Raw genomic sequence first — 144,179 nt, 5'->3', positions numbered from 1 at the left:
TTCACCTGCCTGGCAGTACAGAGTTCTTAAGGGCCGAGCCTTGGCGACGGAGAGCGCGTGGCTGAACCATAAGTGCGCTGTGCTTGCTGACGGCGGAAAACAGGAGGGCACTTTCACCTTCCCTCCGAAAGGGTTGTGATCGCTTTTAGCGATGTGGGTTTGGCGGCGCCAGGTGTTTCCCCAAGCAAACATGATCGACGCGTTCACAGCCTTGTGAAGAGGAGGCATGCGGGCTAATGGCGTACGGCGTGAAAGCGCACGTTGTTCGTTTGCGCGGTTCATGTATCGTGCTTTCGCGGCTTCCGTTTTCGTGTAGAGAAAATTGTGCGCCGTCTGCAGACGTGTATACGTGTGAATGGAGTATTCCATAATACTTTAAGGTCCGCCTTTCAATCGACAAGCCATTGAATGCCGTACCGTGGGGGAACGTGTTGAGTTCTGACGGCGAAACATACCGCAAACTGTCTTTGCAGTCGAACGAATGTTATATGCGGGCAGCATGATACTCTATGTATTTGGCGGTGAATGGAGTGGAGAATCGCGCTCTGTAATGGCATGCCACACAATAATCCATTCATAAGTATTTCCTTCTCTTTCTTTTCCCCCTGCTTTCGTTGGCCTGACATCGCCTCCTACTAATTTCAAAGAGCAACGAGGAAGTCAATCACGCGTGTTTTTTGCCAATAAGTGACAGCTTTCTGCTAGTGAGCGTCCTTAAGAGAGATGTAGGCAATGCGGCCATCTGAAGAGGCGAAGTTTTGAGAAGCCTTCTTTATTACACGGGCATTGTGCTAACTGCAAAAGAAAAAAAAAGGCTTTGTCCTATTTTAAGGAGCGGGCGGACAGATGTGGAAAACAGACGAAACAAGTACTGTCGAAGAAAGGAAGGAAAATGAAGGAGAGAGATGTCGATTAGAGGGATGCCGAGAGATGAGAGTGATGTCGAAAGTCGATGCCCTCGTTTCTGGGCTCATTTAGTGCGGCAGGAGGAGGATCTTAAAGTGGATAATGCGTTATCCTCTCAATAACAACTTATATATATGCGTTCAAAGTCGAGCGGCTGTGTCCTCTGAAGTACGTGTAAGGACGCCACCATTCTCAAAGCCTGCGTGGCGTACGCGACGTCGCACAAATTTGTCCTTGCTTTTTTTACCTTTGCTATATGATCACCATGAAGCTCAGAATGACGATGTGGCCAGACGACAGCGTCGTAACAGAAAGTACGCACAGATGGACAGAAAGACGAAGAGGGAAAATTTAATTTGAAGCTCTTAAAGTACTGATGGACATCTCCGAAGTTGTAGAAACTGTACCACGCACTTCTACTACGGGCAAGGTTGGGCAAGTATCAAGGTTGTGGAACACTAATTAGGAGGTATTTTAATTCGGTGCTCAAGTTCTTATCGGGATATCATACCACGCGCCATCGAAATTATCGTGACATCACAACACAGAGCAAGACTTGTTGACGTTGTGGAGCAGTAAGACTTGGTATGATGATGTTGCTCACGAAGAGAGAGAGAGAGAGAGAGAAAAGGCAGAGAGGTAAATCACATGCGAGTATCCGGTTTGCTACCCTGCACTGGGGTGGGGTAAATAAGGAGTGGCAAGAGGGCAACGGCGATGCGCGCGTTTCTTTGAATTGTCTGGTTTTACGTGCTAAAATAACGATATGGTTATGAGGCACACTATAGTGGCGGGTTCCGAATTAATTTTGACCACTTGAGGTTCTTTAACGCGCTCCTAGGGGGTCGGTGCACAAGCGTTTTCCATATCGCCTCCCATCGGAGTGCGGCCACCGCGGCCGAGAGAAAACCCGCGAACTCGAGCTCAGCAGCCCAAAGTAACCATGGGAGAGGGAGAATCGGAGAGATAGCGAGTGAGCGAATGACGTCACGGCGCATCCAAATGACGTCCGGTGCATGGCGTCACGTCGCGTCTACCTCTTGAGTACCGAAACCGAAGCTCGCCAATTTCACAAAGCTTTTTGTTCGTATGTGCTGTTTGCCGTTGTTGTCGCCTTCGTTAGCGATATGTTGAACGTCACAATTCCTTGGTACCTTACCTAATTCTAGCGTAAGAACTTTTTTTTCGGTGCAGGCCCCAGTTCGTAGACAGATGTAATTATGTTAATTTATTTAGAGCGGCCCCAACGCTTGCCAGTACGTTTTCTTGGGTGTGATGATTTGAACCTTCATGTAACGCAAGTAAATAAGTAGAAAGTGGTATGCTCTTGACAAGTAAGATGTGTCATGTGGATGCACCTTGCTGTCGTGGGGAAATGCAGGGATGCTAACCAGATATGAAGACGCAGTATACGTATGCGCAGTGTTATGTTGCTAGAATGACTTATTCAGACAGTCTATAAAGGAGGTAGCTTTTTTTTCACCAAGGGCTTGAATTGCTTTTACTGAGCAGTCGCATCTCAACGTTCCTTGAACACTTCAATGCTTGAGTGTGTCGATGTCTGTGAAATGTTCTCCTCCAATGCATGCCTTTTATGAGCAACGCAGAAGAAGGTGATGAATTTGTGTTAGCTCTTGAAAGTGTCTGTGTATAATTTTATCACATAAACCAGCCAACCGAGAAAACAAGCGGTGACATGCCGTGGTTGCTTAGTAGCTATGATGTTGGGCTGGTAAGCACGGGGTCGCGGGAACGAATCCCGGCCATGGCGGCCGCATCTGGATGGGTGCGACAGCACCCGTATACTTAGATTTAGGTGCACGTTAAAAAACTCCAGGTGGTCAAAATTTCTAGAGTACGTCACTACGGCGTGCCGCGTAATGAGATCGTGGTTTTGGCACGTAAAACCCCACAGTTCTTTTTAACAAGCGGCGGAATTCACAAAGCTTTTTGTTCGTAAATGCTCTTTTCCATGGGGCTACTGGTTTGCCTAATATTACGTCCAAAGTTGCAGTTGGCTGGCATCTTCTGCTACGAACAGTTCTAGTTCAAAAGCTTTCTCTTTTTCTTTTGTAAATACGCGGCAAAGATTTGCGAAGCACCTTTACATTCGCAAAGATATTTTCAAGGAACGGCTGTGGTAACATCGCCGCTATACGAATATCGGCAATACGTTAAGGTGTTGTTTGAGATCGCCACAAACAGCAACTTGACAGTTTACAATAGAATTCAAAGTGTAATCAATTACGCGTCCGAATGATTTTATGTATTACACCACTTCAATTGCATAGACGAGATCCAGATATTTTTTTTTTGTAAAGGTTGCTTTGGACAGCTTCTAGCGGCGCAGAAGAATAAAATTACACAATGAACATTTTTCAGGCAATTATGCAAAAGAAGTTCTGAGTTTGATACCCGTGCGGACCAAGTGCGATAGTCCACTCACGACCGTTTCGCCGCCCCTGCGTTTCACACTAACAGTACAAAATTATAGCTTACTGAGAGAAGCAAGAATGACTAACTTTCAGGTCTTCTTGTTGAGGCGGTGCAGACATCATCATCATCATCATCATCATCATCATCATCATCATCATCATCATCATCATCATCATCATCATCATCATCATCATCATCATCATCATCATCATCATCATCAACAACAACAACAACAACAACAACAACAACAACAAAGAAGTTCTAGTAGAATGGTATGAGAGAAAACCTAAACATTTCTTCGTATTTAAGCATCAGTTCCACAATCAATTGGGGCAGCGATACCTTGAGGTGCAACCGTCACATTCCTCACGTAGCATCAAGGTTCAGCCAAGATCCAAGAAAATTCAACTTTTCTCGACGTTTGGAAGTCGGCTGCACGCTGCGGATAACCTGTTTCTGGTTCCGTTGTAGACACGCAGATGCGAAATCAACCTCATGGTCTTAGTTATGTTCTAGACAGTGAAGAAAGACATCAGGTGAAAACAAGAAGCCGCTATTTAATCGCACATTTCCAGACATATTGACGTCACGAGAGAATGACTATGATTTAAGAGATGCGGAAATTATTTAAACGGATACGGAACAATGTTTGCATGTCCTGTTTACATAGACATGGTTTTATGCACAGGTGTTCGCTCCCTAAAACAGCACGTGCAGGGTCTGTAGTAAGCAGACAGAGCTGATTGAAAGCATAAGCTTATTTCCCGGTCGGCGCACCCTACAAAATAAAGAAAACAGGCAACGCCTCCGACTAAAGCGACTAAAAAAAAAAAAAAAATGGACGGCCACTTTTCACCGCACCAACGTCCAAACAACATATCTTTTATATTTTACTCCGCGCAGGTTTGTGTGAACTTGCACAAATTTTGTATGGGCAGCATTCAACGCTGCGTTCAAGGATCTCTTTATGTGTTGTTTTTCACGCAGTAACTCTACAGACAGATGCTGTTCTGGTAACGCATGCCTTAATGCCGCCGATAAAGTGAGCCCTAACTATGCATATGGTACAGCAGGCTATGCCTGAGTTCAGGAACGATATATTACTCTGCTATTTGTTCTTTCTGCAACCCCTCTTTTTTTCTTTTTTCTTTTGGTTTTCCAACGTTTATTAGTCGCTGGTGTTTATTTCTGATGTTTGGGTTAGCCAGCTCTCCGGTGAGCTATTCTCTAATATGTCTACTAATCTACAAGAATACCCTAGGCAACGAACACGTACGGCCATGTAAAGGTAAATCTGATAGTAGAAGAAATGCCGCTTAAATCACCGCGATATACCGAATCCTTTGTTCAGCGTCCGTCTATTCCTTATTGATGCAGCTGCGCACCGTGTTCCTACACAGTCAGAGAATAACTGGTCGAGAGTACCACCTGTTCTTTCTCACAGTTCTCTTTCTTTCTTTTTCATGCGATATTTTCGCGTTTGCGCTTTGGGATAATGTCAAATACACACCATCTATAAGCCAATGGAAGAATCGTCGAAAAAAAAGTATTTAAGTTAAGCAAGGAGGAAGAACCAAGAGATATCGAAGAGGTGACGCGGATAACGCAAAAAGAGGAAGTCGACAGAGTCAAATCGACCGCAGTCGCGCACAAAGCCCCCAAACCCCGGGGGCACCAATCACGTGGGCAGATCTCCCCGAAGGCTCTTCCGCGAAGCCCCAGCCGAAAGTGCGTCGTCAGCGCTCAGCAGACCGCGAAGGTCAGTGAACGCGAAACCGAGAAGTGCAAGGGAAGTCTTACATCATTGCCTGGCCCCGCGAGACTTGACTACTTCTTTCAATCACCTGTAACGGCAGCCTCCTTCCACTTGCGCCTGTCGGCTGGGTTGGCTCTACGCGCGCTGTGCCTTCCCGCTTATGCCATCCAATCTGCATTAAAGCAAAAAGCACGCGCCTCGCTTGCTGTCTGCGCTAAATACGATGCCAGAAGACCGTGGTCCCGTTAACGAAAACGGCGCAAGAAAAATTCTCTATGCGAATGCACCAAGGCTGTCGTAGTGGAGCCCGTTAAAAAATAGAAATAAACAAAACAGAACGAAGAATGCAGACCTATGGGCCCCGGGGCGAGTGTGTTTCCAGCGGAGCGTTATCTGCGGCCTCCCCTCGGTCTCCCGAGAGGCATGCGCATATTGTTTGTCGTGGACCGGCCTAAATGCTCCTGGCCTCCCCGACACCTCGAGGGCGTCCGACGCATGCATGGTGTAGGGCGTGGGGCGGTGGCGAGATTTGTGCTGGGCCGCTGGAGAAGGTGGGAGGAAGAGGCCCCGTTTTACGGCGTCTCATCTGCGCGCGCCGAGTCCGCACCAACCACCTGCTGCTTTTTTCGGGGACCGCCGTATTCTCGCACGGGCGCCGCTGGACGCTGCGTTTTCTAGACGCCTATAGGTGCTGCTGCACAGACGGGAGTCCTGCGACGGGGGGTCGCGCCTGTGTACGTGGAAGCATGGGAAAGCCGGCTGCTTCGCTGTCTGGGAACAACGGTGGATTGAGTGAAGGACGGGGGAGATGGGCGGAAGAAAAGTGACTGCGAAGAGAAAGCCGAGTAACCGGCGAGAGAAAGTTAGAACCTTGGCTGTTTTCTTGCGCAACCTATGCATCCAAGTGAAAGTATACGACATATGGACAGGCGTTGAGCACGCCCGAAGCGTGCTAAATGCAGTGCTTTTGTTTTCAGAAGGGCTCGGACAAATGACTTTGACTCACGTCTGACGAAATCGGGTGTTCATACATGGGCATATCGCCTTGCTTATAGCATTACTGCGTGCATTTGTACGTGGTAGCACCTGTTGTTTGTTGTCCGCGTTTTCGAACAACATGAGCGACGACCTAAAGCGTGCCCTCAGAAGTGACATCGTAAGAATCCCTGTTCTTTTGAACCACCACGCCTGGAGAGTCAACCGCGGTTTGGAAACAAGTCCCCCACCGCAAACACTCTTCAGAAAATGACATCACATGCAAGTGAAATGTGCACTTTGTGTACTTGCGTCGACCACACTACTCCGATGTACTCCACGCTGAAGGAACGTGGGCTTTCTCTCTCTCTCTCTCTCTTTGTGTGACTAAAAGTCTTCTAGCTAGTAATACTTTGACAGTTAGAAGTAAATGCACAATTTGGGCAGATTTAAGCAAAATATTTTCAGGCATGGCCAGCCTTTCGGGACATGTACATGTCACGCCATCTTTCGTCAGGGTCGCCCGCGCTGCCATATCTGAATGAGGAACAGACAGAAAACTCATATCTCAGGGAAAAAAATCAGTTATCGAAATTACTTGCGGTTATACATACTAGATGCACCCTGGCACATTATGGGGAAATTCCTGTAGCGTGTCACAAAGCCCGTATAGGTGCCCAGGAGGTATGAATGTTTTACAACACCGCGTATATGTCTCAGTTGGCGTTTTTAATTTTGCAAACGCCAGCTAACAGCGGTCTCCTAATCACCTACAAGGACTTCTGATTGGAATATTTAGGTCGAGTGTCCAGGAAGACCACTTTAGCCCGAAGAAGTTTACCTGCCTAAACAGCGGGAAGTAAGTATTATGAAGACCGTCAATAACGTTCAAAAGTCGCTCCAATTGCCGCGCGGTCGACAAGTGGGGCGGGACCGAGCTCTACAAGCTTTCACTTCATATAGCAGCTGGCATTGAAGGCAAAAGTGGCCGTGCAAAAAAATAAATGAAAAGACATGGTTCGGGGGCATTCTCGTATAACTTTTGCGAACAGCATAAGGCAAACTCAAGCGTGCGTAAAAGCAGAAAATTATCTCGTTTAATGGTTGGTGCTATCTCTGTTGCGGGACTCTATCAAAGGTTCATTGACTGATGGGACAGCACTTCCCACAGCAGCGACACTGAGGACATGAGACTATAGCTATACTGCAAACGTTGATAGACTGATGGGACAGCACGTCTGAAGGCACCGACTCCGAGGCTATGAGAAACGCCATTACGGAGGCCTACGGATTGATTTTGACCTTCGAGAGTAATATCCTCGTCTGCTTATCCTAATAAGCACAGGATCATTTTGTTGTTCTACCCTAATCAAAATTTGATCGATGTGGGTGGTAAGCGAGCCTGTGACTTCATGCTTGGCAGCATAACGCCATAGTCGCCGATCTATAACGCGGCAGTAACAGCAAAGGTTCACTTTACGGAGATTTCCACAATGTATACTTTCACTATTCGTTCAGAAATAAACTCGTGCTGAAAAAATAGAGAGAGTGAGAGAGGGTTTTACTTTGTCCACCTCATGGTAGGGGCCCGAAAGAAATGGTAGTGTTAAGGTGCATAGCCGACGCCGTAGTAACATATTGATGCTTCCCGCCAATGGTGAAAGAAAAAAATAGATAAACAAAAGCAACAAGAACAACAAGAAGCTAGATGTAGTTGTGCTTCACTTTCTTTTTCGACGGAGATGATGAATAGCGGGGCGTGAGTAACAACAAAATGTACGTAAAGATAAAACGGAGCAGAAGTGACCTCAAGAGAAGGGGCCTCCGCCGCCACCATTATCGCCCATTCCTGGGAGGTCTCGGCGCCTTCCCTTTCGTTGCTACGGTGTATGCCGGGATTAATTTACGGTGAGGCGTGCTCGTCGTGCGCCTCACGCTGCAGAAGCCGTGGCGGCAGCCACAGCTGAACCACTGGATACCGAAAGAAGACTCTGAGGCTCCCACGTCTGTTTCCACGTTTGCTTTCCCTGTTTTCTTTTTTTCTCGCGTTTCTCATTTTTTACTCTGGCGCCTCGCGGTCGCATGTTGCGATGTCGAAACCGTAATCTCAATTTTCTCCCGTTATTGCTTCTCTCGCTCTCACCCCCCCACCCCCCCGCCGCCCCCCCTTCTCCCCCCGCCCCGTTCTTCTTCCGGTCCCGCTTCGCTTCGTTAGTTTGTTTTTTCTTCTGTATTCTGATGGAGCTAGCGAAAACTGCTGCAGCTCGCGGATGTCTGACTAAGTTTTTTTTTTCATCGAGACACCCAACTGTCTTTGTGTGCTCGATCTTTTTCTTGCGTTTTTCTCGTCTCGTCTTAAGTGTAGAATAACCTTACTGTTCTTCTGCGGCGGTTTATTCCCTCGCTCAACGCAGGGACCACAAGGAAGCTAACTTACTACCTTTTATTTTTGCTGCTGGTTTATTGTTGAACCAGCTTGGTAGTTTTTGCTCGCACGCTCTTTAAAATATATTCTCTGCCACCTCCTTATTGCGTTTCATGTATTTCTTCTTTTTTTTCAGGACCCTCTGCTCTCTCAAAGTGCTCCTTGGTTTGAATTGCTGCGCTCATTCGGCGTGCGACAAAAAAAAATAAGCCCAGGGCTGCGAGGAGAATCACGTGCTTATTTTAATTTGGCACTGCCTCCCTCGTGTGTCAGCCTCCTTGACTTGCCTGCGAACACCTTTGTATATAAAGTGAACGAGCCTTCAGGGTTTGTTGACCTCAACACCCGCATCTTGCCCTAACTATTCGGTTGTTGTTTTGTTGTTATCGAAGAAGAAAACAAGAAAAAGAAGAAGAAAAGCAGCATCAGCAGCAACAGCAGCAGCAGCAGCAGCAGCAGCAGAAGAAGAAGAAGAAGAAGAAGAAGAAGAAGAAGAAAATAGGCAGGGCAACGAGGTCTACGAGAAGTGGTAGAAAGTAAGTAGGCTATGTGAAGGTGAATGGAGCGATGCTGACAGAAAACTAACTACGCGCTCATCGTTAATATTCGTTCACGGCACTGTCTGCCACGGCAGTGAGGTGAAAAGAAACCGGGCCAAGGCAGGTAATGAGTTTCCGATGATTTCGAGAAAGAAACCACACGTGCAACTCACAGTAGCGCGTCCTTGTCCAAAAGACTTACGGCAGGGCATGTGTGTGCGAATCAATAGGTGGGGTCTTCGAAGTGAAGAAATGAATGCGTACTGTATAATACACAGCTTCGAACAAGTCATACATCAAAACCGTGCTGTTGGCACTGCCGTTCTCTGACCACCAGCTGGACTTAGCTTGCACTCGGTTGAAAAGTTTTTAAGCAGCCACGGTGTATTCACAAGCGATGTTTAAGATCTGCTCTTTGCGCAATTTCATGTTTTATATGTTAAATGCGTTTCTTGGGTTCTGGCTGTGACACGTCTTCGTGTCATTTATTCCTCCGTCTTTTTACTTTTTAGTGCGTTAGTTTCTTTCCCCGCTATAATTTCCACATTTCTCCCTTGGTACTACCCCAGTGCAGGGTAGAAAACCAGAAGCCTCTTTCCCCAGGTTAATCTCCCTGCCTCTCGCATCTCAACTCTCTCTCTGGCTTATTCCTTTTGCCGTTTTTCTTTGCGCTCTTGTTCATTTATTTTCTTTCCTTACATTGTGGTTACATCGTGGGGCTATCATTGATACTGTTTGGACAGACTGCTTCTTGGTAACCCATATTCCAATATTTCAGCAATTTAATAAACAAGAATCAGTTTCATGGTCAGTGGTTCCCAGTCCATGTATGCGGTAAAAGTTTTTTTCTCCATTTCTTCTCCATCCCATTTTTCTCTTCTAAAACAATATACTGAGGTGCCGCTGTGCTTAGTCGTCGTATGAATTCATTTCACTTGACGTAATCCTTTCACTCATCCAACAATTTAAAGTTGTGGAAATGCTGGCGAGAAACTTGCAGGCAGGGTTTCAGAAATAGTAAAGCAATAATAAATCGGGAGGCCATAGTCAGACGGCATGTGAGAAAGTCTTTGTGACATCGCACATCTTCACTGGGAGCGTGACTAGGCAGGGAGAAAACGCGAGCTATTACGGAGTTTCAGAGATGGCCCCGCATAGAAACTTTGCGCACCCAAAGCGCCATGCCCTGCTTGCGTTCTTTAATATACCTTTTTACCTTCTTTTGTACGGCGGGCGTTTCGCTTTCCCTAACTTTACGTGCGCAAAGCCTAGAAGTCCCAAGTCACACCACGTGTAAAGAGCTTCAATAGCGTCAGGGTGGCTTGCTTTCATTTGGTGAGCAATGCGATGCGACGAATGGTACACGATGTGTAGAAACAGAAACAACGTCGCCGCGCTATGTCTCGGCTCAGCAATCACGGCTGCGGCAAGGCGTGACTCCCACTCCACAAAGAAAGCATGCAGCTTTCTTTGTGGAGTGTGAGTTGCGTGGCGTACGGCGTTTATATGGAGACAGACCGCGTACGGTAAAGCTGTTGCATAATGCAGACGAAGAAAGGTAAGAGGCGGCGCAATAGAAATGCCTCTTCAGATTTTTGTACTTGGATAGCCCTTTCTACGCGATGCAACTCCCTGCTTCTACTGTCGAGATATTGATGTCTTTCGAAGCTTTCTTCGCGCGGGCGCTTTTAAAGCGAGGCTCACTCGCTCTTTCTTGTTGTATCATACACGACCTCTCGCCGTATACGTTCCCACGGAGCAGCCGAGCGTGACCATGAATGCAATTTGTCGGTCGCCGTCGCTGTCAGCGCAGCAGCAAGAAATCGAAACCGCGCTCACGTGCACAGCAGGAGACGACTTGCACGCGAATCGAAAAATGACAGCCTCCGCCGAGTTCTCGTCTCTCTCTTCCTCGGCGACATCCGCGGCGTGACGTATGGTGGCGTCAGGTGTTCGCATCGCACGCGGGCTCAGAGCGCGCCGGAGCCAAGAGTACGACTTGTCATTCGTGCTGAACAGGTCTCGGGTGCGAACGTTACTGAAAAGGTTTCTGCTCTTCTTTTGGGGGGTATATGTCACAGAGTGCGCGCATCGACTTCTTTCAAAAGAAGGGCTTCTTTTCGGGCGAATGTAATGAGCAATGGCTTTCATACTTTCGTACGCAGAAGCTGCTTCTACAACGTAGCTACGTAGGATGCAGGGTGAGTAAAGAATATCGAAAGGCACGTGTTGCCGAAAGACTGAATGTTGGTGGGCCTCACATGCGGATGATGCCAGCATCGATGATGTTAATTATCAATACAGAAAGGTCCTGCGAATATTTTCTAATTTGCTCTTTCGATAAATTTCCTTGAAAACAGCTCCTTTTTTTTCAGAAACACCATCCTGTTAATATGTGTTTCGGTATTTTGTCAACCACGTCTGCAGTTGTTCAGCGCTAGATCGAAATTTTCCAGCCAGTATCACGGCGAGATAACAAAAGTCTTTGTGTTTGCTTTCTAACACTGACCTCTTCTACGATGTAGTCAGAGACGTACACATGTGCATTAAATGGTTGTATGAAAGGAAGCATCGAGTTCCACCATTTTCGTGATATTTCTGCAGAAAGGACGGCAAATGCCTGAAGACAGAATAACATATGTATCAAACACGTATAAGCTGCGCACTACATTGAAAACTAAAACATGATCAGAGCAGAAAAGTTCACCTGTCGTGATAATCGCTATCTAGTAATTCCCATCATTGTGCATTACGTGAAAAAAAGAACTACGACAATATGTTATGCGATATGCTCAATTTATCCACGCCCGTGAAAAACTAAAAGAAAGAAATAACAAAGGAAACCGATTGATAGAAAGTTGAATGAAAAATAATAATGTGAAACCCAGGTGGCGGCATTCAATATACCCTGATACGAAAGCGGAGGAGTGAAAAGGATGCAGCGACATATCAACACGGGGACAATGAGTACTCACGTGTTTTGCACGAGACAGTAAATGGAGAGGGCAGTGTTCTTTTGTAATACCCTACACTCAACGTAAACTCCCTTGCAGATGCGCCTCGTCTTAACGTGACGTACAACGATCTTCAGAGAACACAAGTGAACTTGATGTCGAATTACAACGGCTCAGCACTACGGTACTAAAAACTCATTTTATTAGGGCAGCCATTCTTATCGTCACAATGGAACAGAGCGCAGTTGATAAAGAGTAGTTCCAAAGTAAAAAAAAAATTCGCAAGTTAGTTTAATGAGCACAAGATGTAATAAAGCGTGCGATGAGAGCCCAGCTGTTCGTAACAAATGAGGCTGCACGTTTTACTACACGTATGTGCACTCGTATAATGTACATAAAAACCTGGTCATGTAGCCCCGCAGAGAGAGAAAACATAAACAAGCTTAGTTCAGAATTCTTGTTGCACGAGTTCGGTTGCACGAGCTGCTCACCGCCTACAGACGTACGGCGCACAACACGAAACACCTAGGACGCCACCTGGTGCTGTAAAAATTAATCCTGCTATCAACGCATTCTGAACTCGTGTTTGGCAGCCGCCGGCAACAAAGACAGACGAAAAGGACGTGCAAAGCAGAAGCTGTAAGTCCAACAAATTTTGTGTACGAAACATCCCTGCATCAATGCGCGCCAACTAAGCCCTGGGTTACGATTGCGGTTTTACGCGGATAAAAGAGTGGTGGCTTACGCGTTCGACCAAAGTCCAACGTCGCGGACTTTCTTCTTGCGCGGGATCCTGCCCGTAATCGCGGCCATTACTGACCGACAGCGGTTTGTTGTCCCGTTCAACGCGAGCCTCCTTGCCAGTCGAAGATGCATAAAAGAAGGGAGCAAGGGGATTAGGGAGTGCGGACGACCTGACCCGAGTCGGGATTTTTTTGGACGGTGCCCGCACGAAGTCGTAAAACGCGCCCGGTTTTACCGTGATCTCCAAAGTCACCGTGTGCGAGTGATCTACCGGTGGATAAATCTTGTGCCTGAAAGCCACCGAGGTCGCATCCCGCAGTTGCATCGAGGTGTGCGCGCAGAAGCAAAATGAAAGCTGAAATAACAGCCCGTTCGGCTTCGGCGTAAAAATGAAAGTGCAAAAGCGGATCTTATTCGTGCCCCCGGACGTACGCTTGAAAGAATCCTGTGCTGTCATGTATGTTCGAGCCTTAGTGTCGGATGTAAAGCTACAGTGGGACGAGTTTTAGTTCCAGGAAAAACCGTCAGCATTAACTGAATCGGACTGAACAGAAATTTCATTGCGTCGAATGAAACACCAGGATGTGAGAAGTATATCGTAGCACGTACAACTGAGGTTAATAGTAAATCCATTTATAGATGTTGACTTTAAGCAGGGCAACAGCGTAAACATAAAATGCCACAAATTCATAAAGACAGAAACCATGTTGGACATGAAATACGAGGGACGTACCGAAAGTAAGTTTCGTCATTTTTTTTTTTTTAAGAGAAGATGGTACGCCAGCTTAAACAAACAATCGCCGCAAGAAGGCACGCGCGTTGCTGGTTCAACGACGGAAGGGGCGTCAGCGGAGGAGGAATGACGCATGCGCAGAGCGCCAGAGAAGAGAGAGTAGCAGCAGACCGGCGTGGCCGAGGTTATTCGAGCGCAAATCACGATGGCTGACATACGTGTGCTGTCAACGGGGTCGCAGTGGAAGTGCGTGCTGTTATCCGGCATGAATGGGCACCTCTGTTTCCTGCGTTGGAAGCCACACTCTCGGGATGTCACTTCCAAAGCAATGCTGAGGTGGAGCATGGCTGTGCGACAAGTCCTTGCATCGCAGGACACCGAGTTTTACCAGAGTGGTTTCGTCAAAATGTTTCAATGTCGATGGCGGCTACGTGGAAAAATAGTGCAAGGTGTATATAGTTCATGATGCCATGGTGTATTTTTTTTTTCTCGCAATAATGTTTCCGTGTGAAAATAAGTGACGGAAGTTACTTTCGGACCGTCCTTCGTATATACTCAGAATTAAAAAGTAAAATAAACATGCAAACAGAACACGAGGGGTATGAAAAAATTTAATGTTTCGATAGCAAAAACAAAAGCAAATACTAGACGCAATCTCGTTCACAAGAAAGATTAATCCCATTCAATAGTCTGTGTAAAAGTTTTTTCATCCTTTTCTTCTGGTCGATATGGGATGGCTTCTCATTCATTTATTCCTCCTTACTCGCCCGCATCCCACACCCATGTATGCTCTCAGGCATTAACCCTCTCATGAAAAAAACTCCTCAAAAGTTACAGACACACGGGAGAAGAAAACAAAAAACGCACGTGACTGCGAGAACAAGAAAGGAAATGTCTGTTTTTGCGCAGCTATATAATGAACATATCTCGCATGGAAATATTTTGTCTTTCGTAAGAAGTTATCATCGTTCAATCTTATTCGAGCTATCATATATATATATATATATATATATATATATATATTTCGACGTCGAAGTAGTAATTTGTTTTTGTTTGATATTATATTGCACATTTTAAAAAAAGAATTCGCGGTACTTCATCAGTAAATTACTTTGACAGTCGCATTTGAATAGCCTATGATAGTTATGTTGCCTGCTTTCTGCCAGCACTTAATATACCAGGTGAAAGCACAGTTATAAAAGAATCGAACGTTGCAGGCGGCGCAGTTCGGTCACATCGACTATTGTGATGTGACGAAATTGAATTGCAGACAACTGTTGTCCGCACTGGGGGTCGCTACTCGCGCGACAAATCGTAGTGGGTAGTCAGCAAATGAGTTTTACTAGTTACCTTCGGTATTGTCCACTTTAGGACACATATTTTGGAAGTACTGCCGAACGATATTGAAGCAATATCAGTTTAGCATAAATCCTGTGATAGCACCAGCTTCTAGAAATACATCCTCGAAATCTGTCCGCTACATGCAATAATACTCCAGTTATCACTCATCAGTACTAAACTGCGCTTTTTTTTTTCATCCACACGTTCCGAAGCTCTACATTCATATTAGAGTTTCATGCAGGTGAAGTTACATAACTCGGCGATGTTGAAAATAGGCTACGTTTTATCTTTGAAAAAGACTAACGTGCTGTTATTTTACACCAAGAATATGTGATAATTGCTCAGACGCCATTTCTTCTTCAATTTTACCAAAATTGAACTTGTGAAATAATTAAATCGCTTAAGAGCGAAAAGTGATCATAAAATGACTGATAATATCCGCATTCTATCACGGGAAAACCTTCGCAGCTCGTGGATGTATTCTTTTTCTTTTATTACGTTCCTCATGCAGCGAAACATTAGTATAAAATTATCTTTCTCTTAGTCACATCAACTGCCTTTGCTTTGTTTTGGCTACGAACATCCGGAAAAAAACATTCCGATGCTCTTCCTCGTACAGAAAAAGAAAATATTCGTGACGTATGCAGTAAGCCCTTCGTTGAACACCACTGTCAAGGTAACTTCCTACCCTTCAGATGCATGTCTCGCTTGGGTGTGGTTAAGCTATTACTCACAAAGAATAACAATTAGTAGGACATTCTTGCTCGCTAGTTGATTCACACTTGAAGGAAGGTTAAAACCGAGAAAAAACGAGGCCAAGGGCAAGGAATAGACACAATACCCCGGTGTTTTGTGCGTTCCTTCCACTTGTCCTCGTTTTCTTGCGCAGTTTTAAACTTGCTTCAAATAATGATTAATAGATTATCTACAACGACTTTGATCTGTTGTTACTGTAAAAAACAAACAAACAATGCGCCCTGTTCGTTATAAATATAGGCATTAGCGTACTAGTCTGGGCGCAAGTTAGTTATAAACTATGCGAATGAAAATGATACACTAGAGCTTATAAACCCTGCTCAAGGATCCTATATTAAGCGAAACTAACGTATCAACGGACTCCCCAATAAATAGCTATAGATTGTTTTCCCTCCAGTGACAATGTGTTCGATGTTCCATGGTTCCTTTTCTCAGGCTAAATTGTCTCCTGTTTGCGCAACTTGACAGCATTGTAAGCCGTTTCTACAAATGTGCTAGTGCCATATTTTTTGTCGGGGGATTCTTTTTACGCCCTGCTGTAGACATTTTTTGGAACTTTTGAGCCAATCAGACTCCCACGCAAAAACTTTTTGTCTTACTTTTTCTCGGGTTGGTAGAAAGTTGACATAAAGATTACTATTATTACTATTATTATTATACTCTGGACAATATTTTTACTCAAAGAATAAGTAATCATGCAGTTTTTATACCCACTTTCCAAAGGCAAAAGGGCTCGCCACTGCCTTAATGCACTCCGTCGAGCAATATAAAGAGAAACGTATAAATGGGCGTTTCTTTTCTTTCAAGGTGATGTAGTCGCGCAAGCACACATATTCCACATAAATTGCTCAATAAGGCGAAATGTTCGACGCTATAGCAAGGGTTACAAATGAACATGTCAAATTAGAATTTGCACATCGGAAATAACAGATTCCTTAAAAACGAATTGAGTGTTTCCTCTCTTATTACAATGATGACTGCACAAGTGATTCACGCCAAACAAGTATGGCAACGTTGTAGTTATGCCATATTTACATAATTTTTTTCTAGGAAAATGCTGAGGATGTTGATTTTGCTCACGCGAAGAAAACGTACCTGCGCATACAAGTTCGTTCGGAAAGAATAACTTCCCCTTTATGGTGTTGCTGTAAGACTTGCTTCCTTCCTTTCTTTAAAAAAAATAATAAATGTTTCTGTCTGTTTGCCTTTCGTGGAATGAATCCTTCAATGATCGTTGACGGGTGCCTTATCAGAACAGGCTCAACCGCGCTTCTTCGACGATTCTATCAAATTTGATGCCCAGTTTGATTGCCTCTTCTACAAGAAATTTCGCGATTTGTGAATTAGCGTCTGAAACCATTTGACAATAAGTTTTTCTTGCACTCTTTCTCATCACTTTTATTTACAATCTAGGTCCAGCCAGGCCTACGTTATTGAAAAAGAACTTCTCTCAATAAAACTGTTCGCAAGAACAGGTCCGAACCAACGATGATTATTGGACGTATTAGTGAAGACAGCAGCTGACTCTCAAACAGCTTTTAAGAACGAAAGGGGTTGTGAATTCAGTCTCCGATTCGCATTCATGGTGTCTGCGTTTTGTTCCTTCTTTGGGTGACCTTGATCTGTTATTACTCTTCACTTTGGTGTGACTAGCAGCAGCCCGCGCGAATTTCCATCCTGTTGTGTGTTCTTCTATTCCTATTTTTCCAAAGTGCGCTCGCATAAAATAATTTTCCAGCAAACACGCCTCCGGAAAGCAAACGTTTGGTTGTTTTTGACAGCTCGCAAATAAATACAACATATCATTTCCGACTGTCACCTGCCCTGGTCGACAAAAACTCATCATGAAAAGCCTGCAAGAACTTCACTGGTGTATATATTGAATAACAAAACAAACAAAAGCACTGAAGTGGATAATGGTGCTTTGTGATGAAGGGCTGCGCTGGTAAAAGCGCAAACGCGTCGGCAATGACTCTCACCCCAAATTCATATTTTTTTCGTATTTTGCGTGCACATGTAAGCAAGAAATGTTTTCTTCACAATTATGCCATGTTAAGGGAACGTCGGTGCGGGAAAAAAAGTACAATAGGGTCGTTGTACCTCGCCTGTACGTCGCCCAACTCGTCCATTTCTCTGCGGGGCACCTTGTAATATTTGCTTTGTACTCCTTTTTGGCGTGTGCATACAAAACGCATCTGATGGCATTCTGGCGAGTCGTGAATCATAACTTCGAAAAAAAAAAAAGAATATATGAGTTCAAGAAGACGGAGTTGGACTCCAGAGAAAGCTTCGGGCGTGGGAGGGCGGGGGGTTGACCCTATAGAAATAAATCATACCGGGCACTTTTCTGAGGTGGTCCAGTAGCGACGACTTTATATTCACAATGGCGAGGGCACAGAGGCCCAGGTTAGATTGGATGCGCCGAAGTCGTCGTGGACAACCCAACGCGAACGTGCAGACGGGCAGACCTCAACCCGTTTCTTGTTTTCTTTTTTTTTTCCTTTGCGTGCGGCAAATATAACGTACCGTGAACTCGCTCGGAAAATGTTTGTCGTGAGTCGAGCGGAAGAAGTAAAAGGCATTCGTTGTCGGGGCTAAACGAAGTTACAACAGCCAAAAGAAAAAAAAAAAGAAAAAAAGAAAAGAAAATGAAATGCAGACATATGCGCACATCTAACCCTACAGCACGGGCCGCTAGACCGCCACGGAAGAATGCTTATTGGCAGTACCGAAGAGCAAGGCGACCAGACTTCTCGTATTTCCATTCAAGGCTCCTTCCTCCGCTAGGGGGAGCCTCTTCAAGCGTAAAAACTCTCGCTTGTTCCCGAACAGGGTTGTTCGGGCCCCGGCGCCGGCTATATACCGTGCTGGCGACTGCCACCCCTTTCTTTATTCCCTTTACTGACCTGTCGCGTCGGAGACTGCCTTCGCGGATTGACCGGGTGTGTGTTATTTATTCTTGTCAGGGATCGCTCCCTTTTGTCATTCTCGGCGAGACTTCGACCGCCGGCCTCTCTAAGGTTTTCGGACACGAACTCTTTTTCGGTCGGTGCATTGGCGAACGCACCCTTTCCCGATCGACCCTTTCAGGCAGCTCCGCAGAAGCTTCGCGCAAAACGCCTCTAAAAGAGTTCTGAAAAGAGTGAAAGGCCTTTTCTGTTTCTCCCTCCTTAAAAAGCTTCCATGCGCGCTTTACGCGTTTTCTGTAGCTTGGCCGCGTCATCTGCTACGTGTGGGAGCAGAGGACGCCGAAGGTGCATGCCGTAAACGCCTTGTCATTGTCGTTCTCTGCAAAGAAAGCGTGCACGCGCGCTGCCGACGGGCCCTCCCTCTCCCGTCGCAACGTGCAACTACGACGCACGTCTACACAAAACGTGCGCCACCAGTTGTCGCCCCCTTCGCTTTGGTCTCCGTTGCGGCCTCGTCGTGGAAACCAACAAGCACCGCGCGGCTGACCGAACAGCATTGTGGCTGCGAGAGTCCTTGCGTCACTTGCTAAATGACTGCGTTTAGAAATCTTTATAGGTTTGGTAAAAAGGTGTGCGCAGGCGCACTTCGCTGGGCCTGCTGTGATGCGGGAAATGCACGTTTGTGGTGAGGTTTCTTCCCACCGTGGACTTTTGTGCGGTTCGCGAGGATGCCAGTTTGAAGACGTAATTTCGCCAAGTGGCCTGGGCTTTCAGTGGTAGCAAAGTTATTGCCGAACATTAGAGAATTGGTCACGTCTTTGGCTACCCTAAAGGGGTTCACGGAGCGTCAAAAGAGGCCCTCGAAAGGATGTTGTAAAACTTTATTAAGCGCGTAAAACGTTCATTGTGGGGAAAGCTGAAACGTGCCGATGCTTCAGAAATGCGCACTTGCAAGCTTTTGAGATTTGAGAGAGGATTTTCAAGTGGAGCGCGCTTTTCCTTCCAAGCTATCAAGATTTTGCCGCTGGCACCTTGGGATGTTCTGCGATTCTGAAAACAACTGCAGTATATTGCTGCTTCCAGCGCTCTCTTCGAAGTGAGCGCTAGGTGCTTGCTGAAATAATATGTCGCAGTTCCATTTGACTTGTCGTGTTCCTCTGCTGGTCCTTTTTTTGGGTAGCAGCAAACAAGTTCCCTTACTATTACTATCTGCTGGTGCCAGTATGATTCACCCGCATCCCTCCTACAGTCCACCGCTCTACCAACTGAGCTATGGACGGAAGCGACGGCCAGTATGATTGATCAGAAACCATTCACTGTGACACGATATAGATCGCAAGCAGGTGTTCTGAATATCTGAAGTCTGAAAGAAGAGATTCTTTAAAGGTACAGAGCATCGTCATGCTATCTTGGCACTTAGCACTTTTGCAGTCTGTTGCTACTGTGGTCAGTGAGGTGGTATACAGGTGGGGTATCCCCATTTTAAATTGCCACACATAGAGGTATACATTTCACGAGTTTGAGCTCTTATCTCTTGGAGGAAGCATTACTACCTTAATGTGCAAGCAGCCTATACCCTAATTACCGCGTAAGGCATGGTGTTGCACCGCTCCATAGAGGGTGGAATTGTTATTTAAATGCATTCAGTGTCCGACTCGTGCATCTCAATGGAAGTTTTCATGTTTAACTGCGCCGTGAGTTTTATAGCAGTGACCACTGACATAAAATTAGATGCCTTAGAAGACGAATATTTATGCAGTGCAATACGTTATCTTGTGCATATTAGTTGCATATTAGCTGCCGGATTCGAGACCGTTCGCTATGCAATGAACCAGAAGAAAGTAAACCGAGAGGCTGGTTTTTTAATTAGTCATATCGGAAGAAGCCAACAAACAATGACAGCAAACAATGACACGATAGGCAAAATTACTTGTAGTTCTTCACTAAATTAAAGAAGTGATAAATATGCGGAAATGACAGCGGATGAAAAAGCAAATAGCCGCAGGTGGGATACAAACACAGGACTTCGCATCACGCGTGCGATGCTCTTACCAATTGGCTACCCACTCCCAGGGTTAGTTCTGGAAGATAAACATAAATACCCCAGAAAGTGGATAGGAAAACGGCGCCGCGTTTATTACTTCGATAGTGTAATAATTTTAAACGCTTCGTCCCGCTTTTGTTTTTTCACATTCCACCTTACATTAACATTACATTGGTCCATGTAATAACAACAATTGCTGTTGTTGATATTATAGCTTTATGTAAAAATGCCTAATACGTTTTGCCAGTGGAGAATATAAATTTAAGTTTCCTTAAAGTACAATAATTGTATTTTTTGCGTTTAAGTATCCTAATCATGTCTGTGCATTTATCGACGCTTTCTTGAACTCGTCGCCGCGTTTACAAAGCGCGATTGGAACAGAAGGCTTGGCGATTAGGCTTGGAAACGAATCAGGCGAGGTTTCTTCAAGAAATACAAGTTGTTAAAGAACAACAAAATGTGCTGAATACGTCAGTCCAGGCCCTTCTTAGCAGGGTGAATCTTCTGGAAACTGATATGCGTTCTCTCAAACAGATTGATACGCTCAATGCTGCTTCAGCTCCGTGCGCTCTCGATGCCCTTCGTCATGATATGATGAAGCTTAGGGCGTCACTTGATAGCGAGAGCAACAGATCCAGAAGAAACAACCTCATTATTTTTGGCCTGGATGATTCAACCGATGAGACATGGTCTGTATCGGAGGAAAAAGTACTGTCTTTCTTCGAAACGCAACTGGATGAACAGGTTACCCCAGAAAGTGTAGAGCGTGCTCATCGGCTTGGTAAATCCCAAGGAAGCAAAAACAGACCTATCATTATAAGGTTTGTTAACTTCAAGGATAAGGAACGTATCCTATCTCGTGGTATCAGGCTCAAGGGTACTAACTTTGCGATCCGTGAGGATCTCAGCCCTGACGTCAGGCTTGCGCGATCTAAACTTGTAAGTTATGCAAAAACATTGAATTGCTCTTTCAAACTTCGATACGATAAGCTACTCATTGATAAGAAGTGCTATGTTTATGATGGAACTCAGGATATTGTTGTTGAATTGAAAAAGTAGCAGAAGGGGCGGTACCCGAACAATAAGTCCTCAAAGCAATGTGTGCGCACGGGACGTTCCGCTCATCCAATTTCAGAGCTCACCATTTTAGTCGTGAACTGCAGAAGTGTAAAAAACAAAACTGATGAATTCGCTACTCTGACCTCTTCAGTAAAACCCCACGTGATTATAGGTACGGAGTCTTGGCTCGACGAAGCTGTTGGTAGTTCCGAAGTATTTCCGCCTGGTTTTCACGTCTACCGTTCCGATCGCAATGCGCATGGCGGTGGTGTCTTTGTACTTGTTGACTCGTGCTTGCAATCATCTCCCGTGTTAATCCGAACTGATTGTCCCGAGTCAGTTTGGTGCAATATCCGATTTGAAACTGGGCAATTACTGACAGTTGGCTCCTTTTACCGTTCCCCCGCTTCCACATCGCCTGAGACCTTCACAACCCTATCCGAGTTTCTTTCTACAATAAATAATGACTATATTGTTGGCGGTGATTTCAACATGCCTGACGTGAGGTGGGTTCACTATAAGCCTGTCCTTGCTAATTCTTCCGCTCTGTCTATAGCATTCCGCGAGGCAATAGTTACCAATGACATTTATCAGTTTGTTACTGAACCTACTAGGTATGGTCCGAATAGCTCTTCTATCTTAGATCTGCTTTTTTCAAACCAGCCATTGCTTGTGTCTGATAACGCCGTAATTCCCGGTATTAGTGACCATGACTGCATTGTGGCGCATGCGCAGATTGTCCCCTTCTCATGTGCACATGATCACCCAAGGAAGGTATACTTTTTTGAGAAAGGCAATTATGTGTCATTGTCTAATGATCTTGCTATATTCCTGCAGGAATTCAGTCATTTAGCTCAGTCCGCAGATTGCAATACCCTATGGGATACATTTTCCTCCACACTAAAGCACCTGGTTGACACACATGTTCCATGGAAACATTTGTCTGCAAAAAATCGTAGTGATAAGCCTTGGGTAACTCGGGAAGTCAAGCAATTGATTAAAAAGAGACATCCCCTTCTAAATGCTTATAGAAAGCAACGTAACCCTTCTGTATTTGTATTGCTAAAAACCCTTGGAAAAAATATAAAAGTAAAAAACAAGGTTGCTAAGGAAGAATACTTTTTAGCATTGGGCCCAAAGTTACAAAATAACCCGAAAGAAATGTGGAAGTGTTTAAAAACGATTAGCAAAGAATCAGTTGGCATCCCGAACTTAAAAAACGGTAGTGTACTTCTTACTAATGATGTCGATAAAGCTTCTTGCTTCAATCTTTATTTCCAATCATCTTTCACAACTCCCTGCCAGAATGAATTACCGCCTATTCCCGACAATGTGTTTGAACCTATGCCGGAACTGGTCGTGACACATGGTGGTATACTTAAGTTACTTGGCAATATAAATGTCTCTTCTGCAAGTGGTCCTGATGGTATACCTTCTTATGTGTTAAAGACTTGTTCTGAGACAATCGCCCACTATCTGGTTATTGTTTTTGAGAAATCGTTAAGTACTTCTTGTTTACCTAAGGAGTGGAAAGTTGCAAACGTGGTACCAATCCATAAAAGTGGCCCAAAAAATATTGTCTCCAACTACAGGCCAATTTCTCTAACTAGTGTGTGTAGTAAAACACTGGAGCACATCGTATACAGCTCCCTAATAAAACATCTAGAAAACAAAAATTTTTTTAGCAAATATCAGCATGGTTTTAGGTCTGGTCGTTCTTGTTCGACCCAGCTCCTAGAATTCAGCCACGATCTTTTTCATTCATTCGATCTCGGTATACAGACTGACTGTATATTCCTAGATTTTAAAAAGGCATTTGATTCTGTTCCCCATGTTTTACTGTTGTATAAGCTATCATCCCTCGGTATCTCTCCTTCATTGCTTGATTGGATTAAATGTTATCTACAAGAACGCATGCAACGTGTTGTAGTTAATGGCTCACAATCTGATTATGTTGATGTTACATCGGGAGTTCCCCAGGGATCTGTTTTAGGGCCATTGTTGTTTTTGGCCTACATCAATGACATTGCACAGGTTGTGTCATGCAAAGTGCGTCTGTATGCGGATGATTGTGTGATTTATCACTGCATTAGGTCTGCCACTGACCACGAGTGTTTGCAACGCGATTTGGACTGTATAACTCGCTGGTGTGTTAGGTGGCAAATGTCTTTAAACCCCTGTAAGTGTCAGTACGTGTCCTTTACACGTAAACAAAATCCACATCTATTTCATTATACAGTAGACAATGTCCAGCTATTGCGAGTAACTCAGTATAAGTATCTTGGCGTTTATTTCTCATCGAATTTAACTTGGACTAAGCACGCTGAATATGTTACAGCGAAAGCCTGTAAAATGCTAAATTTTGTTAAACGCAACTTCCGGCTAGCTCCTCCCAAAATTAAATAACTACTTTATTTTTCGAACGTAAGACCCATATTAGAGTATGCCTGTATGGCCTGGGACCCGCAAACCACAACTCTGTCTAATATGCTCGAGCATGTACAAAACCGCGCAGCCCGTTTTGTCTGCAATAACTATGACTTTACTTCTAGTATTACAGCACTTAAGGATAGCTTGGGCTGGGAATTATTAAGCACACGCAGAAAAAACATGAGGTTGGAAATGCTTTTTAAAATTTATTTCGGCCTGGTTAAAATAGATAGAGAAACTTACCTTTTACCTCCTCATTTCTTATCTCACAGAAGTGACCACTATTTAAGAATAAGAGAACTCATTTGTAGAACAAACGTCTTCAAGCATTCATTTTTTCCACACACAATATCACAGTGGAATCAGCTACCGCGGGAAATTGCTGATTGTCACACTGAAGCATCGTTCAGAGCATTTCTGCTGAGCATTTAGTGGCGTGAATTTTTATATTGTTGTGTTATTTTTTGCTTGACCAGTTCTGTATTTTGTCGAGCTTATGTACACTGTACATTCCCCCCTGCAATAATGCCTTCGGGCGCTGCAGGTACTTGAAATAAATAAATAAATAAAAGTGATAATGTATAATGATTTTTTGTTTGTTTGTTGTTTATTTGCGTAATGTTTCTTGTGCATATAAATATAAACGTTTGGATTCCTCCCCCCCCCCCCCCGAGATTACGTATATCCCTCGCACAAGCTCATGCGGCCCGTAAAATGTAAATATTCCTTTCCCTCGATTATATGCTCTTCCTGTCATCAAGCGTTCACGCTTGGCCGAACCCTGTGATGACGCGGGCGAAGCGCTGCCTGGAGCAAGCTCTGAGGAAGCGTGACAAGGAATGACAGTCTAATTAGATTGTTACATTATACCAACCCGGGTTAATTAGGTGTACGTGCACGTTCTGTGCACGTACACCATTTCCATTTCCATTTCCATTCTATTTCTGTGTTGCTGTCACCTCCCTTCAGAAGAGTAGGCAGGTGTTGTGCCCCTTCCGGTGGCAGTTGCCAGCCTGCTCCTTGCTTCCCCTTTCCTGTTACCTGTGTATATGTGTATATGTGTTCAAAACCAATAATAATAATAATAATAATAATAATAATAATAATAATAATAATAATAATAATAATAATAATAATAATAATAATAATAATAATGCCGTTAAAGAAATTATGAGCCATTTCACTCTGCGAAGGTGGTTGACCAGCGAAGCTGTTTAGCACACGACGCGGAGGTGACATAATTTTGGACAAAGGTACGAACTGATTCATTGTCTTGATCGATGGTCATTATTTCACTCGCAACTGCAATCACATACTTTGATAATGTCAAATCAATGCAAGCACACCTCTGGGTGGTCCGTTGGGCCGGTTCGGTGTGGCATCGCAAGGGATATGTTTGCAACATGGAACGCCTAAACTACTCCCTTTTCGGTACCGACACAACCACATGGAAATCACCGACAATGACAACAAGGGTAGTGTCATCTCAGCTAATTCCCGCAAAGTGAGTAGCCATGAACCTTACGGAAGTATGAGACATTGCATTTTTTGCTTGCTGGCGGGGTATGAGCCATTGCTCGCGGGGTTATAAGCCATTGACGATGACAACTTTCGACATGCTGCTCTGTATGTTGTATACGTGATTAGAAAGAATTTAAGCACTGCTCGCTTCACTTTGCTGAGCGCTTGTAGCCTCTGCCTTACGGGGCCATGAGCCAGAGAATTTTTTGCCTGCTTACCGGAGTATGAATGCTTACGGGGCTATGAGCCACTGATGATGATAGTTTTTGTTCACGTGAAGAAAACATGCGCGGCACATTATATCCATATACAGCTTCGCTGTAAAATTACGCCCTTGTATTCACTTGCATGCAATCCGAAACACAGTAACGCACAATTTAGACGTACAACGGAATAATCGGAGCTATCACTTCTATATTTGCCGAGGCCATCAGGCTGCGAACTGACGTGCTCTTTGAGCCACCCAAGGGAAATTGTAAATAGAGTTCAATGCCAAGGTCGACCAAGCATTTCTCTTCTTGCTTCTTCCTTGCTTCAAATGGTGTGAGGGGAAGGGAGAACTCGTGCGCTTTCGTTATTTGTTATGCTGAGGATATGCACCATTTCGCCTGGCTGCAGCTTCTCGAAAGAACGTCTATCTTTCTTTCACTGAGGATTTCTCCGCTTCTATTTAAAAGAAAAATGACATCTGGACGCACCTTTAGTGAAAGCGAAAGCGGGTGAAAAATGGATCTAAGCCTCTTGAGCTTTCAACTGAAGTGCTTCAGCTTTAAACTGTTCCATCTGCCAACGAGAGACGCGGCCGAATGGAAATGGGCCTCCGTTGCAGTCCGTACCCGCTGACCCAGAGTGGCAGAGCCCTTGACAGGCGATGAGTGGCGCTCACCGCACCTCGCACACTGTGCATACATGCACTCTAAAGGTGGAGATCTCAAAAGACGTGCGACGCGTGAACTTCACCGCCGTTCTTCATTTTCTTTTCTTATTTTTTTTTCAAAGATGCTTCTTATAGTTCTAGCATAACTGTCTGTCCTTCTTCTTCATTCGGCTTAGGTGTGCGAACACGTGCGCTGTTATTCCACATTAGGCAAGTCTTTCGCAATCCTGCCCCTCCCACGAACGTCGCTTACTCATAATATTGCTGTTCGAGGGAGGAAGTATCGAGATATATGGAATAAAAATATTGAAATATATGAAAAAAGATATATGGAAAAAAAATATGAAAAAGATAGAATAAAAACACATATCACGATGATTGTAAGTTAATGCGAGAGCAAATTGACACACGCAGACTGTTGAACACACTAACTTTATCATGACTTTATCATGAACTGCTTTATCATGATCGCATAAAAATAGATAAACACGTCCACTTGAAACCACCACATCGTCATTCCCGTAGAAAGTGGCATGATAAACATATCAGGCAATACGTCACACGCTGCGTCACGTTCAAATTTTCTTTTTTTTCTTCTACCATAGAAATATGGAACGCTTTGCCCCGGGAAATTATTGGCATGGATAGCGTAGAGAAATTTGTGGAAAGGGTAGAATACCTTCTTATGCTATAACATTGATGTGTTATACTTGGTTATATTATGTCTACTAATGGTTTAGCTTACTTATGAGGCGTACGATTGTTTGTTATCGGTTGTATAGGATTTTGTATAGATTGCTGTATCGGTTATGATTACTGATGTATAGTTGATAAATTGTGCTCCTGCGTGTACCGACCCATCCACTCCCTGTAATGGCCTGTATAAGGCTGACAGTATTTTTCAAATAAATTAATAAATAAATAAGTAAACACATGCGCGCGCATATATATATATATATATATATATATATATATAAAAGAGAAGGAGAGAGGGAGAGAGAGAGAGCTGTAGTATACATATACTATAGCGATTGAATCAAGTAAGTCGTGTGATATTACACCCTGACCGCGCTGCTAAATTTAGTGCACAGGTTTATACAGCTTTAACGATAGCGTAGGTGATGAGTTTGAACCCGGAACTCAGCGGGGTCGGGAAGTTGAACGCGCAGAGAAAAAATGGAAATATCCCAGAGCAGCTATCTTCATGGAAAAATAATTAATCAATTACTTAATTAATCAATAGAAGTTAATTAGGCATTGCTCGATGGGCTGTACATGGTCGATGTCATGGAAAATATTGCTAATCTGTAGCCGCCTATATCTATACCGATGGTTCGGTCTCGATCATCTACCAGTTTTTCAGGTGCCGTTGTCATTCCGGCTACCAACACTACAATGAATTTCAAACGGTCCCACATGACAACATCAACGGAGGCAGAGCGTGTTGCCTTGCCTGCTGCCGTCATATACCTCCTGCAAGAAACACATTAGAAATTGCTCAACTTTTGCGACTGAAAAGCAGCACTTCAGAGTCTGCATTTTGCTCTATATCACAGCACTCATGAGCAGCTGACATGTGAATTAAGAGAAGACCCCCATAAAACTATCGCTAAAGGGCATGGGATTATATTACAGTGGCTACCTGGACATGCCGGCATTGCTGGTGATGACCTCAGCGTCGACGCCACCTAGTCTGCCCATCTGGAAGCCCGATCAGTTCCAATCTTCTTATCCAGATCGAACCGCCGTTGCAAGACAACTTCATGTCTTGGCTAAAACTATAACACACAAATACTGGTCTTCTACTAACCTCCCGAAGTACTATCTTGATAAATCCTTAAAGCTACATGTGCCATCAAGAGTTCCCGCTCTGAGGTGACAGCATTGTGCCATCTCTGGCTCGGGGTGGCATTTACGAAGGCCTACTCGTTCCGCATTGGAATGGGTATATGCCCATGTGAGACTCTTGTTTAACCACAGAAACAATTGAACACATCCTATAAGCCACTGGTCCCAGTACGATGTCGAGCGTGAAGCTCTATGGACAGTGTTAAACTGGCTGGACTGCATGTAGACCATTTTCGGAAATGAAGGTCCTTGGACCATGGCTGTGCGCATCGATGGCGCAGAAAACTACGAAAGCGTTGTTGTAGTACCTCAAGTCTACATGTCTTGGCGACCGTGTGTAGAGTCAGTGCGAACCTTCAAACGTGCAAGAAACTGTGCTCTATCTCTTCTCTCTCTCTCTCTTTTCATCCCTACCCTTTTCTACCCTTCCCCCAGTGCAGGATAGAAAAGCGGAAGCCCGTCTGGTTAACCTCCATGCCGTTCCTCTCTTCCATTTCTCTCTCTTCCTCTGTCATTACCTCAAAGGCTCGTTAATTAATTGTTTAATTCATGATCTAAGCTCACAATAAGAAGCATATTGAGTTGTTCAAAAGGACAACGAACAATACTGAGTTGGTTTCATTCTCGTAGCGCACACCTGGAGTTTTAAAAACTTCACACAATTTAGCTCAAGCAAACCGTATAGTGCTCGCCATCATATTGATACTGATGGATCGGTCATGCTTACATCACCAGGCACAGGCGTCTGGGTCCACTTAACAATGATCTTTGAATTGAAAAATCTCAGAAATGTTTAGTCATAAAGCACCCTCACCAGCTATGGAGCTGGCTGCACTGCAACCAGCCTTCACTTAATTTAGCAGCAGTCACACTGGCAAATACAACACTTAAAAAAACTAAGAAAGAACTGGAAATTCTATTTTACACGATCAAAAAGTTAGTTTAACGGAAACTACAGGCATTCTTTTAGTTAAGAGATTACTTCTTTCTGTTCACGCTGAAAGAATTCAGAGTGATTATAACGGAATTGGCCACTGCCGGGTGTTTGGGATCCGACCGCTGGTACGATCTGTTGGGAACTCGGCGCTGACGCCCGTGGTTGTACCTGGGTCGCAAGCCCCAAGGGTAGCGTTGGCCTGGCGGCCTGGGGTACAACTGGAAGCATCCGAAGGTCCCGGCAAAGCATGAGTCGACTGGTAACAACGAAACAACTTGTTTATTTTAACATCGCAAAGAGTTGGCGGTCAGGTTTGACCGAAGTAGAGAGACGGGAGAGCACTTCACTCAACAGAAGAAATCGGAGCCCTCCTTTTGGCGTCCGGGGGCAGCTGTTTTTATACTCTCGCAGTTGAGGGCAAGAAGGAACCCCTCAAAAGACGAGCACGTGAATGTACAATGGGCTAATGGTGACGCACACTGTCGTAGCGATGCCGTAGCACCATGTCGAGCACGATCTCGTAGCACCCTGTCGTGGCGCTGCCGGTCGGACACAATGACTGTAATGAGAGGATGGTCCCTGCTTTGGCATCGCCTGTTTCGGGCACAATGACTGGAACGAGATCCCTGCTTTGGCATCGCCTGTTTCGGGCCCAATAACTGGAATGAGATCCCTGCTTTGGCATCGCCTGTTTCGGGCACAATGACTGGAACGAGATCCCTGCTTTGGCATCGCCTGTTTCGGGCCCAATAACTGGAATGAGATCCCTGCTTTGGCGTCGCCTGTTTCGGGCACAATGACTGGAATGCGAGGATGATCCCTAGGCGGTCGCATCGCCGCAGTCGCGCCTGGAAACACCTGGCGATGAGTGTTGCGGCGACGACGATCGGGCCAAAATGTCTGCCGCCCCGCCGCAGTCGCGCCGGCAAAACCACGTGTCGCAGGCGAAACGCAACAGACCGCCCCGCCGGGGGAAGGAGATCCCGATGGACAGGGGACTGCATCCGCTGTCCGGAGGGATGTCGCTCGATGATGCTCATAACCGAAGTCGGGCGTCCCTTGACGTTTCTTGAGCGCAGCGCACAGAGAAGGCCTCGTTCTCTCGTTCAGGTTCGCACGGGACACTGCAAAGTGACTTCGGGAGAGTTCACATTTTTGTTCTCGTTCCCGGCAAGCGTTAGAACTACGCTGAAACTCAACCGCTCAGTCAGCAAGCACGGCACAACCCTCACTAAGCCCTGCCAGGCTCTTTCCCCTTTTTATACCACTGCCTAGTTCCTTACAGTAGTCTAGCATCACTCAGAACGCGTCCACAAATTGAAAAATTGCACTAGAAAGCATATCATCACTTTGAAACACTAAACAAAAGCAATATGTTAAAAAAAAAATCCTGCCTCAGGAAGAAAAACATCAGTAACAAACAATTTTGAGGCTGATTCCTACGTTAGGGGCTTCGACTTAAGCCATCGGCGTTACTGTTGAGACTCCCCTTTTTGTAACGCACCTCAAAGGAATATTGTTGTAAAGCGAGGCTCCAGCGCAGGAGGCGGCCATTTTTGGGAGAGATGGTCTGCAGCCATTGGAGAGGGCAGTGATCCGTCTCAATGATAAACCTCGAGCCGGCTAGATAGCATGACAATTTCTGAACGGCCCGCACGAGACACGCACACTCTTTCTCGGTGGCGCTATACGCCTGCTCACGACTGGTCAGCTTACGACTAGCATACAGGACGGGGTGTTCTACTTCTCCATTTTCCCGTTGGCAGAGTACAACGCCCATGCCTCGCTCACTAGCATCGCACTGAACAATGAACCCTTTTGTATAGTCTGGCGATCGTAGCACAGGCTGGCTTGTTAGGGCACTCTTTAGGGCGCTAAAAGCTCTTTCCTTTGTCTCGTCCCAGACGACTGTTTGAGGCTCTGTTTTTCTTAGAGCATCCGTCAGGGGAGCCGCGATATCAGAGTACCTAGGGACGTACCTCTGATAGTAGCCGGCGACACCCAAGAACGACCGAATATCGGTCTTGGTGCGCGGTTGCGGAAAGTCTCGCACAGCGGCCACTTTTATTTCGGAGGGGCGGCGACGACCCTGACCAATCACGTGACCGAGGTAGACAACCTCGGCCTGTGCTATCTGGCACTTAGGAGCCTTGACTGTCAAGCCCGCTTCGCGCAGGCGGGTTAGCACTGCCCGCAAGTGTGCCATATGCTCAGACCAGGATGCGGAGAATATCGCTACGTCGTCTAGATACGGTAAAGCGAATTCTTGCTGTCCCCGCAACACTTTATCCATGAGGCTTGAAAAACAGTATGGCGCGTTCTTCAAACCAAAACTCAACACTTTAGGACGGAATGTTCCCATTGGTGAAATGAACGCCGCATACCTACTAGCCTCTTCTGTAAGTGGAACCTGCCAATAACCCCTGACAAGATCTAGGGTGGAAATAAACTGAGCGCTACTAACTTTCTCAAGGCGCTCCTCGATGTTAGGGATCGGATAAATTTGATCCTTAGTGATGGAATTAAGCCTGCGGTAGTCGACGCAAGGACGAGGTTCCTTGCCCGGTACCTCAACTAAAATCAAAGGGGAGGTATAATCACTCTCACCTGCCTCAATAACACCGAGATGTAGCATTTTCTTTACCTCAGCCTCCATAATATCGCTCTGGCGGGGTGACACCCGATACGCCTTGGATCGTACTGGCTCTGGGGAGGTAAGTTCTATATCATGAGTAAGTACAGAAGTCCTACCAGGCCTCTCAGAGAACAGAGCTTGAAACTCTTGTAATAGCTGGTGTAGTTCGGTTTTCTGCTCAGGCGACAGCGGTGCTTTACTGATAAGGTCACCAATGACTTGACCGGTGTCTTCCCTGTTCGTCACTGAGCCTAGTCCCGGAAGCTCGACTGGAGGCTCTTCAGGAACGTTTATCATCATGCACACCACTGCTTCCCGTTGTCTATAAGGTTTGAGCAGATTACAGTGGTAAACTTGCTGTGCTTTCCGCTTTCCTGGCAGACTTACCACGTAGTTAACGTCCGACAGTTTCTGAACAATTCGTGCTGGGCCCTCCCACTGCACGTCTAGTTTGTTGTTTAGCGATGTGCGCAATATCATGACCTCATCGCCAACCTCAAAACGACGGGCCCTGGCTGTCCGATCATAATAAACCTTGGCCCTCTGCTGGGCCTTTGTCATTGCTTCACCTGACAACTCCTGTGCCCTTCTTAAGCGTTCGAGGAGCTTAAGTACGTACTCCACCACGACTGGGTCGTCGCCCCTACCTTCCCACGATTCTCGAAGCATGCGAAGCGGAGATCGAAGCGAGCGACCGTACACCAGTTCAGCTGGCGAAAACCCCGTAGCTGCATGCGGCGCGGTCCTTAAAGCAAACATCACCCCAGGCAGACACAGCTCCCAGTCAGTTCGATGTTCAAAACACAACGCTCTCAACACGCGCTTCATGACGGAGTGGAGCTTCTCAACGGAATTCGACTGTGGGTGGTACACTGAGCTGTGTAGCAGCTTTACCCCACACCTTTCGAGAAAAGTTGTCGTCAAAGCGCTAGTAAACACTGTGCCCTGATCTGATTGGATTTCCGCAGGAAAACCAACTCGCGCAAATATGGACAGTAGTGCATTGACTATCTCAACTGAGCTGAGTTCTTTAAGCGGCACTGCTTCAGGGAACTTTGTCGCTGGGCAGATCACAGTCAAAATGTGTCTGTACCCCGTGGCTGTTACCGGCAGAGGTCCCACAGTATCAATAACGAGCCGTCTAAAAGGCTCCGTAATGATAGGTACCAATTTCAACGGCGCCCTCGATTTGTCCCCTGGTTTGCCCACCCGCTGACAAGTGTCACATGTCCTCATGAAATGGTCTGCGTCCCGAAAACACCCTGGCCAATAGTACTCTTGCAAGAGACGGTCCTTAGTTTTCTTAACTCCTAGGTGTCCGGACCACGAACCCCCATGTGACAAGCGCAACAGATCCTGACGATAGCATTGAGGCACGACCAGCTGATCGAACTCCACTCCTCGGCGGTCTAGATACTTCCGGTACAGGACTCCACCCCTTTCCACAAAACGCGCAGTTTTCCTGGCGATACCTTCTTTGACATTGCAGCGCACGTTTTCCAGGCTGCCATCCTTTTTTTGCTCGGCTATCAAAGCCGACCGGCTGACTTTTAGCAACCTATCAAGTCCGTCTGACGTAGGCGCGATGAGCAAATCAGTAGATAGCTCTTCTAACTTTCCCGTGTCGGGCATTTCCTCTCCAGTATCTGGCGCCTTTAACGTTACAGACTCAAGTTTATTCAGTTCGGGCGTGCTCGGAATATCAGCTTGCTGCGCCTCTGACCCTTTTTCGTTGTTTGATAACGTCGGCCCCGCAACTACCGCCTTTGCAGCGAGCTCCCGAACCTTCGATCTGGTTAAGGCCTGAACACTAGCTTCACCAAACAAAAGCCCCTTCTCGCGCAGGAGGTGATCGGACCTATTTGAAAATAGGTACGGGTACTGGGGTGGCAGCATAGATGACACTGCCGCCTCTGTCTCAAGCGCTCCGAAAGGTCCTTCAATAAGCACTTTTGCTACCGGCAGACACACGCTATGAGCTTCCACGGCTTGCTTGATCCATGCGCACTCGCCCGTGAACATATGGGGTTCTACGTAAGATGGGTGAACTACATCCATCGTAGCTGCGGAATCGCGAAGCACTCGGCACTCTTTCCCGTTCACGAGGAGGTCTCGCATGTAAGGCTCGAGAAGCTTCATGTTCTCGTCAGTGCTGCCTATTGAAAAAAACACAACTTTTGGTGTTGTTTCCGGACACTGCGCCGAAAAGTGACCCGGCTTCTGGCACGTATAACACAAGCGCGCTCGCCTCATCTCGAACCGCTTTCTGCGTTTGGCTGCCGCCGTCTCTTTACGTTTGGTCGGACTGCTTTCGCTCGCATCCGCACTACGCGTGTCCCCCTTTGCTCTCATGGGTGTGAACTTCGGCCTCTCAAACTTCGAGCCAAATTCACCCTTTTGACCGTCCTTAGCTCCGCGAGCTCGACGCGTCACAAACTCCTCGGCTAGCTCAGCGGCTCTAGCCACCGTACTCACGTCTGGCCTATCCAAGACCCAGTATCGCACGTTCTCAGGTAACCGACTATAAAACTGTTCTAGCCCGAAACACTGCAGAACTTTATCGTGGTCACCAAACGCTTTCTCTTCTTTGAGCCACTCCTGCATGTTCGACATAAGCCTATACGCAAACTCTGTATAAGACTCACTTTTGCCTTTCTCATTTTCCCGAAACTTCCGACGGAACGCCTCCGCAGACAGCCGGTACTTTTTTAGAAGACTCGATTTCACTGTGTCGAAATCCTCTGCCTCGTCTCTATCCAAGCGAGCGACTACGTCGGCCGCCTCGCCGGGTAACAAAGTGAGCAAGCGCTGTGGCCACGTTTCCCGAGAGAACCCCTGCTTCTCGCACGTTCGCTCAAAGTTAACCAGGAACAAACCAATGTCCTCTCCAAGCTTAAACGGCCGCATCAGGTCAGTCATTTTGAACAATACGCGTTCTCCTGCACCGTGTGCCTGACTTCCATTACGAGCGCGTTCCATCTCTACCTCAAGACGCTTCATTTCCAAAGCGTGTTCGCGCTCTTCTTTTTTCTCTTGTTGCTCTCGCTCTTTCTGTTCTTTACGTTCACGCTCTTCTTTTTCTTTCTGTTCTTTACGTTCACGCTCTTCTTTTTCTTTCTGTTCTTTAAGTTCGCGCTCCTGTTTCTCTTTTTGCTCTTTAAGTTCGCGCTCCTGTCTTTTTGACCTCTCCTCAATAGTCTCAAGGCATTCCGACAGCTCGTCATCCTCAGCCTCTAACTCAAGAATAGCCTTTAGCAGTTCAGGTTTTCTTAGTTTGTCTGAGACATCCAGACCCAACTCTCTTGCAAGCTCCAACAATTTCGGTTTGCGCAACGACTTCAAATCCATGGCTGCTCTGAATGCTGCTTTCTCTACTGCTTATTATTGTCTTGCCGCAAACTAACCCGGCAGCAACGACAACCACAATTACCAGCTCTGTTTCTGACACTAACAAAAGCCTGGCAAAGCTCAGAAGAAGAAAGTCCCGCACTCACCAAACCTCGCAGGCAGGAATTCCGCGCAGTCGTTCCGCTGCAGGCAACCAGTCGTCACACAGGGCTCGTTGCACTGCTCCCGGATCGTCGTTGAGCTGCTCAGCATACAGTCAACTGCATCTCTTCGCTGCTGGCCTCCGTTGTCGCGATCTCACCGCTGGCAGACAGTTGTCTGAAGTCGGAGGCGATCTCACCGCTGCCAACCAGATGTTTGGGATCCGACCGCTGGTACGATCTGTTGGGAACTCGGCGCTGACGCCCGTGGTTGTACCTGGGTCGCAAGCCCCAAGGGTAGCGTTGGCCTGGCGGCCTGGGGTACAACTGGAAGCATCCGAAGGTCCCGGCAAAGCATGAGTCGACTGGTAACAACGAAACAACTTGTTTATTTTAACATCGCAAAGAGTTGGCGGTCAGGTTTGACCGAAGTAGAGAGACGGGAGAGCACTTCACTCAACAGAAGAAATCGGAGCCCTCCTTTTGGCGTCCGGGGGCAGCTGTTTTTATACTCTCGCAGTTGAGGGCAAGAAGGAACCCCTCAAAAGACGAGCACGTGAATGTACAATGGGCTAATGGTGACGCACACTGTCGTAGCGATGCCGTAGCACCATGTCGAGCACGATCTCGTAGCACCCTGTCGTGGCGCTGCCGGTCGGACACAATGACTGTAATGAGAGGATGGTCCCTGCTTTGGCATCGCCTGTTTCGGGCACAATGACTGGAACGAGATCCCTGCTTTGGCATCGCCTGTTTCGGGCCCAATAACTGGAATGAGATCCCTGCTTTGGCATCGCCTGTTTCGGGCACAATGACTGGAACGAGATCCCTGCTTTGGCATCGCCTGTTTCGGGCCCAATAACTGGAATGAGATCCCTGCTTTGGCGTCGCCTGTTTCGGGCACAATGACTGGAATGCGAGGATGATCCCTAGGCGGTCGCATCGCCGCAGTCGCGCCTGGAAACACCTGACGATGAGTGTTGCGGCGACGACGATCGGGCCAAAATGTCTGCCGCCCCGCCGCAGTCGCGCCGGCAAAACCACGTGTCGCAGGCGAAACGCAACACGGGCAAAGAGAAAGTTTTGCCAGGAATACACTATGAGCGAAGTGAATTTTCTTGGCTTCTTTACTATCGTCTAGTAGCGTTCGTGCGCAGCTTCATCACTCGCGTAAGCGCAGGTCGACAGATCTCATATGCTCGAACGAAGTCGACTTAGCCACGGAAGAAGATACGCCTGCCTATCAAGCAAGTCATGTAACTAACATCATATACCCGCAGGTGTTGAAAAGTTATTTGCTTGATCTAGAAAGAACTGACGAAAAGTCTTGATAATTTCGCTTTATTTCACACTTTCTCGACAGTGGCAGAATGACCAGGGAAGTCACTGCCAGAGGGCTCCAAATACTGCTAAACGAGCTTTGATGCTTCCACACGTTCGTCGGCGCTCAAACATTGGAGCATCCATTTTGCCGACAGCTTCTGCATTGCCAACGACTTGTGACATGAATGCGACTCGTACTCTGGGTACGTCTAGTGTATTAGCAATAAGTTTACCTAATTCCTCAATCTTCAAATATCACGCAGTGGACATGATAAACAATTTCAGGACCTGAAGTGAACCTTGCTGCATGTTCGGTTACAAATACACCCTATTCAAAACGTGACCAAAACTTCTTCATGGTGGGTAGCACGGGTACTTTTCACCCGGTGTATCGCTCATATTCTCATAAATCTCTTTAGGGGTTTCCTTCCCAAAACAAACAAAAGCAAAGCTTCTTGACAGCTTGGAGTTCAAAAGGCAAACATTCTATCTTCGCCTGCGACGAGCTTGCAGCAACTGTTTGAAAAAAATTATAAATTAATATTCAGACATGTTCAAATCTGCACATCGTCACATCAAAAGATGATTTTAATACTAGAATCAATAAAATTATATGCATTCTTTTCACGATCCCTTATAAGCGAAGGTCCGCAAAAGTGTACTTAGGCCTGTGCATCTGAAGCGTGACCAACATGAAGAATGTGAACGGTGGCTCATGGACAATATATCTCATAAGTAGCTTTTGCAGGATCTGCATGCAACGGGCCTATATGCACAGCTTTAGTTTCGTTCTGACGTTTCACCAAATGGCAACCGAAGTGAACAAAAAGAAGTCTGAAATACTTGTACTTTAACTTAGGGAAAAAAAGCACCTAGTTTTAGTTAAACTAATCTGTAGTGAAGTAAATATACTTGTCCAGTATTATGTGCGATTGTTAGAAGCAACACTGGAACTCCTCAGGCTTAATGCTGTTGAGGGATTCCCGTAAAGTTGTCTTCACAACCTACATGGTCGCAACTCTATTATATTAGATTTTCTTTTTTAAAATTAAAAAAAAATGATCACAGGAAGGTCGTTACGATAAAAAAAAAAGAAGGGGGGAAGAGGGGGCGCAGCGCCGGCCCTGCCCTGAAACGCTTAATAACGCATTACAGACAAAACACCGTGACCTGGGTGGCGTCCAAATGGAGAAATCAATGACCCGCATCCCAGCATTTTGCGCGCGCCATTCCCTCGCACATGGCCTCTCAATCACCTGAATACCTCCAATGCTGATTGACTGTGCATCCAGGAGAAACTAATTTCAGCTGCACAATTCCACAAATGCAATAGAAGAAGAAAGAATAGCCATCGCCTTCAGACGAGCGCACTTGTTACATTTTTTTGGACTTGGGGAAAAAACGCGCATTCAATTGTGCTTTAAAGCTTTGGGTTTTGGGGTCATGCCAATAGCACCAGCTTTCGTCGCCCATAATGATCGTAAATAGGAGGTATGGGTCACTTTCTATATGATTTTTGAAATCCTGATAGAAAATGAAAACAGTTCTTTCTTTTTGTCTTCTGTGAGCAGTCGGGGGATAAAAGTTCGCGCCAATGCGTCTCAAGCAAAAGTTCACACTCAAAATCCGCTCATTAGAACTCCACCTCACACTATAGCAGCTTCTGAAATCAGGTAAATTGTGTAGCAATGACTCTCGCTGGTTTTTTTGTTTAACCTTTTCGACAATCTTGTGCATGAAGCTAGGCCGAAGTGGGTATCAATTTTAAATCTAATTTCTCCTCTCGGAACGTCCCAAACAATTAAAAAAGCCCGCGTACAGCGGAGTGTCGGAGTGCTCTCTCACTAAACTTGGCTTGAAGCATTGAGACTGTCTCTGTGGGCATTTTTAAAGGAGCAATATACATTTCAAGGATATTCGCTTTCCGTTACGAACAGACATCACGGTATTGCAAGCGTAGCGCTATGAGATCGGTTATGAGAACAGTTATGAGATCTGTCACAACAAGCACGTAAGACATTATATGGCGGTATCGGCTTGGCTATCGACCTGTGACGTGTACACCTTTACCCAGCTATAGGGAGAACACAAGGATACAATAACGAAGAGCACCTTCAAGCGAGTCTGGTTCTGGGGGGAAAATTACGTCGTATACTAATAAAGTTGACCCTAAGATGCGTTGCGTGGTGCCGCATGTCTTGTTTCTCATACGCCCTCTCAGAGTTCTGGTTCTATGTAGTGTGTTTATACATACTAGTAGTCTCTGTTACAGCCTCAATGCCAACATTTGACGATTTCGCACGCCATGAAAACTGCAGTCAACAGGAGTTACTCCCATAAGGCCGTAAACTATGTAAGAATTCTCTTTCTTTTTCTGTAAGTCCCAGACAAGCAGCAAACTGAAATTTACAGTGCAACTGCGAAAAATTGAGAAACGGGAAATATAAATAGAACTCATTAGAGGCAAAGGCTGTCCTACATTTTTTGCCAGAAAATGTTCTCGCAGTACAGTTCGCGAGTGGGTGATCTTCTGTGTTTCGCGGACGGTGCTGCAATACCCGTCGTCGCCATGACTTTAAGAATAAGCAGCGAGGGAGCGACATTAAGTGCTTACACGCAATGGCAGGCAAGTTAAGCCACTGTTGTGCTACAGTGTTTGCCGGCCCACTGTGGCCTAGCCGGCAACGTCAGTGTTGACTGTGCGGTCACCACTGCACACAGTGAGTCATCCAGGCTAACCTTGATGCCATTTTCAAGAAGTTACATGAGATCGCGTGGGTCTGCAATTTTTTGGCGCTCGTGGAGTATCCTTTAGTTTGGCGGAGAGCGGCAATACAGGCCACATAAGTGGATTCGAGCGTACCTTCTTCACATTCGCTTGAATGTCGCTTGTCCGAGATACAGTTTATTTAAAGTTAACTTGTCCATTACCGCATAGTGTGCTACCTGCGGCGTTGGCGAGGACATAAACCAGTCAAGGAATGAGACGAGGTTCCTAAAATTACATTTCGGAGAAAGGTAGGAATGCATATTATTAGTTGCCGTTAACAGCACATTCTTTTAGGAAAATCAGTCTTGCATAACGTGTAATAAAATGTTTTGTAATCTTTCAGTTAAAAAATGATAGGAAATTGTGGGCCTGACGCCAGCACTTGTAACTTTAGTTCACCCTAACGTAACAATTTCTGGCAGACTCGAAGGAGAGGGGTTCATCTGCACAATGAACCAAAACTAACGAGATTGGAAGAATCTCGCGAAAGTAATTACGAAAAAAAAACCATACTCTTCGAGTGAGTATCTCTTGCTTTAAATGAAGCCATATCGAATGCTTTTATGAAATTTTATTTTTGGCAGTGCATAGATTGCACGGCTGGTCTTACGCCAGAAATAAATGTAAGAAAGTTTCATTCAAAACTAATTATTTATGATGAATGTGATGTTTTGTGGTACAAGGGCCAAATGTGGCCAAGCACCGCCAGTTCGGTGTTAATGATTTCGCAGTGGAGCTATGAATGACGAAGGGTAGATGTTACGTGGCTGTAAAGGGGCATAAAAACAGTCGCTGTAGAGCGCATAAAACCTATATGAGATAAAATTATGCCAATCGTTAATGGGCCGTACAATGGACACGATAGATACATTGTGAAATAATGATGATATAGGCAAATATTTCGTACATAAACCTTTGCAATAAGCACTACAGTGCATAGATTGCACGGCTGGTCTTACGCCAGAAATAACTGTAAGAAAGTTTCATTCAAAACTAATTATTTATGATGAATGTGATGTTTTGTGGTACAAGGGCCAAATGTGGCCAAGCACCGCTAGTTCGGTGTTAATGATTTCGCAGTGGAGCTATGAATGACGAAGGGTAGATGTTACGTGGCTGTAAAGGGGCACAAAAACAGTCGCTGTAGAGCGCATAAAACCTATATGAGATAAAATTATGCCAATCGTTAATGGGCCGTACAATGGACACGATAGATACATTGTGAAATAATGATGATATAGGCAAATATTTCGTACATAAACCTTTGCAATAAGCACTACTGCCTTAACAAAGCCCTTGAGATGCAAGGGCCTAAAGTTATGTGCTATGCAAAACTACCATCACAGAGGCATCCTCTGGAAAGAGGATGTGCTATGATTTTATAGGGATAAAAACTTGCAAGTCGACATCGCTCAAGGAACCTGGAACTGCTTTGGTGTCACAGAACGGTTCTGCACCAAGAAACATTGCAGGATGGGGAGGGGTGTGCTGGTGATATGCAAGAGGAAAATGTTTCTTTCTGTCAGCTTCGGCTTCCTGACACTCCAGGAGGACGTGGAGAATGGTAAGCCTCTCACCACATCTACCACAAATTGAAGTCTCATTTACAGTCAGTAAAAATTGTGGGTGCCATAGGTGTGTCCTATCCTGAGTCGACAGAATAGGACATCAGTTCGTCGTGTTTTCGTTTACGGGGGCCAGAAACCTAACTGTGGCTTTATCAAGTGAAGCTTATTCCTTGTCTCCATGTCCCACAAGCGTTGCCAGTGGTTTAGCAGTTTCTTTCGTAAGAAAGACTTCAGATCTGTGACAGGGACAGCAGCCATAGAAAACGCCAATGCATTTCTCCGCAAGCTTCGGGAATTTATATTTCGAAGCTTGTGTCATCTTGAAAATACGTTCCAAGTAAATCTGCCTTGCGAACTCCACGGCCAAAATTTGTAAATTGCAATATGGGCCATATTGTAATTAGTTAGAAACCTACTTAGTGAATTTTTTGTTAATTAGTCGATTTTGCATCTCCGTTTTCTTGCGCAAGTATTATTCGCCGCTTCGAGTAGACCAGCTCATGAACTAGAATTGGGATATCTGTCACAGGCAACGTTTAAAGATTATTTAGTGTTCCCTGAAACACCCTGTTCATCACTTTGATCCCTTAAGAAAAAGAACGTGCTAACAATCTGTTTCAAAAAGAAGTTTCTTAGCCCTAGTCACTCATTCTTCACCGAATAATACAGCAGGTAAATTTTAAATTATGGGGTTTTACGTGCCAAAACCACTTTCTGATTATGAGGCATGCCGTAGTGGAGGACTCCGGAAATTTCGGCCACCTGGGGTTCTTTAACGTGCACTTAAATCTGTACACGGGTGTTTTCGCATTTCGCCCCCATCGAAATGCGGCCGCCGTGGCCGGGATTCGACCTCGCGACCTCGTTCTCAGCAGCCCAACAACATAGCCATTAAGCAACCACGGCGGGTGCACCAGCTAGTTCTTTCCCAGGTGGACCTCCATGTACATACCGCAAACGCACTATGAAATTTCAGCACTGAAATTTCTGCCATGCATAACACCAGTAGTACATAGTACACTTTTGTAACTAAGAACAAATTACAAACACTAGATATTGAAAACATTGAAAAGTTATTCCCGCGCCACTTTTTTGTCTTATCTTTAACTCTCTTTAGTTCTTCGATCCAATACGCTGCACTGTCACAATAATGTCGCAATGGTACCCCAAGATATTTTCCAGGGTAACGCTCCAGTTCACGTCACAAAAATACTCCGGTGCTTGTGACTAGCTGGTGTGCCATAAGCCTAGGCACTTAGTCCAGCTGACAACACTTCCAGTTGCGGTGCAAAAAGAAACATCCTCTTTCATAGTTTCACCAACGCTCTCTGTATCACAGCAAAAAATTGCCACTTCATCCACATAAGCCAGAACTCTAGTCTCAATTCCTGCATAGATAAACCCACGATTAGATTGGCCTTTAATTATTTTCAAACAAAACGCCTTTAAATACAAAGGAAACAAAATAAGCGACAAACAGCATCCTCGTTTTACTGAAGAGTACACTTTTATACTGGCGCTTAATTTTCTAATAATTGCTAAAATTGCAGTGCAATCGTTGTACACCATTCTTACTCCATCTGTTATCATTACACCGGCGTTAACATGTTCTAAAAGCAAGAATATTAGATCATGCACGACTCTATCAAAAGCCTTTTCACGATAAATTTGTATCATGGCAAGTCGGTCCTTCTTTTCATCGCAACATTCCAGTATGTATATTCGAAAAGATTCACTTGCCGTTGATACCGCATGTCTGATGGGGGCCCACAAATTCTTTTATAACGGTCTGCAATCGTCGCACCAGTACTCTGGTGTATATTTATTGTCCGTATTTGTCACGGTTATTGGTCTATAGGCTTCAACCGCCAAAAGCCTCGCACGGTCTTTCAATTTAAGAATTAAAATAACGTGAGATGTACGAAAAGAACGAGTCACTTCCTTGTTCTCGTACATTCACCTTATCACGTGGTGTAATGCTACAGCTTTTTCACTTTTAAAGCTCTTGTAGAAAGCCCCTCCAAGACCATCAGGCCTCGGCGACTTGCCAGGACTAAGTTCTTCAATCACATGCTGAACTTCCGGAAAGCTCATTGTTCTGTCGAGCGCTTCACAGACCTCGTCTGATAATGTTGGCATTAATGGCAAGAAGTCACTTATGAAACGTTCAATATCACATGTCATTTTTCCCATCCAACTTTCAAAATAAGACTGAAATGCCCACTCTGTTACTACAACATCATTAGTGATTTCCCCTTGATACCTTACTTCTGTTATTTCTTTGGAAACCGCTTGTTTTTTCGTGTCGCTTATTGCTCTTTCTTCATCCATGGCTTCAAGCTCAGACTTAACTTCTTCGATTTCTTTCGAAAATAATTCAGGCGCAGAGCTTTCTGCGCAGACCATGTATTTTAACCTAAGATGTAAATTCGTTTTCACGCCCTTTTTCTTTATGCTGGACTATAGATACGCATGCCCTTTCAATTGCTGTGAATTTAACGTCTCTTTTGAAAAGTTCTCATTTTGCAATGAAGAACGCTTACGTGGTTGCGCTGAAAAAACTTCGAGCTTTTCGTGCACTGCCTTTTGGAAAACGTTGTTTTGCAAAAGCTTATCATTTAGCCTCCACAAGTCCAAGCTGAATTGTAATATCTTTTTGTTTCTTTTCTATGGTCGCCATAACCAAGCAATTATCGCAAAAACTAACATGTAGCACTTGATAACTTGAAAATAAAGTACAAAGGTTAACGGAACATAAGTTCTGTCTAGCGTGCTATGAAACTCATCTTGGTAGTGTGTATATAAGATATGATCTTCGCTTGACAACACATAACCAAAGTCTTCAAGGTATTGCTCCCGAAGAATCGAACTTAAAGCCAGTACTTTTATCGCCAGCACTGGACAGCTTAGATTTATCTTCTGGACAGCAAACACAATTGAAATCGCCCAGTAAAATTACATGCCTTCCACAATTAAAATACTGCTGAACGTCAGAAAAAGAAGATTTCCCGCTCCCGTGCTACGTTCGCAGCATAAACGCATATTGCCCTCCAAGGCATATCCGAAAAAGTAAAATCGCAGAGGACCATGCTACCATCCACGGATGACGTAAGCGCTACAACTACAGCAATGCTGCTCCGCAAAAAAATAGGGCAGCCTCCAGACCTACCCACCGCGTGACAAACACATACGGTATAACTGGGGTGGGGGGGGGAGCGTTTAACCAGTTGCTCCGTGCGTTCATCAATCCCAATTTTTGTTTCTTGAACGGCCAATAAGTTAAGATTATTAACGCGATAGCGTTAAGGAGCTCGTGTCGCAGAAAAGCCGGTGTCGTCGGCGTCGGTGTCCGCGGCGTTGGCCATGAGCGATAAATCACGGCAGGCACTTCATAAATGAAAATTGGAGGACGCTTAAGCTTCGCCTTCAAGAGTGGAACGCGACAGCGTTCCCGTCGACCCGTCAAAGGGTGTAAGACAATGGGCTACGGCGCAGCGACTACGCGACCCGCATCGGACGCGGTGAGCGTCGAGCAACGCAGCGTTCGGCGCGACAATGAAATGTGCGCCTGAGCAAGCGACGCACGCCTGAGCCTTAGAAACAGCTTGTTTCTAAGGCAACACCGCGTTCACTAGAGCCGCTTTTGTACCGCTTTGAAGCATCGAACTCGTGGCTCAGTGGTAACGTCTCCGTCTCACACTCCGAGACCCTGGTTCGATTCCCACCCAGCCCATCTTGGAAGTTGCGTTTTATTTATGAAGCGCCTGCCGTGATTTATCGCTCACGGCCAACGCCGCGGACGCCGACGACACCTGCTTTTCTGGGACACGAGCTCCTTAACGCTATCGCGTTAAAAAGCAACTTCCAAGATGGGCTGGGTGGGAATCGAACCAGGGTCTCCGGAGTGTGAGACGGAGACGTTACCACTGAGCCACGAGTTTTTTTTTCTTTATTGCACTGAGCCACGAGTTCGATGCTTCAAAGCGGTACAAAAGCGCCTCTAGTGAACGCGGTGTTGCCTTAGAAACTAGCTGTTTCTAAGGCTCAGGCGTGCGTCGCTTGCTCAGGCGCACATTTCGTTGTCGCGCCGAACGCTGCGTTGCTCGACGCTCACCGCGTCCGATGCGGGGCGCGTAGTCGCTGCGCCGTAGCCCATTGTCTTACACCCCTTGGCGGGTCGACGGGAACGCTGTCGCGTTCCACTCTTGACGGCGAAGCTTAAGCGTCCTCCAATTTTTTCAATAAGAATGCGGTTAACTTCTGCGCTCACTCAGTCCACACGCGTTCAACGTCGCGATGCAAAGACCGCCCGAAAAGTTAGCTGCCAATTTAAGCAAACGAGAATCTAAACCAACAATTATCGCACATTATTCGTCTCACATCTGCTACGATGACTCGACGTTGTAGTCAGGTGGATCATGGTTTCCTGGACGTCAAAGCATAATGACGATGGTCGACGCACATCCTGCCCACAAATCCAAGTACCCAGACCTCAACAACACCTTTGCTCTCCCAGGAACGCCTCCGTTAACGCGAAGGTCTGGGTGGTAGTGCGGCGTTTGACTGGGCTTGAACGCTGGTCGGCGTTCCGGGGTAGCCTTCGGTAGAGGCTCATCACTCATGGTCTCTTGATCCTTTTCCTCCTGCTCATCCGCCTCCTCGTGAAGCCTCTCAGCAGGCGCACTACTTCACGTTGGCATCACGGTGTCGTCAGTGTCATGCGTCACTGTCGTGTCCGGTCGCCGCTTCGGCTGAGGTGCAAGTTTACTCGGCCTTTTTTACCTTGATCTATATCGAGTTATTTGGTCCTGAAGCAGCAGGAGCTTGATGTGGGCGAGTTGGTGCAATACGCTTGCCGTAAAAGAGATAGCATTCTTGATGCGACAGAAAGGTCTTGACGTCACGGTGGTGCTATTCGATTTTTCTATCTTACATGTCCTTCCTTTAGACCGCGTCTTTGTAGCGCTGTTTTTTCTTCAAGTATTTGGTCCTGCCGTGACATCCCACGGTCTTTCCAGCAATCCGATGACTTGACTTCATCAGGAGGCGTTGCCTTTTTCAGGGGCACAGAGCACTGGACAACTTACTCTTTAACAGTGGCTTCCACTCATCTACCACGTCCATCAGGTGATCTGTGACATCTTCCTTCAATGCTGGGCCTGTCGCTGTGGCATAGGTTCGCACGCACTGGATCTCGTCGGCGCCGTAACGACGACAAAGCTCACAGCGTGGTACACGGCACTCGCGTCATATGTGCCCGATGCCATGGCATCGGAGGCAGAGGGGAACTTTGGCCGGCACGTGCACGAGCGCAACCTCTTCCGTTACTCGCAGCTGGTGGGGCAAGTCCTCGGTGGTGACGCCCACCTTCAGCTTCATTGTGACAGAGCCGGTGGTAGACCCTTTGCGAAGCCATCCTTGCACCCGCCACTTGTCGATGGTGGTGGTCTCAATCATCTTTGCAAAAGAATACAAAGCGGTGCGAACGTTGTCGTCAGGTACTCCGGGAAGAAATCAGCAGAGCTTGATATGGGGGGAGGGGGGGAGACGCTTCGGTCACACAAGTTGACGACCACACAGCGGTGGTCCTTTACATCAAAAGCACCTGCAGCGCGAACCTCTTTTCCTTCTTAGTCCTTGAAAGTGACCGCCCATAGATGGTTCATTTGATATGCACCAAGCGCAACCACTTGTGGCATGAGAGACAGTCGTGTAATAGCGTATCGAAAATGTTGGACTGTGTAAGGCCGCGCCTTAACGTCACCATGTAAAAAAAAAACTGCGTGCAGAACGGACGCACCTGTTGGCAGTGATGGCAAAATCAGTTGGAAGCGCTGGACTGGTTTTCTATTGACCTGACACCACGACCCTGTCGGGCAGCTAAATCCGCTCCTTGGGAGCTCATGCCACGCACGACAGTTCACCACGGACGCATGAAAGCAACTTACGCCACGGACGCAAGCGTCGACAAGCGACATAAAACACCCTTATGAATTTATTGCGGGTAAGCCAATGTCTTCCTCTTCCTCTTCTTGCCAACGAAGAAGATTCCTCAGGACGCGAAAAGAGACACAAACGAGGCCATTTTACGTGACTTCCGTTCATCGCGGTCTCCGGCGCAACCAATCTTGTGTGACTAAGGAACTTGAAAGAACTGGAAGCCACTCTCTCTTACCGCGTCGGAACTGGGACAGCGCAAGGTCCAGCGCGGCAGTGAAAGACAGGAATTAGCACATTATCGTCGTGTGTGTATTGTCAAGCTCTTGGTGACTGCATAAGAGTACGTATTTTGGCTGGTTGGTTCATGAGTACCAGCAGTACAGCGCTATGGTCTGCGTCCCTCTCTTCGTCCTGCTGTTCAGCGCTGTTTACTGATCTTGGTGACATTGGCCACTACTTACTAGAGTGTCCTGAATTTGAAACAGAACTTAAGATATTAGTAGATGATCTGAAGCGCAAGCTTACCCCACACTTTAGCGCAAATTACATTTCATTCCTGCGAGGACGTAGGATATTTAGGCGAGTGGTGCTTCGGCTCCTTGTGTAGTTCTTATGTGATGCAGGGTTGGAGCGTTATTGGTAAACCTGGTCGGTCGAAGTGGTTTGCATAACCCGTAACATGTGGCGCTCCTTGTCAGCTTATCTGTGATATGTGGTGTTGTTGTTACCATACAGTGAAGGAATAAATGTTATATGTACTCTTTATCGTGCCTGCATTAACCTGTAAGAATGGATACACGAATAATTAGGAATCTGAAGGGCTTGAATATAACATTTGAGAGGCTCAGATGGTATGAAACATTTCCCATGCGCCGTGGGAGCTGGGGACCCGGTTCCTATTGAAAAGTCGTTTAAACTGCATATCAGAATAATTTCTTTGCTCTCCAGCCCTGTCCAGGTGATGCTCGGCTCATAGGCTAATTGATCGAACTCTTTTCTACTCCGGATTGTCGTTGTGGTGAGCCTTCGGCAGTCTATTAGAGTTACAGAGTGGTTGTGAAAAAAATGGACACGCAGTCGAAGAGGGCAGAGATCAAAATTGCATGCCGAGATTAACAAAATATGCAGGCATAAAATTTCGTCAGCCGCTGTAAGTCAGTGGTAATTTGATAGCGTTGACAGAGGCTTTCGTCCTGCAGTGGACATAATATAGTATGGTGATAGTGATGTCATGATACTGTAGACAATGATACCAAGGAATGCAAAGGGGAGATTGGCTGTATATTATTGAACTGTGCAAGTTATGAGGATGCGCGACTCTAACGCGTCCCCTGATATGTTGTTTTCCCGCATAGCGCCCGTCTCCTTGAATTCGGCTTCGCCACGTGGCGTGGTGCCAGCGGCAGTCAGTCTGGTAGAAGCGCATTGCGAGAGATGGTGCGAGTGTACACGGCTCTGCTAACACGACCTAACGGCCGGTTTACTTGGGCGCAAAAAGGAGAAGGCTCTTCCTCTTTGGCTCGGGTTGGCATGCGGCGCGGACGTTCTGCGCGTGCGCCAATCCATGCTTCTGCGAGACCGTATCGTGAGGCCTTCTCCGGAATGGACGAACATGATCGTTCGAATGCGCCATCGTTCGCGTGACAGTACGCGCGAACGACCAGGCGTTGGTGTCCGGCATGTGACGAACATATTCGCTCGTTATCCGGTCGCTGTGAGTCGGACTTCCGCGATTTGTCGCGTGCCCATCGGCATATTTTGTGGATAGCATCTCGGCTAGAAGGAATTAGTCTATGAAAGGTGCAATAAATGCCCTTGGGAATCTTTGCACTACTCTGTTGTCGTTCCTTTGTCCCAAGAGCACGGCTGAGAACCCCACTAAGTATATAAGTAATAATTTTAAATTGCAGTTAACTTTATAATAATAACAAAGGAACGGGCAAAGAAAAGCGGGAGAGAAACAGCCACGTCCTGTGGGTGCATAACTATATATAGGATTTGTTAACACCAGATACTCAAGTGCGAGCTGGGAATGTATACTACATCGAATGTCCCGCTTGCACGCCTTTAAATCAAAGACAGTTATCACGGCGGTAGGCATACACAATGAAGTATTAACTTGAGAATGCGGTGCGGCACGCGCTTCTCATACCACGCTTTTCTTGCGTCAGATGCAATGTGTCTGCTTCACTTGTCATGCGCAGATTAGTGCCACCGATGGAGGTTTTCGTGGCACCGTTTATAAGATGTTTATGGAAACAGACACTGCTTTCAGGTTTATTCATAGTATTGTTCTTGTTTTTTTTTTCTGGCGGTATAAAAATAAATGTTCCCCGAACAGTGTGCCTATAAGCACTGATATATGCAATTGCTGATTTTGGGCACGTGCTCTGAGCTATTCTCGGCATGTTGAAGGTGGTTCGTACGATTTGGTTCATACGCTCTTTTGAAAGGAGTACTACTGCATTGCAAACGCTAGGGATTAAAATATACAGTTGAAACCAGATTATACGTAGTTTAATATTTTATTTTGTTTCTGTTTGACGTGTCAATATACGTACGAATGATTTGCGACTCGGAAAGAAGTGTGATAGAGCGAGTTCAGGAAAGAAAAGAAAGGCATACCTGATATATTGCTTTTTTTATTCTGAAAGAAAACAGCTCCAATTTTTTATTATTTCGACACAGGCATGGGGACGCATATACCATCTCGACATGCCCCTTGTCGGGATTCACTTGCAATGCGTGACAGTGGAAGCGCAGGACCTTTAGGCATGGAAGTTTCAGTGGGGAGCTGCGGTATTAAAAAGGCAAAGGATAAAAAGACAAATATATGATATGCCAATTGTGCCAAGAAAAGAAAAGAGTACTATGACATTGAATTTGCAATGTCTTTTAAGAGAAACAAAGGCTTCACAGGAAGATGCAGGCATAAAGTAATAAACACTTGACAGAGGAGGGAAGCTTCAGGCTGGAGCTGATGTTTACATTGCCTTCGCCATCGTCGGCTAGGCGAAAATGAAGATAATTCCCCGTATCTATACGATGGCTACAGCGTTAGGCTTCTGCCCTTCATCAACTGTTGATTGCTTCAATGTTTCAATGCTTCAATGTTTCAATGCTGTTTCAACGCTTCCAAGTCGAACTAGGATTTTATGCAAGTGTAGGTAGCAACCAGTGAAGAAGCGAACGTTTCCTATATTAATAACTTTTATGGCTAGCATCCTTGCTGCTCTACTCTCTCTCGGCTATTCTGTTTCCCAGCGAAAAGTTAATTGCAGAAAGCTGTAGCCTATTTTCATTTTTCTGATATCAAGAATCCCGGAAAGATATGCTCAACTAAATATACCAAGCACGTGCAAGACTTCCTCGGAGGCCTATTTCTCTTTAATAAAACCTGGTCAGCAATTTTTTTCAACTAAATCAGAAGTGAAACGTCCAAATGTTATGATGTGGTATGTTAGGGTAAATTCTCAAAAAGGGTATAATTGACTCATTCCTATCCCGTGCTTGTACGCGATGTAGCCAATGACGACATGCCGAACAGTGCTGCCGACTAGCTGCTGGCGGCGCCACTCAGCGCCCACAAATTCACCGGTATTAAAAGCGCTCCTATCAATCGTTTCCTCACATTTATGGCTTATTAGATTATTAAATGCACCGGATCTCTTTGGATTATCATTAAACGAAATAGCCGAACAGTTATCGATAATATCTTCCAGTAGTTGTATAATTTCTATTTTTCCATTATCGAGTTACATCACAGTGATTAGATCATGCAAGCCGACTGTTGACGTGTGTGGTGGGAAACACCCCGTGCCAGCGCTGTGCGTAACGTTTTGCTATACGAGATAGCAACAACAGCGTTGCAAGAGCGGGGTTAGACACGTTCCGAGCAAGTCATTACCATCGAGTGGTGGGGCACAGTTGCCAGCGTATTTGTGGCCACGCCTCTATATTGCATCTAAGACAGGCAACCCATGGTGGCAAATAAGATAAGAGAAGTTACTTGAATGACCGGTGCCTGGCCAAGTTCTCTGCCTAGCACAGTCAGTACAGGGACAAAGCGCATTTAGTTCGCAGACGTAAAATACTGGTCATACTGGTTAGGTTAAATGTAGAACTGCGAAAGCTAGTTAGAACACCGTCCATTTCAGCGTTAGCTGCAAAAAAAGTTGTATCTGGCTGTTGGTTTTGACATAGCGACCTGGGGCACCGGTTCAATGCATGCGAAAGCGGTTAGCTTCAGCCGATGAAAGTGTGCCATTAGCTTAACCGCGTTCCTTCACCTGCATAACGTCAGGCGGTATTGGATGGTATTGAAACACTATGCTGTGGATGCTGGACCAGCAAGGGAATGGAGGAGGAGGAAGCTGAAATAGACGGAAACACAGGGAGGTTAGCCAGTTTTCAGACCAGCTACTGGAACAGGGTTCTTGTATTAAGGCTGTTGCTTTTCTTTTCAAATTGATTGCCGTCCTAAGTTTGCTGTGCTAAGCAGTTGTGAGCTATTCAGGGCATTCCGGTTATGTAACGCTCCTTGCAGAATGACGCTCATGCTTCGGAACATAAAATGAAGTAAGAAATAAATTGATAACTTATATATTATTAAATTAACATTGGAGTGAAGCAAGAACCCCGTAGTTTTACCCCACTATTACTCCATAACCTTTTTTTCCTTTATTGAAGGGAATCCTGTGGGGCTCAAATGTTTTCACCATGTGTCCGTTGCGTTCATGTCTCCGGACATACGGATGCACCTCCCGCCTGGATTACCACGACGTGAACAGACCATGCTCTACCATCTGTGGCTAGGCGTTACCTTTACAAACGCCTATGCTTTCCTCATGGGAATGGCCAACAGCCCCACGTGCGACACATGTAACATCGACGAGACGCTCGCACACATTATCTGTGTCTGCCCGCGATACAGTGCTGAGAGACAATTGATGTGCAGAGTACTGGACCAGCTGGACAATCGTCCACTTTCAGAACTAAAATCTGTAGGCCAATGCTCCGAAAGAACATCCGCGTTGAAGGCCTTACTCGCGCTGTTAAGGTTCTTGCGGTCTACGGGGCTTCACGACAGACTCTAAGAATGCCGCCCCCTACCGCTCTGTAGTGTACGCGCTTTGTTCGTGCTTGTCTCCCTTTCTTTCTATCTCCCACTTCTACTCTGTTTCTCTTTTTATCCCTCTTAACCCTTCCCCCTGCGCAGGGTAGCCAACCGGAACTACCTCTGGTTAACCTCCCTGCCTTTCTCTGCATTATTTTCTCTCTCTCTTGAAGGGAATCCAATCTGATGGGCGAACACCAAACACATCCCATGATAAGGCAAATTCAAACAAAAATCAGACGATAAAGTACGCAATAGCGCGGCTACGGGGTTCCTATATGCCACGCATGTGAATTATCTTAGTTCCTAAGAAACACTCTTGGTGGTTCGCGGTGCATTGGAATTTCTATCAGTCATTCTTTTCTTGCATAGACTTTGTAAGCTATAAAAAATTAATAATAGTAAGTTATTCGGCAGTGGTTTATTTTTCGTCACATTAAAATACTAATTGACATTGAGTTGTTCAGGTTTCCTGGTTGTTTCTTTCGAATGTCGATATACTATGCTACATTCGGAAATCGTCACTTGTCTGATATATTGAATCCCATTAAGCAAATCTGCGCGTCTCCGGTAGAAATACATTCTTCCTTTAAACTTCATACCACGATATTCCAGGCAAATACACTGCAGACGACTAATTGAGCTAGCTTTGTTCCCTGGGAGAAAAATTGCAGAGTGTGAAACAAGAACGAGAATATTCATAAGGTGATTTACCGAGTTAACAGAATGATTTCAACTCGTCACAATGAAGATAAACCCTGAAAATATAAAATACTTGTTTTTGTGGTTGAAAATAAGCTTTAACGTAGCCATGGACCAATTGAACAAGCAACACTCCTCCTCGTCCTCTTTCATTTTGAAAAACAAGAAATAGATAACAAACCTTATTGAACAACTCGAACCTGCTGCAAAGAACAAAATTTTTTTAATAACTTTACAGCACTTACAAATTGCCTTTAATTGTTAACGTTAAAAGTGTCCTAAAAATGCCGTTCCTTGTGTCTTAAGCATGAAATGTTTTTAGCTCCTGTTGTCGGCGACCTTCAAGTGACCTTGAACTAGAAGCCAGAGCCGTTATGCGGACACTCAAGCGAGAACATCCGGGCAAGTTGCGAGAGCAAAACGACATCATCCGAGCAACCAGTTACGCTAGTTACTTCCCAAACAAATTACAAAAAATATTGCTTCCGAATTCTGCCTAATGTTTGTACAGAATATCACTCAAGCTGTAACTACTACTACGTTGAAGATAGCGACGTTCAAAAGGCACATACAGGGCACCATACACTACATTGTCATCCTTTGGCGCTCAGATTGCGTGGCATGTGCTCTCTTGAACGCCAGAGGTACCTGGGTTCTTCGGCACGGGTTTTGCGTGCCTTTAAGAGATGGGACCACGTTGTGTTCTTCTCCTTGTGTTCTACTCCTTCAGGCGCTTTTTCTCTAGCTGGGAAGTACAGTCTGTCTCTCGGGCCTCTTTCGTGGCCTGTCGTGACGCCTTAGCCGGTTTTCGTCTTCTAATTGGACAGCGTGCACGTAGGCCAATGCACAGTATGGCGTGGCGTGGTGTGGTGCGGTGTGGTGTGGTAGGGTGTGCCGTTGCGAACATGCACTACAGCCATTCTAAGATTGTGGCTTGTATCATCTCCAACCAATCTGCTCAGGTGCTTGCCATTCCATGCTTACATCTGCTCTGGATTACGGGAGAGCAAGCTATTTTTTAATTTTCATTTTACGTTCAGGTACACAAGGGCACATTAAGGAATAAACAAGAGGCCTCGTCGTCTTCTGCTATCTAGTCATACCTGGTCCATGATTATATGAGTGCCAAGTCTGTGAGTCGCACCACTAATGAGATAAGACCATTATCAAAAGTGCTCATTGTATATAAATCATTTTACACCTGAAAATGTGCTTTCCTCTTGCAAAATATACATTTTCATCGCATATATGATCATCAGATCACATATTGTCGTCACACACACACACACACACACACACACACACACACACACACACACACACACACACACACACACACAGATATACATAAATATATATATATATATATATATATATATATGTATATATATATATATATATATATATATATATATATATATATATATATATATATATATATATATATATAATGTAACCAACAGTTACAACAGCCGTTTCTAGGAAAACTAATTTATTCTGGGCGAACCTCTGCCCGTCAACAATACCCTACGGAATACTCAACAGCAACAACAAAGCGTTCCTCGACCTACGCTTCTTCGAACGTCGTTCTCCTCTTTGTCGCCTCCTGTCGCGTGCCAATCGTCCGATTCTCGCGCACGAGCCGCCGGCCTGTCAGCCCCGGCCGAGCGTTGCCTTGCGGTGCTTTGCTTGCCGCTCGCGGTGTGGCGGCTACGCAGTTGGGATATGTCGGTCGTCCTTTTCTTCTCGCAATGCTGGCTGCATTAGCCCCCTCCGAAGAAGCATCGTCCCGATGCGTAGGAAAGGCCCAGAGAGGCCAACTGCTTTAAAAGGACAGTGGTCAGAGATGGCCGGTGCTAGGCTTGATCGTATGTGCAACTTCTGTTGATAAATGCCTTTCATAGTATGGCTTCATTCGTACTATGTGTACGACCTCAGGGCGAGTCCTGCGTAGTGTGGAGCAGACTTGGCCTTCAGGAGTTGCCTCGTAATTTAGGAGACTTAACCGGCGGAGTACTTTGTAGGGGCCAAAGTAACGGCGCAGTAACTTCCCCGAAAGACCGGGCGTACGTATAGGCGTCCATACCCACACTTTGTCTCCGGGGTTGTACTGTACCTCTCTTCGCCCTAGGTTGCACCTGTTTGCGTCGACGTATTGCTGTTGTATGATACGGTACCTTGCCAACTGCCGTGCTTATTCTGCCTCTGTGCTTTCTATGTACTCACTAACGTCAGGGTCGTCTTCGGTGCTGTTGTCTACAGGTAACATCGCGTCTAGTGTCGTCGTTACTGTCCGACCGTAAACAAGTTCAAATGGCGGGAAATGTGTCGTTTCTTGTACTGCAGTATTATACGCAAAGGTGGCATGTGGTAGAATACTGTCCCATGTCCGATGCTCGATGTCCACGTACATCGAGGTCATGTCAGCGAGCATTCTATTGAGCCGTTCAGTCAGGCCATTTGTTTGTGGATGGTACGCTATGGTTTTTCCATGAGCAGTATGTGTTAGTTTCATAACAGACTGCATCAAACGGGCCACAAAAGCTGTTACTTCGTCTGTTATGAGTACCTTAGGTGCGCCATGTCGTAATACTATGTGTGTGACAAAAACTGAGCCCCTTCAATGGCGGTTCCGTTTGTAAGAGAAGAGGTCTCTGCATACCGGGTCAGATAATCGGTTGCTACCACAATCCACCGCTTTCCTGAGGTTGAAACGGGAAATGATCCAAATAAATCCACTCCTATTTGTTGAAATGGCGCTGTTGGTGGCTGTATCGGTTGCAGAAAAGCTGCTGGTTTGAGAGAGAGAGAGAGAGAAAAACAACTTTATTGAGCCGAGCTCGACATCTTCTTAGACGCCGTCGATGGAAGTGGTTCCCCCTTCGCGGGACCCACATGCTTCCCTAGCCGCCTGGCCCCTGGAGATCAGGACGAGCTGGTCTTCCAGGGCGGTGCTGGTTAGCAAGGTCTCCCATCGCTCGGTAAGGGTGGATGAGGGATGGGGTAGGGTAGCGGGGCAGGTAAGAGGTGGGGGGATCGCCTTGATGAAATCGCATACTCCAATGACGTGTTGGAGCGTGCCTAACTGAGTTTTGCAGAAGTTACAATCCTCCTCGTACCTTTCCGGGTACATCTTGTTTTGAAGGTAAGGGTGCGGGAAGGATCCTGCTTGTACTTGCCTGTAGATCGCTTGCTGTTCTCTGCTAAGCGATTTGTGAGGATCGGGGTAACGGCGCCTCTCCGTCTTATAATGGTTCGTAATGTCTCTGTATACTAAATATGGACTGTGGCTCACCTTCCTCAACCCGGTGTTCCATCTCTCGGGCGAACTGGTGGGCAAGTTCGTTGCCCTCCAGCCCGGAGTGAGCCGGTGTCCATACTAACTCAACTTTCCTTTCAAGTACGTCGCGTTTACTTTTGAGAATATCTAGTGCCGCAAGAGACACCCACCCCTTTCTGTAGTTGTTATACGCCTTTTGCGAGTCGGTGACAATTCTTCCCACCTTGGGCTGCGCGAGTGCTAGCGCTATCGCGGCCTCTTCTGCCACCTCTGGAAAAGACGTCTTGATGGAGGCGCAGGTTACGAGCACATCCCGCGTCGTAACTGCCAGCGTTGCTTTCGATGAAAACTTGGGTAACGAAGCGTCTGTGAAGAGAGTGACCCCCTCTTCCTCTTCTACTATTTGACCCAAAGTCTCCGTCAAGGCCGCTATACGAGCCGCTCTGCGGCCGTCGTTACGACCCGACCTCATGTTTCTAGGCAGTGGCTTACTGTGGATTTTATGCGCCCACAACCTGGGTAACGGCCCCGTTTGCTTCCGCTCAGCCTCTTGCCAGCCCAACTTGGCAAGAACGCGACGTCCCGCTGACGTCTGACTGAGTCGAAATCTTTGATTAGAGAGATGAGCTTCTATTAACTCTTCCACGACGTTGTGCTTGGCCATGCAGAGAAGCTTGTCGGTCGAAGAATGCTTCGGAATGCCCAGCGCCATCTTGGTTGCATTTCGTATAATGACGTTCAACTGGTCCCTGTCTTTATTCAGTCACTTGAGGTACGGCGCCGCGTAAACGATGCGTGACGTCAGAAGGCCTGGACAAGCGTCAGTACATCGTCCTCCTTCAATCCCCTTTGTCTGTTTGTGACTCTTTTGATCATGTTCGAAATTTGTTCTGTTGAAACTTTGATTTTGTCGATCGACGCCCCAGCCTTGCCATTGTTCTGGAAGATGACACCCAGGATACGTGCTTGCGTGGTTGGTGTTATGGTCATCCCGTCGATGGTGATGCGTACGTTTTCTTGGTCTTCTTTCTTTCTTCTTGGCTTGATGACGAGTAGCTCTGACTTCTGTGGCGAGTAACTGAGGCCGCACGATTTAGCAAACTCGTGCACGGTCTTTGCCACTCTCTGAAGGGTCTCCTCCATCCAACTCTCCGACCCTGCCCTCGACGTCCACACAGTGATATCGTCTGCATAGAGAGCGTGATCTATGCCCTCTATGTCTTGAAGCAAAGTCGGGAGAGGGAGGAGTGCCAGGTTGAAGAGAAGCGGCGAAAGAACCGATGCTTGCGGGGTGCCTCTGTCTCCCAGGGCTATCGGTTTCGACTTCTCCTCTCCAATGTTGATCGTTGCCGTTCTATTGCTTAAGAAATCCTGCACATATTTTAATTTTCGCTTTCCGCATCCCGTTTGGTGCAGGTTACGGAGAATACTTTCGTGTGTGACGTTATCGAAGGCCCCCTTGAGATCGAGCGCCAGGATAGCTCTTGGCGTAAGGGTCTTCGCTTGCTTGATAACCAGCTCGTGTATTTGCACCAAGACGTCTTGCGTGCTCAGGTGCCTCCGGACTCCGTACATGGTCGGTGGCATCTGATCAGTTACGTCCAAATGTATCTGTAGTCTCTTGAACACCATACGCTCGACCACCTTCCCTACACACGACGTGAGGGAGATGGGGCGTAGATTGTCGACGTGGGGTGGTTTCCCCGGCTTGGGAATGAAATGCACCTCCGCTTCTTTCCATTCTTTTGGTAACGAACCCTTCTCCCAAGACGTGTTGACGAGGTTTAGCAGTTTAGCTCGGCTTTTGTCGCGCATATTTTTTAGCATCTTGTATGTAACGCCGTCAATTCCCGGTGCGCTGCCTTGATTACTTTCATCGATGGCCGCAACCAGCCCCAGTTCGGTGAAGGCTTCGTCCATCTCGACGTTGCTATCGCCTTCATACTCGTGAGTCGGGTTACCGCTCTTCTCGGTCTTGAGGTATTTACTTGTGAGTTCACGAATGAGCTTCTCCCCGTCCCCGTCGTAACTGTTGATCGTTCTTGTGAGGTCGCGAGCGCATGCGCCCTTGCTTTTTAACGGATCTATGAGGTGCCGCAACAGCTTCCAAGTCTTCTGCGTAGACAGTGTGCCTTGCAGGTCGTCACACAGCTTCATCCAGTTTTCCCTGCATAGTTGTTCCGCATACTCGGTCACTTGCTTGTTGAGCGCGTGTATACGTCTGCGAAGCTTCTTGTTATGTCTTTGCCTCTTCCACCTTCGAGTAAGACCGTGCCTGGCCGCCCACATGTGACTAAGCCTGCTGTCTACGAAGGGAATTTGCGTGGTCGTAGTAATCTTCTGCGTAAATTTCTTTACAAATTCGCGTTGCTTTTTGGCCCACGCCTCATACGTCTTGGTGTCTTGGTTTTCGTCCTCGCCTTCACTGTCTGCGCTTCTACGTAACCGGTCCCAGTCTGTAATGTTGGCTTGACCCAGTTTCGCCTTGATGTCAGTCCCCGCGAGGGTTACGCAAATTATATCGTGATCCGAGACAAGATTTTCCCCCGTGTTACGCCAAGTTACGTGGAGCTTCCCCCAAAGTAGCGTCAGATCAGGAGTGGTGTCTCTGACCGTGCTAGTGCCTGTCCTGGTCGGTACGCCCGGTTCCTTAACCACCTCCATGTCGTGATCCTCTATAGCTTTAACCAATTGGTTTCCTCTTTTGGACGAATATTTATAACCCCACATCTTGTGGGCGGCGTTGAAATCTCCTAGCACTAAAATCGGTCTTGTTCTGGCTTCTTTAATGCAGTCCAATATGATGCCTTCAATGTCAATGACCCTGCTGGACGGTCGGCAATAAGCATTCAGGAAGAAAAAATTCTTGTCCCCCCCCCTCTTCTGCTGTGAATTTCGATGAGCGTATGTTCGCAGCCTCGCTGAGCGGTCACGTGCTTAGTGGCCGCCACGTTGCTGCGGACGAAGATCGCAGTACCCTTTTCGCTAGGGTCCGTATACGTAATGTATCCCGCGAGCTTGGCCCGACCGTTGGTCTCTTGTAACGCTATGATATCCGGTTTTTGGTCCAATTTATCAACGAATAGTTGTAACTCCCCTATCTTGTTTCTAATACCCTTACAGTTCCATTGAAATAACGTCGCAGTCTCTTTGTGCTTTCCTTTATTCTTCGTCATTTTCTACTTTTTGAAAGGTAGATATGCGCACGGAACCAACTTTTCGCGGCCTGACCCGTAGATTAAGCCATGATGATTTCATCTTGGCAACGGTGAGATGCTTATTTTTCGCATCCATCGTCATGACTCTAACGGAGAGTTGTCTGCATTTGGCCTCCACATTATCCATTCTTACTGTTAGACTGTTCACTTGCGCAGACATTTGGGAAACTTGGCTGGAGATTTGCGTAAGCATGCTCATGACCGACTCCATTGTCGGAGGAACGGCGGCCTCGGCCTTCTCTTCCTCCATGGCAACCACTGCCGTTTCTGTCTGTGGAGTTTGCGTCACTGACTGCGTCAACGCCGGTGACGTGATCAGCTTCGTCGCCGCTGGAGCAGCGCTGGTGGTGTCTCTCTTGGGTACTTTCCTTTTAACTGCACTACCGTCATTATCACTGTTCTTTGTTCAGCTGAGCGTTTCGATACGCTCCATCATTGCTTTTATCTGATTGTTTTGGCTCTTGATTTGATTATTCTGCCTCTCTATCATCTCCTTGAGTTCCAAACAGTGCCTAGTGGCGGTGTTTTTCGTCTTTGACAATCTCGGCACGACTTGACATAGTGCTGTACTGAATTCATCAACTTCGGCCAGTAATATTTCTGGCGGATTCTCGCCAGAGTCCTACTAACGCCTAAGTGGCCAGCTGCAGGGTCATCATGGCAAGCTTCTGAAGAAGATCTCAGCTCGCTGCGATGATGGTACGAGAAGTAGAAACGTCTCACCACTGTGCTCGAAGTTTCGTTTGTAGAGGACGTTGTTCCGAACGACATACGAACACAATCCGCGAACGAAAACTCGAGGCACTTTCACTTGTAGACCCTCCAAGTACTCGATGAGCAGGAGTAATTCCGGATCAGTACGCTGATGATGAGCCATTTCCGTCATATTCACAGCCCCAAGAAATGGGATGATGATGATGATGATGAAAAACTTTATTTATCCCTCTTTAAAGGGAAGGGGGCAATGGAATAGAGGGTGGCGGGAGGAACTACTTGAAGTAGGCCTCCTTTATCCTCTCAGCCCACTCCAGGATGGCCTCCTGAAGATCGGGCCTGGAGCTGCGCAAGGCAGCCTCCCACTGCTCCTCACTAGATATTAATTGCTTGAGGAAAGGGGGAAGGGGGTGCTTAGGGCACCCCCACATGATATGGTTTAAGTCTGCTCTGGGAGATACACAGAATTTACAAGAGGGAGAAAGGTAAATGGCGGGATGAATGCGGTGGAGGAGGTAAGGGGACGGAAAGGTGCGAGTCTGCAGCTGTCGCCACAGAACTTCACACCTACGCGGGGATTTGCCCATGAGTGGCGGAAAGGTTAAGCGGTCTAATCGGTAGTGTGTGCAGATTTCGTGGTAAGTAATAAGTCGATCCCGCGCTGTAAACGGCGCCTCCTCCGTGGCGAGGTCCGACGCATCTGATGCCTGAGCCCGGACTGTAAATCCTCGGGCACTGGCATGAGCCGCCTCGTTTCCGGCAAGGCCCGCATGCGCGGGAGTCCAGATTAATGCCACAGTTTGATTGAAAGGATGAGCCTAGAGGAGAGAAAAAGCTGGCTTAGAGACCCTACCCGCTCCGAAGTTATATATGGCTGCTTTGGAGTCGCTAACGATAATTGATGAATTTGGAATTGTGAGGGCCAGGGCTATGGCCGCTTCCTCCGCCTCCTCCGAGGACGAGCCAGGAATGGAGGCGGCCGCAGCGACCTGCCCATGAGAGTTAATGATTGATATTGCGTAATGATTTCTGTTCCCATATTCGGCTGCATCAACATAGAGCACGTCTTTAGAGGTGGAGAATTGTTTTTGGAGAGCCTTTGCTCGCTGCCTCCTGCGCTGTGTGTGATGCACAGGGTGCATGTTTTTAGGAAGTGGGGGGATGCAGAGGTTCTCGTGTATGTGATATGGAATGGTGTATTTAGTCTTGATGATGGGTGCCGGAGTGATAGCAAGAGTTTGTAGAATGTGTCGACCTGTTGCGGTGTTGGAAAGTCTGCTATATTGTGATGTGAGGTGGGCTTCTGTGAGTTCAGAAAGTGTGTTGAAAGTTCCAGTAAGCATTAGCCTTTCAGTGGAGGTACGTATGGGGACACCGAGAGCGAATTTATATATGTTGCGTAAAAGGGTGTCGATCTTATCTGATTCTGATTTAAGGAAATGTAGATATGGTGTTGCGAATGTAATCTTACTGATAACGAAGGCCTGAATCAAGCGGAGAAGTTCGGCCTCCTTTAGTCCGCCATGTTTATTGGAGACTCTTCCTAGAAGACGCAGGGTGTGATCGACTGTGGTCTGGAGTGTATGTAGAGTATATGTGTTGAGCCGGTTGCTTTGAATGTGTAAACCGAGCACCCGGAGCCTGTCCACTCTAGTAACGGGGATGTGGTGTAGGATTACATCTATGCTAGACATGTGTTTTCCGCTCCCCCGGTGGGATGGCAGAAGTAGCAGCTCGGATTTTTTAGGGGAGCATGTGAGATTCATAGCCCCGGCATGAGCCACGACGGCGTCTGCTGCGACCTGTAGAGTGTCTTGAATCTTTCCGTCGGAGCCGCCAGTCGTCCAAAGAGTGATGTCATCGGCGTAGAGTGAAAACTTGAGATGGGGAATAGACCGCAATGCTTGCGCCATCGGCATCATAGAAAGATTAAAAAGAAAAGGGGACAGCACTGAGCCTTGGGGCGTGCCGTAGCTACCTAAAGCGTATGAAAGGGATTGCTCTGTGCCTATGTGTATCGTTGTGGTACGGTTGGATAAGAAGGTACATATGTAGTCATATGTCTTTCCGCCAACCCCAATGAGATTAAGCTCTCGGAGGATGGCGGAATGTGAAACGTTATTGAAGGCGCCGTGGAGGTCCAGACTGAGAATTGCTTGCGTATCTAGACTGCTATTGGGTGTAATGATGTCATGCTTCATTCGAAGCATGATATCTTGGCATGAGAGAGATTTTCGAAAACCTACCATTTCTGATGGATGAAGATTGTTGTCCTCCATATATTTACTGAGTCGGTTGAGGATGACGTGCTCGAGTGTTTTACCTAGACAAGAGGTTAGTGATATAGGCCTGAGATTAGAAGTGTTGAGAGGTTTGTTTGGCTTTGGGATAAAAATTACCCTGGCATCTTTCCACGAACTAGCGAGGGTGCCAGTGTCAAAGCAGTGATTGAAGTATGCCGTGATGGCTGTGACAGAGTTGTCGTCTAGATTGCGGAGTATTTTATTGTTAATAAGGTCGGGGCCTGGTGCTGACATTGTGCGCAGGGTGGCGAGGGCATGGCGAACCTCTGCTTCCGTGATAGCGGCGCTAAGTAGGTCGTTGGGTTCGCCAGTATATTTTGGCATGTCATACTTCTGAGCGGGAGGCAGATGTTTATGGCGGAGGTCGTCGAAGAATCCGTTGAGATTGTTTTTGTGTGCATGTAGCAGTTTGTTTATGCTATGGTTGTGGTGTGTGCGCGATGTGGTAGGGTCTAATAAGTGTCGCAAGAGTTGCCATGTGCGCTTGTTATCGAGGTTGTCATGCATGCTTTCACATACCTGGCCCCACTGCTGGCAGGCCAGTTGTGTGGCGTACTCCTGGATCTGGAGGTCTAATTTGGCAATTCTGAGTCTTAGTTTTCGGTTGAACCGTTGCCTCTTCCACCGTTTGAGAAGAGACTGTTTGGCTTCCCACATGTGTAGAAGCTTGGAATCAACCGTAGTGAGAGCGGTTTCGGGGGGCAGAGTGGTAGTGTGCGTCTGGGCGTCTACGTGTAGTTGCTGAACCCATTCTGAAATGTCTTGAATGTTTGTGGGAGCTGATATCTGGCGGGCCTTTCGAAAATTATCCCAATTGGTAAGGCTGAGGCGTTTGGGTGCAAAGGGTTTGTGTTTGAATTGTAGTGTGATGGTAATGATGTAATGGTCGCTGCCGAGGTTAACTTGTGAGTTGTGCCATGTGACGTGTTGGATTCTGTGTGTAAGCGTAAGATCGGGGGAGGTGTCCTTAGCTACGCTATTGCCTAGCCTGGTTGGTGCATCGATGTCGTTATGTAATGTGAGTCTGTGGTCTTGTATGTGGATCCATAGGGCTCTGCCCTTAGGAGTAGAAACGGAGTGACCCCACAAATGGTTGGGTGCGTTGAAATCTCCAAGGATTAGGAGGGGGTGGTGGGTGGCAGCGGCAATAGCTTGAGCGAAAAGGGAGTCAAAGCGGTGATGTTTGTCTTGTGGACGACTATAGATATTGAGAATGTAAAGGCCAGGTGCATTATTCTTGCGAGGAATAATTTCTAGAAAATCGTGCTCTATATCGACGCTGTCGAATTGGGAGTGATTGGCAGTGAGGTGCTTTTGCATAAGAATTGCCGTATCGGGCCGGGAGACCTTATTGTTCTGATAGACATTATAACCTGGGAAGCTGATTAGTCCGTGAGTTTCCTGAAGCGCAATGACAGCTGGGAGATTAGAAGAGGAGGCTAGAAACTGCTGGAGGTGTGCTTTCTTTTTTCGAAACCCCCTACAGTTCCACTGCCACACTTCAAACTCGGAGCGGGTCGGGTTATTGGCCATTGTTAAGCGGAGCTGGTGGGGAGGCGGATCGAGCAGGTGCAACTATGTTAGGATGATTCGCGGTGACTCCAGCTATCCAACTTGTAGTTTGTTGGATGTGTGCTTGTACGAATTCAATAAATTTGTCGAGCTTTTCATTCCTGGCTGTGTAATCTGTATTGATTTTTTCAATTGCAGTGAGTATATTATGGAATTTAGTCTCTAAAGCGGTTAGTCTGTCGTTATAATTTAAGATTGTCTCGTCTAGGGTGTCCTCTGATCGCGGAGTGCTCGGAGTTTTACGTTTGCTGGGGGGAGGGTGAGGCGGTTCCCGTTCAGTGGAGGGGCTAGTGTCCATGGGGCGGTGTGAAGAGGTTTCAGATAGGGCTGATGGATGATGAGTCGAAAGGGTCGTGTTAGAGAGAGGGGCTTCAGAGGTTGAAGTAGAGGGGTGACGAGATTGGAGTTCTAATTTAAGTCTTTGAATTTCGGCTTTTAGAATTGTATTTTCTTCAAGGAGGGATTCGTTATTAGCAGTATGGTTTGAGGAGCAGCTGGAAGAGGCTACCTTAGCCCAGCTTACCTGGGGTGGGTTGCGCGAGGAGTTGGCGAGAGTAGGGCTTGATGATAGAGCTGGCCACGCGACGTCTTGGGTTGCATAGCCAGGCCCGCGGTCCTTGCTTTTGCTCCGACTTCTTCGCCGGCTTGAGTCGCGAGTGCGGTCGAGACTGGGAGTTCGGTTGGTGGTTGAAGTGTCTTGTTTGTGCCTGGGACGTTTAGGGCGCGGTTTGAACCTTTGTTTGCACAGTGAGGAGCCGGTTTGATGGTTTCCGTTGCACACAACACATATCGGGTCACATTCGTGGTCCATGGGTGCGTCTTTCTTTCCACACTTGGGGCAGAGTGTGTCCGTGGCATTAGTGCAGACGTCCTGGCGATGACCAATCCCGCGGCATCGGGTGCAGGCTTCTACCTTCTGCCTGAAGGGGCGGCATCGAAGTGAACAGCCGTCGTAGTTGACGTAGAAAGGGATGATTTCGCCTTGGAATATGACCATGATGGTTTCAGTATTGCCCAGGCGTCGTGCACCCCCAATAATCAATGTTGGGTTGCATCTGCGGAGGGTTGAGGCGATGTCATCTTCTGAGTAATCTGGGGGCAAGTGAATGCATCCTCTGCAGGTATCGATGGGATCGGCCACATGGGTGGCGACTTCGTAAGGGTTACCATTGAATTGCAGACTCTGGATGTTGTGGTAGAGATCTGCACGTCCCATGTCTGGTGTGCTGATTAGAACGGTATTGTTGATGGTGTTGACACGAATTTGGTCAGAACTGGTGCGGTCGGTGATGGGGAGCCCGGCAGCCTTGAGGATGACTTGTCTGAGGATGCATGCATGGATTCCAGCGCAGTTGAGGCCCCCACGAACTCTTAGGATGATTTTATAATCGCTGCGCGGCAGCGGCGGGGGCTTCGGTTCTGCTCTTGATTGAGTCCTATGAGCCACTGTGGGGTATGCTGGTGGCGAAGGATGCCGACGCTGTTTCGAGAGGTTATTGTGGATCTCGCGCCAGGTGCGCGCGCCATCGCGCTCCGTCCCTGCGCCCATGCTAGGCGGAGCTAGGCCCAGCAGCGAGACAGTCAGCCGAGAGCCCTAAAAAGGGCTGCGGCTCGCGTAAGGGACGTCGGAGTTGCTAAAGGAACTGTCAAGAAGTGCCGATAACACTCACATAGGTCCAGGCAGGAAATCAGGCTCTTGAAGCGATTGGGTAGGCACAAATAGGAAAAATGCAGGAGCCGAAGCAAAATGCGACCGCTCGCACCGTGGAAATGGGAAATCTTGCTCGTATTCAGGTGACGTAGCCTCGATTGGTGCGCGTGATAAACAATCAGCATCATTGTGCTTGAGACCGGACTTGTAAATAACCGTGATGACATACTCCTGCAGACGCAAACTTCATCTAGCGAGTCTTCCAGAAGGGTCCTTGAGGTTCGCCAGCCAGCACAATGAGTGATGGTCGTTGATGGCTCGAAACGGTCTGCCATATAAGTATGGCCGGAACTTACTGATGGCCCATATAACCGCCAGGCATTCCTTTTCTGTAGCTGAGTAATTTGTCTCGGCTTTCGATAAGGTACGGCTTGCGTGCGCAATGGCTTTTCTCCTCCATTCTGCCACTGAATAAGTTTGGCACCGAGACCAACGTTACTCGCGTCGGTGTGGATGTCCGTTTCGGCATTTTCATCAAAATGGGCAAGTATAGGAGGACTCTGCAAACGCCGTCGTGGTTCAAAGAAGGCGTCTTCTGGTTCTTTCTCCCACACAAAAGGGACATCTTCTTTTGTCAGTCGCGTGAGTGGTTCGGCAATTTTAGAAAATTTTTCTACGAAACGCCTGTAGTAGGCACACAGTCCCAGGAAACTCTAATAGCTTTTTTGTCCCTTGGCTTCGGAAACATCTCTACTGCAGTGATCTTCTCAGGATCGGGGCGGACGCCTTCAGCACTGACAATGTGTCCGAGAAAGCGGAGCTCGCGAAAGTCAAAGTGGCATTTTTCAGGTTTTATGGTCAATCCCGCCGTGCGAATAGCATCCAGAACTGCTCTCAGTCGCTGCACGTGGTGCTCGAATGTAGTGGAGAAGGCCACCACATCATCAAGGTAGACGAGGCACGCCTGCCATTTCAGTCCGGAGAGAACAGTGTCCATCATCCGCTGAAATGTGGCTGGCGCAGAACACAGACCAAATGGAAGCACCTTAAACTCGTACAAACCATCCGGTATCACAAATGCCGTTTTTTCGCGATCTCGCTCGTCCACTTCTATCTGCCAGTATCTGCTTTTGAGATCAAGAGAAGAGAAGAAGTAAGCATTGCGTAGTTTGTCCAAAGTGTCGTCGATGCGGGGGAGTGGATAAACATCCCGCTTCGTGACGAGGTTGAGTTTCCTGTAGTCAACACAAAATCGTAGGGTGTTATCCTTCTTTTTGACTAGGACTACTGGAGATGCCCACGGACTATTGGATGGCTGTATTACATAGTCCTTGAGCATTTCCTGTACTTGACTTCTTATCGCTCCTCTTTCCTTTGGAGCTACTCGGTACGGGTGTTGGCGAACTGGTCTTGCAGGTTCTTCTACCACAATGCGGTGTTTTGCGACGGGAGTACGACGGACTTTCGATGAAGTCGAAAAGCATTCTGCAAACTCTGTGACCTGAGTTCACAATCTCATCTCTTTGTAGTGATGACAGCTCTCGGTCAATGTCGATAGAGGTAAGGACACTGTCTAAGGTTGCAGAAGCTGGTGATGCTGCATCGAGGGTTGACACATCCGCAAATTGTGCATAGTTATGAAGAGACGCTATGGCTGTTCCCTTCGCCACTTGTTGTGCCTCATTGCCAAAGTTAGTCAAAAGGACGTCCGCATATCCGTTACGCAGGTGAACTAGGCCTCTTGCCACGCATATTTGCTTTTCCAGTAGCAGCCCGATATTTCCGTCTGCAAGTCCCTCATAGTCACGAAATACGTCGCTCCTTACAACGACACTCATACTGCACCGTGCCGGCACCGTCACGTCTTCATCCACAATACGGAGAGAGGAAATATGTGGCTGTTCTGTATCAGAAATGGTAACAGCATTTCTTGTGGAAAACAACACGCGTGATTCTTGCAAGTCGATAATTGCGCCATTCGTTCGCAAAAAGTCCATGCCCAGTATCAGATCACGGGAACACTCAGGGAGAACACTAAAGCTACTGACGTATGTAAAGCCTCTAATTCCGATTCTTGCTGTGCACATTCCTACGCGGTCGACTAAATGTCGTCCCGCTGTACGTATTGGAGATCCGGTCCAATGGGTCAATACCTTTTTCAATTTTCTGGCGAGTACGCTGCTAATAACTGAATAGTCCACACCAGTGTCTATCAACGCAGTCACTTCGAAGTCGTCGATGATGACGCGCAACTCGGAAGTAACGGCGTCATCACTGCACTTGTCCGTTGTTTCTTCACTGCCGTCGTCTTGTCGGATTGGCGATGGAGGGCCTTCGGTGTTCCGGGCGTCAGCGGCCTTGCCTCCACAGGTCGCTGGCTCTAGTTTTCCCGTCGCGCACTTTGGGAGCGACGCCTCGGTGAAATGGAAGCGGGACGCGGACTGGGCGACCTATAACGCATAGGCGCTGCTGATCGAGGTTCGTGTTGCTGGGGGTTCCTAACAGTTTGGCGCGTAGATAAAAATGCCTCAATCTCATAAGGGCGCTCATCGTTTCGAGGGCAAGGCGCATTCACACAGAAGCCGCGCAGTCCTACTCGGCGATACTGGCATTCCCGGTATAGGTGACCAGCCTCTCCATACTAGTAGCAGAGGGGACGCCGGTCTGCAGTGCGCCATACATCGCTTTTACGTGGGCTTCCTTCTGGCATGGGCTGCACATTGCGAGGAAGTACCTGGGGTATTGTGGCCGTTCGTCCAAACTCGGCGCGTCCTAGGTTCTGACGTAAAGCTTGGGCGTACGATATGCGCGGCTGACGCTCTGGCTGTGCGTGTGGCAGTACCTGAGGCTCTGGCTCACAAATTACTTGCCGGACTTTTTCGCGTATGACATCAGCAAGTGAGGACACCGTAGGAGGGCTTTGGGCCAGCTGCAGTTTCTGCAGCTCTTCCCTGACGACGGACCTCACCATTTCGCGTAGGATGCCCATATTGTTGGGGAGGGCTCCTCACCCAACGTCAAATGATGCGACGCATACATCTCTGTAGTACTGCCTCGCACGCTGCTGCAGCGCCTTCTCCATCGTCGTCGCATCTGATCGAAATTCAGCTACAGTGCGGGGCGGATTACGAACCAGGCCGGCAAAGAGATCCTGTTTCACACCGCGCATTAGGTGCCGCAATTTCTTGTCGTCAGCCATGTTTGGGTCGGCTCGGCGGACGAGGTGGGTCATGTCTTCAATGTACATGGTCACACTTTCGTTGTTCCGCTGGTTCCTCGCCTGAAGAGCGGCTTCAGCCCTCTCTTTGCGGTCCGTGCTCGGGTACATAGCTAACACCTCTCGTCGGAAGTCGTTCCACGATGATAACGACGCTTCGTGGTTTTGAAACCACGTGCGTGCAGATTCCTCCAGCGCGAAGTACACATACCGGAGTTTCTTTGTCTCGTCCCAACCGTTACACCTGGCGACACGCTCGAAGTTTTCGAGCCAGTCCTCGGAATCCTCGAATGTGTCTCCGTGAAAGGATTCTAGCGTCCGAGGCGAGTCAACGACGACTTGAGGAGGGATTACTTGGGTAGCCATCGCACTGGTATCTAGGCTGACTGCCGCCGCTGCCCTTGGTGAATTGGCGAGAGGACCAAACTTGGGGGCCTCATCTCGTATGCGGCGGCTCGTGCGTTGGTGGACAGGCGTTAATTCCGTTGGCTCCAAATTTCCGGGATCCGGGCTACCTTCCCTGGCGTGTGTGGAGCTTGGAATCATACCCCGCACCTCCACCAGATATGTAACCAACAGTTACAACAGCCGTTTCTAGGAAAACTAATTTATTCTGGGCGAACCTCTGCCCGTCAACAATACCCTACGGAATACTCAACAGCAACAACAAAGCGTTCCTCGACCTACGCTTCTTCGAACGTCGTTCTCCTCTTTGTCGCCTCCTGTCGCGTGCCAATCGTCCGATTCTCGCGCACGAGCCGCCGGCCTGTCAGCCCCGGCCGAGCGTTGCCTTGCGGTGCTTTGCTTGCCGCTCGCGGTGTGGCGGCTACGCAGTTGGGATATGTCGTTCGTCGTTTTCTTCTCGCAATGCTGGCGGCAATACGGCATATATATATATATATATATATATATATATATATATATATATATATATATATATATATATATATATATATATATATATATATATATATATATATAGTAGACTCTCAATAAACGGAACTCCAAGGGACCGAAAATGTTTGTTCCATTTAACAGGAGTTCAGTTTACTGAGAGAGCTGTGCAAAAGTGCAGATTTATGTGCGTGCGCTCTTAATACCATTTTATGGAACTCTAAGCACTAGAAGGTGAATGTACCTGATAAGTTTTTCAGAAAGGAAGAAAACTGCAAGAGGTTTTGGTACAGCGCTCACAAAGTTTATTTGGCAACAATTAGTCACTGTGCACTAAAATATGCACCACTTTTGCTTTGTTTGAGTCCTTGGAACTGCATCGTTAGGATCGTTTTTTTTCATGGCACTTAAGCTTTGGACAAACATTTCAGATTCTGGTTTTCTCATGAAAAATTTTTTTGAGATACTTCACAGCTGATCCTGCTCCTTGAAGTGTGGTAGGCTCCACGATAGCTACGCCTTCAGATTCCTCTTCTGGCTCACTTTCCTTTTCATCACACACCTCAGCAACAATGTTCTCCACCGTATTCTCAGGGCAAGTCACAACATCACCATCGATGTGCACGTACTCATCAAGGTCCAGATGGATTTCCTTTAAAGCACACTGCTCTACTACCTCCTGCCTCTCAAGGGCATCTTCACCGTAACATTCAGGCAAATCCTGCAAGTCGGATGCCTGGTCACTCGAAGAAAATCCCGTGTGCTTAAAGCAATTTGCTATAGTATTAGCAGTCAGCTGCCTCCAGGCATCGGCAATAAGATGAATGGCGCCAAGAATGTCCACCTTGTACTCCTTATTCTGGTCCATACACACCAGCATCCTCTGCAGGAGACCCTTGCGGAAGCGGGCTTTCAGGGCTTGAATAACTCCCTTATCCATGGGCTGCAACAGTGCCGTGGTCTTGGCCGGGAGAAACTCCAACTGAATCGACTTCAGTCCTGTTACAGTCCCATGTCCAGGGCAGTTATCATCAAGGAAAAGTACTTTCCTCTTCTGCAGCGAAAATCGCGCATCCTCGGTGTGCAGCTATTTGTTGAAGAGGGCTTGCGTTATCCACGCTTTTGAGTTTGACTCGTAAGTCACGGGCATATTAGCTATGCCCTTAAAACAGCGAGGGTTTTTTGATTTCCCGATCACAAGCAGCTTCAACTTGTCGCTGCCGGACATGTTCGCTTCTACAAGAACAGTCAGTCTTTCTTTGCTCAGTCTGCCACCTGTGCATTTCTCACCATTGAAAGCCATCGATTTCGTTGGCAGGAGCTTAAAAAAAGCGTGGTTTCATCTACGTTGTAGATGTCATCGTCCTTGAATTGACGCATAATCTCCGGAAGCCGCCCTGCACGCCAGTCGCGACACGCTGTCGCATCAGCTGCTGCGGCTTCTCCTGCAATGGCGCGAAAAACGAGGCCGTTTCTGTCTTCAAACCTTGTCAGCCAGCCCTCACTGCATAAGAAGTCTGTTACCCCGAGCTGAAGGACAAACTCTTCTGCTTTGGCACGGATTAGTGGTCCGTTGATGGGAATGTTCTGGCTCCGGGCTCTCCTAAGCCACAACACGAGACACTTCTCTAGTTCTTCGTGGTCGCCTTGTCGCAGACGCTTCCTCTGGAGCCCGAATCGCGAACTTTCGAAGACATTCCGTAGCTTCTCCTTGTCGTGCAGGATCCTCGTTAAGCTGCTTTTCGGGACGACGTGCTTCGTCGCGAGCGCCGACTTCGTGTAAGAGCCACTTTCGAAGTCAAGAATAATGTCCATCTTCTTTTCTAACGTAAGCGCATGGTGTGCACGCTTCTGTGCCGCCACTGAAACAACAGAGGCTAGGCCTCAACTTCGCGAGCGCTTACAGGCCACCGATGTTAGAAAACGCCAACGCGGCAATGAAGCACGAATGGCACCACAACGGCACGAACGAGGCGGTGGGGGCTAAGCCCTGTAACCTCGGCGACTTGAACTGACGAACGACTAGAATAAGACCTGTGCTAACACAACACAAGAACTGCTCATTCGTTCCGCAAACACGGCTGACAACCAACGAGGTGAGGCTTACGACTAAAAACAAGGAACAGTCGGAACCGGAAAAAACTGACGATAGGTCTGCCAAGAAGTTTCCTTTTCGGTTCCGTTTAGACGGTGACGCGGAAATTTTAGTTCCGATTACCGAAAGTTTTTTTTTTCCGTTATGTGAATACAAAACCAACCGAACTACAGGCGACTGTTCCGTTTAAGCGGCAATTCCGTTTAAGCGATTTCCGTTTATCGAGATTCTACTATATATATATATATATATATATATAAATTGTTCCGCCTTAATATTGTTTGTACAATTCCAGCTTTATTTTTGCTTTATGTTTGCAGCTTTTAGTTTTTCAACACCATGAACCACCGACTTCTTGATCAATCCCTCGCAGAGTGTGAACCACAGACTCAGTAGCCCCGACTCTGTGACTGCTCTAAGCAACCCCACTCTAATGCACCCCTTCCAATTATACGAAACCCAGTGCAACCCCCCCCCCCCCCGCCCCCAGCGTAAGAAATAACAAATTACTACCTAAGCCATACTCAAGGCTCTTCTTCGCTTCCCACTTCACATTAGATTGGTTCCTACAGGGAAATGCACGACTGTGATACTGCAGCACCATATCACCGATAACCCGAGGCGATAACACTTAGGCAGAAATTTCCCGTTAACAAGTGCCCGAAATGACAACCGGTACTGCGCAGTGCACAGTAACGTTCAAGTCAAGATCATTTTTGTCTGCTGCCTATGTGAACATTTATTTGGTTGTATGATTGTGGTTACTAGGTCATATGAAGGGGAACTTGGCAGTCGATCGGCAGTGTGCAAGCAATGACTACGCGCCGCTGAGCCTGTCTCTTTTATGTGCTTCAGATAACCACTTTTGTGAAATTGACCCGAGTGAAGTGAGAAAATTAATTCAGCGATGGTTTAGTGGTTCGTTAGCAGCGTTTGTGAACAAGTGGGAACCGCTTGACAGTGGGAACACCGTCATTAGAAAATTTGCGAACACATTTTCTTTTAGTTGTCTCTTCTACAGTGGTGACAGACATAATGAAAACCCAGTTTAGACGTTGGAAATTTTCACGCTGGATGAAATAAAGTACTATTTTATTATTAATACTCCCAAGTAAAAATTTACTCACATAACATAACTGGCGTCCGTCTAAGAAAAAGGCTTCATCGCCCTCGCAGGCAAACTGGCAACTGTTGTAAACATGGTGCTGACAAAAAACAAAACAAAAAAGAAAAAAACACAGGTATAAGTGGTAAAAATGACCAATAGCCAAAGTTATCGAAAGCAAAAGTGCTACTTAACGCTTACGCCACATGAATGGAACTGCATTTAAATTTGAAGCAAATACGTCAATAGTGCTAGTACGGCAGGCTTCCTTGTCGCTGCAGTTATTATTCAGGCGCGTCTTAGGCAACATTAACCTTTACTTTCCTTGCGTTCTGGTTTCGAGATACACTATATATACAAAGCGTTCTTATGTTCAATATACATAGCTAAAGGTTTTCAAGCGCCAACCATACGAAACTTTATTAATAATATCTCAACGTCATCTGTGCGTACAACGCACACTTAAAATCTAGTTTGCGCAAGTTAACTATACAGAAACACCGGAAATCGATACAGTATCAACTTCAGAAACATATCGAGGATCAGCTGAATCTTTTCAGGAGATGTCCAAGCAGTGAATAATATTTGGCGCATTATAAGTTGCAGCTATGTTCAGTCATGATGAATTAAATACACCGTGAAGTAACATTTGTTAGCCGGAGGCTTAACTTCCACACTTATATCAGTGGTGGTAGAAGAAGTTCAAGGTTAGAATGGATAACTTGCAAAAGACTTCTGTAATAACTAACAGTTGCACTTTTGCCCGAAAGGTGAAGAATCAATTGCGATAGAAAATTAGTCGACAGCTATATGAAGTAAGGACAGTAGCTTCATCGGCGGTATAAACTTGCAAACATACACTTACTATCTAAATCATCAAGCATCGTGTCGTGCACGCTCAAGCAAACATGAACACATCTCACTCGATGACTGCGTGCACTCGCTGTCATAACGTTGGAGTTAGAAAGCGTGGCAGCAGTAGCGAGCGAATAGACCTTCGTGCTGCCTCTCATTTCAACGCTAACTATGCAGCGATGACACAACGCAGGAGAAGCTATCAGCACTTGGCGCACATTGTCCCCATCGCAGATTGCTTTCAAGATAATGCCTACGCAGCCGGCTCGAGAGTATACAGAACCCCCCTCCTACCTCCACTTCCCCCGGTGTCTTGCGCGCGACGGCAGACGGCGCGCTTCCTTTCCGCTTTCCTGTCTTGCGCTCACACTCGAATGTTTTCAGTCGCACACACAGCATACGGCACCCGGCGACGTTGTTATGGCCCTCTGACTTTATATGGCAGATCACGGCGACGGCGAAAACGACGGCAGAAATGCCCCAGGAGTGTCCATATAATTGCTATTGCAATAAAGATAACCCGCGCTTGCGCGCCGCGACCAGGTGCACTGATGACATTCCGGTCGTTAAAAGCCGTTATAGCTCTTGAGCGCCGTATCCATCCGAATCGAAACATTATCAACCGTGAACAACCGTACTCCGGCGGCGGCTGCATATTGAGCGGCTGCGCGGGCCCTATTCTTAAAGCGATCTGCGATGCGGACAGGGTGTGCCGAGTGCTGATGGCTTCGTGTGCGCTGTATTCTAGCCGCCTATTTCGCGTTGAAGGGACACGCGTGAGCCCTATCTTGAAAGGGAGCTCGACTTACGTGATGGATGGACGGATGGATGAATGGATTTGCTCGTTGGGTAGACATAGAAATTCTTAAGCGTATAAAGATAACTAAATGCAGGTGGGATACAAACCCGCGTCTTCGCATTACGTGGCTACCGTGGCGCCATTTTCCCATCCACTGTCTGGAGTATTTATGTTTACCTAAATAAATAAACCCGGAACAAACTGTGGATAGGAGTGATAAAGATCGAACCCCCGGTTTTCTTTCTTGCAGTTTATATATATATATTGTTACGTCCAAGCGCGTCAAAAGGACGCGGGGATCAAGAAGAGCGGAGAAGAGGAGAACGAAGTCTGTGCAGCGGCCATTCCTGTTCTTCGTAGCCTGCCGTTCCTGCCCTCGCACGCCTAAATAAACCCCTTTTCCCCGTGCTTGTAACAAATTGAAAAATGGAATAATACAAGAGTCCTCGAGTCCTTGGGCAGCTCCGGTCATACTTGTCAGAAAGAAAGACGGTAACTGGAGATTTTGCGTCGATTATCGACGATTAAACGCCGTGACTAAGAAGGATGTCTACCCCCTGCCCCGGATTGATGATGCAATTGATTGCCTGCATTCGGCCTCTTATTTTTCTTCAGTGGACCTGCGCTCAGGATATTGGCAAATCCCGATACACCCGGCAGACAAGGAGAAAACAGCCTTCATAACCCCGGATGGATTATTCGAATTCAATGTGATGCCATTTGGGTTGTGCAACGCTCCAGCAACCTTTGAAAGGTTCATGGACACCATTCTACGTGGGTTAAAGTGGAACATCTGTATGTGCTATCTTGACGACGTTGTTATATTTGGGCGCACATTCAATGAGCACAATACGCGCCTGGATATTGTCCTCGACTGCATCAAAAACGCTGGCCTGGTTCTGAACTCCAAGAAATGTAACTTTGGTGACCGTCAAACACTTGTGCTGGGTCATCTTGTTGACAAAGACGGTATCCGGCCTGATCCCCTCAAGACGGCAGCTGTCGAGGCATTCAGTGCACCGCAGTCAGTGAAGCAACTTCGTAGTTTTCTGGGTCTTTGCTCTTACTTTCGCCGATTTATTCCTGGTTTTGCTGACGTCGCTTATCCTCTGACAAATCTGCTACATAAAGACGCACGGTTTGAGTGGACACCCGAGTGCGATTCTGCATTTCGTCAGCTGAAGTTCCTGTTAACCTCCCGACCTATCCTTCGCCACTTTAATCCTACTGCGCCAACAGAAATCCACACAGATGCTAGTGGCGTTGGTCTGGGTGCCGTCTTGGTCCAACGCTATGACCACCGTCAGCACGTGATTGCTTATGCAAGTCGTTCATTAAGCAAACCTGAACGCAACTACACGGTGACAGAACAAGAATGCCTCGCTGTAATCTTTGCGGTTCAGCGATTTCGCTCGTACTTGTACGGACGCCCATTCCAAGTCGTCACAGACCACCATTCCCTGTGCTGGCTCGTGAACCTTCGCGACCCTTGTGGTCGCCTTGCGCGCTGGGCTTTGAGGTTGCAGGAATATAACTTCACGGTTTCCTACAAGAGTGGCCGAAAACACGCTGACGCAGACTGCCTTTCCCGTATGCCGCTTGCCACGACGGACTGCGACGCAGACGATTTTGATCATCTCGTCGCTTCTGTGACACCCGCTTTTCCAGATATCGATGCATTCAAAGCAGAACAACGGACAGACACTAAATTGGAGCCACTCTTTACTTCTGCCCATTCAAGTGCAACAAGCAGCTACTGTGTACGTGACGGGCTCCTGTACAAAAAGAACTACTCAAGCACGGGTGCACGCTTCCTTCTAGTGGTGCCGGAGCGTCTCCGGCCAGCAATCCTTCAGGCTATGCACGATGACCCTACCTCCGGTCACTTAGGCACTGTGCGCACTCTTTATCGCATTCAAGAACGCTTTTACTGGCCCCGGATGCGACATTCGGTTGAGTTTTATGTCGCCAGCTGCATACAGTGCCAACGTCGGAAACGCCCAACCACTGCCCCATCTGGTCTCCTTCAACCTGTGCCGCCTTCCAGCTCACCCTTTCGGCAAGTTGGAATTGATCTGTTAGGCCCTTTTCCAAAGTCATCTAAGGGGAACCGCTGGATAATTGTCTGCGCCGACTATTTCACACGCTATTGCGAGACGGCGGCTATACCATCAGCAACTGCCACCGAAGTGTCGCTTTTCTTACTTCACGCTATTGTTCTACGACATGGACCGCCTGGTGTTATCATAAGCGACCGGGGACGTCAATTCACGGCGGATATCGTGGAAGAGCTTGTGCGTTTATGTAACTCGCACCTCCGGCACTCGACGCCGTATCATCCGCAAACGAACGGCCTCACTGAGCGCACTAATCGAACAATCACCAATATGCTTTCCATGTATGTTGCGTCCGATCACAAGAATTGGGATGAAGTTTTACCGTTTATTACTTACGCCTACAACACCGCCAAGCACGAGACAACCGGCTACAGCCCCTTCTTCCTTCTATATGCTCGGCCGCCCCAGTATACGCTCGACACTGTCCTCCCCTTTTACCACCACGAAAATCCTACGGTCGCCGATACGCTATGCCTCGCTGAAGAGGCTCGGCGACTTGCGCGTCTGCGGACTTTGGCATCACAAGAAAACTCCAAAGCCCGCTACGACGCACGACATCGGCCTGTTACATATCACCCTGGTGATCTCGTTTGGCTTTGGACTCCCACAAGGAAGCGCGGTTTGTGTCAAAAGCTGCTGGCAAACTACGATGGACCGTATGTTGTCATCGACAAAGTCAGCGAAGTGAACTATACTCTCGCGCGCCTCACGAACACTGGTAGACGTTCTGCTAGGACACAAGTCGCGCATGTCGCACGGTTGAAATCATGTACGCCACGACAAGCTAGTTGACTCGCCCAGGGGGCTTTGTCTGCGAGGGGAGGTATGTTACGTCCAAGCGCGTCAAAAGGACGCGGGGATCAAGAAGAGCGGAGAAGAGGAGAACGAAGTCTGTGCAGCGGCCATTCCTGTTCTTCGTAGCCTGCCGTTCCTGCCCTCGCACGCCTAAATAAACCCCTTTTCCCCGTGCTTGTAACAATATATATATAGTGCTTGTGGAGAGCCTGTTGCGTGTTGCGAAGGACACTGTTGCAAATATTATTGTGACTCGTACATAACTATTATCTCTGCAATATGCAATTGGAGGTTGCTGTCTGTTAGGTTTCTTGTAGGGTTGTCTGGGGCGTAGTTATGCCGTTGATTGAGCTCATAGTGCACGTTTCTTTCCAGGTTGTCTAATATTATTAAACTTGATTTGAATTGAACCTTTACGAACATAGAATTCAGATGTATAGTATTTTGAAAACACAAATGACAGCTCATAAACGTTCGGGTCACCATAGTTACCGTTTAAAACAATTAGAGGGGCAACAGTCAAGTTATGCAGACGGCTTCAGTATAAAGTAGTTATTTGGCCGATCTATTGATAACAATGATGTCTACGGCAATTACATCTCGATGCATCTACGCCTGTAGACATTCGTCACGGCACTACGTCACGGAGATGAGGTGGCGCTGTCGTCGGCATTGATTTTCGCACCGTAGACAATCCCCCGCCGAGCCGGCGCGCCTACACCTTTGTTGCCGCTGGATTTTCACAAGTGTGTGTGTGTGCGGTTCACAGTTTTTGTCGGCGAAAACACGGTATGCTGACGAGCTATGTCCTTGTGGGTTGCCTCGAAAGATACAAGAAGCTCAAGTTTCCATAAGTTTCTTTTTGATGAAAATCGTCACAGGCAATAACCCCTCACGGTAACAGGCGAATGTTTGGTCCCGATAATAGTTCGTCGATTATGCACCAGACATTTCGTAACAGTTAAACTTATGTGTTGCTTTGCGTGACGTACATTAATCAACAAGGATGTAGGAAAGCTAGCTTAAGGTTAGACTGGGATGTAGGTGGAGTGAGCAAATGCACCTTAACGTACTACATCTTAGCAGAGTAAATAGCCTAGCGCACGTTTACAACGTAGGGTTCATGGTCACGGATGCTTTAATTGCAGAGTGATTATCATAAGCGCGCCTGAAAGTGTTAATCAATTTACGAGCTTGAAAAAAAAATGTGCAGAGTTGGTCGTTCAAGCAAGCGCGAATGAAAGCGCGATTTCGGCGCCGCTTTCCCATAAGGGCAGTAAATGCGCGGTATGATCCGGCGTCCAACTTGTCATCCCAACAATCGCCCAAACAATTTCTAAAAACGTCTGACAAAATGCGTCCTCGGATCAGACGCCAGACGAACGGCCAACTTCTCAGATTTTTTTGTGCCGATGGCCAGAGCGATCAGACGGCCGCGGCCCTCAGCGGAGATTGCTTGGGCCTGCTAACTGGCGCCACCGTAGGGACGATCTGCCTGGCCGGTCCCATCACCCGGACAAGTAGACAAGCATGGTTGCATAGAGATCAGATGCAATTTGTTTTTCACATGAAACAGTAATTCATAGAACGATATTATGTACAATGTACGCCTGTTCTGTAAAGCACCGCCCAGTATACTAAAACGCTGGCGTGATCCCGAGCAGCGATCTGACGGCATTTCGCCTCAGAGGGCAAGAAAAACCGACCGTCTCAGCGAGGTGGCTCTGCTGTAGTGCACGTAGTTAGTTTCGTTTGCCATTCGCACTGACAACCCCGAGAAAATATATTTTTGTAAGCCCACGTTTTCGTGTTGTTAAAAAATAAGCTCACTATGTCTAGCTACGGTGAAATTGTAAGCTCCGTCGGCAATATCACAGAAGGGGAAGATGAGCTGGGCCTAAACCGTCTCGATCGGCCGCATTCAGATGGGGGCGAAATGCAAGCACGACCCTGTACCGTGCATTCGGTGCACCTTAAAAAAAAGTTCAGGTAGCCAAGATTATTGCGGAGGATCCCTTTACCACATGGCTCATAATGAAATCGTGGTTATAACACCTAAAACACCAGAACAAAAAAGAAAAGGAAACAAAACAAAAAAAATCTTAGGGTATAAACGGGGGCGGCGAACGTGGGCGAAGTCTATTCAGCGGTGCGATAGTGTTGCTATAAGATAGACGGCCCCTACCATTGTTTGTAGACATAGCATGCTATGACGTAAAGCTATTCGAATCTGTTTCTATTCCATTTATGAAATGAACACTCCACAATTGGTCAAAAATGTTTCGGGCCACCCCGATGCAACGAAAACCGCGAGAACTCTCCGATTTGATATGACGTCTACATACCATTTACGTATGATTAAACTGAACAAAAGAAAAATAATTATTTATGATTCTGCACCTTCATTCCCATTAGCCTTCCGCTATTGGTGAAAAGTTTCCGGGGTGCGCCCATTTCGAATATCTGTCATGCGACACCATAAAACTACCGGACAAAACTGAATTTTCTACGGAATAGCTGGAGAGTGCACCGTTCTGAAAGGAATCGAATATGTCTATCCACCGATTACTCTGACAGTGGCTACTCGGATCCTCAGGTGAGTCGGAATTAATTTGCGTATAATAAACATTCTTGCGTGGCAGTATAATGTTGTCGAGCCATTTCGGCACGTTTGCAACATCACTATGCCATCTAGTCTTCGTTCAGAATTCGTTTTAACGAATTTTTAATTTTCTGTTGCAGTCAGCCATGATTTTCGACCGGCCACCGCAAGTTACGCAAGGGGAATCGGGCCAATCGCAGACGCCGGCAATACCCTCACCATTCGTTTATCTACTTTCAAAGCGCTGGCTCCGCCACACCGAAAGCCTTTGTCTGCTGCTCTCTTCTCGCCTCTTGTCAACCAATTAGATAAGAAAGACCTGTCCAGGTATACAATGCCGTTGCCACTGAAAGCTAACAAAAGTGACCTCCTATAAAGGAATAGAACATTTCATTGGACCTTTCAAACAACGCTGCGGGTCACCGCTCGATGCTTGCATCGGCGGAAACGTAAATCTGACGTAAGGAGACAGAAGAAAATCAGAATGAAATCATTTTTACGTTATATGGCCTCAACTGAATGACGTTGATGCATTAGAAACGTAGCGTAAATGTTTACTCGGTAACAACATGACTAAGTTAAATGAGTGGGAGTAATAAGTACAATAAAAGATGTCATTTGCTGTCCGACAGAGGGCTCATGGTTTATACTTACGCTTTCGTCAGTTACGTTGCAGTCCGGATTTGTTTCATTGAATGGAGCTGTAGTAGAGACTGGACCTGAAAAAGTGAAGAATTCCAATAAGATAAACGAGATACGTTTGTTTCCCTCCCAGGAGATAAAAAGAATCAATTATAAATGAAAAAGAAATGGAAGCTTATCAACCCCAGCAATTCGTGAAATCGCCTTTAATTCGCAGCTTTTTGACCACGTGATGTACGGACCTTCAAGACTCAAAATTCGCGCGGAGACACATGCAGTGTACTGGAGAAAACCAAAATACACATAATACTAATTAAAAGAAATGCATCAGGAGCACGCCAACAGCTTTCATCGCCGAGCGCGAATCGGGAGTGGGCGATCTGATAACCGCTGCGCGTAGAAGACGAGCGGTCTGTGAGTCGACTGTGAATCAGCAGTTTTGCTGCAATCGATATGCGTGCAGAGGCTCAGTCGCTCTTCGAGAAAGCCGGCGCAGAATCTCGAAAAACCGGTCTGCCTAAATATAGGTTTATATTTTGACCGGTCGGATTGCCGTGCGGCTTCACCGGTGGTCTTATAAACGCAAAAACATCCTCTTGTTTCCGCAGTCATCGTTATCTAAAAAGCCGGTTTTCATAGAATAATGCAAGCTGGATAAATGGCGGCGATGGGCGCGTGTTTCAGGATATGCGTACGCAGAACTGACGTCACTAATATCGAAGGCCTTCAATTTACAAGTCCATTTGCACATATGTGCGCAGGTGCGTGGTTGCATTATGTGCACTGCCGTAGACATCCACTTCTTTTTCGTTTTTCTTTTTGCACAGGGGACGTATCCAAGCCGAATACCATACAGCCGAGCGGCGGGAGTTAATGCAGACAATCATCTGTAACTGCTCAGTGTTCACATAGTTGCTACCCCGAAAGGCTTCAAGTAAGGCGCATCAGTTTGAATAACCACGAATAGTTCCCTTCTTTTCGCAAGCTCGCATTAAAGGAAAAAGTCCGAAGTTATTCATGCCATTATGCACGCGGCACTTTACGCCACGCCATTGCCTCTTAGCTAAGGATTGATGAAACCTTAATGAAACCGAATATAGACCGATGTACACGACCAAATTAAAACTCGCGAAACCTACCGTTTTGGCTCAGTGGCTATAATGGTCTGCTGCTTTGCATGACGTCATGTGTTGAAGAGCGTCTATTTTGGTCGCTTTTTTTTAAATGACAAACTAGACGCACGTGTATTATTAGGTTTTAAATAACATTAAAAAAAAACCTAGATCAAGGTTATTCCGTACGTTCGACTTCGGTATCCCCGAATTTCGGTATTTCAACTCCATCTAAATGCGCCTAGTAAACCTTCGCTGTAATAGCGTTCAAATGCAAGGTTAGAACCTGTTTTCTCGACGACAAAGTGCGAAGCTATCACTTTAAAATCAGCATTCCTCTAAATCTTCGGCGCCAACGTCCGTCATATCCAACAACCCTCGCATTGCAGCGGGAGGCCCCATTGAGTTTCCCTACCTTTCGCAGCAGCAACAGCAGAGCCATACGCTCATTAGATACACAAGGCGACAGCTATCGCTTTCAAAGTTTACGAACGGCCACGGCGGCCGCATTTCGATGGGGGCGAAATGCGAAAACACCCGCGTACTTAGATTTAGGTGCACGTTAAAGAGCCCCAGGTGGTCGAAATTTAAGGAGTCCTCCACTACGGTGTGCTTCATAATCAGAAAGTGGTTTTGACACGTAAAACCTCATAATCTGTTAAAGTTTATTAAGTTTGAAGCACAAATTTGCAGCAATAATCAACTGTTTGGTGCGAACCATAGTGGCAACTTATGTCCCGTCACATCGGTTCATTAACTTTCGCCGTGTCTTCAGTAAGTCAGATAAAGCCATAAGCGGGTGAAAACAACCAATCACCTCGAAACGGCGGGTAAGAAACAAATATAATTATTCATTTTAAAAGCTTTTGCATTCAGAATTAGGAATTCACACGGAATGACCAAAGCAAAACCTGGCCAAACAGGCCGAACGGTGTAGTAATAGCCGTCTTCGGTATATCGGTAGGCTCAACGGAGATTTGATGATAGACTTTGTCAAGGTGCGCTTTACTTAATATTTTGTACCCTTCCAAGTGACCTGCGAAATCATGAATACGTGGAAGGGGATAGCTATCGGGGACTGTTTTAGCGTTGAGCGCCAGGTAGTCGCCGCACGGACGCCAGTCACTGGGTTCTGCCTTGGACACCAGATGAAGCGGGGGCCCAACAGCTGGACGAAGGGGGAATAATACCCAGCTGGAGCATGTGCTCGAATTCGCGTTTAGCAATGGCCATACGCTCGCCGAAGAGGCGACGCGGATGAGCTGGGACGGGTGGACTGCGGCAAGCGCAGCCAGAAGAGCTCCTCCCGGACAACAGATCTTACTAAAGCGATTCTGCAACGCAGCCGAAAAAGAAACAAGACAACTGCCTACTACCCGCAGACGAATGGCTGTATGGAGAGGCTGAACAAGACCCTTGCCAACATGTTAGCAATGTTTGTCAACGTCGAACACATAACCCCGTGGGATGCCGTCCTTCCATAAGTAATTTTCGCTTACAACACGGCGGTGCATCAAGCAATGCACATGAGGCTGTTCAAGCTGGTCTACGGAAGGAAGCCAGTGACCACTCTCGACGTGATGCTAACACACGTCACCGACGAAGCCATCCATGATGTCGCCACCTACTTTCAAAACGTCGAACAAGTCCGATAGCTCGCTCGCCTGCGCAACAAGAACCAGCAAAGGACGAACAGTCGGCACTACGATCATCGACGACGCTACGTGGAGTACGTACCAGCACGGCGACCGTGTTTTGGTTTCGACCCCAATACAACGACGAGGACTTGGTAAGAAACTTTTGCCACGCTATGTCGAACTTTACAAGATAATCCGACGTATTGGCGCACAAGAATACGAGGTTATGCCAGATGGCATGTCGCAACCACACCGGCGTCGCGCATGACCTGAAGTCAAGCACGTGGGGTGTCTTAAGCCTTTCGACGCCCGCTGACGAACTTCTGGACTTTGTTTCTTGCTGCTTCGTTGTTTTTTCTTTGCTACGGAAGTTTTGTTTTTCGCTCTGTATTTGTTTGCACCATCGGGAGGTGCATTTTAAAAGGGCGGAATTGACACGTGTACATGTTTATCTTTCTCCAGTGACCGCTTTTCACCGCCTAGCAAATGTTGAACGTTGTCGTCCGGCGGAGGACGCGCATGCAGTTTTTAGTGGCTCAATCACAGAGTGGCACTCTTGTGTCTTGCGCGACGCTTACGGTTCACCTCATGGCACGACCGGGGACGAAATTGAAGATAAATAAGAAAAACATAGAAAAAGTATTACACTACAAAATTAATGGGTTTCATTATATGTGTGGTATTAGAGGATAAGTTTAATTACAGGTTGAGCTACTGAAGTTTCTGGAATAATTAGAATTAATCAGATATCCCTACCTCCTGAGACGACGGCGTACGCAATCCAATATAAATCAGAAAAAATAGAAAAATTGTACAGTACAATATTCATAGGTTTCATCATATATATATCATGCCAGAGCATAAGTTTTATCTACAAGTTGAGTTACTGAAGTGTCCCGAATAATTATAATTAATTAGAAATCACTGATTACCGGGACAAAATTCAAAATAAATCTCAAAAAATTATACAATACAATTTTCATTGGTTCCATTATAGATACGACATCAGAGCATAAGTTTAGTTACAAGTTGACTTTCTGAATTGCATGGAATAATTAAAATTCATTGGAAATCACTTCCTCGTGAGACGACCGGGGACGAAATTCAAAGTAAATCAGAAAAAAATGAAAAAAAATTGTACAGTACAAAACTTATGAGTTTCATTATAGATACATGACAGCATAACTTTTGTTACAAATTAAGTTACTGAAGTGTCTGGAATAATTATAAATATTTAGAAATCACTGATAACCGCACACCAAAGCACCGAATCGTAAACGTTAGAGATCCGGCATGTGTGGACGTCTGCACGACGAAATTCCTGCCTACCCGGAAGTAGAAAGCGGAAGTAATGACGTCACTACTGACGCCACACGCAAGAAGGTGGCATTATATTTAACTGGCCAATTAATGAAAAACAGTTCCCTGGCATACACTGAGCATCTTCCTTGCAGAGCAGATGTGACGTCACCCCCTCGACTCTCGTTTCTCCTCTTCGAGCGCGCACCTACTCGCTCGCTCGCTCGCTTGCTCGCAACCGCTGCGTGCGCTCTTGTTACATGCTCTGATGTCAGCACGGAGAGGGCGCATAAGGTGCGCTTCATGTGCCACTGTCTACGGGGCCCAGCCCCGCCAAGATGCGCGCACTGCACTTCCTCCTCGCCCTCCCTAGCTCCTCCCCGCATATACTCCCAGGGAAAAGACGTTCGCTCACTTGATCCTCGGAGTTCGGTTCGTACGTTGCATTCGCCTACAGTTAACCTTGAGAACACCAACGTTGAGGTGCGAGTGCCGCTAAGAGAAACCTAAGTCAAAGATTAGGGTCGCCTACCATTTTTTGTTTTCATAGACAGCAGACAAGAACTGCCCGTGGACGTCCTTGCATTGACATAATTCGTGCGTCGTCCGGTCCTGAAACATGAAAACTAGCCCAGTTTTGCATGGTACCACACCTGAGCTTCCTTCTGGCTGTTCTCCCGAACTACCAGATGCTTGAGTTGTGGTAGACGGTGGCTCGGAGGAGGTTCCGACGCTTTCATCAGAGGTTTGAACGCCTGCGAGAAAGAAAAATGGACGCCATTGAATTTCACCGCTATTAGCCATAGCTGGGACTAACTGGGATTAGTCAGTGGAAGTATTTGTAACGGAAGCGCCGTCATTATGATTGTCATCTTCGCCATACTATGTTGGGTCTAATGCAAGACGAAGACCTCTCCCGCCGATCTCCCTCGACTCGTTAGGCTGTGGTTTATGGCTCTGCTGCCAACTGCAATAAGCAAGGTGCCGATATCCCTGAAAGCGTATTGGCGGCATTTTCTCCCCATGAATTTGACAGTCCTGTGGCTCTTAAGGCTGATTAACAAAAGCAAGCGAAATCTAATAACTTCCACGGAACATTTCTTGCAACGGACCTGACCCGCCGTGGTTGCTCAGTGGCTATGGTGTTGGGCTGCTGAGCATGAGGTCGCGGGATCGAATCCCGGCCACGGCGGCCGCATTTCGATGGGGGCGAATTGCGAAAACACCCGTGTGCTTAGATTTAGGTGCACGCTAAAGAACCCCAGGTGGTCAAAATTTCCGGAGTCCTCCACTACGGCGTGCCTCATAATCAGAAAGTGGTTTTGGCACGTAAAACCCCAAATATTATTATTATGTAACGGACCTCTCCCTTTTTAGGCCCCGAGGGAAACCCACAGTTTCAACGCAGTATAAGCACGGAACTATGACCCGCACAATACAAACGTCCAGTGAAAATGCTTTTACAGGTTTGGTGGTCTTTCACGAGCAAAAGTCGCATAAATAAACATTTGTCGCTGACAGCCGCTTCCTGTATAGAATTTATATGATTCCTGTGCCTAGTCTTCTGTCTCCTTTGCCTTTTGTTAAAACTTGTTCTTTGTCTCTATGTGCGTCATCAGCAGTCGTGCAGGTTATGCGTTTTGAACGTAATACCTGGAAATAATGTATTGTCCATACCGAAACAAACTTATGGTCCAAAAGGACTTCTTCTTGGGCAACTTGGTGCTTAGATTTCCTAGGTATACTTTGTGGCGCAAAATACATTTCTTGAAAAGGGACAGAAGAAAGAAAGACAGAGAAGCGTCAAACTACCAAGTGTTTAATACCCGCCGCGGTTGCTCAGTGGCTATGGTGTTGGGCTGCTGAGCACGAGGTCGCGGGATCGAATCCCGGCCACGGCGGCCGCATTTCGATGGGGGCGAAATGCGAAAACACCCGTGTGCTTAGATTTAGGTGCACGTTAAAGAACCCCAGATGGTCAAAATTTCCGGAGTCCTCCACTACGGCGTGCCTCATAATCAGAAAGTGGTTTTGGCACGTAAAACCCCAAATATTATTATTATTACCAAGTGTTTAATGACAGCCTGAACAAACGTATAGAAGAAAAGAAAACTTCCGCTCATGCGCAGGGAGCCAAGGTGTGACAGAACATGATAACATATACTTTGGATAAAGCACATTTCTGCGGAATATAATAAGATAGATGTATCGCTGACACAATCAGACCCTTTCTTTTTAATGTAAAACGCTTCCAACAACTCCCTCGCAGTTTGGTCCCTACTTTTGCCAAGAATCAATACTTGTTCAAATCATGGCGTACAACGACAGGCTTTACAGTGCGTAGGAAGATGCGCCTTGTCACACTTGCCGATACTATTAGCGTGCTCCCCCAGTCTGTCATTAATACAAGGTCCCGTTGGTCCGACGTTTGATTTGCCGCAATCTAGGGGTATCTCGTAGACCAGCCGTTCAACACAGTCCCTGAAATGTTTGGCGTGCTGCTTCTGGCAGCCCCGCGGCCCCTCGCGTGTAATCCGGGGGCACAATTGAGCTAACTTGTTGGGAGCCGAAAAGACAACCGGAATGCCATATCTGGTAGCTACCTTCTTGAGGTTATGGCTCACACGGTACACATACGGTACTACTTCTGGTTTTACTCACTCCCTTTCCTTCCGCTCCCTTTCCTAAATGCCATGGTCGAGTCCCTCCTACAGAAGCTGAAAACTAGTGCTGCGAGTGGAAAACGCACTCGAAGGAAAGGGAGCGAGTAAAAACCAGAAGTAGTACCGTCTGTGCACCGTGTGAGCCATAACCTCAAGAAGGTAGCTACCAGATATGGCATTCCGGTTGTCTTTTCGGCTCCCAACAAGTTAGCTCAATTGTGCCCCCGGATTACACACGAGGGGCCGCGGGGCTGCCAGAAGCACCACGCCAAACATTTCAGGGACTGTGTTGAACGGGTGGTCTACGAGATACCCCTAGATTGCGGCAAGTCATACGTCGGACCAACGGGACGTTGTATTAATGACAGACTGAGGGAGCACGCTAATAGTATCGGCAAGTATGACAAGGCGCATCTTCCTGCGCACTGTAAAGCCTGTCGTTGTACGCCATGCTTTGAACCAGTATTGATTCTTGGCAAAAGTAGGGACCAAACTGCGAGGGAGTTGTTGGAAGCGTTTTACATTAAAAGGAAAGGGTCTGATTGTGTCAGCGATACATCTATCGTATTATATTCCGCAGAAATGTGCTTTATCCAAAGTATGTTATCATGACCATGTTCTGTCACACCTTGGCTCCCTGTGCATGAGCGGAAGTTGTCTTTTCTTCTATACGTTTTTTCAGGCTGTCATTAAACAGTTGGTAGTTTGGCGCTTCGCTGACTTCCTTTCTTCTGTCCCTTTTCAAGAAATGTATTTTGCGCCACAGAGTATACTTAAGAAAACTTATGGTCAAAGCTATCAGAGGATTCAGTGTCACTATTAGAGAACTGCATGGGCCTGATTTATGCTGGATTTATGCTGGCCTTATTTATGCGGCCGGGCTCGTGCTTTATGAAGCTCGAGCCGAGCCCACGCCCGTGATCGAACCCACGCCCATGATACTAAATACTGGCCCTACCCAGGGCCGGGCCCGGGCCCATGGTTCCAAGCCCGGGCTCGTCTCAAGCCCGTGTTACATAGTCCGGGCCCGACCGGGCGTTCATTACTAAGCTTAGCCAGGGCCCGCGTGTGCGTGACCAGGCCCGGCCTGCAAGTAAAAAAAAAATTATATTTTTACTTACAGCTTGTACCTGATTTGTAGGTCAGCCTCACTTTCTTGAGGTCTAATCACCTGCAGCGTATATATATATATATATATATATATATATATATATATATATATATATATATATATATATATATATATATATATATATATATATATATATATGTACAACCAGTCATATTCACGATCATGCAGCGTAAAATTAACGCACAAGTAGAAAGAGGCACCCCTTGCGTTGTAATAGTACAATCGCAAAAGCAGTAACAGGGAAATGGTTTGAATGACAGCTTTTATTTATTTTTCCTTACGCGGTAACAATGTTCGTTCTTGTGAAAAAAAAATTTAGAACTTGATCTGTTTTCTATTTTCCTTGCTGAGATATTCAAGAGCCAGCTCTTTGCACGTCTCCCTTCAACTTGGCACAGGATACCTTGGATCATGCAATGCATAATGTTCACGTGTGCCCGAAGGCACGACTTCGGCCCTTTATTGAGCGGTCCCGAGTCCGGCTCGAGCCTGCGGCCTCATACCCGAGCCCGGCTCAGGCCCGACGAAAAACGCCTTGGACGGCCCGGGCCCCTGGAGTGCTCTAGTCATTATGGTCGTAGATGCTTAGCGGGGAACAAGGAGTCTCGTCTCATCTTGTTTTCAAATACTAGCCAGTACCCACTACGGGGGATTTGCCAGAAGGCAGGCGGTTTCAAGTACGTTTATAAACAATAAAACAAAAACAGAACGTACATAGCAGAGCGTGGTTAAAAAAAATATAACTTAGAAATTAGGAAAAAAAGAATACTGTTAAAATATCGAGATAAAATAATTTAACATAACGAAGCGAAATAATAATTTAGACTATTCGCACGGTACTCTTCTTGTGCCTCTAATAAAACGGTAAACTGCGTGAAAAGCATCCCTGTGTCTGCATCCCAGTGAAGTCGCCCCAAAAGAAAGAATAGTTGGCGAGGTTAGCGATAGCACAAGTTGAAGAAACAAAATTTGTAAGAGTTTTCTTTGTATCAAAAATTGGAGGCACGAGAGCAAGAAATTACAGTGACGTTTCACGTCGTGGTTACGCGCAAAGGTATGCACGCCAGGAACATGCACAGCGAGCCCAGCGGCGCCGAAGCACCAACGGAAAGGAAGCGAACGCGGCTATTCTCTTCACCTCGAGGCGCCTTCCTCCTCCGGCGCTCGCTGCCCTCGCGGCAAAAAGCATAATTTAGCCAATATCGCAGACGTAGCATCTGCGGTTCAGCGTAAAAAAAAGCTCAATAGAATCAGATACATTGCAAAAAAGGCCTACAGGGGACACAGCGAAGCCAGACCTGTGTAAGTAAAATTTAGACGCGGCATACGCCATCCCAATTTTGTAAAGGAAACTGCAAATGCCCTGAAAGCCACCAGTTATTATACCACGTGAAACAAAGATTGTGGTATTCAGAAAACGATTTTAGAATAGATCGTCGGCGCTGTGCGTGTTTCAATAGCTTTTCTTCTAATGCATGCTGGGCACCCCACCCAAACGTGCATAGCAAACGTTCATATTCTACAACGCCTAAACGGTGGCGATGCCGACTGAGAATTAGTATAAAGGAAAGTTTTGTGTTGACAAAAGCTTCTTGGATGTTGATATCTGTACGCCACGCAATCCTATATAAAATTTATAAGCAGATAAGGTAAAACAAACAAGTAAGAGAAAATGGCAGAACTCGGAATGGTGTTTTACTAATCACTTCTGGTATGTGCGTGCGATACAGTCATACATGCATAAGCCTATCAAGTATACAGCCGGTGAAAGCACAGGGCGCAGATAAATGTTTCAAGCGGATGCCCGCCCAAGCACTGAAGTTCGTCCGGACGCTTCGTTGCGAAAATTCTTAACAAAGCTCTTAACAAGCGATGTGCAGTGCGGAATTATGCAAAGGGCAAAGTGTGTGGTGAGGCTGTGCGCGTTCTGTGTTCGGCTGACTTGCAACGAGAGAATCGATATATTAGAATCAAATGGTTCCCCGCGCACGCGGGCAACGATGCGTCGGAGAAGCACGATAACCACAACGAGACGGCACACGCAGTGGCGCGAGCGCTAACCAACCGCTCCACTGCAACCGACCGTCCAACGTGGTGTAGTGCCAAGGACCGCATGACGACGTTCAACGAGCTTACACAGTTCCACCGCCTGGCTCGAAGGACTTTCCCACCCCCGCAACCGGGGCTGAGCCGAGCGGAGGCGGTGCTGTTCAGACAATTGCAAACTGGTTCCTTACCCACCCCAGTGTTAATGACTAATCTATACCCGAAACTGTAAGTGAGTGATGTGTGCCGCGTGTGCCAGCGGGAGAGGGCCACCCTGACGCACATCCTATGGTATTGCACCAAGTTCCCCGAAGCTTCGACATGTACAACCATTCCGCCGCGACTCGCGGCTGCGGCGGAATGCTACGACCCCGAAAGCCAAACCTGGGCCGTCCAGCAGGTCTCGGCGGCTTTTGAAAGACAAAAGCCGAGCGAAACCGACGGAACGTTGCCCCTCAGGGCGACCGACCGCGGGAGTAACACGCGCTGGAGTTGAGTAGAGACCACCCGCTGAGAAGACGTCAGGGCCCGCGTCACGGTGCCATTTAGTCATGGTGTCGTTCTGCAGGCGACTACATGAAGTTGTTTCTCTCTCTCTCTCTCTAACAAAGCAGGTGCCATGGGGACCGTCAATGACGCGAGAAAGGGAACACCTGCGCGCAATGAAAAAAAGGCACAAGGGAAGTAACACATTTTCCATTAGCAGACTTTGTCATTATCCGTTTATTATGTAGCAATATTAGAATCGTTAAATTTTTCATGTTGAAAGCAACCTGGATGCGTTGGGGAACTGAGGCGCATAATTTCCGGCGGAATTTCCTGTGGCGAACAGCCATGGCAGTTTGAATCATTAATAGATATCAAATAGAAGGAAAGGCTTCTGAAGTGCAGTCAACGTGTATCTGCCATGCAAGTATCCACCATAAGGATAGTTCTTGCTATAAGCAGGAAGAGAGACTGATCGACACTATCAAATGCAGCCCGTTATTGCACGGAACAAAACGAAATTCGTAACAATCGTGTATTCCGTACCACCACAGAGCAACTGGTATATATCACTCTTCAAGCAACGCTTATAAACAATTTGTGGATGAGAAAAAGAGGCGAAGCGGTATGTTTCACGGCATGCCACATCTATTCACATGGTCCCAATATAATAGAAAAGGGAGCGACAGGTTGTTATCGTCGCGATTACCTTAGCGAGCTCACGGCGCGGTGAAAGTGGTGAGTGTGACGCACACAGATGAGTTGCAATGAAAGGATGATGGTATTGGTTTTGGTAAGCACCGTACTTGTGTGCAGTCAAGGCTCATATCTCGGGAAAACACGTTGTGCCGTATTGCGATAAGTTAAAGCGCTAACCATGGTAATACAGAACAACATAGGAAGGCAAGCTGAAATACGTCAGTGCTTTTAAAGGTCAGCGTGGCATGTCGGAGTTGCGAATGTATATCAGCAACATATGTCGGTGCCCGTCTAATTCTAATCTAGAGTTCATACTGCTCCGAGAAACTTCGAACGACGGCTTTTTCTTTCGCTAAGCCGATGTCATAATTCAATTTGAAATGTTCTGCTAATCGGTTGGAATACATTTTTCATGGTTGCCGGTTTGTGTGGTGGAAAGGGTTGGGGGTATTTTTCAGTGCAGATCGTCTTATAGGTCTTAGTGGCGGGATTAAACGCATGCCGACTGCGTAAGTGACCCTTATCATTCGTGGCGATGCGGTAGGGTGGGGTGCAGGTTCGAATGAAGCGTTGCATTTGGAGACGCTATTGACGTCAGGTGGTTGAAATTGAACTGCTCGGGGGATGCCACTCGGTCACAATTTTCTCGCCGTCATCATCTATAGCGTGCGATAAGTCTGCTAGTTATCCCCCGGCCTATGTATATACTATATTCCTCGCCCTCTATATAACGGCACCAATGCTCTCTCCAACATCGAGGATTCCCCGCTGTCGGAAGCTCCTTAGTGAGGAAATCTTCTGGGCGGATCGTCAAGGCCGAAACGAGAGCCGCCGCGTTATCGGCCACCGCTCTGGCTCAGTTTATAAGTCGCTTTCGGGGTGAAATCAGAGAGGGTCTTGCCTAGGTAGTTGGATGGAACAATTCTGCTCGAGTATCGCGTATGGCGCCCCGTAGCGTCGCAGCGATGCCAATGGAAGCTGATATCGGCATTACAGAGATACTAGCTTTAAGAACACGCATTATCGAATTTACAAACAACCGCTTGAATGACGCGACAGGGACGTGTATAGATGCTCAACAGCGGGAGTAACCGGGGTAGCACTCACATGAAGTATATAGACGAAATGGAAATTTTGCAAAATGAGTAACTTCTTGTGGTGGTGGTGGTGTGGTGAAAACTTTATTTTCATTTGCCTCCCCACTTGGTATATTCTGCGGAGCGTTCATTTTTTATAGCGCGACTCTTAGGCGCCCGTTCCTGCGTCGAGCGTCGGCGTGCCTCGGCATGGTACCTTGTAATCGAGCGAACCACCACAGCAAAAATTAGAGTCAACGCGAGCGCAGCAGGAGATAAAAGAGAAGGCGAGGAGAAAAATGGAGAAGGAAGCCACAGTGAAGTCGTGAGGTGGAAAGCGAAGGGTGAGCGCAGGGGAAACGTCCTGCGCATGCGGTGAGCTGCGAGTGGCCACCCAATCCGCAGCCGCGTGGACGATCTGATCCGCGCTTCCAAGGGGAGAGCGGGGGAGGGTCACATGGGAGGCGGGAAGGAGTACGCTTGTCCGCGGGGCGTCAGCTGTTGAGGCCAGTCCGCGTCACCCCCGTATGTGACGGCGGCCACTGCTCCTCGATGCATTTTTGCAATCCGCCTTTTTTCATTTCGATGTGATTTTGCAATCCGCCTTTTTAACGCGATAGCGTTAAGGAGCTCGTGTCGCAGAAAAGCCGATGTCGTCGGCGTCGGTGTCGGCGTCGGCGTCCGCGGCGTTGGCCGTGAGCGATAAATCACGGCAGGCACTTCATAAATAAAAGCAACTTCCAAGATGGACTGGGTGGGAATCGAACCAGGGTCTCCGGAGTGTGAGACGGAGACGCTACCACTCAGCCACGAGTTCGATGCTTCCAAGCGGTACAAACGCGCCTCTAGTGAATGCGGTGTTGCCTTCGAAACGAGCCGTGGAAAGTTATACTGCGGTGTATATCGGTAATTATGAACATGTAACTTACAGAAGTCGCAATTACACGAGTAGCGAAGTGCGTTTCCGCTGCATTTCTTCTGGGCTTTCCGCACACGCAGAGCCATCTTGCGGCAAACATAGAAGACCCCCTCCTCTCCATGTACGGCGCTGCCCGACAGATGGCGCGCCACGCGCGCATTGGAGCTGTACGAGGACCGGTGCGAGGCGGGTCGCGGCATGGACTCTCTCTCGCCTTACAACGCTTCGCCTTGCTCCCTCTGCAGAATCATGCGGCCTTCCTTTCTTTAGATCACTATCTGTCGATCTTTCGGCCCGTGCCGATCACGACGTTTGGCTGGCGTGCATCATTTCCCCCTCCGAGATACCGAGTTCTTTGGTTCGTTCCGCTTGCTCAGGCGCACGTTTCGTTGCTGCGCCGAACGCTGCGTTGCTCGACCATATGGCTCGACGCTCACCGCGTCCGATGCGGGGCGCCTCGTAAGTGATGGCTGCCCTGTAGCCCATTGTCTTACACCCCTTGGCGGGTCGACAGGAACGCTGTCGCGTTCCACTCTTGAAGGCGAAGCTTAAGCGTCCTCCATTTTTCATTTACCTGTGCTGCCCTCTGCCGCATGCCGCTGAAACGTTTTGGAAGGGTCCCGGGGCTTTCGCCGGTTGATCTGTTGAGTGCGCGTCGGTTGTGCGTTTCGTGGATCGCAACTCATTATTAATGGCTTCTTCGGGACAGCATGTCGTTCCTGGAAGCCATGTAGCCCTCACCGACTACTGGGTGAGCAGACCTGAGTGCGCTGTTTTGCAAACAGTGCGGCCGATAAGGACAGGCTGAGTTCCGTTAGGCGACATGGTTGCCTTGGAAATTATCACTGATTTCTGCACTTGGACATCGCTTTTTGTATTGTTTTACATATTATTCAGACATTTCACATATTCAAGAAGTCTTCGAGCGCAGCCTTCTACGTCGGATTTATCAAAGCGGTGCACTTGTTTACATCGACATCCAGAGGCTCAGATCGTTGTTATCGTCAAATATTGTGGAAAAGGTGCATCGCTGAAATGAAATAGTGTCAAAACGTAGCAAAACATGCATATCTGCGCACATGTGCCGTGTTACACCCTGAGACGAGTCAATATGAGTGGCCGAACCACTTAAACAACGGCAACTGTGATCCAGATGCATATATTACGGGCTGTTAATTAACTCGTTCTCACTTTGAATAACTCCATCATACTTACAGTTTTAGCGTGCCATAGAGCATTATTAGAGAAAATTGTGCTCGCATAAGTGCTCATTTCTAGGCCGGGTTGTTCTCTCACGAATACACGCGGATGCCATCGATCACATGGCGTTGGTATAACTGAGCGAGGCGGTTTATGCTGCTGTATACCGAATACGCAGTCTCTTGTTTGCCGGTTGACGCAGAGGCAAACATGGCATTTATGAAATTGAGAAATGTGTCGGCAAAGCAACACGTACAGGCCCACCCATATACCAAACAAATGCGGCCGACAGCCTACAGGTACGGTGACGTACAGATGTTGGCTCAGCGTTGTGTCGCCGCTTACCGCCTATAGTGTGCTCGCCGTGCGAAGTTACGTGTAGTTGAATTCAAATTGCTAAGGCCAGAACTGAATTATAAAAGCTGTTTCGTTCAACCTAACTGCTTACATTTCAGTTCCGCCGGTAGCGGGTAAATGAACTCGACGGCGCCAGGTTAACCTTCGCTCAAGAAGATCACATTGGCTCAAACTTCATGAGCATGACTTGAGAGGGCTAAAGCTTGTGCATTTGAACTTGGTAGGCGTGTTTGACTCAATTTGAGCACGATCAATTACATATACAAGTGAAGACGCTGTCGCTATCGTGTTGTCGGTTCGACGGCCGATCGCGCGTGGTACGGCCGAATGATGGTCGACACGCTGATTTTGCCGGTGCCGTCGACAAAAAAGCCCGTCGCAGAGCAACTCGCGCTCGTCGGTTGCGTCGCTGTGGACCTGGTATGATAAAAAGGTTTCGGTGACGCGCAATAGATGGTCAGCCGTTGGCGTGAGTGTCTTGTCAGTCTCGTATCGACCCAGTTTTACCGCACCTTACAAGTACATGAAGTCAGGCGCGCGCTCCCACCACCACCAAGTGAGGACCGACGCTGCAAGAAGACTTCGTCAGCAACGGGATGTACTTATGTTATTTTATTTTCTCTCAAGATACTGTCTATCCCTGGTGGCACTGTAACAGGAGTGGGTACAATAACATGTTGGGACAGAGTTTGGATTAAACAAGTATTCAAGGAGACAGAGCGGCACAATAGACTGCTCAAAATAATTACAGTGCAGGACCGAGGATAGTTACACGAAAATAGGCCAGCAGTAGAATTCGCATTGTGTATGACAGCGTACGTACATAAAACAAGTGGTTCGATTAGGCGCTTAATATGCATACAGAACCAAGTGTAACAGTACACACTGAAAAGAAGGTATCAATACAAAAAATGATGACATCATATCAGGAAAAATTTTCATTGTGCGTTTGGCTAGAGAAGTGTTTCTTCTACTAGCTGCACGAACACTTCACGGGAGTTCTGTATAGTAATTACTGGATCCAGTTTGTTCCACTCGCGCACTGCGAGTGGGAAGAAGGAGCAAAAAAACGTGCTATTGTTGCACGAAAACTCCTGAAGTGTGACAGCCTGTTTGTGACGTATATGTCTGGAACGGTTGATACTTATCAAGGCTGAGGGATCAATCTCAAGCCAATTGTGGCGCAGTAAGAGCAAATATTTCAAGCGATGTACCTTTGCTCGATTGCTCACCGTCGCGAGCCAAGCACGATGCAGTAGTTCCGTTAGGGAATAGGTTCGACGGTATCTGTTGAAGATAAACCGGACAGCCTTGCGCTCGCCGCACGCTTTCTGACATAGCCGCTTCATTTTTTCACGTGCGAAAACCAGGCTATATTGGCGTATTCAAAAACTGTACGAATGAAGGTGACCTATGCGAGTTGCTTTGTGCGGGGGATAGAATGACGGAGTGCCCCTTTAAGAAAGAACAGTTTATTGTAGCTTTTTTGGTGACATTCCGAACGTCCGTTTACCAGCTAAGATCTGAAGTTATTGATAGGCGCAAGTATCGATACTCGTGCACTTTACGTAGTGGTACGTTATTCATGCGATATTCAAATTTTAATGACACTTTTTTTCTTCGTAATTGTCATGGAAACAGTTTTATCTGTGTTCATAACCATCTGCCATTTATTGCACCACTGCGCGACGCGTGTTAAGGGTTAAGGACGCGGTTAAGTGTCGCCCAAGTGTAAAGCACGGGTTTTTCATTAAATTTGGTAGCCATCAATGAAAGGCGGCAACTACCTGGCTCACGGTACAGTCAGCACAACTCGGACGATGCCCTGGCGGCTTTCTCTTTTAAAGTGGAGTTGCAGTCTTACGCTACGCAAGTTTTCGGCACCGCACCGACGTCGGGCTACCAGTAGAGTTTCAACGTGGCACGCGGCACGAGTGTTTGCAGCAGCGCGCGTCCGAGCGCTTTTTTATATTTTGGGGGGACTTTCCAGCGCGCGGCCACTCGCGCAACCCTTCCAGAACGTTTCGCGTCTAATCCGCTAGGGCAGGGCGCATGCGCCGTCGCGCCATGAAAGAAGCGGATTGCGAGTAAGTACAGCCAACACAAGTATTGAGGGCTGGATGAGTGGGTGGATGTTATGAGCGTCCCCTTTGGAACGAGGCGGTGGGTTGCGCAACCAAGCTCTTGCTACTAAACTAATAAGGTCCTACCTAGGTTAAACAATGAAAAAAAGAAAAAAAGGAACACTATGAACTACCACGCCCAAATTTTCTGATTCCCTATTCCATCCATCCATCCATCCATGCGTTCAATTAGGATGCCTTGTAACTGGGATGGCTAGGATGCCACAAACAATGTTTAGAATAGGGGTCCAGGAAGTTTGGTTATGGAAAATAATCGTGGGGTTTCTTTACTTTCGTTTTTTTAACATAGGTATAGGACATTAGGCAATATAGTAAGAAGGGCCTTGGTGGCGCAACCAACCACCCCGTTCTAAAGGGGACGCTCATAGCATCCATCCATCCATCCATCCATCCATCCATCCATCCATCCATCCATCCATCCATCCATCCATCCATCCATCCGTCCGTCCGTCCGTCCGTGCGTCCGTGCGTCCGTCCAGATATCTGCCCAGCAGTCGATTTAGGAATGACAGGCCTCCTTGAAGCCCTTGGGTTCAGCGAGAGGAAGGAGGAAGTAAACATGTCCTCAATAGAGATTAGCAAGATGCGATTGGAAGATTGGTGGAAGAAAAGTAGGGAAACGAAAAACAAAGGAGGCATACAAAAGCAAAGTTCACAATAAGGGTTCAGAAACTTTGGTTATGGGAATTCATCGTTTTTCTTTCCTTTTCCTTTTCTCTTGTTCAAGATATGTTGGATATTATGCAATAAATCAGGAGCTTGGTGGCGCAACCTAACGCCCCGCTCCAAAGGTGACGCTTATAACATCCATTCATCCATCCCAATTCCTGGCTATGATGAACAGTATCGCCCTCATTAGTGCTCCGAATAGATGTTGCGAAGTGCTGTGGTGAGTGGGTGATGCTTGCGCAGTCGTGTTTTTCGTTTTATGAAATGCGGCGTTGCCAAGACAGACAAGTTGTGATGTGTATGTCTGGTGCCACAGTGGTGCGTGTGAGCGAGCCACATATTCACTGGGCCCAGGAACACACCCAACTGCTATAGGTTACTGGGTGCTGAAAAATCTTGCACACGTCCTGGACGGGGGAGGGCAATGGAGGAATTCCCAGCGCCGAGATGTGGTCACCCAGGACCTTGAGCTCGGAAGACCCAGAGACGCATTTCTTGGGGTTGAAAACCAGGGCAAATTGTTGAAGGCACTAAAAATTTTCCGGAGGTGACGCTCATGATCTTGTAGATTGGGACTCGCGACGAAGATGTCATCGATGTAGGCAAATACAGCCGGGAGTCCGTGCGTTACCTCGGCAATGAATATTTGGAACGTTTGAGCTACGTTGAGTAGCCCAAAGGGCATCCGCACATACTCAAACAGGCAGAATGGTGTAGTAATGGTTATCTTTGGGATATCGGCAGGCTCAACGGGGATTTCATCAAATATCTTGACAAGGTCCACTTTACTAAAGATCTTGCATCCTTCCAAATGGCCTCTGAAATCTTGAATATGTGGAAGGGGATAGCTATCGTGGACCGTGTTAGCGTTGAGCGCCCGGTAGTCGCCGCATAGACGCCAGTCACCCGGTTCTTTCTTGGGCACCAGATGAAGAGGAGGAGGCCTACTGCTGGACGAATGGCGAATAATACCCAGCTGGAGCATGTGCTCGAATTCCCGTTTTGCAATGGTCAGGCGCTCACTGAAGAGGCGGCGCGGACGAGCTGCGATGGGTGGACTGCGGCAAGCGCAGGAGGAAGAGCTCGTTCAAAAGCGCACCGTTCCCGTTGACGTTGCTTGTACCCAGGAGCAGTCGCATGGTGTTGTGCAGCTGGGAAGGGCGGCGATCTCCAAGCTCTACGGATGTGAACAGGGGCTGGAGACGCGCGCCCTCCGACGCCAAGGTGTGGTCCAAAATATACTCTGCTTTAATTGCTGCTACGGGGCATCGCCTTAAGGTGCAGCGATGACGTACGCCGCTTCGTGAGAAACCTCAGGAGACAGCGGGGGGAGACAGGTTGTCATGTAAGGGGCGACACCGAGAAGTTTCCAAGGTAATGCGGTGTAGATCGAAGGAGGCTTCGGCCTGGGTGAACCAAACCTGTAGGTCCTTGTGCGAGAACGTGGGCAGACGAAGCTGCAGAGCGGCGACGTCCTGTGGGCATGAGGTAGCGTCAGGCAGAAGGGTGACTGAGGGCTGTAGGTTGCTGGGGTCCGTCATCTCGTAGGGTGGAGTCACGAATGTTGCAAACTAAGGGCTTTCAGCAGAGCGCCAGGTACGATGACCAGCGTAGCAGGATCTTAGAACGGACTAGCGCGTGCAGTGTTTGCGCCACGATGACGCGCCTCCGAACTTTATTTTCTTCATCTTTCGCAGTGCCGACCGAGAGCGCCGACCTTAAGCGTCTGCGCGTACCGGCGTCGGTGGGCGTTACTGCGTATCCAGAGACCAATAGGCATGGAATACTTCGCTGAAGAACAACGAGCAGACCCGAAGCGGGAAAAAATTCCGGATGATTATGACATTCCCTAATGCGAAATTTTAGTACAGCTCCATACGTGTTTTTATTTTTGGATATATTGGCTGGTGTGCGCCACATTGCAAACGGAGCAAAGTGTGGCGCGACTGCCTCGCTAATCGAGGGATCGCTAGAGGCGGCGTGTGGGTGACGCGTAGGTGCAATTCACAGCAGTCGCTGCAAACAAACCTTTGCTCATGAAGCGCTTTGTTTCCATATATGGTATCAGTGGACGCGCTCACCACATGCTATCGGTGACCAGACGGCGGGGTGCTACTCTGGCGCCATCTCGTAGCGGTCGTCGCGGCACTACGCTTTTCTTCGGACGCTTTCGCCATACCCTCCTCCTCCACTTTCCATCTCATGGTTACGCTGCATATTCCTCCTCAGCTTACCTCCTCGCGCTGTCTCTATCACCGTCTTTCATCCTCCGTGGAGCTCCACGTTCGCTTTTTCATCCTTCGTTGTGCTCGTTCACTCTGTTATGCCAACGCCGACGATCAACGCAGGAACCGGCCCCAAGGAGCTGCGTCTTAAAAACCTCGGCGAGTACTTGGAAGGCCTCACCGACGTTGTCCCTAGGGCATGTAGGCGAAGATTGTCTTTGTTTTCTCTGCGAAACGATGTCCTCGTTAAAAGTAGCTCTTCACCACTCCGCACCAACAACCTTCTGCTCGTGCCCTGAGCATTGCGTCCGGAGGTTGTGCATGCCCTATATGACGATCCGACCACTACACTATTCTATCGTGCGCCATCTAGGATAGAAGACTAGAATTACTGGCTGCGCCTAACAGCCGACGTTGTCCACTACATCGGGACATGCCGAGACTGCCAGCGTCGCAAGAGACCACAAATAAGGCCAGCTGGATTGCCGTAGCCGATCGGGTGGCCTTGCCGACCATTCCATCAAATAATAATGGACTTGCTGAGGCCAATTCCTACGTTAACATCCGGGAATAAGTGGATAGTTGTGGCTACCGACTACCTTACCCGATATGCTGAATCAAAACCCCTGCCTAAGGGTCATCATCAGCAGCAGCAACAGCAGCCTATTTTATGTCCACTGCAGGATGAAGGACTCTCCCGGCGATCTCCAATTACTCCTGTCCGGCACCAACCGATTACAACTAGCACCTCCGAATTTCTTAATTTCATCACCCCACCTAGTCTTCTGCCGTCTTCGACTTCACTTCCCTGCTCTTGCACCCACTCTGTAACCCGAATGGTCCACTGGTTGCCTAACCTACGCATTACATAAGCTGCCCAGCACCACCTATTTCTCTTCATGTCAATTAGAATATTGGCTATCCCCGTTTGCTCTCTGATCCAGACCGCTCTTTTCCTGTCTCTTAACGTTACGCTTAACATTATTCGTTCCATTGCTCATGGTGCGGTCCTTAAGTTGTTTTCAAGCTTCTTTGTCAATCTCTAAATTTCTTCCCCCTTATGGTAGCGCCGGTAAAATGCACTGATTGTACACCTTTCTTTTAATGATAAATGTATGATTCCAGTCAGAAGCTGACACCGTATGCTGCATGCGCTCCAACCCATTTTTATTCTTTTGTAAATTTTCTTCTCATGATCCGGGTCCCCTGTCAGTAATTGACCTAGGTAAACGTGCTCCTTGACAGACTCTAGAGGCTTACTGCCGATCCTGAATTCTCGTTCCCTTGCTCAGCTATTGATCATTATATTTGTCTTCTGCATATTAATCTTTAACGCCACTCCTACACTGACTCTTTTAATGTCCTCAATCATTTGTTGTAACTCGTCCCCAGTGTTGCTGAACAGGACAATGACATCTGCAAATCGAAGGTTGCTGAGATATTTGCCGTTCAGCCTCACTCCTATGTCTCCCCATTTTAGCAGCTTGAATACTTCTTCCAAGCACGCAGCGAATGGCATTGGAAAAATTGTGTCTACTTGCCTGACCCCTTTGTTAACAGGTATCTTCCTACTTTTCTTGTGTATAATTAAGGTAGCTGTGGAATCTCTGTAGATATTTGCCAAGATATTTGCGTAAACATCCTGTACTCCATGATTACGTAATGGCTCTATGACTGCTGGCATCTCTGCTGAATCAAATGCCTTTTCGTTATCTATGAAATCCATATAGAGTGGCTGATTGTACTCTGCGGATTTCTCAATTATCTAATTGATGTGATGGATGTGATTCATTGTAGGGTATCCCTTCCTGAAACCTGCCTGTTCTCTTGGTTGACTAAGGTTCAGCGTTGCCCTTGTGCTATTCGAGACTATCTTGGTGAATATTTTATATAATACTGGAAATAAGCTAATGGGCCTATAATCATTCAATTATTTAACGTCTCCATTTTTGTGGATTAATATAATGTTGGCATTCTTCGTTCTCTGGGACCCTTGAAGTCGATCGACAGTTTGTATAAAGGGCCACTAGTTTTTCAAACATTATGTCTCCTTTATCTTTGAATAAATTGACTGTTATTCCATCGCGTCCTGCCGCCTTCCACCATTTTATGTCTTGCAAGGTTCTCCTAACTTCACCGCTAGTTATAGAAGGAGCCTCTGTAACCTGTTCGTTACTACTTCGAATGCAGGTATCGTGGCTTTAAGGTTGTGCGGCCGAATTGGCAAAACTTCCTGCAAGAATATCAAGCTTCGAGACGGTGCCCTGGAAGTGCTAATCACCGACCGAGGAACGACTTTTACAGCAGATCTTACCCAAGCGATTCTGCGACGCAGCCGAACAAGAAACAGGACAACTGCTTACTACCCGCAGACAAATGGTCTTACGGAAAGGCTGAAAAAGACCCTTGCCGGCATTTTGCCAGTGTGCGTCGACGTCAAACGTATAATGTGGGATGCCAACCTTCCATAAGTAACTTTCGCTTACAACGCGGCGTGGCAGCAAACACCGCACATGAAGCTGTGCAAGTTGGTTTGCAGAAGGAAGCCAGCGACGACTTTCGACACCATGCTAGTGCACGTCACCGACTAAGCCAACCACGACGTAGCTTCCTATCTCGAACCCAGCGAACAAGCCTGACAGCTCGCTCGACTGCGTAATATGAACCAACAAGGACGCACAGTCGGTGCTCTACCATCATTGATGACGCTACATGGAGTACCAGCACTCCGACCGTGTTTTGGTTTCGACCCCAATACAACGACGAGGACATAGTCAGAAACTTTTGCCACGCTATTTCGAACCTTACAAGATAATCCGACGTATTAGCGCACTGGAATATGAGGTCATGGCACAGGCATGTCGCAATCACAGCGATGCCGCGCACGAGCTGAAATGGCCCACGGGGGGCATCTTAATCCTTTCGGCACCCGTTGACGAACTTCGCACCTTTGTTTCTTTGTTGTTTTTTTCTTTACTACGGTAGTTTTGTTTGCCGCTCTTGCATTTGTTTGCAGCATCGGGACTGGTTACTAAGAGGCTGGCATTGACACGTGTACCGTATGTGACACGTGTACCCGTATGACACGTATGTTTCTCCGGTGGCCGCTTTTCACCAGCTAGCAAATGTTGAACGTTATAAAATGGCGGAGGACGCGCCTGCAGTTTATAGTGACACGAGCACCCAGTGTCACTTCTGTTTCTTCCGCAGCACTTGAGACGGCCGGGATGAAATTCAAAATAAATAAAAAAAATATAAAAACATAGTACAGCACAAACTTCATAGGTTTAATTATATATACGACAAAGAGCAGCAGTTTACTTACCAAGTTGAGTTGCTGAAGTGTCTGGAATAATTAGAAATAATTAGAAATCACTACCACCTTAGACGATCAGGGGGGAAATTTAAAATAAATGATAAAAAAGTAGCAAAAGTATAGTACAACCCAAAATTTATGGGTTTCATTACACATTTGATATCAGAGCATAAGTTTAACTATAAGTTGTGTTTCTGAAGTGCCTGGAATAATGAGAATTAATTAAATATGACTACCTCGTGAGACGAGCGGGGCCGAAATTCAAAGTAAATCAGCAAAATTGAAAAAAAATATATAGTAAGGTACAGAATTTATGGGTTTCAATGAAGATATATCACAGCGTACCTTCTGTTACAAGTTACTGAAATGTCTGAAATAGTCAGAAGTATTTAGAAATCACTGATTACCGCACACCAAAACACCAGTTCGTAGACTTTGGCGAAATTCCCGGATACCCGGAAGTATAAAGCAGAAGTAATGGCGTCACTGATTACATCACACAACGATGGTGGCTAAGTAACGGACAACCGGCTAAGTAACGGAATACAATTGCCTGGCATAGACTGAACATCTGCCTAGCAGAGCGGATGTGACGTCACTCCCGCGTCTCTGCGCGCGCGCGCTCGTTACATGCTCTGACATCAGCTCCAGAAAGGTGCGCGTAAGGTGCGCTTCGTGCGCCCTCGCTAGGGTGCTACGCACTACCAGGTGGAGCGCGCTGCACCTCCTCCTTCTTGCCTTCCCTAGCTCCTCCCCCGCGTATCCTGCCAGGGGAAAGACGTTCGCTTGCTTAATCCTCCGAGTTCGGTTCGTACGTTGCGTTCTCCTAAAAGTAACCCAGAGGACACTAACTCCGAGAGAATAATGCGACTAAGAGACACCTAAGCCAAAGATTAGGGTCGATAGGTGTTTTTTTTTTTTCACAGACAGGAGACAACTGCCCGTGGCTGGCCTTGCGTTGATAAAAATTCGCGCGTCGTCGAGTCCTGAAAAATAAAACTAGCCCGGTATTGCAAGGTGCCTCACTTGAGCTTCCTCCTTGCTGTACTCCTGGAGTAGGATACTCTTGAGTTGTGTTAAGCTGTGGTTCAGAGGGTTGGACGCTTTCATCAGGGACTTGGACGCCTGCGAGAAAGAAAAACCACACCATTAAGTTTCGTCGGCATTAGCCGTGCCTGAAAGTATTTTTTAATGAAAGCGTCGTAAGTATGATTATCATCTTCGTCATCCTATTTTGTGTCCACTGCAAGACGAAAGCCTCTCCTGCTGTGCTCCCTCGACTAGTTATGCTGTGGGTTATGGCGCTGCTGCGAACTGCGAAAAGCAAGGTGTCGATACCCTTGAAAGCGCATTGGCGGCCTTTGCTCCCTGTGAACTTTGCACTCCTATGACTCTTACGGCTGGGTAACAAAAGCAAGGGTAATATAATAACCCCCACCGAAGATGTGTCGCAATGGACCTCTCCCTTCTTGGACCCAGGGGGAATCCCACAGTTTCAGCAGAGTTATAGGCACGTAACTATTACCCGCGCAATACAAGCGTCCTGTAAAAATGCTTTTATGGTATGGGAGGTTTTGCACAAGCAAAAGTCGCATAAATAATTATTTGTGGCTTACAGCTACTTCCGGTACAGAATATACATACGATTCCTCTAGTCTTCTTTCTCTTTTGCCTTTTTGATAAAACTTGCTCTTTGTCGCTACGTGCGTCATCAGCAGTCGTGCAGGTTATGCGTGTGCAACGTAGTATCTGGAGAGAATGTATTGTCCACATTGCCACAAATTTATGCTGGAAGCTATCAGGATTCAAAGACACTATTAGAACACTGCACGGGCATGATTGATCCTGGATTTATGCTGGCCTGATTTATGCTGCTGGGATCGGGCTTTATGAAGTCCGAGCCGAGCCAGAGCCTGTGATAACCATTCTAGGCCTGACCCGGGCCCATTGTTAAAAGCCCGGGCCCGTCTCAAGAGAGCGTTACAAAGTCCGGGCCCGTCCCAGTACCGGGCGTTCATTACTAAGCTTAGCCAAGCACGCGTGTACATGACGAGGCCAGGCCTGTAAATTAAGAAATATTTTCTTTTACTTACAGAGTGTACCTTATTTGTTGATCAGCCTCACCCTTCTGAGGTCTAATCACCTGCAGTGTATAAGGAGTAAAACACCGAAATATTTGTTTCTCCCATGGCAACAACAGCGACCTGGCCCATTGCATATGGTGTTATTTTTCTGTAGGTGCGCGTCCATTTACCTTGATCATACCATTTGGCCACATGAGGTTTCGTAGCATGCGAATATATATATATATATATATATATATATATATATATATATATATATATATATATATATATATATATATATATATATATATATACAAACAGTTGAATTTACGAGCATACATAGTAATGTTAACGCAAAAGTAGAAAGGGACACCCCTTGCGTTAGCACTTAAAGGGCCCCTGAAACGAATTTGACGATTTTCTACAAACGTACTGAGTCGTTAGAGTAGGTCCTTCTGATCATTAATTGACACATCTAAGTGCTCCACGTAAACCGTGTAATTTATTATAAGGTTTTAAAAATGCACATCGCTGCCGATTGCAGCACACTGCTCGGCGGAATTTTAAGCCGCCCCTACCCGTATGACGGAAATCACCTATATGACGTCAGTGGGGCGAGCTATCCGATTGCCTGATCAGGGAACGTGATCGATAATTTTTCCAACTTTATGGCAAACAAATGATGTTCGTAATAGTTGTAATGTTAGTTAACTTGTTTTTACAAAAAGAAAGTAACATAAAGAGAACGCACAAGAACAATTTTTCAGTACACTTAAGCACTTCCGGCACACAGCAAATGTCGTCTGCTTGTGTTACAACGTGCTCTGTTCTTGACGAGAGCTACGCCGTCAGTGTCGGTCTGTCTTTTCGCGAGCGCTATGGTTCGACTTTGTTGCGTTGTGCACTGCAAGCGTAGCGACTGGCAATGTGTCCAGCTGCGACATCGTGTCCCTCTGCAAGTCAGTAGACGAGCGGACTGGCTGCAGCGCATCGGACTGCCGCTATCCGATCGGCGCCAGGATTTGCGCAATTGCGGCCGTCACTTTACACCGGAAGATTACTAACGCAATAGCGTTTCGCGAGCCCGTTATTAGGGCAAGCGCAAGCGCAAGGGGACAGGGCCTGGCCGCTTGACAGTGCCATTTAACGGGTGAGCAGAAGCGCAAATGTGAATGGTCTGCACGGTGCAGCCACCTGGTGGCACAGAGCTCAACCATACAGAGTATCAGTAACAAAACGTATTCTTTTTTGCTTGTGGTGTAAATTTTTCGCAGGAGTGTAATCATCAACACGCTGTGTTTGTAGATGTTTAAAATGTTTTCCACTTGGTTAGAGCAATATTAGCTCTTTGTTTGGCTGGTTAAGGTCTGTGCCAACAAGTGGCTGGACTGTGCAGACCTAACAGGCCGCTCACGTACGTCTACGCTAAAGTTCCTTCATCAGCTTGAGTTTATGCCTACAGTCATCTGCCGAAACACCCAGCTTGCCTGTGGTTACCGGAATACCTGACACGGTCGCCGCTACGGCAGAATGCTGGGCGGCGACCGTGTCACCTACAAATGCGGCGATATGGAAAATGAGCCGAGAGAAAGGTTTCGAGGTTGTGGAAGTTAACAGGGGAAGTGAGTAGGTGGGGGGGGGGATGTTGAATGAGACGGTATCCACTTCAGTTACTGGCTTGGATGAGAAGTCGGCTGGCAAGTTGCTGGTCGAGCTGTTGCTTTTTTGGGGGCCCACGGGTGCTCAGGAGGGCTGAGTACTTAGTAATGAAGAAGGCCCCTAGGGGAACCTCAGAATAGCCTCGCCGTCAATAACAGAAAAAGGAGGAAAACAAGAAAGAGAGCTCGCCATGCAATAGGCTACATAAACATGCAGGACGGCAGGAGAAAGGAAAAGTGGGCAGAGACTGAGCAGCAGTTAAATAGAAAACAGATAGGGATGTATGTGGTTACAGAAACGAACCCTAGAGACTCGGAAGAGCCGCAAGTGATTGAGAATTATGTTTGGTAATGGTGCAGCAAAACTAATTCCGAAAGAAACGGAGGGGGAGTTGGAATGCTCATGCATCAAGGAGCCAAATGGAAAAGAGTAAACTCAAAATGTCAAGAGCATCTTTGGTTATCAGGTACAATGAGTGGAAATAAAACTAGGCTGGGCGTGACGTATTTGTGGGCCTGAAAATATTGCCCATTCAAGAACCAAAAGATAGTGGAATGCCCAAGTACTGATACTAATGGTTTCGGAACTAGAGAGACAGAGATAGCAAAAAACGGAAAGGCAGGGAGGTCAACAAGACGAACCTCCGGTTTGCTACCCTACACTGGGAGTGAGGGAAAGGCGGAATAGAGAAGAAAAGAGGAAGGAAGTGATGATAGTGCGTGATGAAGCACCGTGACACCGAAGGGGAGTTCCATAGGTGGTGATCTGCGTTGATCACATCTGGGACGACCAAAGGGCCAGCGGTCGTTGCGCGAATAGGAGGCTGCGGGTGAGCTATGGGGCTTACTCGAAAACTGCAAGCACTGGATTAAGAGCATCCAGTACTTGCACTGCACTTCGCGCTGACAGATTATGCGACTTGCTGAAAATGCACGAAGGGTATTTATGAGGGACCGAAGCATCCCAACCACTTGCGGGTCTTCGTCGGACAATTTATCGGGAGTCGGCGCTGTGGACTGTACCGCGGTGCGCTGTATCCTTTGATGTGGCTGTGGCTCCGGCTGTGGTATCCGCTGTGGCTTCAGTCGTGGCTCCGGTTGTGCCATCAGCTGTGGTCCCGACGGTTTCTTCGGCTGTGGCATCAGCTGTGGTGGGGGCTGCCCCTTTGGTAGCGCGGGTCAAGCTTCAGTGCTGGTGTGGTGCGGCACGAACTTAGGCTCGACTCCGCCAGGCCTAGAGGACAGAGGAGGAGAAGTTGTCGGTTGTGGCGCGCTCTTCAACGAGGCATCTTTGTTCTTTGAAGTCCGACGGCATGGGGAACTGCGCTTTCTAACGGTCGCAAAAGCTTCCCGACGAGATGAATGGTCTCTCGTCATCTGCTTCAAGACCTCCCGTTCCTTCTTTATTTTGGAACAGTCGTTTGAGGTAGCATCATGGGACCTAATGCAACTGGGGCATTTGAGAACAGTGGCTACACAGCAAGCTGCAGCGTGGGGCTCTGCGCAGCACGAGCAAACTCTCATGTTCTCGCGCAAAGCACTTACGTGCCCTAGCTTCATGCAATTTCGGCATTGGAGTGGCTTTCAGATATATGGCCGTACGGAGCGTCTAAAGTGGCCCACCTTGACGTGTGAGGGAAGACAGTGGCCCTTGAAAATTACCTTCACACAGCGAGATTCGCCGAGTCGAGACACGTGAGTTATGGCGCAGCCATCAACGACTAGCTTTACTGGAATAGGAAAGTCAGCGTTGGAGATGGAGACGTCCACGTCGTAGACGACACCAGTAGTGGTGTCACTGTCCAGAGGAATATACGAGCAGACCTTCATCCCGCCAAGTTCCGTAACTCTCCTCAAAGTTTGCAGCATAGTCTCATGGACGACATCAATAGCCAAGAAAGTTTTTCGTGTGTTGACTCTGACGTCCATGACTTGATTTCGCGTCACTGCTCCAAGAAGTACCAAGACAGACTGTCTGTTGGGTCGCCTCAGGTTGTCGGTAGCGAGTTCTCGTAAAAATATAATTGTACTGACTGAGGTATTCTGAGTTGGTCCCTGAGTCAAGGTGCTTGAAGACAGGTAGGTTCTGCGTTTCTTCGTTTCGCCTTGCGGCTCCTCACAAGCTGAAAGGCGTCATTGGAGAAGTCCTCACGGCTGAGCGAGTGGACACTGGTATCGTCGTGCTCGGTGTCGCTCTAGAGGCCAGTGCGCTTCCTAGACACAGCCGCCACTGAAGTCGCCATTACCGGCAGAGGCGCGGGGAGGTCATGTGTCATCCGTGCCACCACCCATGGCGGCTCCCCCGTGATATACACAGAAATCAGGCGAAAATAGTATAGCTAGAAGAATAGCGTCCTGGCTCACAGACTTTGTCTTCGTCTTCGAAATGATTGTCGATAAATCGATTTGGGGAATGATACCGAAATAATCCTATTAGGTGACATGAATGCCCACATGCAGGATCTAGATGGCTATATCGACAACAACGGGAAGTCAATGCTAGATCTTTGTGAGCAACATCACTTCGTTATTGTGAATACAGGGCCTAAGTGTGAAGGGCAGATCACGTGGGAAGTGGGAAATCAACCGCAGACCATTGAGTACTGCCTGATGTCAGAAGGACTTCATGATAAATTGAGAGAAATTGTCATCGATGAGGAAGGGTTTAGCAGCCTAGGGAGTGACCATGAATGCATCATTTTGAAAATGGGATATGTAGTTGGGAAAAAGAGCAAGGAGTGCAAAATGTTCAGTCCAAATTTGAACGCTGAACAAATAGCAAATATATTCACAAGAGTCGAGGAAGAACTTGTCAAATGGCCAAGAGTGGTAATATAGCGAGCTTATAAGTGTAATAACGACAGAAATAGGAAAAAAACACATGTTAGTTGGAAAGGAAAAAAAATGAATATGAAAAGCTGGTGGAACAGGGAGATACGAGAAGCGATTGCTGAACGATTGTAAGCATCCCTGATGTACAGAAAGGCAAAACAAGTGTAGTTACCGTAGAATGAAGCAGCCAGTACATGGGAAATATACCTGGAGAAAAAAAATCTGATTAGAATACTGCTGCAAGCAAAGATAAAAGGTGAAAGTGAACGTTGGTTGTCGGAAATACGTGAGAAAAAGAAGGCCGCACCTAGAACACTTTGCCACCATAAAAAGAAATTAGGCAAGAAGTCAACAACAACACAACAACATATCCCAGACAAAGATGGAAAGAAATTGGAAGTGGAAACGGCGTTAAACTACATCCGAAAAATAACAGCCGAACCTTTCCAAGGCAATCGCGAGGTTGTAATTGAAGAAAAAAAAAAGAGTATGATAGAGAAGCATACGGAAAAGGATCTCGTGTTGAGAATGTTCAACTGGAACAAAGTCAAAGAGAAAATTCCTAAGCGCACAGCTACAGGACTAGACGATGTTCCCGTTAGGCTGAATAATGAACTAGGACCAAAAAGTAAGGAAGCTCTTGTGAAAGCAGTGGAAGAAAAATTAAAAGATAGGCGAATACAAGACAGTTGGCGAGAAAGCCTATATAATTTAATTTATAAAGGTAAGGGGGAGAAAGGTAGAATTCACTCGTATTGAATTCTATCTTTAGATATTACCATTAGATCGGTAATATAGAGGTTAGCAATGCAGGCAATCAAATTAAAGCTGCAAGCATGGGCAGAGAAATTTTGGCATCTCTCGAGAACCTCACAATGACTTGAGAAAAGGTAGGCATTTGAATGATAACTTCTTTGTTCTTACTCAGTGTATTGAAATAACAAGAGCAGAAAGCATACCGTCATATGTGGCCTTTTTAGACATTACAGGAGCGTATGACAACGTAGATTACAACATTTTGTGGGATATTCTAGAAAGCGACCGCTCAGGCGATGATTGTCAACAATTTTTGAGAGAGATTTACCTAGAAAGTACTGTTGCGTTAAATGGGAAGGGATGAGGAGGGAGGAGAAAGTTGATAACAACGAAGGACTCTTTATGCTCTTTATGATGTACATGGTGAGGATGGAGAAGGCGCTAGAAGGAAGTAATATCGGGTGTAATCTCTCAAACAAACAGGCGGGTACAGTATTAGAGCAGCAGAATCGAGGTTTATGTTATGCGTATGACATTGTGTTGCTGGCTAACAAGCAAAGTGATTTGCAACGTCTGGGTAATATTTGGGGACAGGAAGGTGAGAATTTAGGTTTGAAATTTAGCGTTAGAAATCCAGCTGTTGTATTCAATTAAAGCAGTGAACAGACAGTGGCAATACAGGGCTAGGAAATACCTCGAGTAAAAGAATATAAATACCTTGGTATATCGATAAACGAAGGCAATAGATATATGGAAACACCGGAAAAAACAACGACAGCAACGGGAAAGAGAAATGCAGCCATAATGAAACACGGAGCGCCATGGGGATACAATAGGTACGAGGTGCTACGGGGTATGTGGAGATGTGTAATGGTTCCAGGACTTACCTTGAGAAATGCGGTTGTTTACTTGAAATTAGGGGTACAATCAGGACTCGATGGCGACCAAAGGTCAGTGTGATGCCTCGCATTGGGCGCTCACGGGAAGACTGCAAATGAAGCTGTGCAGGGTGATATGGGCTGGACAAGTTTTGAAGTGAGGGAAGCTCACAGTAAAATTGATCATAAAGAAAGACCGAGGAATATCGAAGAAAGTAAATGGGCTGCGAGAGTGTCGAGGCATTTGTACAGGAAAAGCGTTCACTCACAGTGGAGGAAAAGTACTAGGAAGCTTACCTGCCAGTATATGACTAGTTTGATCAGCAACATGGCAACAATGGACAACAAATGAGAAGTCAGATCGGTGGAGGCAATCTCATGGGTGGCGGAAATGGAAAAGAAACCTGCCATGAGTAACTATTAAGAGGAAAAAAGGAAATCATGAAAGAACAATTTATGATAACTCAAAAAGAAGCTGATTGCTTTTCGAAGTGAGATCAGGATGCCCTAGGACACGCACCTATAAAGCGAGATTTAAGAAAGAAGCAGTAGCATGTGCTTGCTGCGCGAAAGCTAGGGAAACGATGGAACATGTTTTATTGAAATGTGAATAGATCTCCCCAGCGCTCGATTTACGCACAACTCGCCTCCTTGAAGCCCTTCGGTTCAGTGAGAGCTGGGGGAAAGCCAACATATCCGCGATAGAGTAAGAGGCGATTGGAAGACTGGTAGAATAAAAGTAGGGAAACGACGAAAAACGGAGACGCACAACAACAAAGTTCGCAATAGGGGGTCAGAAAATTTGGTGATGGGAGTTTTTTTTTTACCCTAAGTTGTACATCAGACAGTATAATAACAAGATCTTGGTGGCGCAAGCCACCACTCCGTTCAATAAGGCACGCTCAAAACGTCCATCCACATCCATCCAACCACCTGATTGTATTCTCCACGCCAATTGCGTTGTATAGTCTCTGAAAGCCCCGTTTGCACCAGACATTACACTGGAGCATTCGACGAGCCATTTATAAAAGCCGACGTCTGTGAGCCGCCGATCAGATTTCCATGATCGCGACTCTGCTCGCCGCTATCATTGTGCTTGCGCTTTACTCGTTTCGAAACGCTTCGCTCTCTTCGCAGCGAGTCACACAAAACAGATTGTCCGCGCTAGCCAAGATATCGTGAAATAAAAATGCGTATGGAACTGCGCTGAAATTTATCTTTTGGGAGTATCATAATTTCCGGTGAATTTTTTTTCTTTTCATAGACAACAGACAGCAACTGCCTGTGGCTGGCCTCGCAGTAATAAAATTCGCGCGTCGTGTGATCCTGAAACATGAAAATTAGCCTGGTATTGCAAGATGCCGCACCTGAGGTTCCTTCTTGCTTTTCTGTAGAAGTAGACTCTTCAGTTTCGTTCGACTGGGGTTCAGAGCTTGGGACGCTTACATCAGAGACTTGAACGCCTGCGAGAAAGAAAAATGGACGCCATTCAGTTTCGTCTGCATTAGCCGTAACTGGGACGAAGTGGGATTAGCAAGTGAAAGTATTTGTAAAAGAAGCGCCGTCAGTACGTTTATCATCGTCGTCATGCTGTTCTTTATCCATTGCAAAACGAAGGCCTTTGCAGTCACTCTCCCTCGACTGGATAGGCTATGGGTTATGGCGCTGCTGCCAACTGCGAAAAGCAAGGTGCCGAAACCCTTGAAAGCGTATTGGCGGCATTTGCTCCCTATGAATTTTGCAGTTATGTGACTCTTACCGCTCATTAACAAAAGCAAGCGTAAGCTAACAACCTCCACCGAGCATGTGGCGCAATGTGCCTCTCCTTTCTGGGACCCCGAGGGAAACCCACAGATTCAACACACGATAACCTCGTAACTATGACTCGTGTAATACAAGCATTCTGTAAAAATGATTTTATAGGTTGGGTGGTCTTGCAGAGGTACAAGTCGCATAAATAAACCTTTCTCGCTGACAGCCACTCCCGGAACAGGATACATGTACTATGATTCCTATCTCTAGTTTTCTTCCTCTTTTGCCTTTTTGTTAAATCTTGTTTTTTTTTTGTAGATTTGTGCATCATCAGCAGTCATGCAGGTTATGGGTTTCGAATAAGCGCCCCATCTGGAGAGAATGTATTGTCCAGGCCACCACAAATTTATGGTCAAAGCTGTCAGGATGCAAAGTCACTATGACCATAAATTCTTAGCAGCGAACACAGTCTCGTCTTGTCGTTCCTAGAAATACTGGCTCATACTCACTAGAGGGACTGGCCAAAAAGCAGGCGGTTTCAAGTATGTTTATTCGAACGAAATCAAAAACTAAATGTGCATAGTATAGCGCATGGGTTAAATAAACATAATTTAGAATTTAGAAGAATATACTGTTAGGAGTATTGCAATCAAATAATGTAACATAAAGAAGTGAAATAATTTGTTCGACAGTCTGCGACGCATTTCAAGCAATTAGTTAGCGAAAAACAGCTCGGCCATCATGGCACAGTTAAGTTGAATAAATGATTCGTACTGTGAGATGTTTTCGACGCTTTCTATGGGCCCCACATTATTTTAACTATTTCGGTAGTTTCTTTGGCACGCTGGTCGCACAGGGCACTGTGACACAGTTTAGCCTGCACTGAATCTCACTGGGACATGTTTTGGCACTTTCTGTGACCCCCAACATTATTGTAACTAATTTCGTTAGTTTTTGGGGTACTTTTCAAGCGCAGTGGCGGCGCCTGGCGTTTTGACGCGGTTAGCGAAAAACAGCTTGGCCCCAGTACGCAGTTAAGTTTCGCGCTTTAATGCACTGACAAGACAAGTTTGTGGCGCTTTCTCTGACGCCCAACATTGTTGAAAATTAATTTCGGTACTTTTGTGTTACTTAGGAGGAACGCTCGCCACGCCTGGCCTTGTGAAGTAGTTAGCGAAAAGCAGCTCGGCTGTGTGGCGCACTTTTTTCGCGTGTACTGAATCTTGCTTGGACATGTTCGTGACGCCTTCTCTGACCCCAACATGAGTGTATTTAATTTCGTTCCATTTTCGGACAGTTTTGAGGCACACTCGTCGAAGCTGTCGCAATGCATCGAAAAGCAGCTCGGCCATGGTGAGAAAGTTAGTTTGGCGTGTACTGAAGCTTACTGCGACAAGTTTGTGACAATTTTTATTACCCCGCAACAACTTAAACCTTTCGGTAGTCACGCTTGTCGAAAACGCGACGAGCAATTGCCAAGAGTGATAACACGGGAATGTGCTGCTTGGGCCGGCAGAACGCGCAAAATATAACGCCAAGGAGCTCCAATACCAGGAACTTGTAATTGAAAATTCTGTCTTCTCAAAGACTGAAGACAGGCTTTGCACCCACACATTTGTTTTGAGTGCGAGTAGAAGGAATTCTGCGAGCGTTCGGCATGGACTGGTTGAGAGCCTGTGTTGTGGCCACCTCTGTGTATTCGTAGCGTGTATCGCGTCGGTTGTAGCCAAGTTCTGGAAACGCGCAGTAGCCCGTGTATTCGTGCTATTAAAGTGCAGCAAATAAGGCTCGGGAGAGGGGAATGCTTGGAAATAGAATTTTTTCGTGGTATGTACGGTATCGTTCGGGATGAGTCGGTTATTTCTACGTCATTTATGTAAAAGCGAACTGCTTTTGTTTGTATCGTCGCCAATTCAACATTTTCGCATGTTTCACCTCTACACGAATTATTCGTATGTGTTAATACCAAAATTACACATGCTTGTAATTTACTTTCTTTCAGCTGACGTCGCCCAGTGGAGCTTCGTACGGGAAATACTGATGCTTACCTTGTTCCACAACGTGGGAGGAATGCACAAAAAGCCCGCAACGAGTATTTATAGAGAGTAAAACGTTTCCTCAATTCACAAGGCGTCTTGCGTCTTTATGAAATTGCACGTTGCAAATATTCGATGGAGGCTTGTAAAGATCGTTCGCAATCATTTTTACTTAATAATAAAACAATTTCGCATGAAAACCGCGCGCGGCTGAACTGTAGAAGCAAAAAGAAAAAAAACGCGTCGATCAGCGCAGCAGGCGTAAAGCGTACCAGCTTGCGTTCAAAACGCGCGTGCCCAAAAGCGAAATCGAAGTGTGGTGCATCAACGCCGGCGGCTTGGTGCGCTGCAGTCAATTCGGTCGCTAGGCTCTATGGGAGTGTCCGCTCTTGTTTAATGCTTTCATTCATGAGCAGCACGCTGAACGCTGAAGACAAATGACGAACGAAGCTCGCATGAGCTCGCGCGCCATCTGCTGGACAGCGGTGTAATTAAAGCGCGGGAGCGCAGCAACAGTGGCATGGTGGCACTCAACAGCCGCCGAATATAAAACCCTTTAAACTTCGTAAAGTAGCCACACTCTCCTCCTCCGGCTTCACTCCTCCTCGTTTCGACCGTGGCGCCGCCTACACTGCTCGAGCGTAGCAACGGCGCCAACATGCGCTCCTCGCAACTCCGTAGACGCTTCTCGAGCAAAAATGGCGCTGATGCACGGCGCAAGGGCCCACGTGACGCTATTAGGCCAACAGCGACGCGGCGTCGGCCTCGGCCAGAGCGCGCGAGGAGGAGGCGGCATTCTTCAAATCATGCCGCTACTTTACGAAGTTTAAGGGGCTTTAGTTGAATACTGCTTTTTGTTGGGGATTTGCTTACGCGGCACAGTAACGGATACATCGCTCTCTTTGACCGTCCCTGTATGGCCGCAGCACCTCTTCGTCGCGACAACGCGAATGCTCCCACGCACCACAAGACAACTTCGAAGGGTCTTGGCGGTTGCGTTTTCGGATCCATGCGTACACCGAACATGCTCCATAGTGAGCACTAAGATGTCTTTTGCAACAGTACAAGCAAAGAGGGTCTACCGTAGCATTTCTTTGTGTCTGCACTAAGGGCAGCGGTTATTGGAACACTGCAGTGCGGTTCCGCGTAGCAAAACGCGCCAACCTCTTCTCCATTCGAAGTCGGGCACCTCGGCAGGCACGGCCGATGTGGTTAACCTGCGCAAGTTAACGCTCCTGCAACGCTGAAGATCTTCCTGAGTCAAGTGCTCTATTGGTATTAATTCGCACACCTCCGTTGCCGGTGTGTCAACTGCATCTACATCTGCTAAAGTTGATCGAATTGATTGAAGGCTGCTGCACATACATATCTATAAAATGGCAGTGCCTGTTCCGCCGTAGGTCCTGTTCTTACTCCTGATAAAAAGAGCTGCCTGGACGTTCTTAGGAAATAGTCGAGAAGTTTCTTGCCTGAATATTCAGGATTGTTCACGAGGCCGTAAAAACCTCGCAATGCAAGGACGGAGCTCATTGTTCTGAAACACTGGATGCTGAGTCTACCCAGGCTCGTTTGGAGCCGAAGGAGCAGATGTGCCACTAATTCTGTTTTGTCTTGTCAGAGGAAGGAACCACAGAATGTAGCTAGCCTCTTTGAACTCTTGCGTGGTGGGCGCGCTATGCGTGCAACGTAATAAACAGCCGTTCAAGTGCTGGATTTTATTATGTAGCTGCGATGTGCTAGCGTCAACGAGAACGTTGATGCCCCTGGCAGCTCCTTTCCTGCCATCTTTCGCAGATCTGACCACGTCTCCGGCGCTACTTCGCCTGACGTGACGAAAATAGTCCATGCTACCTACTCAACATCTCTGTCGAGGGCAGATGTAAAGTTGCCAAAGGACATCGCCTTACTTTTGTCGTTATTCAGAAGGACTCCGGATAATTCAAAGTAATCATGTCGCAGAAATCCGGCGTTGGCGTGAGACGTCATTTCGGAGAAAAGATTGTCGAACCACCCATACCCAGGTCTAACCATGTGGCGCAACAAACTTACTGTATCTCAGGCTAAAACACGTAGAAAAATCGTAAGGTACGACTAAGACACAATCTACAGTCATGATAGCTCTCGTATTGTAATTTGAATATACGAGAAAAGATAATTTTCTTACGCAAAAACTCAAACAAACCCCTTTTCCAGCGTTTCTACAATTCAGAGACCGCAGACGGCGTCGGCCATTTGCGCGCGCCGACGCGTGAATATCTCGGAGGCCACGTAGCGGCGCGCCCGCTTCAGTTACCGTTCGCCTCCGCCGCATCGCGGCCCACGCAAGAAGCCGCGTGTCGGCCAGAAAGCGCGCCTTCGTGCATAGCGTTCGCCGCGAGCGTTTCCCGGTAAACAGTACGGTTACATACGCTGCAGTTGCCGGGAAGCGTGAGAAGCAGTCAGGAATCTTTGAGTGCTATCGGCGTTCCACTTTCAAAGATGAAGCTTAAGCGTCCTCCAAAATTTTCTTTCCTCCATGAAGGCAAAGCAGAGCATCAGACACTTCCGGCGCCACACCACACAGCAGCTCGGTGAGCGAGGTAGATGCGCAGTAAATTCCATTTCGCAGAATTGAAGTGTAGGGTGCCCTGTAGCTGGCTTTTGAACGTCTTTATGGGAAATTAGAGATAAAGCTTTAGCATGCTCGAAGTTACAGCTTTAGTGACATTGTGAAGAAACATTAGAAGAAGCAAGGTTTGGGTACGGGCTAGTTGGTGTTCCTTGGTATCAATCGTCACTTACAGCGCGTACATAGACGAGGAACTTGTCTTCGCGCTTGTCAGCGCTTGTCTTCGTCGTCCTTTTTGTCCCTAGTCTATGTATGCCTTGTAAGTGACGATTGATTAGGAAGAACTCGGAAGTAATATTTTTTCTAACTTGTTTCGGAAGTAGTTAGCGCATGTATGGGGTCTTGCCTGGTTGCCCGGATGAGTTCGCTTTGTCCCCGCATCTTGCCTGGATGTTCTCCTTTGTTTGCCCGGATAACAGAGTGTTTAGCAGAGCGTTTACGGTCCGCTTCGCTCAGACCACGTATCATACCAATTTGCGCACAGCCGCTCAGCAGAACGCTAACGGGAACACTGAAGCGCATGCACATAGCGGCAGCGGCACGTGGAACGCTGACAACGCTCCGCTAGGAATGGGATTTAGTGGAGCGTCAGGGTACGTCTAGCTTTTTTTTTCGTAATTGTTTTACAGCCCAGCTGACAGCACGTGACTGGCGTCTCTGGGAGGCGCACTTGTCAGATAAGCGAAATCAATGCACTCTAAGCAGCCACCGGTGCGCGTGAAATGTGTGCGGAGCGGGCGTAAGCAACGCTCTGTTAAACTGTCTAACGGCTCTGGCTTCTGGCTCAACGTCATCTTAAGGTCGACTACAACAGGAGCTAAAAGCATTCCATGCTTAAAAAACTCCGTTTGCGACATATTTTAGTACATTTACGAGTGTTAGGAATGAATTCAGGTTTTTGTGTTATATACGTTCCCGTTGATGAAGCAAATATTTCGCACCGAGGAGTTTGACTAGGTTGCAAGGTATATATAAACTGCTAGCGAAGCTTCCACAGAAGCCCACATGTCAAGAAATGGGCGCTCGTTGTAACCGTCGCCATATACTTATCGTGGGGACAAGTAACAGCAAGAAAAAAAATTTAAAAAAAGTTGCGTCACAACCGGAAATGGAAGTGACATCACGATCTTACGCTGCTTGGCGCGAATGGTTGAATTTCTTTAGGGTCCGGCATTACGGCCGCTACGACAGCAGTTATTTTTCTTTTGAGGCTAAGGCGAGCTTGGGGGGAGGGGCGACTCACCTTAGCTGAAACGCTAGCGTGTCCTTTAACTATTAGGAGTGGTATATGTCTTAATGTTAACCTATTTAGACTGTTAATGACGGCAATTGCTCCAGTAGCTTGCTGAGGAAGGTGAGTGGATGGGATGGAAATAAAGGACGCTGCCAAATAGCTTTCAAGATCAACTTCACTTTTATTCGTCTTGAATAATGCAACCAATATAACTGACTGAACAAGACGTGTTTCAATGATTAAAGGTTCTATGGCGAGGTCACAGGTCGCATAGCAACCTATGCGAATCCTTTTCACAGAATCATTTGCAATTCCGTGCCATGTATTCATATAGAACAGTTATCAGACAAGACAACATTGACCCACATTATCATTTATAAAACATTACACCTACTAATTTTGCTGCCCGTCGGATACTCATAGCCTGTGTTACGGAGAGTAAACGAGCATAGCTCCACATTTCTTCGCGGGGCGTTCCGCATTTATCGTCACGACGAGACAAGCGCGTCGGATGCCGCAGCGTGAACTTGCACGACAAGAAAAAACCGGCACTCACACCTTTCGCAAAAGAATGCCGTACGCTCGGTCACGCAAAACTTGAAGTGAAGCGCACGCCACACTTTGAAAACACATGCAACGAAATAATAATAATAATAAAAAAACTCGGACGAAACCACCGCGTTCAAGTGAGCAAGGCCATGCCTTACGACATAATAGCTAGCTTGCATAGCCTTGTGAAGTCTTGCGCCAGAATCACTGGTTGGCAGGTGTCGCCAAGAAAGAACTAATAGATTGTGAAATAGAAAAAACAATAACATTTGTCCTTTTAGTGCAGGAAAAATATCTGAAACAAAAAATTTATTCGTATGCCACTATTCTGATTAAATCTTTTCGTACATCTTCGTTTTCACATACGTTTTCTGGTTTCAGTGTTTGTCCCCTCCTCAACTAGTCGCGCTTCAATCTTGCACCACTAACTGATACCTCTGGTGACAGGTTTTGGCACGCTTTTCGTCCAAGCTTCGCGACCCATTTAGATGGACCTTGTAGGTTGTACGCCGTATCGTATACCTCTACCGGCTATAGGTTGCGTTTACAGTGGACGGAGGGAAAACATTTTCAGTCCATTTCAAAGAGGAGGCTTTCACACTACAATCTCCATTTTGTAAATTGAGGGTTATGATGTCGTTCTGTTTTTCCTACACCGTCATTTGGTTAAGGAGGTAAAAACATGGTCTTATGCATCTTTTTTTACTCCATGGGGATGGAGTATGTATATTGACCTATGGAGTTTTACAATGTATTCACCCATAAAAACGTCCATTCAGGCAAATTTATACTTACAGTGCACTTGTAAACCACGTTATGCTCTCCACTTTTTATTCAACAAAGACGGAAACCTCATTGGTGTAGCGAAGCAGCGCTTCGTGCTTGTTGAAGTTCTGTCGTGTTGAGCTTAAAGCCGTTTTATTGCGAAAGCACTTATAGGGATAATCCAGGCTCATTTTCGCCGTCGCCATGATGTTCCGTATAAAGTTCAAGAGTGATAACATGGCCACAGCACCCCGTATGCTTTATGTGCTAGTGAAAGCGTGCAAGGATGAGGCGACGATGCGGATAAACTTAGCGCGCACAAATAAGCGCGCCGTCTTCCGTCGCGCGAAAGGCACCGGGGGGAGGGGAGGGGGGCGTTCTACTACGGCGGCTATTGCCTATGGCGCGGCGGCACGGGCCGTACTTGAGAACGATAGAGCGCATGCGCCGGGAGTTGATAGCTTCGGTTGCGCTGTGTTTTTGCCGCTTAGTCCACGTTGAAGCGTGATGCAGCGCGAAGATCAGTTCACGCGCTGCTGCTGCCGCGCTTCCTCACCTAGCATTTTGACAGCGAGTTTCCACGGTCATCGAGTGAGATGTGTTGATATTTCCTTGCGCGAATGTTACACCATAGTTAATTTAGTTAGTATGCAAACGTTTTCAAGTTTACACGGCCGATAAAATTGCTATTATTACTTCGTATAGCTATTTAATAATTTGCGATTGCAATAGATGCTTCGCGTTTCGGGAGGAACTGCGACATTCAGAGCGCGGCTTTCAAGCGCCCGTTCCTGCGGCGAGCGTTGCTGTCTCTGCCTCGTATCTCCGCGTAACGGATCGAACGAACACAATAAAAGCGATCGCGAAGCGCAGCGGGAGGGAAATGAAGAGAATGTGAGGAGGAAAGTGCAGTAGAAGGCTGCAGTGAAAGTACGAGGCAGTAAGCGGAGGAATAGAGTATGGAGAAAGGGTGAGGAGGAAATTCAGAGTTACACTGACACTTTGAGATGGTGCCATAGTATTTGTAATCTGTATGCGCCACGCGCATGGTGTAGTATACTCTCTGGAAGCCACGCGAGCACCAGGGATTACCGTGGAAGCTTCGACGAGTCATGTGTAAAAGTCGATGCGCTTGAACCACAGATAAGATTTCCGGCCATCGCAGACTCTGCTCGTCGCTATAGTTGTGTTTGAATTTTACTTCCTTTGCAACAGTCGGCTTTGTTTGCAGGGTGTCGCACGAGACAGACTGTCCACGCTAGCCAATATATTGTGAAATAAAAACAAGTATAGAACTGCGCTGAAATTTCGCTTTTGGGAGTATCATAATCTTCGGTGAATTTTTTCGTTTTCATAGACAACAGTCAACAGCTGCCCGTGGCTGACCTCGTAGTAATAAAATTCACGCGTCGTCTGATCCTGAAACATGAAAATTAGCCCGGTATTTCAAGGTGCCGCACCTGAGGTTCCTTCTTGCGGTTGTGTACTATTGAACTCTTGAGCTGCATTTGGCTCTGGTTCAAAGGTTTGGACGCTTCCATCAGAGACTTGGACGCCTGCGAGACAGAAAAATGGATGCCATTCAGTTTAGACTGCATTAGCCCTTACTGGGGCTAAGTGGGATTAGTGACTGGAATTATTTGTAAGGGAAGTGCCGTCAGTACGATTGTCATCTTCGCCATAATATCCTGTGTCCATTGCGAAACGGAGGCCTCTCCCGCCGATCTCCTTCGACTCGTTAGGCTGTGGCTGATGGCTCTGCTCCTAACTGCAAAAAGCAAGGTGCCGATACCATTTAAAGGCTATTGGCGGCATTTTCTCCCTATGAATTTTGAGTCCTGTGACTCTTACGGCTGATTAACAAAATAAAGCGTTATCGAGTAACCTCCACGGAACATGTGTCGCAATGGACCTCTCCCTTCTTAGAACCCGAGATTATTTTTTGTTATTATTATTATTATTATTATTATTATTATTATTATTATTATTATTATTATTATTATTATTATTATTATTATTATTATTATTATATGGAAACATACAAACACACAAGGGAAGCAGGGAGGGAGCAAGCTGACAACTGCCACCGAGAGAGGCACAATGCCTGTTTACTTTGTCCGGAGGAGGGAATGAAATGGGGAAGAAAATAGGAAACAAATAAATAGGAAAGAAAATATGAAATAAACAAATGACAGAGACACGGACAAAAGAAAGTAGGAACACGAAAAAAATGTCTATAAACGGGAGGCCAAATCAGCTTTCGGCATGAAAGTTAGCAAGGCTCTATGGGCCTAGTCGCGTTGAGTAGCAGTGCCTCTCGGAAACAGGCAATCGTCAAGGATCGTAAACTTGAGTCAAATATGTCCATATTCCTTAATTAGCAGTTCACGTTGTGTGACGATTGCGGGACACTCAGGTGCTCAAGTGTCTCACAGGAGGCACAGGACGTGCACAACGGACTGTCCACACGTCCTTGACGATACAAACGTTCGCGCACCAACAAAGAGCCAACTCTTAAGTTCACTAACAGTGCTCTGGATTATGAGGCGAGCCACGGCCATGAACACGGGGTGGGTGCGAGTCGTTTGCAACACGGTCGTCTGGGTGCTGCTTTAGACATTATCGGCAGATTAACACACGGGCGTTCTCAATCATACAAGTCATTTCTGATCAGTCTCTTCATTTTCAGCAATACCCACGTGTGAAGGTATCCACAGTTTCGACACACCGCGTAACTATGACTCCCGTAATACAAGCGTCCTGTAAAAATGATTTTATAAGTTGGGTGGTCTTGCACAAGTAAAAGTCGCATAAATAAACATTTCTCGCTGTCAACCACTTCCGGCACCGAATAATTATAACGCGCAGCTAGATGAGGACTTTAGCGTAGCAGAGGTGAGGGCGGTACTGCACAAGCTCAATAGAAAATCGGCGTCGGGCCCGGACGGGATAACCAATAAAATACTCCGTAACTTGGACGACGAGTCGACAGAACGGCTGACGGATTACATTAACTTGTGCTGGAATGCGGGCACGATACCGAGCTCGTGGAAAACTGCGCGCGGAATTATGATCCCCAAACCCAGCAAACGGGTACAGATCGACAATCTTCGACCAATATCCCTGACGTCCTGCGTCGGCAAGATCATGGAACACGCGGTTCAAGCTCGCCTTACCACCTACCTCGAGGACTGAGACATGCTACCGCACACGATGCTGGGGCTCCGTCGTGGCCTTTCTACGCAGGACGTCATGATTCAACTCAAGCACCACATTGTAGACAATCCCGCGCGATCCACAAAAGCAATACTCGGGCACGACCTCAAAAAGGCGTTCGACAGCGTAAAATACGCCGCGATACTTGAAAGCATACGAGCATTGGGACTGGGTGAGAGAATGTACGTACGTACAGGACTTCCTTACTGGTCGCCGTGTCCGCATAGCGATCGGCGGACTGGAATCGCAAGGCATAGCCATAGGTTGCACGGGCACGCCGCAGGGCTCCATCATCTCGCCCATGCTCTTTAACGGCGCGCTTCTCGGGTTACCCAAGAAATTAGCTGAGATAGAAGGCCTGCACCACAGCTTGTACGCCGATGACATCACGCTCAGGGTTGCTGAGGATAATGGCGGCCACGTAGCGCAAACGTTGCAGGCGGCTGTTGACGCGGTGCAGGAGTATCTGCGCGACAGGGGCCTCGAATGCTCCGCGGCCAAATCGGAGCTCCTGCTCTACAGACACATGCGCAGGGGCCGCAAACCCAAGAACGCCGGTTCAGCAGCCTAGCGTGCAGACAGGGAAATTAAAAAAGTCAAATCGGACGGCACCATCATCCCGCGTGTTCACAAGGGCACTGGGCTTGCACCTGTCGGCCAACGGCCATTACGGTGAAACCGTACGCAGACTATGGCGTGTGGTCGATGAAACGATCCAGTTGCTGAGTCGTATCACAAACTGACATAGTGGGATGAAAGAAAGCAATATGATGCGCCTAGTACAGGCGTTCGTAACCACCCACATTAAGTACGTCGCCTCCTATCTCAAGTGACAGGTGAACGAATGAACGAAGCTAGATCGCCTCATCCGCAAGGCGTACAACCGTGCCATCGTATTGCCGATCAGTGCCAGCACGGGAAATCTCTCGAACTGGGTTTACACAATAGCCTAGACGAGATAATCGAAGCTCACAACGGCGCGCAATACGAGCGTTTGGCAAAAAACAGAACCGGACGACACATACTCGAGACGCTGGGCATCAGCTATCTACCACACGCAGCAGGGCGAAAAGGTCACGATGCCCACACCGATTCGCGAGCGCATCGTCGTTTCGCCGTTGCCCAAGAACATGCACCCGACGCATCACGTCGGCCGGCGCAACAGGCGCGCACACGACTTGCAAAAGAAATACGGCGGCAGCAAAGAAACCGTTTACGTTGATGCGGCCCGTTACGAGCGGCGACGCGGTTTCACGGTCGCAATCACGGCATAGAGAAAGAAATTCAACAAGAGGGGACACGGGTCGAAAACTGGCAACAGGGAACACGTCACAGCTAGTGTTAATCCCATCAGTAAGTTGACGCGAGCATCGGAAAAAAGAAAGAATGTGAAATGAACTATACAGACAACTTTTTATTTCTTTTGATTATTTCCTGCTAAAACTAAAAGTTTTGCGTATAAATGAACTTATACTTCGCGACTTAGTCTTCTTGAGTCACCTTGCAACATGGAGGCCTTGCAACAAGCTAGCGGCACGCCAGACGCGCCATATGCATGCGTCACTCACCAGACATGCCGAGGATATGCCACAGAAGCAAGCGAGGCCGGCTGCGCATGTGAAGCTCGCCTGCTCGGCGGCCAGTTTCTTTTGGATGTAGCCCGTTTGTCGGGCTCCCGGCGTTTTCTTGCGTTCTATCTGCACTTTGACACGGCACTGCTGCACTGCTGGACTACGGCAAGGTGACGAATTTTGTTTGACAGTCTGCTACGCACTTCAAGCACATTTAGGCTTATACTGCACAAAACTGAACCGACGCAGTTATCGAAAAACAGCTCCGCCGTCCAGGCTTAGTTCATTTGAGTTAATTACTTCTATACTGGGAGATGCTTGCGACGCTTTCTATGAGCCCAAGCATTATTATAACTTATTTCGGTAGTTTTTGGGCACGCTCGCCGCACCTGGCTTTGTGACGAAAAGCACCTCGGCCGTGTGACACAGTTTCGCGCGTACTCAATCGTGCGGGGACAAGTTTTGGCGCGTTCTCAGACCCCAGACATTAATGTAACTAATTTCGTTATTTTTGAGGTACTTTTGAAGCACTGGCCGCACTCGCTCTAGTGGCGCAGTTAGCGAAAAGCAGCTCGGCTGTGTGTCGCAGTTTCGCGTGTAGTGAATCTTACTGGGAGAAGTTCGTGACGCATTCTCCGACCTCCAAAAATATTGTAATTCATTTCATAACTTTTTGGGATACTTTTGAGAGGCATGCTCGCCGCGCCTGGGGTCGTGAAGCTGTTCGCAAAAAAAGCAAACCGGTCGTGGTGAGTTACTCTTGCGGGTACTGAATTTTAGTGGGACAAGCTTATGACGCTTTTTACGGCCGTGCAACAAAGTATTGCTTATTTCGGTACTCACGCTTGACGAAAACGCGACGAGCGATTGCCAAGAGTGATAACACGGGAGTGTGTGGCTTGCGCCGGCAGGACGCGTAGAAGATAACGCCGGGGAGCTCAAGAACTTGACATTTCTGTCTTCTGAGCGACTGAAAACAGGCTTTGCACCCAGGAATTTGTCTTGAGTGCGACTAGGAGGCATTCTGCGAGCTTGTAACATGTTTTGGCTGAGAAACTGTGTTGTAGCCACCTCGGTGTACTTTGCGTACCATCGCGTCGACTGAGGCCAAGTTGTTCTTGAAACGCACAGTCGCCCGTGTATTCGTGCTCTTAAGGTGCAAGAAATAATGCCCGGGAATTGAGGGATGCTGGAAAATCGGATGTTTTCTTCAGATTTTATGGCATTGCTTGGGAGGAGTCAATTTGCTACGAAATGTATGAAAAGTGAATTTATCTGTAAGGCCGCTCGTTCACCACTTACGCACGTTTCGCCTCTACACGCAATATTCCTGTTCGGCTGATCCTGTTCGGCATTTTCAATTGATGGCATCCGTTGGAGCTTCGTACGACGACTGCTGCTTATCGGGTGCCACAATTTTGGATGAATGCACAGGAAGCCCCGAACCAGCATTTATATAGAGCAAAATAAACATTTAATCATTTCAGAAGACGTCTTGCGTTTTCTTTACGAAGTTGCACGTGACACATATTCGGTGGAGGCTTGTAAATATTGTTCGCAATAATTTTTACGAAATAATAAAACGATTCCGCGCCAAGGCTGCGCGTAATTCAGCAGTAGAAGCGACAAAAAAAATATGCCGCGCTGTTTAGCGGAACCGGCGTGGCGTGAACCAAATGGCGCTCAAGGCGCGCGCGCCCCAAACTGGAACCGGAGGGTTTTAATATCATCCGCTTGGTGCGCTACAGTCAATTCGGCCGCTGCGCTCTATGGGAGTGTCCGCTCTTGTTGAATCTGTTTCCCTATGATCACGGACCACAGCGGAACTTGCGTGGCGAGCGCGATGATACGCAAGGAAGAGACGAAGGCGGCCGAGGAAGCTGCGATAGCCCTCGCCGTAGCCACCACGGACGTCGAGGTGATCATAAACGACTCGCAGGCAGCGATACGCAATTACGCTAACGGCCGGATCTCCCAGGAAGCGGGCCGCATTCCCCAAATTCAAGATGACAATATTTGCCGCAAAAACGAGTTTCCTCGTATGGACCCCCGCCCACACGGAGCCTCCACTCCCGGGCAACACAGGCCGCGGCTCGAGGACATACAAGCCGAGCCGCGGCGCCCGCGGGCAATCCCGACGTCTCGCCCACCGCGAGAGCTATGCGGTAGTGGACGTGGGGGGATCGCATGACCGCTTTCAGAGGCATCACGCAGCACTACAGATTGAACAGATGTGAATACCCACCACAGCACACCAAACTAAACAAGAAACAGGCGGTTGCCTGGAGGCAATTGCAGACACACACATATCCGAACCCGGCGATCTTTCACCTTTGCTACCCCGACATTTATTCGTCCAACGATTGTAAAAGCGTGCTGAGCCACCCAGAGCGACGCTGCAGCGCATGCTTTGGGAATGCACCGGCAGCGTGCACCAGGAGTCCCCGACGAAAGGTGTAGACATGGCAGTCACGAACTGCTGGGCGCGTTGGGAGGCGGCCCTGCTCAGCAGCGACCTCGCCGATCAACTGTGGGCCTTCCGGCACGCCGAGGATGCCGCCCGTGTCCAAGGACTCGAGGCCGTCACCTAGGCTGGGGTGCTTATGGCCCCACCCCGCCCAAGTTGCTGGACATTTAGAATATAGTTTTCACTCACTCACACCTATCTCCAGCTTCCTTTCTTTTTCGCCTTTTTGTTAAATCTTGTTCTTTGCCGCTTTGTGCGTCATCAGCAGTCGTGCTGGTTATTTGTTTCGAATCGTCGCCTTATCTGGAGAAAATGTGTCCAAACCGCAAAAAATTTATGGTCAAAGCTATAGTATGATTCAATGTCACTATGGCCGTAAATTGTTAGCAGGGAACACAGTCTCGCCTTGTTTTTCCTGGAAATACTGGTTCATACCTACTACGGGGGACTGGCCAAGAACAGGTGGTTTCAAGTATGTTTATTCGAATTAAATCAACTAAATGCGCATAGTAGAGCGTGGGCTAAATAAACATAATTTAGAAATTAGAAGAATATACTGTTAGGAGTATTGAAATCAAATAATATAACATAAGGAAGTGAAATAATAGGGACAATTGATAATTTTAGAAATTCAGCAAGGTATTCTTTTTGTGTCTCTAGTAAAATGGTAAACTGCGAGAAAAGGAACCCTGTGGATGGATCCCAGTGAAGTAGCCCCAAATAAAGGAGTGGTTGGCGAGGTTAGCCATCACCCAAGTAGGCGAAATAACATTTCCAAGAGTTTCCTTTGTCTAAAAAATCGGCGGCAAAAGAAAAAAAAAATACAGTGACGCTACACTTGGTGAACTCTGGCTAGGCGTAAGCCTATGCGCGCCGCGAACATGCACAGCGAGCAGCGCGGCGTCGAAGCAGAAACGGAAAATTCACAGCAAAACTTCTCGTCCCCTTCAATCAACCCCCATCTCTCCGGAGGCAAGGCTCCTCACAGAAAAAGAAAACTTTAGGAGCGCCATACGAGCACTTCTCCCAACGTGTGGCACCGAGCTCCCTGGCGGCCTAGCGCGCAGGGAAGAGGTCTTGCTACGAAGGCTACGTCTCCGTGTCACCCTTACCCCTGCGGTAACGTGGTCGTGGTCGGCATAGTACCGTGTTTCCATCAGCGATTCTTGCCGCTTTTGTCTGCGAGGTGGACACTGGGCACCTACTCTGGACTTGCCCCTCTCTACATGCCCTCCGCCAGAAATTCCTGCTTCAATGTCGACCACCCCAGGCCAGCCTCCAGATGTAGACAGTTGAATCTTGGGGCCCCACCACCAGACGCTGCTGCACTTCCTCCGAGAATCCGGCGCGTATCCACACTTGTAAATAATTCTCTATGCCAGATGGCAAATAAAAAGAAAGACGGAAAGGGCGCGAACGCCATCGCGGACGCTACATTTATCTCAGTAGTGCGACCTCTGATGTGCCACAGCGAAAGCGATGCACATGAAGAGACGCCGCGAACATGCACAGTGAGCACCACGGCGTCGAAAAACAAACGGAAAGGGCGCAAACGCGGCGATTCTCTTCAACTCCAGGTGTTTTCCTCCTCCAGCGCACGCGGTGCGCCCCAGAGAAATCATAGTTAATCAGGATATGGAAAGGCAAGGGCGGCCTATTGGTCCTGACGGACGTGCTACACAAATTAGTCGTCTACATGGCTGGGAAAAAGATAGAGGAGAAGAGCACCATACGCATCCTGGGCGTGTGGCTTCAGTCAAAACTTAAACCTTAATCGCATTCAGACATCCGTAAAACAGGTGTCTAGAATGATCAGAAGGGTAACCAGTACAAAGATTGGCATGAGAGGAAACGCCACAATTCGGCTTGTCAAAAGTCTGGTCGAAAGTAAAATTCTATACAGTCTTCATGCACTACTACAACTTGCTAAAGACGGAGAGAGACTCCATTGGAGCCTGTCTGCGGGGAGGTTATAAAGCGGCCCTGCAGCTCCCGCAAACGACCTCAACGGAACTCCTTATGGTCCTTGGGGTCTCGAATACAATTGACGAACTCTTGGAGGCACAGCTCAATGTGCAAAAGCTAAGGCTCACCCAGTCAACAACGGGACGAGGCATTTTACGCAGACTGGGTTTCCGAGACTGCGCCGAACTCCGACACAGGCAGGCGGACCTCACAACCGCCGAGTGGAGCAAAATCACTATTGCTCCAATCCTAAAAGGGATGAATCCCGTTCTAAACCCGGCACGCAGCGAGGCTAGGGCTGTACACTACAAGAAAACATACGAGGGCAGGAGTAACACATACTACCCTGACACCACCGTACACATAACACGTACACCATGGTTTACAACCACATTGATAGATGGCATTTACAGAGAAGTAACGAGCACCACAACGCGTGCCTACAACATCAGGGAATCCGAGGAGATAGCCATCGCTACGGCTATTGCGGCGCACACCAACACTAGCGAGGAAGCCCACATCCTGACGGGCTCCATGCAAGCGTGTAGAAACTACCGAAACGGTAGGATCTGCATGGCAGCAGCCAAGATAGTAAATAAAATCAAAGACCTCGGCTTAATCAAACTCATTTGGATACCAGGTCATACTGGCATCGGAGGAAATGAACTCGCCCACGTGATGGCCACTGCGCACGCAACATACCAGTGGCGCCCCGACAGTGAGGCGAGCATCGAATCCGAACCGGTAGACTGGAGCCGATGGGCAACCCTTGAATATTACTAAAGGAGCCGAATTAAATTCGCCCCGCCCTACCGCAATTTGAGCAAAGCCGAACGAGTCACTTGGAGGAAGTTGCAAACCGAAACTTACCCGCACCTACATCTCCTACACAAAATAGATAAAGAGCGATATCCAGATGAGTGCCCGTGGTGTGGGGCCGAGTCCAGGCTGGACCACATCACGTGGGAATTCACGAAGGCTCCTCAAGACAACACTCCCGAAACGACAACGCGAGAGGGATGGGAGGTCTTCCATTGCAGCTCGGAGGAGGCAACCCAGAGGGCTGCCACACTCCTGGCAACCTGCAGAGCTCAACTCAGCGGAGCCCTAGAATAAGGGCCCCGACCAGCCTGAAGACCACTCGTCCTATTGTCTACAATAAAGGTTATTTCTCTCTCTCTCTCTCCTCCTGCGCTCGCTTCCCTCATGGCAATAAACATGCTTTCGGCCGTTGGATAGACGCGTAATCTACGCTTGCGCGCAGAAGAATCTTGATAGAATCAGGTGCTTTGCAAACAGAACATAGAGGGGACGCTGCGAGGCCAGACCTATATCAGTAAACATTTAAAACCGGTATAAAGCATCTCAATTTTGTAATGGAAAATTCAGATTGCCTTTCTGAAGGCGATGTTACAGAGGATCTTTGGCGCTGTGCGTGTTTCAAGACTTTTTCCTCTAATTCACGATGGGTCCTCCACCCAAACGTTATATAGCAAACGCTCATATTCGAGAACACCTAAGCGTGTGCCGAATATGCATGAGAATGAGCACAAAATTAAAAAAGGCGTTGTGTCGGCAAATGCTACACTACCGAGTGTAGAGCCGGTGAAAGCACAGGGCGCAGAGAAATGTTTTAACCAAACAGCCACCCAAGCACTGAAGGTCGTCCAGAAGCTTCCGTGTGAAAATTCTTAAGAAACCGGGTGCCACGGGGATCGTCTAAGTCGCGAGAAATGGAACACCTGCACACACAGCAAAAAAGACTTAAGGGAATAATAATTTTCCATTAGCAGACTTTGTCATTATCTGTTTCTTGTTTAGCAATATCAGAATCGTTGAATTTTTCATGTTGACAGCGACCTGGAAGCATTGAGGAACTGAGGCACGTAACTTCCGGCGCAATTTCCTTTGTCGAACAACCACACGCACTTTGGGTCATTAATCGGTATGGAAAGGAAGGAAAGGATTCTGAAGGGCAGTCAACGTCTTCCATGCAGGTATCCACCATAAGGATAGTTTTTGATATAAGATGGAAGGGCGACCAATCGACAGTATTAAGATGTATCCCGCTACTGCACGGAACGAAACAAAATGTTATCGATCTATATAGTTTGCCCAAAAGATAACACCCATGCCGGCAAGCGAATGAGTTGATAGGTCGGCGTCCCTCTTTCACAGGTAGAGCTTCTGTATACATACAGCGCGCCACAGCAAACAATGAAGACTGCCTGTGATCCCAAGTTGCTATGGCCGCTTATACGCCTTCGTAAGATTTTGTATTGGACCGCCACAGGACAAATCTAAATATCAAACTACATGCAATGTTCATAAACAGTTTGCGGATGTGAAAAAGAGTCGCAGCGGTATGCTTCATGCGGCGCCATGCAACATCCACTGATATGGACCCAATATAAGAGGAAAAGGAGCGATAGGTTATTAGTTCGGTAGATAAACGGTAGTTTCCATAGTTTCGTGTACATGTGTAGACACGAAACTCCCCATACGTGGGCTGATCCTGAAGATAGTGTAATGCCAGGTCGACCTGGTGTGGAGGTGAAGTAGGCGTTGACCACTCCCCATATGCGGGCGGATGCCGAAGATAGTGCAATACGGGGCCGACCCATGGCAGAGGTGACGCAGGTGTGAAGCACTCCCCATAGCTGGTCCGATCGAGATAGTGCAATGCCGGGCCTACCCGAGACGGAGGAGCAGTTCGCCATTAAGGGGCCCGCATACACAGCTTCGTTGGTCAGCCTTTTTGAGTCAGAACTATAATTCTCATTTTTTTTTCATTAGCGGCATGCCAATGTACGATATTGTTGTTCACTGATAGTTATAGCAACACGAAAGCAAAAAGTCACAGTTTTGCCCGAAGGGCGAAGCATCGATGGGGATTGCAAACTAGTAGACAGCTATACAAAGTAAGGATGGTAGTTTTATCGGCGGTATCAGCTTCTAAACATTCGCTTACTAACTAGATTAACAATCTTGGTGTCACGTGGGCACAACTAAACATGAACAAGTTTCTCTCGATGACCGCGCACACTCACGGGCTAAACGCTGGAGTGAGGAGGCGTGGCAGCAGCAGCGAATGAAATTACCTTCGTGCTGCCTGTCTCTTCAACGCGAACTAAGCGGTGAGAACACAAAGCACATGAAGCTCTCAGCACTCGGTGCACTCTTCCAACACCTCCTAGACAAGAAGGCCTGAGTGCTCGGTGAGTGACGTCATGGAGAAGAGGCCGGCGGTGCCCTTGGGGATACGGGTTGAATGAAGGGATCGCGGCTTGGTTCACCTAGCAGCAGTATGCTTCCATTGACTACTCCACACTTTTTCTTCAGTCGAAACTGCGGAATCAGCTGCAGACACCTTACAAAGCATTTATTTACAGGCACAGATACAAAAGAGCTTTGTAAAACTTGTGCAGGTATTGATGCCAGCAGTTTTTTAAAGCGTCGCGCTTTGTCGTCTTTGTAATGTACGTTTTTTATGAATTATTATTATTATTATACCCCACGCTTTATACTTTTTACTTCAAATAAATTGAATCCATAAAAACTTTTCCTTGTGTATTTTTGTAATTATGGTTTTTGGGGTGCGGAAATGATGAATGTAACGCATTCGATTAGCTTCACAATTGCGTATTAACAATTTTATTGGGGACAAATGTACTTATTTTAATCTAGATTATGCTTAAACGAATAATTTCGCTTTCTACGCACTAATTACCTCAGTCCACTAACTTACAACTACTCAAATAAGTTTAGAAATGGGATATAAAACATTCGTGCAGCTATTTACAAGGAAACAGTTGCCTTATTGCACAGAGTTTCAGTTTTTCTCTTCCTTGCTTTAGCATTGGGATCCAATATCTTGTCATGTTCACCTTTAAGCAGTAGTCCTTCAATAAAATATTCGTGTTACACCACAAAAGTGCCTTAACACAAATTCACATTTGTGTCCATCCTCGCAGGCGTCGAACTATGAGGAATCATCACTTTCTGTAAAGCCAATTTCTGTAATTGAGCAATTAACCTTTCCGTAGTTTCCAAAGTAACAATTTAAAGAAGTTCTGGAAATCTGACCCTGGAGTCTGGTAATACAATGAAGTCTGCACGTGGAAGCGCCATAATCCCGGCACTCTGGGTTTCTTCATCTTGCAGAAACTTGAAGACATGATTTTTCTGCCCTATTTGTACATGTAATTACTCCGGCAATTGGGCACGCAGCACGTATTAGGCATACCTTGGCATGACACTCCACATTCCGGGGCAATGAAGACTCGCGGTACACACAATCGCAAGCACAGCACAAGTGTTGAGACTACATGCACTGGTCACGACTAGAAAAAAAAGTGCGTTCGGAAGCATGCGACAGCATGGCCGAGCATGCCGGGACTTGTTTAACACCGAAGCTATTCAAGGAGCGGCAGGGCTCCTGGAACTAATCGAATTGTTGTCGCTGCTGCCGTCCCCTCGGTTTTCTCCGAATAGCCGGGGTTAACCATTGTATATCTTCGGCACTTCATTTTCAACACAGGTGCGCTGCTCGTAGCTTCGTAGCACGCTGCACGGAACTTCTATGTAGGCCTCTTTTGCATGACGTAACTCAAGGGGAGAGGGTCAGCCAAAAGGCCTTAAGTTCTCCAGAGGGGGTTGACTCTTCCCGATCGCAGATCGCTTTCAAGCTGGGGCGCTCGTCGCCGCGCTGTACCAAGTCCTCCTAGATAGCACAATGCCTATGCACTTCAATCCGTGAGGTCACGCTACCTTGTCCGGCTGCCATCGAATCAAATAGGGATGCTTCCGTGTAAACCGCGATGATTTTGGCGTCGCTGCTTTTATAACGCCGGGTTGGACAGTAGAAATTTCGGTCCAAGTAGCACGACGTCATAAAGCAGAGTGCACAGGCCTGCTATCTAGGACGCTCTGGCCATACGTAGTGACCACCGGAGTAGACGCCCTATCTTCCTCCCTTCCTCCGCCGTCCCACGGTGCCTTGCACGCGATGGAACACGGCGCGCTTCCTCCGCGTTTTCTTCCTTTCATGCACAAGCTTGAGCCACTATCACCGTCTCACCCTCACACGCTTTCTTTCTCGCATATAACATACGGTGTTCAGCGCCGATGTTATCACACTTGTACTTCAGAACAGCACAGTGGCGCCAACGGTGACTGCAGAAACGCGCCTTGAGTGTCGTTATAATTGCTATCGCACTAAATTGCACTCTCTTATACAATAACCACAATGTTACACCAGGAACTGTATTCCGTTGCGCAACGACGTTGCCTGTATCCACCTAGTAGCGTGGGCGGTGCTGCAAGCTCTTATAGAGTACATACAAGGTGTCCCAACTATCACGATCTAAGATTTAAAAAATATGCAAATGCCACGTAGCTGGACAAAACAAAGGTAATGTTGTTTGCTGTCCGCCCACTTACATAATTAGTCTTAATTATTTAATCGATATCTCAAATACTATATTTAGATGAAAAGTGTCACTGAGAAAATTGTAGAGCAAGATGAAAAACTCTCTATGCAGCTTTCGGTTCCTCAATACGTGCTACATAAAAGTGTATTTCCAAGTGTGAAAGAAGCCCGTGAATACTCGCAAGGTGCCTCGAGTGGCCATTTTCGCGGCAATTACTAGAATGAAACGGCGAAATGCTAGAATGGAGCTTTCCCGCTGCAGTAGAAAGCGTGAACTAACAACATTAAAATAAGTACGTTACTAAACGGTCCCTCGGCGCATTAGTAAAACGATACCAGCCTTTGGGCCTCAGAGGCTGCGTAGAACATGGTGTGTTACCGAACGGTAATAGGAGCCTAATGAAAACGTATAATTCCTATCTTTCTGACCTATTTGAACAGGCTATATTACGGTATAAAAATTTTGCGCGGTGCCCTGTGAAAAACCAAAGTGGAATATTTAGATGGCGACAATGGGGGCCATGTGATCGGCGACACGTATCGAAAGTTTTTCGCATGTAGGTTAATTAGATTCTTTGAATATAATTACTGAACTTTACTCTCCTCCCTGTATTCACACCCGCAGCAGTGACTTGGTGGCTATGGCGCTGGACAGCTAAGCAGGTGGTCGCGGGACTGAAACCCCGGTCGCCTCGGCTGCATTTCGATGGGCTAAATGCAAAAACGCCCGTGCCCCGTGCGTTGAAGATACCCTAGTGGTCATAATTAATCCGGAATCCCCAAAATGGTGTACCTCATGATGAAATTCTAGTTTTGGCGAGTAAAACTATAAATTCAATTCAATTGCCTGTTTTCTGCCGTTATAGGAAGCCCATAATTTGTTTTTAAGCCGTTATACGAGGAGTATAATTTGTTTTCAAGCCGCTACAAGAGGCGCATAATTTGTTTCCAGCCCTCCCCGGTGAAATAAGCAAGGCAATTTGTTTATGCTTCGTTCAAATAGGAAACATGTTGTAAGGAATGTATGAAAATAGTTTAAGCTGTGCAGGTTAATTCGATTATATATGCAGAAAATTACTTAACCGTGCCAGAGAACTACAAGCGTATTTTACGAAGTGTGCGTAAGAAGATCACCCAATAACCTGCACCGCAAACCTAATAATTCGTTTGAGTGGCTAACAGGAAATTTAAGGGTAATAAATGGGGAAGGTTTTAAGAACGTTTTTTTTATTGATATGATATAAGGAGATGTTGGCGCACAATTTAAGGTGCCGCCTACTGCTCATCTCTTGAGTGGTTCCGTCATACATCGTATAGGGTTCAAGGTTACATATCAAATAGTCTTTTCGCACAAGCACCAGGACTTATCACGCAACGTTTCCACAGGAAGACTATGACGTAAGGAACACATGGTACATACAATATACAAGGTAAATGTCTCCACACTTATGTAGATGAAAGTCTCAAAAGTACAAGCGATACTGTCACCTAATAACACATTTTCTAGTCAGCGGGTGGTACATACATCGTGTAAATGCATTATCACATACAGTCACAACAGAACAGTCAACATAACATAATTCCCAAACAGGTGCATATATAGAGTGACATTGAAATGAACAGAACAATTAAAGCGCTAATAACGTCCAACAATGCCGCTGTCTTCAAGAAAAGTCTTTAGTGCTTTTAAAGCACTCTTCTGCGAGGCCGTTGTTGGCCAAGGCCCTAAAAGTTTCCTTAAATTGAAAGGTCTGCGGTCTAATTTTACTAGCGCTGATTTAAGTCGGCATCTTGGTGTGTCGTGATGTGGGCAATCTAGAAGGAGGTGATATCTACAAATCTACAATCACATTCGGGGGTTTCTGCACGACCAATTCTGTGTAAGAAATGCTTTGTGTAGGCAGTGCCTAGCCTTAATCGATGAATAAGCGTTTCCATAGTTCTATCTAATGACAATGAAAATTTGAATTCAATAAATGGATCAATATGATATAAGTCAGAGCTCTTAGAATTCTGGTCAAACCAAGTGTTTCTAGACATGTTGAAAGACGTTGTCCTTATAATGCAGCGTAATTCATTTTTTGATATTGGGAGCGGAGCCGTATCATCTTTCAGGTGCGCTTGTCGTGCTGCTTCATCGGCTGCTGTGTTGCCAGGAATGTTGCAATGCTCTGGTATCCACTGGAATGCTATTGCATGTTTCGCTTCGCTTGCCTTTGTGAGGTTTTTAAGTGTTTCATATATTATACTGTCACTTAGTGTTTTCCCTTTTGTGTCGCAGAGTGATGTTAGAGCCGCCTGTGAATTGCTGAAAATTACCCCTTCTTGCGCATCTCTTACTGGCAATATACATTTCATCGCGCATAGGATTGCGAACAGTTCAGCCGTTGTGGACGAAGTCGCACGAGATAACTTAAATGATTCTTGTTTGCTGAGGTGCGGTATAATAAATGATGAAGTTGAAGAGGTTGCTGTAGTGGAGCCGTCTGTATAGACGTGTGTGTATCCTGAATACCGCATATATATCTGGTATAGTGCTAGTTGTTGACGAGCTCGAATAAACATGTCTATTTTTATGAATATCCGATCTACTGACAATTCGATTTTTGGAACTGTAAGCAGCCATGGAGGATATCTGATGTCTGAGGTCCAAAATTCATTTCTTGGTAATATGTGAAGATTTTCTTGAATTTCTATATGGAACATAACTTCTATCTCGTTTCATTATGTCTAGAGCAAATGGGTGGTTTTTATGCTGGGTTTGAAGACGGAAATAATGCCGGCATGTTTCTGTAGTTCGCATAACTGGAAATGATGATTGGCGAGCCTCAGCTATTACAAGAGAACTAGAAGTCGCTCGTGGAACTCAGAGACATAGGCGCAGTCCTCTAGCTAAAAGTCTTTGAAGTCGCTCTTCTGACGTGTGGGAAAGTCCGTGTAAGATTGGCGCGGAATAGGCAATTTTTTGTCGTATTAATGCATTGTGAACAGTCAGCATGGACGATACTGATCCGCCCTATGATGTGCCTGCAAGTCTGCGAAGTACAGTCACTATGGCATTGACCTCGTTTCCGAGTTTTTTTATGTGGGGTGCCAGGATAGCTGCCTATCAAGTATTATGCGAAGAAATCGATGCTGTGTGACAATCATTAGAGGGTGTCCTTCCAGATTAAGAGTGAAATTCTTTAACTGCCTCCGAGTGAAGGGCAATACAGCCGTCTTTGCGTGTGGTAGTACCGTTCCTCTCTCTCTCTCTCAAAAATTTGTTGATTATATTTATGCCGTCTTGCAATGCCATTTGAAGTAGTTGTGCATTAGACCCAGATGACCAAATACACACATCATCTGCATACAGTGAAAACTTTAACTGTGATGGCAGCCTTCTTGTTAAATCAGCCATGACGCAGTTAAAAAGGAAAGCGCTGAGTACGCTTCCCTGCGGTACTCCCTGTTTGAAAACATGTTCAGCACTCTTTCCTTCACCCATCTGAACAAATATTTTGCGACCTGATAGAAATTCAGAAATCCATCGCAAGGACTTGCCAGACAGACCAAGTTCCAACACACTTAGAAGAACGTGAACGTGACTAACAGTGTCATATGCCCTCTTGATGTCTAGGAATACTGCTATAGTCATGTTTCCACGTGCACGATCGCGCTCCACACATGTTACTATATCTAATATTGCATCCATTGTGCATCTATGTTTTCTAAAACCTACTAAGTAGTTGGACAACACATTCGTTTCATTACACCACCATTGAAGTCGCGCGTCAATCATTTTCTCCATTACTTTGCATAAACAACTTGTCAAACTAACAGGGCGGAAGGATTCAAGGCACAAGGGCGTCTTACCAGGTTTTAAGATTGGTACGATTCGAGCGACTTTCCAAGAGTCAGGTACAGTTTCCTCTATCCATAAGTTATTGTAGATGTCTAAGAGAGCATTTGTACCTGTCGGTCCGAGGTTTCTTAGCATATTGTACGTAATGCCGTCCGGCCCAGCAGCGGACTTTTGGCGACACGATGTAATTGCACATTGAAACTCGCTTAATGTGAAAGTGTGATCTAATTGAGGACGTTGGGCCCAGTAGCAAGCAGGAATTTTTCGCTTAGCCAACTCTACTGAAATATCAAATTCTGCACATTGTGATGAAAAAGCAGATCTGGAAATATGCTCAAAAAATTCATCTGCAACTATTATTTCACACGTGTCCCGAGCTACAGCGAGAGCACGAAATGGGAAGCTCTGTGTTACAGGTCCGCTTAAAGAACGAATTACTAGAAAAATTCGTGGGACAGCCGTGTGAGGAGACAGCGTGCCGCAGAAATCGCGCCAGCGCCGTTTGCCTAAACTTCCATTCGTCTGCGCATTACATTGTGTATTTTCTGAGCATTTCTGTATGCTTCTAAACTTCCGCTCCGTCGGTAAACTTTTTCGAATCGGCGTCGGATGGCTCTTAGGTGTTCATATTCTCCGTCAACTGCAGCATAATCTTTTGGAATTGGGACCTTCTTTGTGCATATGTTCATATTTTCCTGCAAAAATTCTGAAAATTTTTCCACTGTTGCATGTTGATTAATTTGATCCGTTAGGCGGTACCGAAAAGTCTGCCAGTTGGTTAGTCTGCTGTAACACCTGATATCACAGTGCATGCTAGGGTGGTTAGCAAGGATGGGAAAATGATCACTTCCGCGCGTTTCCATATCTGTTGTCCATCCCACACCATTCACTAGATCATGTGAACACAGGGTAACATCTATGCAGCTTGAGTTATCATATCCACGAAGGAATGTTGGCGACCCATCGTTTAAAACAGTCAAGTTGCATTTATCTATGGCGGACTCAATAACGTTACCCCGTGCATCACAATGATCACTGCCCCAAATGATGTTGTGTGCATTGAAGTCACCATATATAAATACATTAGAATGAGCTATTTTGAAGATATCCACTAGCGCTTCTACTGAAATCCGGTTTGAAGGTTGTAGATATAGATTAATCACTGTTATACCGAGCCTGCCAAAGGATACCTTACATGCGATGAATTCCGGGAAGTCTGAGGCACTGGACTGAATTTGATAAGATGGTAGGTGCTTTCTGACGAACAGGGGCATTCTGCTAACAGCGCCTTGACGAGAAGTCTTGTATGTCACATAATTCGAAAGGCGAAAGTCATCATTGATTCCCGCCTCTTGAATGCAAAGTATTGGGAAGTTGTATTGCACAAGCAGTTTACGAAAGTCACCACACTTCCTTCGAATACTGTTGGCGTTCCACTGAAATATGGATACATTTTTGTAGCGGTTATTCATGCACTGCCTGCCGCAGTTTCAGCCCGGATTTTTGACACAATAGTGCTTCTAGAGGCAACAAGGCTTTCACTTCTGGTAGGTTGTTTGCTTCCGGCAGAGCAGATAGGATTGCCTTAAGAGCTGCGAAAAGCATTGGCAAAATCAGTTGTGTCACCGATGCTGTGGTATGTTCGCTATTTGCTGGTGTTACTTCTGCAGTAGATGAGTAAGGTCGCTGAGAGAAATGTGTGCGAGTACTTGAGCTTTCTTGTGTATTACTTTCTGCCTGTTGTCGTCTGGGTTTCCGTAGCACTGATGCATAAGACTGGGCACTTGGCTATGATCCTCTTGATTGGTCTCTTGATTGCACTGTTGGTTGTTCTCTAGAGGAGGAATAGCTTGTTGGTGCTCTTGGCTGTGGTGATTCCGGTGCCCGCTGAGGTGGGTGATCTGGCACTGGATGAACAATCTCAAGGTTTGGGGCTGGTTCATTGCGTCGTGGTTGTCCTCCATGGATTAGTTCATGTCGACGCATTTGTGCCGCTGCTTTTTCCTGAGGGTAGCCTGAGAAGGAGGCGGCATGGTTCCCTGCACAGTTTGCACATTTAGGTTGAAGAAGTGACTTGCACTCCTTGTGGTCATAATCTTCTGAGCAGATTTTGCATCGACGTGTGCTGCGGCAGGTTTTCGCCATGTGCCCAAATCTATGGCAATTATAGCAGCGAAGTGCTGGTCCTAGGTATTCCTCGACAGGGTGACTGGTGAAACCCAAGTAAATTCTTCCTGGAATAGGGCAATCGTCTCTGAAAGTCAGAATTACCGTGTGAAGTGGATGTTACTTTACTGCTCCATCTTCTTGGCGGGAATACCTTATCTGTCTGCGTGCCGATATAACTCCTGCGTCTTTCAAGAAGTCTAGGAGTTGTTGGTCTGTATACTGCAGAGGCGCATGTTTTACTTTCCCAACGTTTCGCGTGTATGACTCGGGAATGAAGGGCTTGACTTCCAGGCTGTCTACACTTGAGAGCATCAAAAGGCGTTTCGCCGACTCGAAGGAAGCAACGCTGGCACTGAAACTTCCATCTCTTTTCGTCCTGAAAGACTGTACTTCTTCTTTGGCAGCGCAAACTATTTCGGCAGACACTCGGTTTGGATTTACTTGCCAAAAAGTAGTACCTTCACTTGTTGGGCGAAAAACAACCGGAATGCCTTCAGCTCGCTTTTTCTTGTACGTAAATGGTGCATCTTCACCCATCTCTTCTTCATCACTTAGCTCATAATAAGAATGTTAGTTTATTACAATCTTCGCAAAAAATTCTTATGTTAGTGCTTCAAATCGTTTTGTGGTCATTATCCTCAATGTTTCCGAAAGTCCTAAGACAACTGCACAGGGCATTGAGTTCCCATTTGCGATGCAAGAAACGGGCGCTTTAAAGTGCCTGAAAGTGCTCTAAACCGTTAAACGTCCGTTATCCGTTATGTCTTCCAATGTTTCAGCCAAAGAGTACGCGACACCCAGTGCACATGCAGTGGAAATAGGGGCCATGTCAGATGCTGCGTGGCTAAAAGGTAGCATTTCTTGCTTAATTTCGATTGTTACAAATAATTATTGGATACTCGTTTCCGGCCTATCTTATTGCCTTCTATGATGTACGTAGCAGGTTTTCCGGATATTGTCGACGAACTAAATGAGACACCTAGGTTATATTTCGGAAAAATAGGGACAATGTACAGGTGACGCGTAAGCGAAGTTTCAAGTGTATGAGTCTATGAGGGCCTTTGAAGTAAATTACGTATGTAAGCAGCCTAAATAACTATATCTGTGCTTTGCGAACGTCGCAGAATTTAACCTACTGCTATGAGAGAACTATAATTTCCACCGAGGTCAAATTTAATGAAAAATTTAATCGAGGAAAGGGGGGAGAGGGCATTAGGGCTGATCTGCATGTAAACCCAAAGTGTGTGAGGGAAGTATGGCCTTTTCTAAAGATGTGTTACACAAGTGCTCGAACGTGTTGATTTTTGGAACAAGTGATTTATATTCGCATAACGTATTAAAGTGTGCGACCTAATTACAGGCAACCGAAATTCTTAATCTAACTGTTCGAAAGGTATACCTTCGCTGGGAATAGGGCTATGATTCTCCAAGGTCGCACAATTCTGCTCTCCTTCTTTAGTTGTTCTAAAACGCTGCTTAGAAGAGGCGCGAACACTGTCGTAATTCTTTCTGCACTTGCTTTCGGCTTAACGCGATGGAGATTGTCTGTCTTAAACAAATAGCTTATAGGTATGTTGAACAAGTTTATGTTTATGGTCAACTTGCGTGGAACATATGTATTTCCAATCCGCATGCTAGTCACATAAGGTAGTACAGGCGTTTCCGTATGTAATCACTCTAATACTCAGTTGGAAGCTTCTTACCTGTAATGAAAGTCACGGCTGCCACAGCGATAACGATATTTCCCACCATGTCGAGTAAAGTTGCGAAGTGATTCCTTACACGGTATACACTTGTGGTCCTGTCGCTAGTCTGAAGCAGCAGAATAAATTTCGCTTATAAGTGACACGATAGATGACGTTTCAAATGTATATACCAGAAAGAAATTTTCAAATCGACAAATGGATGTGATCGTCGTGTTCAATAAACCGTAGCTCGAAAGCTGTCGCGAAAGGAAAGCAAGCGCTTAATGCTATGTTATGACCTTTTCACCGTGGTCCGTGCAGAAAAGTCCAACTATTTCACAACGAACTCCGATACAACGACCTAGCATTTAAACTTTTAAAGGTGCATGAAGAGGAAGGCAGGACTAATGCCGTAAGCGCTTCTTTATCATTATAGAAGTGGGAGTACCACCATACGCTAAATGTGCAAACGCAGGTGCGCTGGCCGCGGCTTGTATAATTGTGCAGAGCATTAAGAAATTAATGTATCTACATGCGACACTACTTCAGTTGATCTACTTCAACTTTGTTTGTCACCGAAGAAAACGAACTTCTTATACTTACTGTGCTTTAGAGTTTTCCTTTGAATTCAATGTAAGTGGTGCGTAAAAATAGTGCGTTAAATATTCTTTAGAAATAAAGAATGTGCGATGAAGAGGCAATTTATTCATGATTGTTTTATCAGAGAAGCCTACTGTTTAATATAATTTGGGGTAACAGCCAAGAACATAATTAAAAGTGCACAAATGCAAGTTTATCTCGTTGACGAGAAAGCATCAAAACAGTGTCCTTATCAAGCGGCGGTCGCGATCACGCTCGCCCAGCGGTAAAGTCGACGTAGTCATGTGTTTGACGAGTGACTGCCAAAGGCATGACAATTTCGCTCTTTGTCATTTCAACTTCACATTTCTGCGTGCAATCGGCCGAAATTCATTACACCGGAGAAATAAGCAGTGTCAGCATTTTGCAAGTCTGGAAGTGGCTATGAACACTTCGGGACGGGCCTTACAGGAGCGATCCTCTGACTGTGGACTAAAATATATTCAGCATATTGTTCATAATTATTTCTACAATTATAAATTCGAGT

General features: G+C 46.9%; 1 protein-coding gene and 1 long non-coding RNA gene across 2 annotated transcripts; both read right to left on the bottom strand.

The window, feature by feature from the left end:
• Positions 1-49,538: 49,538 nt before the first annotated feature.
• LOC142574006 (uncharacterized) lies at positions 49,539-72,881 on the bottom strand. The gene is made up of 2 exons (XR_012826386.1): positions 72,804-72,881; positions 49,539-49,708 (listed from the first exon to the last, which is right to left on the bottom strand). It is a non-coding gene; the product is annotated as an uncharacterized LOC142574006 (long non-coding RNA).
• A 7,641-nt stretch (positions 72,882-80,522) lies between these two features.
• LOC142574576 (uncharacterized) lies at positions 80,523-143,227 on the bottom strand. Its single transcript, XM_075683626.1, has 6 exons — positions 143,072-143,227; positions 122,166-122,261; positions 113,129-113,224; positions 104,598-104,696; positions 85,293-85,394; positions 80,523-80,668 (listed from the first exon to the last, which is right to left on the bottom strand). Exons 1-6 carry the CDS (start codon positions 143,118-143,120, stop codon positions 80,523-80,525), a joined length of 588 nt encoding a protein of 195 aa, XP_075539741.1. The 5' UTR covers positions 143,121-143,227.
• Positions 143,228-144,179: the final 952 nt, after the last annotated feature.

The sequence above is a fragment of the Dermacentor variabilis genome, chromosome 3 (genome assembly GCF_050947875.1).
Source record: "Dermacentor variabilis isolate Ectoservices chromosome 3, ASM5094787v1, whole genome shotgun sequence".
In the NCBI taxonomy this organism is placed as follows: domain Eukaryota; kingdom Metazoa; phylum Arthropoda; class Arachnida; order Ixodida; family Ixodidae; genus Dermacentor; species Dermacentor variabilis.
This window is presented reverse-complemented; position numbering and strand designations above follow the sequence as displayed.

What these genes read in the sequence shown, in the direction of transcription:
- LOC142574576 (XM_075683626.1), bottom strand. Translation starts at nt 143,120, where the DNA reads ATGGTGGGAAATATCGTTATCGCTGTGGCAGCCGTGACTTTCATTACA. An exon ending in ACCGCAAGAAGGAACCTCAG is followed by an intron (nt 113,225 to 122,165) that starts GTGCGGCACCTT and finishes TCTTTCTCGCAG; the next exon opens with GCGTTCAAGTCTCTGATGTA. An exon ending in ACAGCCAGAAGGAAGCTCAG is followed by an intron (nt 80,669 to 85,292) that starts GTGTGGTACCAT and finishes TCACTTTTTCAG; the next exon opens with GTCCAGTCTCTACTACAGCT.